Source organism: Cryptomeria japonica, chromosome 2 (genome assembly GCF_030272615.1).
Source record: "Cryptomeria japonica chromosome 2, Sugi_1.0, whole genome shotgun sequence".
NCBI classification, from domain to species: Eukaryota; Viridiplantae; Streptophyta; class Pinopsida; order Cupressales; family Cupressaceae; genus Cryptomeria; species Cryptomeria japonica.
In genome coordinates, this window is record NC_081406.1 from 213,733,980 (window position 1) to 213,878,158 (window position 144,179).

Genomic DNA, 144,179 nt, shown 5'->3' on the forward strand with positions numbered 1-144,179 from the left:
TCATCGCACTATCAGATATATGAAATTCGCTAATGATATCTCATACAATCAAGCTCATACTCATATATCCCTTCATAACTCATCACACATATTAAAAACATTATTAGATTGGCTAGAACCTTGGAAAAATTCCCTAGGTTCAATGTATCTAGACAATCTTACATTGCACGCCTTAGTTATGTCAGCCACCGACATAACAAATCCAATTTTGTCTCGTTTTATCGATCTAAGTGATTTTTATCACTACCGGTTAAATGGCAATAAGAATACCTGCTCTATTAATCAAATCTCGTTCATCCGATCAAATTTGCACATGCAATCACAAACATAACATCACCTACCATTCTTCATTGATGTTGTAAACCGCATCATCTCATTCCTCATAAATTATGTCAACTAAGTGTGCAACACAAAAATTGATTATATGACATGTACTCCCCCTTTGACAATAATGCCAAAATAAGAAATAAAATACATGAAAGATATATACATTTTACATCAAAATTTGCATCAGAGCATATATAGATATAAGAGTCATAAAGTCTTTACAAATCAATTTTACAAAAAGAGTGATTGAAATTAGACTTTAATTATTGTAAGTCATTATCCCATGTGTATACACCTAAAAATGGTCTGAAGATAATTAATTCAATAAGCAATTATTTAATTAATCTCCCCTCCCCAATTTAATTGAATTCACTAAGCAATTTGATTAAATTCCTCTTTCATCTACTTATTCATAAATCCAAGGATTTATTTAATAGGTTCATTTCACCCCTTTAATTAATTAATTCTCTCCATCAAAATCATTTCTTCAAATCTTAATTAATTAAAACAAATCAAATTCATGAGTTGTTGAGATTAATTATCCATTTCCATATTATTTGAATTTCTAAATTCAAATTCTCCTAACTTCTACCACTGTTAAACCTAACCATTCCTAAACCTAACCCATTCTACCTACCACCATGTCCCCTTTCATCCAACATCTTCTAGAACTTTGTGACACTTGTCACTAAGTGTTCCCTTTCATCCAACCTCTTCTAGAAGCCTCTTGACACTTGTCACCATAGAGATGACAGATGTTCCCTTTAATCCAACCCCCTTTGCCATCCTCCTCCAATTTAACCATTGATATCTTCAGATCAATCTTGACCGTTGATTCTTGCCACATCACCCTTAGCCTTGGAAAATCTTATAAATAGACCTCATTTTGAAGCAATATGGGTCACAATTCATATCATTTTGATTCATCATTTGCATTGTTACTATAAGCATCTAGCTTATAGCTTATCATCTTTAGCAATGTTATCATGCTCAATTTTAGCTTAATTAAATCTTAATTCTAGCTCATTTTTTAGATTCATATAGCTTAATCATGCTATTCTTGCTAGATCATGCATTTTCAGCATTCAACTCCTCCATCTAAGTGTAGTCAAGCCACTGGAAATTTGCATAATCAGATCTGAGAGCATTTTTCATACTCGCATTTACTAGGAGGCAATAAGTCGATTAACTATGGTTTTGTCTTTCATTGTTTCAATTTACTAACCATTGCTTGTAATGATTTATTCAGTGCATTGTGGTTGCAGGTACAGGTACACTTCACAGAGCATGACACCATGCCTCTAACAGTGTGTCGCTAATCTCAACATGTGTCTTGATCTGCCCTGCTAATTCCTCCATTGCATCAAGTGTGCTCATCTCAAGTGTAGCCAAAATAGCCTCTCACTCCTTGTATACTCACTGTAAAATTTCCACTTTAGGAATTAGTTGAGTCTGGAGCTCCTTCAATGACCTTATCTGTTTGACCTGCTCAGGTTCATACATCTCAAGTTTGTGGTGCAAGTCTACAACTGATCTACCAAAATGAATAGCTAAGTCATTCAGGGGTCTAAATGTTTCACTCAAGATTTCAAGTTCTTTCTCAACATCTTCCCTTTTCTCCTTCAAGTCAACACAAAACAGTGAAAACTTTGAAACAATAGCCAAAATCCTTCCTCTGGTTTCTAGTGCATTCTTCAACAACTCTTTATTAATCGTGATTGTTACCTTACCTTTATCTATCTTAGGCATCAAGTGTTTTGTCCTTTTCTTCTTCTAATCCCTTTAAACTCATATGTATGCTACATCTTCAAAAGTCTTGAGTTGATCTCCGGCATCGATAACCAACTGTCCAAGTTTGTCAATGGGAGTAACAAAACTTTTAGTATTAGTCTTCAGTAGGAGACTAGACAAAATATCAATTGTTGTCTTGATTGTCTCTACCTCTCTTTGTTGTTACTTCATTCTCTTCTTTTTAGCTCTAGATTGCATTGTTGTTGCAATCTCCATCAATTGAGAAGAACTCAAATTGTCCATATCAATAAGTCATTTAATGCTAACTGAGTCGTTGTCATCGTCATATTATTTTCTTCTCCTTTGTTTGCTTTTTCTCTACTTTTTATTTCTTTGTTTTCTCATTCTCGGTCTTATATTCTTCAGTCCTCTCTTCCTTAATGGTATTCTTTGATGAATAATGATGAACAAAAAATACCCTAATTGGTACTAAGAGGGGGGGGGAGGGGTGAATCAATACATACAAAAACTTCTTTGCAACCTATTAAGTTAAAATAATGCTAACCGGTTGTCTTCATTAGTGAACTTAACCATGGTAATACTGGTTAAACACAGTAAGACTTCAGACAACATAAATATGTAAAACTAAACACTTCAAATACATTCAATACTTGATAACTACTTCACCCTTAAACATATGCATGTGGTATATCAGCAATACCATAACCATTAGCTCAAAATGCATAATCACTCAAACAAAGAATACTTAATCATCACATGAAAAATGCACAACTCATGAAAAATGCTAGGAGATGTTATGTCTATGAGATGTTTGCGGCCTAACTCTTTTCTGCAGAACGCTTGTCAAAGATACACTTGTCAAAGACAAATTCAAAACACAATCATGACTACTAATGGATCTATTTTGCAGGTTGCCTAAGGATTCAGCCAAAAAAACTTTATGTATTCTTTAAGATTTTTAGGCACACTTCAATTTGGGCTTAAAGAAATGAACTATCATATCTTATGTGCCTGTGATGATACGCAAGTATGCTCTCACCTTTCTTAGGTGATCAGAAAGCTAGACTCATCTTTGTGCTTTCATTAGTGCATCTTTTTAGCAGGCCTGCCCTCCCGAGGAGTTATTAACTCTTAGCCCTTAAGGCCGGTGAGAGGAGAACAACCTAAGTGGGAATGGCTAACGCCAAGTAATCCAACCCACTATAAAATAAATGTGTTTTTGATGAAAAGCAAAGCAACGGCAGTGCTCGAGAATAGCTCTCCTTCGTACCTTCAGGTATATCAAACCTTGGTTTTCAAGGCTGGGAGACCTCTTAATTGAGTTTATACCCCGAAGCGCAGAACGAATCCCTTACTAGTGCCGGTTAAAATAGAAGCTACCCGATTCACCTCCGAAAGGGTGATAATCTTTGTGCAAGAGAGATAGTAACTCTCCCAAGACACTTGCCATATCGTGCCCCCATTAGCGTTTGGAGTCGGATAATACGGCGTTGAGAATCCATTGTGTGAGACTCAGCGGTCGTATTCTGATTAGCTATTGTGTGTGTACCTAAGTCAGCAAGCAAAGGTTTTCATTCTCAGCCAACTTCCTTAGGGTTTAGCTTGATTGGAGTCATTTATCACATCATGTGTTTGATGTGTATTCATCCCTAAATGAGTAAATCAGACACCTAAAAACTGGAAAACATCAGCAAAACATCATCAGAACTCAAAGATCAAAATCAGCAAAACAAACACTTTTTACCATTCTCTGCAACCTGTCATACGAGCTTTAATTCTCTGTAGCACAAGTCATAATCTTTGTCAAATGAGTTAACTTGCATAAAATCATTTCTCGTACTATCTGCTATCCTGTGACATACAAGTCATCTTTTTGTCGTATGGTCTATAATCCCAAGTCATACGAGTTGTCGTTGTTTATATGAAAAACTTTGCTCTGTCGTATGTCTCTCTATCTTGTGTCGTCCTAAACTGAATCTTATGTCGTATGAAACTCTACATCTTTCAATCCAAAGTTGTGTCCTGCATGCCTGTTTCAAATTTATCATTTCTGCTTGATCAATTTACAGTAAACATAAACACCTGTTATCTGTCAATCCGTGCTTAGATTGTTTGTTCTGTTTGCTTGGTCAAGTTATCATCCGTCAAAATCAGACTCTAGAAAATATACACCTCAAGATTTTCAAGTGCTCACCCCCAACAAGTTGAAGATCTAAACATCTCAAAGTGCACTATCACCCTCTTTGATAAACTGATCACTCAAACATAGTTTCTCATCAGGATCAATCATCCTTTATCACGAAACTGAAACATTTGGTCAGGATAACCTTGTCCCACATTGTAGGACAGATCGTTCCTACTAGACTTGGTTCTTATCAATCATCACCATTGCACTCTAAAACCGAAGATCGGAAAACTTGCAAACCTTTAAACACTTGAATTCTCTTTTAGTGTCATATCACTCCATTGCCTTAAAATTGACTATTGATCACTTACCCAAAACAATCTTTTGGACAATCAAATCCTAAGCAAAATAACACACGTGTATGCACGTTCTAACTAGAGCTTAGAGAAGAAGGATAGCAGAGACTGAAATAGAAACATTGAAATCATTCGAAGAGCATATAACCATGGAACATGAAGATGAAATACAAGTTGAAAGAGAAATAATAGAACAAAACATCAGAGACATCAAGAAAGATCCCCAATTCGACAAATTTATGCAGAGATTATTGGAGGAAGAAAAAGAAAAATACTTTCTAATGCTAGCCAAATCTGGTGCTACACTTCCCCAAGATTTTGATGTGAATAAATTGACACAAAAGAAAAGTGACCCTCCTCATAATAATGAACAATATGAGGACATCTTTGGTCTCTGCATGAATGACACATCAATTCCCAATACCACCAGGACCAATGAAGAAACCGACATCCCTAGAAGAGATGAAGTAGAAATCCTGAATAATATTCAATTCAATGAGGGTACAAGAAGAGCTAGAGATGAAACAAGAAGAGATCCCAATCCTCCTAGAATGCAAAATCATGGTCATGCAAGAACAAATCATGTTGATAATCCTATCATGACTCACACAAAAATTCCAAGCAATGCAAACACAAATCCAAGAGATGCAAAGAGGAAATGTTAGACGATACTCACTTCAAGAAATTTGTCCTTATCCTTTCGGCAGAAATATAAACATGATACCATTTCCTATAGGTTTTGAAACCCCGAGATACGAAAAATATGATGGAAGCACTGACCCTCAAGATCATATAAGAGAATTTTGTACAATGAGTATGGAGTTTGCACATGAGGATACCTACTTAATGAGACTATTTCCAAAAAGCTTAACTGGATTAGCTATGGAATGGTTCTCCAAACTTACACCTGGAATCAGATCATTTTCAGAGTTGGTGGATAAGTTTATTTCACAATACTCCTATAACATACAACATGAAGTAACCATGCTAGACCTATGTAACACTAAACAAAAGATGGGAGAACCCTTCATGACATTCTTACAACGATGGAGACACCTAGCATCGCAGTATCCTCGTACATTGCCAGAGTATGAAAAACTGGACATATTCATTGGCAACTTAAATGATCAAATGAGTTATTACTTAAAAATGCAAGAAAATCAAAACTTTGGAAAAATGGTTGATGATGGAATCAGAATGGAGGAAGCTATGATAAAGAAAGGTGAGTTGAAAATATACAAAGGAGGAGTCCATCCACCTAACAACAATAATAAAAACAATCACAATGATAAACCAAAGTTTTCGAATAGAAATCGAAATGTTGTCAACGATGGAATAGTAGATAACAACAATGTGAAACCAAAACAACCGATTTTCAATTTATCTACTCACTTAGCAACAGAACAACAAAACAACAATCAACAAAGACCAACTATCAAAACTTTCTTTCGAAGACAATTCACAAACCTCGGTGAACCCCTTGGATCAGCACTAAAGACACTTCTCGCAAACAAATTGATCACTTTACCAGAAGAAAGGAACTACGAACCTCAAATCAAACCACCTTGGTGGAACGATAATCAGTATTGCAATTCCATCGAAACAAAGAACATCTCACAGATAATTGTCAAAAGTTGAAACATGTCATACAAGACTTAATTGATAATGGTGTAATAACTGTGGATGGACATACAACAAAAGAATCTCATACCGCCTTTAAAACTCCGCTTCCAAACTATGAGAAAGGTGAGTCATCAACAACAAACAATGGTAAGGGTAAAGCAAAGGTAAACCATGCGCATACATATGACAATGTGGTGAATGTGATTGTAGTTAAAGAAAAACAAAATCAAGAACATGCTCAGGCTATCACAAGAAGCAAAGCCAAAGTTGTTTTGCTAGGTCCTACAACAAACACATCATCCACTACAACAAAACAATACAATCTAGTGGAACAATTGCAGAAAACACCTACCCAAATATCAATCTTCGAACTTTTAAAACTTTCACCTGCACACAAGGAGGCTCTTGAACGAGCATTAGTAGATACAACCGTATCCAAAGATCTTGATATTGATCAATTCCAAACCATGGTGGGACACCTCACAATCGCTCATTGCTTATCATTCACTGACGAAGACATGATGTCCTTACAACACCCTCACAATGCTCGCTTACATATTGAAGTCCTTATTCACAAAACGCGGGTCAAGCGTGTTCTAATAGATGGTGGAGCTAGCCTAAATATTTGCTCATTGAGTCTTGTTCGTGCCTTAGGATATTCAGAAGATGCAGTTGATGTCCAGAAAAGGATCACTATAAAAGCCTATGATGAAGAAGAACGTTCCTCCAAGGGAATTGTGATACTACCAATCAGAGTGGGACCTCTACAAAAAGACACAGCATCCCAAGTTCTAGACTTGGATCTATCATATAATATGTTCCTAGGGAGAGCATGGATACATGACTTGCAAGTTGTCCCATCAACCTATCATCAATGTGTAAAATTTCCCTACCAAGGACAAGAAATCACAATTTCTGCAGATGCAAATCCATTCCAATATTGTAGCAATCTAAAAATGGGTCAAGAAGTAATTGTTCCACATAACAGGGAGGTAACATCTTCGAGCACACAATCCAAGGAAAAGTCATTCGCCTCTATTCTATCTAGTATGGAAAAACAAATGCAGCTAAGAGATCGAGGGAATGGAGAATACTCAATATCACAATTACCACTTTCTCCTAAATCCTTGAGAAAACCATCAAGCTCTAAACAACAACCAATTGTGAAACATCTTCCGATATTTGATGGAGCATTTATTAGTGTTGGAACCTTATCAGAGGAGACAGAAGACAAAGATGTACTACAATGGCTATACAAAGATGAAGAAGTTCAACAAAAGGTCAACAATGTCAGAATTCCTACAGAAAAATATGGAAAAGGATTCAAGATTCTTTGAAAGATGGGACACACTGGAACAAGACCTATAGGAAAAAGAAAAGAAGGTATCTCAGAACATATTGAGCCTCATACTCAACAGAAAACTGACAAAATAGGATTAGGATATGGACAAGTCAATCTGCTAGAAAACACATCTTTTAGTCCACAACAAGAGGAATATAAAAACAGACAAGAACAACTTGCAATTGAAAAGGAAGAAAAATCGACTAAGTAGCAAGCACAAACAAACTTGAAATGGCAAAAGAAGCAAGCTTCAAATCAGTGAGAGAAACAAACTAAAAACATCTCTCAAACAACATTAAATCTCAATCAAAACAAGAAAGAAGCTAATATAAGTTCAGGAGAACTCATAGAAAAAGAGACAAAACTCAATCTCAGTCCTGAGGAGATTGAATATGAAAGAAGGAAAATTATAGCCAGAAAAGCGGAACAAATGCTATATGACCAAATCTGTAGACTACAAGCTACAAGTGATACAGATTCTAATGAATGTGAATGGGATTCCTATCAATCTGAAGAATCAACTAAAGAAAACTGCTTTGAAGGAGATATATAAGTCGATATAGTTCACACGTATGCAGGACAAACATCAGGAACAAGTTCACTTGAATTAGAATCACATTTGGCTAACTTGGACTTAACCGAGGAAAATCAGGAACTTCTTACGCAAGATCATTCTAACGAGAGTACCATTCTAGACATCAACACACATATTGAAAACTTTGATACCTCCATCATGACCCTTGAAACCCTTGAAACATACCAACCTGAAGATCCCTTACCTCTAATCCACCCCGAGCTTATTGATTGGGAAAATGAAGGACATACCGCCATCGATACCTTTCCAAACGATCATGCCATATCTGTATATCTTAACGCAATCGAACCCGTAACAACTCTCACCAGGAATTTCAGCAACGCATCTTCCAGTCCAATGGGTGCCAAATCTCCTAGTCGCAAAAGTGAAAATAAAAAAAACAATATCAGATCTAATGGTGAAAACCATTTATTGGCAACATTACACCAGGAAAAAGTAAAAACAAAGGACGCATTGAACGGTGAAAACCTCCTCGAGGCACCAGAAGATGGGAAATTTGACACTTTACCTGAGCACTATCAAGAAAGATCATCCATTTTGATCGAACCAACAGAGGCAATTAACATTGGCACAACAGAGCAACCGAAGATTCTTCATCCAGCAACATCTCTATCAGAGGTAGAAATGCAACAATATGTGGAATTCTTCAAACGACAACAAATCAATTTTGCCTGGTCATATGCAGACATGTCAGGGTTAGATCCAGAGCTTATTATGCATCAATTAAATGCTAATCCAAGAGATAAACCAGTCAAACAGAAATTAAGAAAAATGCATCCTCATATTGCTCTTCTAGTCAAAGTAGAACTAAAGAAATTACTAGATGTCAGATTCATCAAACCTGTAGCATATCCTCAATGGGTATCTAACATTGTTCTTGTTTCAAAACCAGATAAAAGCATCAGAATATGCACAAACTTCAAAGATCTTAATAAGGCATGTCCAAAGGATGACTTTCCTTTGCCTAACATCGACATCATTGTAGATTTAACTGTTGAACACTCCATGTTTTCTCTAATGGATGGTTTCTTTGGATACAATCAGATCAAAATAGCACACGAAGATCAAGAAAAGACAGTTTTTACATGCCCATGGGGTACTTTCTGATGGAACGTCATGCCTTTCGGATTAAAGAATGCAGGTGCTACATATCAAAGAGCTATGACAACTATATTTCATGACATGATGCATACATTCATGGAAGATTATGTGGATGACATATTAGCTAAATCATACAATAGAGAAGAACATATAGACATACTAGAAAAGATCTTTGACAGGTTAGAACAATACAAGCTAAGGTTAAATCCTAAGAAATGTGTCTTTGGTGTTACTTCAGGAAAGCTATTGGGATACATTGTTTCAACAAGAGGGATTGAAGTAGATCCAGCTAAGGTAAAAGTAATCATGAAAATGGCATCTCCCAAGAATATCAGTCAACTAAGATCACTACAAGGAAGACTCCAGTCAATCAGAAGATTTGTGGCTCAATTAATAGATAAATGTCAACCATTTACTCACCTATTGCACAAACATGTTAATTTCAAATGGGACCATCACTGTGAAGAAGCATTCAACAAGATCAAGGCATATCTCATGCAACCACCTGTTCTAATGTCATAAATTCCAGGAAAAACCATTATTACTCTATGTATCAACTACTTAAGCATCATTGGGAGTTTTGCTCGCACAAGAGGATAAGGAAGGAAGAGAACCAGCCATCTACTACATCAGCAGAACACTAGTGGGATATGAGGTTAACTATTCATCAACAGAAAAGGCATGCTTGGCAGTAGTTTTTGCTTCTCAAAAACTACAACACTATCTACTATCTCACTCCATCTAGTTGATAGCTAAAATCAATCCTCTGAAGTATTTGCTCAGCAAAGCCACATTGACAAGACGACTAGCAAAATGGATCATGATTCTAAGCGAGTTTGATATCAAATAAATTGACAAAAAATCTATCAAGGGACAAGTCATCGCAGATCAACTAGCAAAGACACCACTTCAAGATAATCATCCTCTACAGATTGAATTTCATGATGTCGATATCTTAACAGTTACAACAAAAGCATGGCAACTATACTTTGATGGTTCATATACACAACAAGGATCAGGAGCAGGAATTCTTTTCATCACACCACAAGAGCATACAATCCTGAAAGCATACAAATTAAGCTTTTCGTGCACAAACAATATAGCAGAGTATCAAGCATTGGTAACAGGTATCAAAATGGTTGTAGAATGGAATATTAAACAACTTCAAGTCTTTGGAGCCTCTCAGAGTGTCATTAATCAAATCAATGATGACTATCAAACAAAAGATGACAAACTCATGCCTTACAAAAAGATGGTGGATGATTTCAAGAAGTACTTTGTAGAAATAACTTTTGAACAGATTCCAAGAAATGATAATAAAGTAGCAGACGCCATGGCTACACTTGCTTCTCTATTGTAGACACAAGAAAATCAACAGTGTTATGAATGTTGGCATATGCACACTCCAATGAGACATTGTAGGTGATTGTAGGTTTTGTCATTGATGGCAACCTTACAATCCTATGGCACCGGCAAGGCATTACACCGATAAGATAGTTCACCAGCATCAACAAATCACACTCTACACTAGCACTCAGACCATCGGCACCACAGATAAAGGAAGCACACCAGCACAGAGGCCGACAGGATTTTTGATATATTATATTTTGTTTATTATTGTAAAAACTTTGTAAGCCAACTTGGCAAGTTGTAAAATGACTCTTATATATAAGAGAGATCATTGTAGACATTTTGTAGGAGAAAAAAAAAAAATATTAGGCAGACCTATTATGCGAAATATAGGTTAAAGGTTTTATGTAAAAAACAGAGCAAAAACTGGTACTGGATCTAGCATTATAGATGCTATTGTAAAGCAGTACAAGATATTGGATTTGTATAATCCACATTGTAAGTCAGTGAGACTTCCCATTGAGCAGTGAGCTCTAGGCAGTTGGCCTTCCTGCATGTGCAAGCCCCTCTTGTAAGTAATATTCTCTTATTGGCCAGTAAGTGAATATTGTGGGTCACAAATCCCACCGAAGTTTTTCCCACACCGGGTTTCCTCGTAAATCCTTGTGTCATGGTGTGCTTTTCATGTGGATACTTTTAATTCTGTTTATTGCATTATTTCTTACATACCGGTACACTGTTATAATATGTTCTACATGTTTTAAGTTAAGAAATTATATTCACTAGTTCGATACTGATTCACCCCCCCCTCCAGTATCTATGGGAATCCTAACCATGAATTCCTGGTTGAAGAGTTGTTTCATCTCGCCTATAATTGTTCTGATTCCCAAACCATCTGTCAACTTATTGGACACGATTCCTCCTGCTATAGCCAAACTTACACATACCTGAAATATAATATCTTACCTCCTGATTTATCAAAGAACCAAAAGAGAAACTTTATTCGCCAATCTTCCCATTATACTCTCGTCGCGAATACCCTGTATAAACGAGGTCTAGACGATACACTCTTAAGATGTCTTGAACAAGAAGAATCTGAGAAGGCTTTACATGAAGTCCATAACGGAATTTGTGGCACTCATTCAAGTGGTCTTACCCTTTCGAAAAAACTCATACGCTTGGGCTATTATTGGCCGACTATGGAACGAGATTCTTTTAAGATAGCAAGAACATGCAAACAATGTCAGATCCATGGGATTTTGATTCATGCACCAGCACAAGAACTACATGCTTTAGCAACATCTTGGCCTTTTTGTCAATAGGGTCTGGATCTGGTAGGAAAGATAAATCCTTCCTCATCTAATTGACACAAATTCATTTTGGTAGCTACTAAATATTTCACAAAATGGATTGAAGCGGTACCTCTCATCAATATCACAGGAAAAAAAATTGCTGCATTTATCTTGAACTATATCATCTGTCGCTATGGAATACCAATGACCATTATCATTGATAATGGGCGACCATTGAAGAATCAAGATGTAGAAGAGCTATGTGAGAATTTCAAAATCCAGCACAGATTCTCCACACCATATTATCCACAGGGAAATGGGCAGGCAGAAGCATCTAACAAAACTATCCTGAAAATTCTTAAAAAGGCAGTGAATGATGTCGGGAAAGATTGGCATATTCAACTAAACCATGCTCTATGGGCCTACCGCACAAGTATCCGCACACAGACAGGTGCCACACCTTTCTCTCTTGAATATGGATCAGAAGCCATATTGTCAATCGAAGTAGAGATACCCTCTCTACGTGTGTCACTCAAAGGACTCATCCTAGATGAAGAACAAAGAGTATCTAGACTGCAAGAGTTAGAACTAATCCATGAACGCAGACACAATGCCTTTGATCATCCAAAGGTATATCAGCAAAGAATGTGTTGGAGCTATAATCCTAAGGTTAAACCAAGAATCTTTCAAGTTGAAAAACTAGTGCTAAAGAAAATCCACGCAACCAGGCAAATCGAGAAAAGAAAAGAAAATTTGAACCAAACTGGTTAGGTCCGTTTGTGGTCACAGCAGTATTTGGGTCAGGAGCATATCAGTTATCAACAAAAGACGATGATCAACTTGAGGAACCTATCAATAGCATGCACTTGAAGAAGTTCTATGTCTGAAAAATCAGGAAAATCAATAACAGCAAAAAATCAGAAAAAATCAGAAACAGTGAAAAATCAGAAAAAAATAAAAAACAGAGAAAAATCAGAAAAATCCTAAAAAGTGAAAAAGCAGAAAAAATCCAAAAAAAATCAAATATCATAAAAAGTGCAATAAAAACAGATGGTGAAAACCTGGCAAATAGGCGCTATCTGTCGGCTAGCTCTTCCTTCTATTAGTTCATGCATTTTTCCGCTTGCATTCATTCTTCCATCAACACTGACCATCATAAAGCCTTTATACATACGCAGACATCCAAGGTGGCTTCTTACCATGGTTTGGATCATTGGATATATCATAACGAATTTGTTTCTAAGCTTGGGGCAAAATCTTACACCTAGCTGGGGGCAAAACTCTTGATCATTTTGAGCTTAATCAAACAGGTAGAACAACAGTTAAACAACTCTTATCAAGCGAAAACTGAGACAAATCCAACATTGAACACGAGATCAAACTATCAACTATCAACTATCAAGCTATCACAAAATCAATCTAAGCACATCACACACTTTTCAGTGGATAATATCTTTTGAATAATGATTGTAACATGATTGTTCAACTTTTCTATATTGATTTTCACTATCATGATTTCTAAGTGACTCCAGGATGTCATTGACTAGAGGAACAAAGAAGAAACATGATATTTTTCTTGTCTGTTGTCTAAAAATTAATCATTAATATGTGCAAATTTGTCTTGAGACATGATCATTGGAATATCACTGAAGACATTTCCGATTTGCGTATTGAAATGATTAATACTGTCTGTTTTACGCAAACAACACTCAAGTCATCGCAGTTCAATTATACCTCAATGCTTGTGTTAACTTGCTCTATCAAAATCCATGAAAGTAAAGCTCAGGTAATCATGGTTTAATTATACCATCGATGTTTGCACTCACTTCCCACATTTCAAAAGCTCAATGATGACAAAAACGCAAAATAATCCAGTGATTGGTCCAGTCATAGCTTTGCATTTCATTTGCATTCTAGCTTGCATTTCATTCTTGCATGGGATCCAACAAAGCTCCTTCTATCCAAGGTTAAATCTATCATAGGAATCATCAAAGTTTAGTCACATGTCTATACGCAAACAAAATAATGACTCATATTTCTCTCATGATATTATCGACCTAGCTCAAACCTTATGCTATATCTCTCAACAGAATCAACAATAAGCACATCCAAATATTTCCTGCAACTTGCTATCAACAAATTGTCAGTTCTTTATCTAATCAACCTTATCAAATCAAATCAATAAATCAAACCTAATCGATTCTATCACGTCTTATACAGGATGAATCCTTCCTGAAACCAAATGATCTGATTATGATTCATGTCTTATACAGGATGTATCCTTCCTAAAACCAGACGTTCTGATCATGTCTTATACATGATGAATCCTTCCTAAAACCAAACGCTTTGATCATTGTTGTCTTATACAAGATGAATCGTTCTTGAAACCAGACTGAATCTAATCAATCAATATTTTTCAATCTTACCAATCTAAGCAATCAAGTTAATCAAAGAACTAGCATTTTCATCAAATCACAGTTACAGAAATCAAATCAAATCTATCGAGATATCAATCTCGCAAAACTCCAAAGATCAATTATCTCAATTGATATCTCAAGGGGACATCATCATACCAGAATTTAGCAATCAAGAACTGAGGCATCTTATCAAATCAATATCATCATCAAAATGAGATTATTCTTTGAATCAACGCGACATCATACCTCGCTTGAAAGAGGGCCAAAATATATACACCTAAAAATGCTCTGAAGATAATTAATTAAATAAGCAATTATTTAATTAATCTCCCCTCCCCAATTTAATTGAATTCACTAAGCAATTTGATTAAATTCCTCTTTCATCTACTTATTAATAAATCTAAAGATTTATTTAATAGGTTCATTTCACCCCTTTAATTAATTAATTCAAATTAATTAATTCTCTCCATCAAAATCATTTCTTCTAATCTTAATTAATTAAAACAAATCAAATTCATGAGTTGTTGAGATTAATTATCCATTTCCATATTATTTGAATTTCTAAATTCAAATTATCCTAACTTCTACCACTCCTAAACCTAACCATTCCTAAACCTAAGCCATTCTACCTACCACCATGTCCCCTTTCATCAAACATCTTCTAGAACTTTGTTGCACTTGTCACTAAGTGTTCCCTTTCATCCAACCTCTTCTAGAAGCCTCTTGACACTTGTCACCATAGAGATGACAGATGTTCCCTTTAATCCAACCCCCTTTGCCATCCTCCTCCAATTTAACCATTGATATCTTTAGATCAATCTTGACCGTTGATTATTTCCACATCACCCTTAGCCTTGGAAAATCCTATAAATAGACCTCATTTTGGAGCAATATGGGTCCCAATTCATATCATTTTGATTCATCATTTGCATTGTTACTATAGGCATCTAGCTTATAGCTTATCATCTTTAGCAATGTTATCATGCTCAATTTTAGCTTAATTGCATCTTAATTCTAGCTCATTTTCTAGATTCATATAGCTTAATCATGCTATTCTTGCTAGATCATGCATTTTCAGCATTCAAATCCTCCATCTAAGTGTAGTCAAGTCACTGGAAATTTGCATAATCAGATCTGAGAGCATTTTTCATACTCGCATTTACTAGGAGGCAATAAGTCGATTAGCTATGGTTTTGTCTTTCATTGTTTCAATTTACGAACCATTGTTTGTAATGATCTATTCAGTGCATTGAGGTTACAGGTACAGGTACACTTCACAGAGCACGACACCATGTCTCTAACAGTGTGTCGCTAATCTCAACATGTGTCTTGATCTGCCCTGCTAATTCCTCCATTGCATCAAGTGTGCTCATCTCAAGTGTAGCCAAAATAGCCTCTGACTCCTTGTATGCTCGTTGTAAAATTTCCACTTTAGGAATTAGTTGAGTCTGGAGCTCCTTCAATGATCTTATCTGTTTGACCTGCTCATGTTCATACATCTCAAGTTTGTGGTGTAAGTCTACAACTGATCTACCAAAATGAATAGCTGAGTCATTCAAGGGTCTAAATGTTTCACTCAAGATTTCAAGTTCTTTCTCAACATCTTCCCTTTTCTCCTTCAAGTCAACACAAAACAGTGAAAACATTGAAGCAATAGCCAAAATCTTTCCTCTGGTTTCTAGTGCATTCTTCAACAACTCTTTATTAATCGTAGTGTTACCTTACCTTTATCTATCTTAGGCATCAAGTGTTTTGTCCTTTTCTTCTTGTAATCCTTTTAAACTCATATGTATGCTACATCTTCAAAAGTCTTGAGTTGATCTCCGGCATAGATAACCAACTGTTCAAGTTTGTCAATGGGAGTAACAAAACTTTTAGTATTAGTCTTCAATAGGAGACTAGACAAAATATCAAATGTTGTCTTGATTGTCTCTGCCTCTCTTTGTTGTTACTTCATTCTCTTCTTTTTAGCTCTAGATTGCATTGTTGTTGCAATCTCCATCAATTGAGAAAAACTCAAATTGTCGATATCAATAGGTCATTTAATGCTAACTGAGTCGTCGTCATCATCATATTATTTTCTTCTCCTTTGTTTGATTTTTCTCTGCTTTTTATTTCTTTGTTTTCTCATTCTCGGTCCTATATTCTTCAGTCTTCTCTTCCTCAATGTTATTCTTTGATGAATAATGATGAACAACAAATACCCTAACTGGTACTAAGAGGGGGGGGTGAATCAATACATACAAAAACTTCTTTGCAACCTATTAAGTTAAAATAATGCTAACCGGTTGTCTTCGTTACTGAACTTAACCATGGCAATACAGGTTAAACACAGGAAGACTTCAGACAACATAAATCTGTAAACCTGAACACTTCAAATACATTCAATACTAGATAACTACTTCACCCATAAACATATGCATGTGGTATATCAACAATACCATAACCATTAGCTCAAAATCCATAATCACTCAAACAAAGAATACTTAATCATCACATGAAAAATGCACAACTCATGACACAAATTTTTCACGTGGAAACCCAAATGAGAAAAACCATAGTGGGGATGAATACCCACAAGCTTGTTTTGAACTCTTTTGAAGCTCACTCTGCTAGGAGCCTAGTCTAGTTAAAGACTTTACAATAAGGTTTTGCTAGGAACCGATCCTATTAGAGATCACCGCGTTAAGGGATGGCTATATACCTTGTTAAAGGTTGAAACCCTGTTAAAGGTTACCTTTCTAGAGGATTTAAAGAACTCAATGAACTTGAGTCATTTGTTTAGAGGATTTACAGTAAGCCCGTTAAAGCTACTCGGCAAAGGGATTTTCCTTCTATTGTAATGGTTAGAAGACAACAGGTAAAACTCTGATCTGATAACAGCACTACATGCTAAGGAAGATCATTTTTAGTTCCTCTACTCTACAATCACACTCTGCAGTTTTCACTCACTAGTCTGGCAAGTATCTCATCACTTGGATACACACACAACATTTGCCAACAACTTACAATAACAAACATCATCGACCTTATAGACAAGAATTAGGTCGGTAACATAAACCCTAAAACCCTAAGCATATTAGGTTTACAATTACAAGCGGTCCAATCCTGACCGTCCAAACACATTACATAGAATGAAACAATCTCAAACAGATCACAAGTCATTCTGCATCGTCCATTCTTCACCGCACATAGAAATCAATAACCCATCACGATTTCTTTTCATACCGCTAAGAAGAATGTTCATTCCCAAGGTAGACATTTAATGCAGTCGATCTTCACATGCAAGATCCTCAAGGAAATCCTTCATGTGCACAAAAATGACGTGGCATATCGATCTCATCCTTATTTCTTAGCTAACTCATCACAGAATATCATCGGTTGCATTGCACAAGCTAGATTGCCAAACCGAAAACCCTAGAACTGAGACTACCAACCGGTAGTCACACTTAGTGAAACCCCGACACCAGTTCACTACATCTCTTCATACCGCTTTTCCAACTTGATCATCAATAACAAATTCTTGCAATCTTCATACCGATTGACCTGTACTTATTGACATCAATGACAACATATATTATTATCATATTATCATACCGGTTCATCATATGCCAACAATGTCTCATATCATCATATGCCAACAATCTCTCATATCGTCATATGCCAACATTCTTGACCAGTGGTGGTTGAGTTTCCACATTTTGTTCATTAACCGATACTTCCTCATCAATCTTTTCCTTTTGATTGTCATCAACATTTACACTTACCGATGGGGCTTGAGTATCATTAGATTGTGTGTTCACCGGTGGTTGATCAAAGCTCTTTTCTTCAATTTTCTTCTCCACTTATTCCTCTTGTTGCTCATGTTGTTCAAACATTTGAACATCAACATCAAATGCATCTATACTACCAATAGTATTTGTCGGCAATATGGAGGAATTGAATATGTGTTGCATTGATGTTTTGTCATTGATGTCAGCACTAGCTGTTATGGTTGGTTAACGACAGACAAGTTTTGGTTACCGGTAGAAGATCTTGTGTTACCGGTAAGGGTTTAAGGTTTTATCGGCAGAGCTTTTACTGAGAATCTTTGACAGGATGCACAAGTGGTGTTGGCACGGCTTCTAGATGGAATTCAGGATGCAGAAGGTGATCCTTCATCATGGCTCGATTGATTCGAGACATCGCTTTGGTGTGGTGGACCCAAATTAGGTCTGGTTAATGTTGTTTTGGTCTAAAGCTGACATGGCATATCATTTTAATATGGATGTATGTATTCATCTTATTGTAATATCTTTTAGGTGGCCAACCTAATTAGTTAAGGCCTTAGGGTTTGTATAAATTGATGTAAGATCCCATTGTAGATCGTGGTGCTAAAATATGTTTGTGGTCGTGGAATGAAATATCATATGCGAAGGAGATTTGGTCGATCATAGGTGATTGAATTGGGTTTAAGTGATAAGTCAAAGGCCTCCGGTATTGAGCTTAACCGGGACTATAATTAGGCATGGTAGATGTTATCTCTAGCAATTCATTCTTTTGGATTGTTGTCGAATTATATTGAGGTGGTTATAACCTCTCTGTAGTCAATGAGACTCCTTTGTAATGAACAGTACCCTCTAGGCAATGTGCATGTGCAAACCCCTTATTGTATCACATACTTTCTGCAGAAGTATCATCCGACTGTAGGTAGGCTTCCCAACGTGGTTTTTCCCTTTTCCGGGCTTTCCACGTACAAATCATGGTGTTATGTGGCATCGTTGCATTGTGTTAATTCTCTGTTTCATTATTAAGTTTTATTGTTTATCGGTATCTGTTTCTGATATTCCGGTATTCAATGTTTATGTGCTTCGTTTAAATGTTATAAAGTGGTTTGATTAATATAATATGTTGACAAATGATTCACCCGCCGCCCCCCCTCTCAGTTGTCTACCGGTTATCCTAACAATTCGTATCAGAGATTTGGTCCTCTTTTGCAGAAGCTTACCCGCTTGAGATAGATCCTATAGCAATTAATACTTCAAATCCACTGGCAACTATTTTTAGAAGAGAAATCCCTTATCTTGATGGAACAAATAATAGGATATGGAAAATCCGAATGGAGACTCATCTTAGATGTCTTGGCAAGGATTTTTGGGAGATCACTGAAAAAAGATATACACCTTATAATCCATCATCTAGCAATCCTGCTCCTACAGACTTGGACAAGAATATTTTCAGGATTGATCCACACTTAATCATGCATCACTTATCTATTGCTCCAGGAGCTAAGCCAGTCAAGCAAAAATTGAGAAAGATGAATCCGCATGTAGCACGAATGGTCAAAGTTGAACTAAAGAAACTATTAGACGTCGGATTTATTCGACCTATAGACTATGTTGAATGGATTTCAAACATTGTGTCAGTTTCAAAACCAGATGGTAGCATCAGGATATGCACAGATTTTAGGGATGTTAACAAAGTTTGTCCAAAGGATGACTTTCCTTTGCCCCAGCATCGACATAATTGTAAACCTCACAACAGGCCATGCAATGTTATCATTAATGGAGGGTATTTCTGGCTATAATCAAATCAAGATAGCTCCAGAGGATCAAGATAAAATAGCATTCACCTATCCTTCGAGAACGTATTGTTGGATTGTCATGCCATTTGGCTTATAGAATGCTAGCGCAACTTATCAAAGAGCAATGACGACAATATTTAATGATATGATGCATACCTTGATGGAGGACTATGTGGATGATTTTCTAGCTAATTCATTTACCCGAGCAGAACATTTGGGCATATTAGAGAAAATATTTGAAAGATTGGAGAAATTCCAAGTCAGGCTTAACCCTAAGAAGTGTGTCTTTAAGGTAACATCAGGTAAATTATTAGGCTACATCGTGTCAGCAAAAGGCATTGAAGTAGATCCAGCAAAGGTACAGGCCGTCATGGAGATGCCACCTCCCAAGAACATTAGCCAACTCTGATCTCTACAAGGACAGTTCCAGTCAATCAGGTGATTCATCGCCCATCTAGCAGATAAAAGTCTATCATTCAATCATTTGCTACATAACAATGTACCATTCAGATGGGAAGCCAAATGTGCAGAATCGTTCTATCAAATCAAGCAATATCTAATGAACCCACCAGTTTTGGTACCACCAATAGCAAGAAAGCCACTTATTCTCTACATATCAACAACGAACATATCATTGGGGGCACTATTAGCACAAGAAGACAAAGAAGGCAGGGAACGAACTATTTATTACATCAGTAGAACATTAAATGGCTATGAGCTCAATTACACAATCATTAAGAAGGCTTGTTTAGCGGTGGTATTCGCTTCTCAAAAGTTCTGACACTACATACTAGCTCACACAATCAAGCTAGTAGCAAAAATTGATACTCTCAATTATTTACTCAGCAAAGCAGCTCTCACAGACCGACTAGCTAAATGGGTCATGATTCTCAGCGATTTTGATATCCACTACACAAAGCGTCGAGCTATCAAAGGACAGGTAATTGCAAATCAATTAGTTGAAGCACCACTACCAGATAAGAAACATTGGAGGTCGAATTTCCAGATAGGGATGTCCTTACTGTTACCACCAAGCAATGCACCATGTACTTTGATGGTTCCTACACTCAACATGGCTCAAGTGTCGGCATCTTGTTCATCACTCCTAAAGAACACACCATACCAAGATCATATAGACACATGTTTCCATGCACAAATAATATTGTTGAGTATGAGGCACTGGTCACAGGAATCAAAATCGTCGTGGAATGGAGAATCACGGAACTGAAAGTCTATTGAGATTCCCAACTAGTCATAAATCAAATCAACAATGACTATCAGACAAAAGATGACAAGTTGCTACCATACAAACGAATGGTGGACGACTTCAAACAGTATTTTGTACACATCACCTTCGAGCAAACACCAAGGTTGGACAACAAAGCAGCCGATGCAATGGCTACTATAGCTTCACTACTACAAATTCCAGAGCAACAGAGTCGTTATGAGTTTCTGGTAGAGCAATTGTTTTCCCCAGCCTATGACAATTCTGCATCACATGTTATCTATGTTTTAACCAGTTCAAACTCTCCTTTATACGAAACAATATATGAGTATCTTAAAACCAATACCCTACCCATTGACCTGTCTCGAAACCAAAAACGCAACTTTATCCGACAAACCGCCAGTTATACCATAACTATTGATACTCTTTACCGTCACGATCTAGATGGTACTCTTCTTTGTTGCCTTGATCGTAATGAATCTGACTCCAATTTACACGAGCTTCACGAAGGTATCTGTGGCACACATTCAAGTGGTCCTACTCTTGCTAAAAAACTTCTGAGAATAGGATATTACTGGCCGGCGATGGAAAAAGACTCTTATCAATTTGCAAAGAAATGTCCTAAGAGCCAAATCCATGGCAATCTTATACATGCACCAGCACAGGAATTGCAGCCATTTACAACATCTTGGCCTTTCTATCAGTGGGGACTTGACTTAGTAGGCAAAATACACCCTTCATCTTCAAATAGACACAAGTTCATTATCACTGCAACAGAGTATTTTACAAAATGGATTGAAGCAGTCCCAATGACCACAGTAACTGGAAAACAAATTATCTCTTTTATTCTCAATTATTTGATATGCAGATACAACATTCCCATTTATATCATCACAGATAACAGACATCCCTTCAAAAACTAGGATGTGCGAGAACTATGTGAACGATTCAAAATCCAACATCATTTCTCTACACCTTACTACCCACAGCGGAATGGTCAAGCAGAGGCATCAAATAAAACAATATTGAAAATCCTAAAGAAAACAGTAAATGATGCAGGAAAGGATTGGCATGTGCAACTCAATCCGGCACTTTAGGCATACAGAACTAGCATCAGGACACCTACAGGAGGTATGTCATATTCATTGGTGTATGGATCAAAAGCAATTTTACCTCTTGAAGTAGAAATTCCATCACTCAGAGTATCTTTGAAAGTTCTCATTCCAAATGAGGAGTATTGAGTAAACAAATTGCAAGAACTAGAACTTCTAGATGAAAAACGACAACATGCCTATAATCACCTCAAAGCATACCAACAGCGCATGTGTAGAAGCTACAACCACAGAGTCATCCCTTGGAATTTTAAAGTCGGTGATCTCGTACTCAAAGAAAATCCCGGAAATCAACAGGATCAAGAAAAGAAGGGGAAGTTTGAACCTAACTGGTTGGGCCCCTATGTCATCATCTCAGCTTATGGATCAGGCGCCTATCAACAAACAACTTCATAAGGCGATGTGCTTGATGAACCAACCAACAGCATCCGTCTGAAGAAATACTATACTTGAGTGATCTAATGCATGAAAAAAGTGAATAATACAAAAAAATCAGAAAAATACAAAAAAATCGAAACAACAAAAAGGTGCAATAAAAATAAATGGTGAAAACCTAGCAACGGACGCTACTTGTGAGGGAACACCTACTCTATCTATCTTTGCTCATATCCTTTTATCCGAAGTCAAAAACCCCTGGCCATCACCCAACACTTTATCAAAATAGCATTATCCAGGACATACTTAGTGTAGTCATTGTCCTTGCTTATCTGAATATCATCATATCCCACCATGGCTTGGTAATCACTATACATATCCACATCAATCTGTATCTATAACTAGGGGTAGCATTCTTCTGACTTCAAGGAAATTTCGGCAAACAAGCAAACAAAAATTGCAGCATGCCAAGAAAATTTTGTCAAGAAAAACTCCACCAGCCAAGAAAACAAAACATTGATCCACTTAACAACTTCAAAAACACATGATGGACGATTTTCTGAAGTATAATTTGTTTACATCTTGCATGAAGTTTTGACTATTTTCGCACTTCAACTTTTTTTGGAACTATTGGATCCCCTAAATTTTCTCAACGATGCATCGAGTTAGAGAAAGTGATTGGAGACTCCAATATTTTTTTTAGTTTTATGTCTGTGAGGCGATCACTTGTCCTATGCAGAGACTTGTCTCAAGAAGTGATTCAAAACATATCACTGAAGACATTGTTCCACTTTGCGCATACAAATGGTTACATCTTGTCTATTTATACGCAAGCAAGACTCAGGACGTTTTGTTTCTCAGGTCATTATGGTTCAATTACACCATTATGCTTGTATAAATTTTCAACATATCAACCGCTCAATGATGATCAACCCAAAGAAAGCAAAAACGTGATTATTTAGGAATGACAAATGACAAAACGAGGATGATCAATTAGTTGCATATCATTTTACAAATTAGTTGCATATCATGTAAAATTTGCATTTAGTTACAGCATATCATTATCATACATCTCATTTTCAAAATACACCTCACAGCATCTCATTATCATACATCTCATTTTCAAGATGCATATCACAGCATATCATTATCATACATCTCATTTTCAAGATACATCTCAAAAATCACATCATTGCATCATGAATCATACAATCATATCAATCAATATCAAATCAAACGCATTTATCTAAGCATTGCATAATCATCATAGAACCATCACATCAATGCATAAATCATCATTCATAAAAACACATGACATGTGCATCGGAAAATCGGTGTCGTATATATATCTCAAAAGTGGTCAAATATACAAAAGATGTCATGTCTGTCAAAATACAACACAATGATCAAAATACAATGGAGACACATCTCTCAAGTATGACTATCTCCTGAGGCTGATAGTCTCGCAGCAGATGTCTCAGCACCTGGATCTTAGGGTTGATCATGTCAAGACGGCCCGGTCACAACTCTGCTCTCTGTCCTCGAATGAGTCTATATGGACCGATTGGATCTCACCGCAGCATAGCTAGGAGCTCTGTGATCTCTCGAAACCGCCTCATATAAATGCCTATAGTACTCAGCCTCCTTGGCTGCATACTGCATCTCTCTCAATGAGTCTTTCACAGAACCACCAGCCACCACTCTCTCCAAGCTATCTGATCGAGCCTCTGCTCGACCTAAGCGCTCTATCATTATATCCTGCTCTGCGATAATTTGTGTAATCTGTTGTTGTTGAGCCAGTACCTATGCCTGAGGTTGCTGCACTAACAATTGTAGGGATCTAATCTGTGCATCCTCTCGGTGGGTGGGTACCCGCATTTGAATAGGTGCCTGTGTCGCAATACCCCCTATCCATGTCCCTATCCTAGGCACCAGTGGAGGTAATACATCTGATCTCCTCCTCTGAGTCGACCGCCTAAACTCATCCATCCCACTCACAGCTGCTATAACCTCGCCCGAACGGCCAACTCCGATCACCAAATCTCCCCTCCCTCCCTCACCAACTGCTTGCCTGACTCCTCCAATCCTCCCTCCATCTCCACCTCCTCGTCTCCCTCTATCTCCTCATCTCCCTCTACCACCTCCCCTTCCATCTCCCCCGTCATCTCCTCCACCATCCACATATCCCTCCTCAAGCTCCTCTCCCTCATCTATGTCTCCCTAGCCTCTTTGGCTACTCATTCTCATCATCATCAAAAGCGGGAATCATCTCCGTTGGATCTAATATTTGTGCTACAGCATGGGCTATGAAGAGCGCTACAAACTCCTCTGTCATCCCCGCATCTACCACCCCGAACCCGTAGTCCCAAAAGGTGTTGGTGTCACTATGCCACCTCTCTGCCAATGTTGTCAGTAAACCCCAATTAATGATATACCGAGGCATGTCCAACAAAGAGGACAACCCACATCTCTCAATGATATCTCTATCCGCCTATGTCAATCGCTAAATCAGAGACCATGGTCTCGAAAATCGCTCTCGCGACTGAAGAACACCAAGTTGTCCCCGTAACCAGCAAAACATGTCCAAATATCAGTTTCCACATCTATACAATATATTCAATCACAATTCCATATCAACTTGAAACAAATCCATATCAAATCAAGTTTCATATCGAAAATCAAATCCATATCGCACTCAAAATTCCATATCAACTTGAAACAAATCCATATCAAATCAAATTTCATATCGAAAATCAAATCCATATCGCAGTCAAAATTCCATATCAACTTGAAACAAATCCATATCAAATCAAGTTTCATACCGAAAATCAAATCCATATCACAGTCAAAATTCCATATCAACTTGAAACAAATCCATATCAAATAAAGTTTCATATCGAAAATCAAATCCATATCGCAATCCAAATTCCATATCAACTTGAAACAAATCCATATCAAATCAAGTTTCATATCGAAAATCAAATCCATATCGCAGTCCAAATTCCATATCAACTTGAAACAAATCCTTATCCAATCAAGTTTCATATCGAAAATCAAATCCATATCGAAGTCAAAATTCCATATCAACAAGAAACAAATCCATATCAAATCAAGTTTCATATCGAAATCAAAATTCCATATCAAATCAAGTTTCATATCAAATCCATATCGAGAAATCAAATCAAATACATATCGAGAAATTACATCAAAGATCCATAACGCAAACAACTCAAAAATCCATATCGCCCAACTCATATCAGGAACCATATCAGAAATCATAGATCGGAGCTCATATCGGACATCACATTAACAACAGAAATCAAAGATCCAAATCAACGGACAATCAAGATCATCATTCAATCAATCAGCTTGGAACTTCAAACAGCAAAAGCGATTTCAAAAAGCTATCAAACAATCACACATCAACATAGCAGACACAAAATTGGCAACAACACCCATCTAGGAACACTAGGCAGACACCTCCCACCCCAACCCATCTTCCTTAATCTATTTTTCCCCCGCAACATCACCTTTCCTTTCTTTTCTAGCTACATTTCCAGGCCACGTGCTAAGCAATCTCCCTAATGCGCTAAGTTGTCACTTATGCGCTAGCTAAACTCAGCTACGTGCTAAAAACTTTACCCTATGCGCTAAGTTACCATATGCGTTACCCTATTCCCCGCATGTGCTACCCTATTAGCCCTATGCGCTAAGTTGCCCTATGTGCTACCCTGTTCCGTGCATGTGCTACCCTATTGGTCCTATGCGCTATCCTACCCTATATGCTACCCTACACCTGAGACGCGCTATCCAACAACACCTAGACGCTTCCCTAATTTATTAACCCTACGCGCTAATTGTTTTATCGTATGCGCTATGCAAATGACCCGATGCGCTAAACCGCGAGAATCCAACACAAAAAATCAAAAAAGTGATCAAAATCGACAAAATAAAAAAGCAAATGGGGCAAAATTTAGATGACTTACAGGTGGACCATACGTGGTGGGCCTCCGGTATCGATGAACGTGCTTGAATCGGTGCGAAGCATAGGGAACCGACATTTTGTCACTCTCCAAATGTCACTCTCACCAAAAGTCAAAAGGCACAAATGATACAAATGAAATTAATTTTCACCTTTTTATAGGGTAAAAGTAAATTAGGGTTCGTAGGTGGGGCATGTATTTTGCTCGTGCTCTCGCTTGTAACCCTAGCAAACATCTTTTTTCGGGAGATGAATCAATTGATGTGCATTAAACACAAAAGAAATTTCAAAATGCGATCAAATCTACAAACAATTATCAAATCAATCAAATTTTCATTTTTTGATTCATCTCCCAAAGGGGCATTATCAATACCATTTGTCAAATCTGGGGCACAAAATCGACATTTCAAAATACGACTTCACATCAATCAGATTTTGGAGACACAACAATTTTCTTTGAGTCAACATGTGCACACACGTCACTTCAAAGAGGGGCAAAATGTAGACGTATACAAATGACCACTTTCCTAAATAAATATTTTATGTTCATTTTATTCTCATTCCTCTATTTAATTAAATTTTGTTTAATTAAACTATTCACATTCATCTATTTGATTAAATAAGTTATTCAATTTATTTAATTAAATTCACCTAGGCCCTTCATATCATTTAATTGAATAAATCATTTTATTTAATTAAATCCCCCTTCTACTCTTTTTAATTAAATTTACATTTAATTAAATTGTTCACTTCAAATAAATAAATCTAATTTATTTAAATCTTCCACTTGTATCTATTTTGTTGAAATAAAGCAATTTATTTTAATTAAAATTACCCTCCATCCACTTGCATTCTCCTACATCTTCCACTTGCCTCTCTAATCCCTTCTAAATTAGCCTAACCCATCTACTAAATATTGTCACAATCCTAAGTAAAGGGAAGTCACTTCTCAAACCCTTAAAGTCTTCAATAACCATTAAAGGCTTTATGTCCTCAACAACTTAACCAAACAACTTAACCATTTAAGTATCTTATAGAACCATTAATGGCTAACTCAATCTTCTTACATGGTCGGAGACTTTTTGCCTAACTCAACCCTCATCTAACCCTAGGGTCTCATCAAGCATTCATTGTTTTGACCTTGGTTATTCCTTTAACCCTTACACGAGTTTATCCTTTGGGTAAAAGCTTTATCCAATGGGTTTTCTTAGTCTAACCTTAACCCTTACCTTCGAAGGTAACCATGAGGTCTTCTCAAGCATTTAATGCTTCTTACATCTCCTCTCAAGCAGTCTTATGTTGACAATTGTCACCATTTAATTGGTGAGAATTGTAAACATGGATTGATAACTTTCAATCCTGACCCTTGATAGGATCATCGAATCTTAACCCTTCATTGCCCTATTTTTCCTATAAATAGAGCTCTCTTTCCTCCATTTTATCATCTAAGTCTTTAGCATCAAACTTATAGACATTTTACTAAGCATCTAATCTAAATCATTTTAATCAAGCATTTAGCCTCTCTTTGATAATCTTCATAGCATCTTAAAAATAGGCATTTGTATTATCACATAATAATCATCTCAAACTAGTATAGCATGCTAGGATAGTTTTGTTACTAATCCTTTCATCTTGTCATCATAAGCGTGCTTGTTTAGTTCATCTTTTGTTAAAATCATGCACACTAGGATTGCATTCATGTTAGAATGATCAAAACATCCCTCATTTTCATGCACACAGTATGAAAATTTAATTGATAGGATTATAATAACAAGAATTAGGTAAAGGCTCCTTAGTGGGCTCTCTCGGGTGGATCCAAATGCTTTGCTAGGCAAAAGAGATATTAGGGCAGCTACCGTTAGGCAAAACCCAAAAATTGGTTGGATAAAAGTGAATTTCGATGGAGCATCAAAAGGTAATCTAAAGCCTTCAGGGGCAAGTTTTGTTTATCGGAACAGGAATGGAAACATTTTGGCTATCCGTGCTAAGAGAATGGTTGATGGGACGAACAATGAAAGCTAAAGTGTAGGTGGTGTTTTGGGCAGTGAGAATGGCACAACGTCCTTCAATTTTGTGTATGGATTTAAAAGGTGACTCTTGGATTGTGATGAATGCCCTTTTGAAATCTGAGGTGTCTACTTGGAAAATTTAAAAATTTATCCAATTAATTAGAAAGGAAATAGATTTTTTTGAATCCTTCAAAATATCCCCTATTTTGAGAGAGGGCAATGATGTGGCCAATGTACTTTCTAAACGGGTCACATCATTGCACAAAGTGGGCGAGGATGGAGTGTGGGAAGACCTTTGTGATGTCAAGTTGGCTTACGGGTGTTGAGTACGCCGCCAATTAGGCAAAATTCAATGTTTATTTAGGATGATTATGGCGAAGGGTGAGTCGGAGGTTTTTTAAATGCAAAGGTGGGGGCCTGTTTTTTGCACTCTCAAGGTATTGATGTGTTGAGGAAGTTGGTGAGATTGAGACAAGAGAGTGCCCGAGAGAAATACAGCTAAGGGAGATGGAAGCAAACTTTTTGCTCCATTCAATCAAACAGCAACTTGCCTTTTTCAACAAGATTTTGAATTAGCTCGAGGGGATTTTCAAATTCAAAGACCCCTCTTACTTGCATATAATTGTCATGTTTCTTAGTAAATAATATTTGCAATCCAAATTTCACTACAGGACAAATGTAGATATCATCTCCACAATGGTGGCTTGGGGACTGGATTTTAGGTTGAGAAAGGAGGTTGTTTGGGTTGCGAAGTGATGTAGGAGTATTCGGTGGTGTAAGGGCAAATCCAACATCACCCACATATATTTCCTTTTTAGTTAGTTTTATTTTAATGTTTTTGCATTTCTAGATACCGATTTGCAAGTTGTTCCAATTTCAGTTTCGCAAAAAAAATTCTTCCAAGTCAAATTTGAGACATTAAATGGTTCTGAACAGCCCCGAAAATAGAAGGAATCGGCAAAGCCAATTATAAGAGTATTACTCACTCAGAGAGCTTTCTGACGGTTCAAACAGTGTGTCAATCCGATTCCCTAATCAAAAGGTATAGCTGTTGAAAGTTGGACAATTTTTCAGAAAGTTTCCAGTTTTTTGAATCTGCCTAAATTTTCAATTTCCAATTTCATGTTTTGGCATTAGTTCGCCCAATGGTAATTTCTAAATTGTCATTTTGGCTTCAAACGAAAGATAAGTTATTTTTGACTCATTTAAGGAAACTTGTTTTACTTTGTGGAGAGTAAGTTACTAGGAGTTGAGTTTTGGAGTTGGATAATTTGCATTGTAAAGGGTTTCTAAAAAACTCTGTAAGTTGTGTGTTGCAGTCTATGAGAATTTATTCCTCTTAAATGTAATTGCATGTATTGCAAATAGTTTTCAGATAATAATAATATAGATCTTTTGTGTCTCTTTTGTTGTGTTTTTCAATGTCTTGGGTTTTGCCCTCATCAAGTGGTATGAGAGCGGGTTGTTCCTGAGCGTGTGGACAAATCGCCAAACGTGAGGCAGTTCGCACCAGGACTTGTGATTGTGGCTCGTGTTCAAGATGCCTCCAAGAGTCATGTGTGGTGGCAGAAATATCGGTGCCAAAAATGTTGGTGGTAGAAATGCTTTAGCAAACGAGGGTTTGAGAGCCCTCCATAGACAGATTGATGTGTTGCAAGAAGAGTTGAGAAGAGGGTTTAATCCAAGGAGAGGAGAAAGTGAAGACGAAGAAGAGGCGGAAGATACATCTGAAGAAGAAGTAGAAGAAGCAATAGATCAAGATCAAGCTCGATATTGAGGGTCATTCCCCAGATTGGGAGGAGACCCAAAATTGAAGTCTCTAATTTATCTGAAAAACTAAACCCAAAAGAGATGATTGACTAGATTAATGAGTTGGAGGAATATTATGAATATGAGAAAATAGAAGACGGAGGAATATATTGAATATGAGGAAATAGAAGACCCAAATCAACTCAAGTTTGCAAAAACGAAGCCGAAGGGTTCTACAAATATCGAGTGTAAAGAGGTCCAGCTAGATAGAAATAGGAGAGGGAAGCAAAAGAGCGGGTTATTTGAATGGGTTAAGATCGAGTATTCAAGAGGAGATGAGACTGGTCAGAATGACCAATATTGAAGAAGCATGTCGATTTGCTTTAAGGGCGGAGGAAAAGTTGAATAAGAGATTTGAAGGCAAACAAAATGCAAAAGCCCAAGGCGGAAGAAGCGGTGAAAGGTCCTTCGAGAGTCGTAATGAAGATTAGAGGATAAATGATGATGCGGGTACCAGCCGAAATCAAAAGGTTGATAATTTATATCGCCCCCATGATCAGAACAATGGTGAACAAAGAACAAGAGGAAGAGGAAGAACTAGACAAGGATCCGAGAGAGGTGGTTTCATAGGAACATGTTTCCAGTGTGGAGAAGAAGGGCATAGAGCCTATGAATGTCCACAACACCAAGGAAGAAAAGACAGAAGAAATGAAGGCCATGCACAAGTGACACATGCAGATGAAGAAACTCAGTCTAGACATTATGATGATGTTGAAACGGGAGAAGCCCTAGTGGCTAGGAGAACCCTCATAAATAAGAAGGAACCAAATCAAAAGAAGAGTTTGTTTCGTACCAAATGCAAATGTGAAGATAAGTGTTGTAATGTGATTATTGATAGCGGAAGAACTAATAATCTAGTGTCTAAAGAGATGGTCGGAAAGTTGAAATTGAAGAGGGAAAGACATCCTCATCCTTATCGAATAGCCTAGTTGCAAAATGACCACAAATTTTTGGTCAATGAGTAGTGCTTGGTAAAATTCAAGATTGGCAGTTACCATGACGAGCTACTCTATGATATCATGCCCATGGATGCATGTCACAAGTTGTTAGGGAGGCCATGGCAATTTGATAGGCGTGTTGTACATGATGGCCATGCTAATACTTACACCCTAATGAAGGATGGAGTTCGCCATAAGTTGAAGCCCCTGAAGGAGGTAGAAAAAAAGGTATGTAGTAGTGCTAAAATATGTTTTGTTAGTGGAAGAGAATTACTAGAAGGCCTGAAACATGAATGTATTTGTTATGCTTTAAGTCCTAGACTGCATAGAGGAGAGAGTAAAGAGGTGCATGTAGAAGTATCAGGGTCACTGAATGAGTTACAAGACATTGTGTCTAAAAATGTGCCTAAAAGTTTACCGAGTGGGGGGTCTAATAGAGTTGTAGGAGCCTTAAGTAGGAGGCAAATTTTGTTGAAAAAGATGCAATCTGAGGTGGTTAGGTTCAATGAACACAAGAAATTGTATTTTGAGGATCCCAATTTTGTAGAGGCTTGGAAAGCATGTAAGGAGCCTGTTACATTGGATAGGACAAGATGGTTGGATTTCATAATCTAGGATGGCATATTGTTTAAGGGAAGCCAGTTGTGTATTCCCAAGAGTTCCATGAGCGAGAACTTGATCAAGGAGAAGCATAGTGGAAGGATGGTAGAACATTTTGATTAAAAGAAGACCATTGCCATTGTCAGTGAGCATTACTATTGGCCTCAGCTATCACAGGATGTGAAGAAATTTGTGTAGCACTGTAGAGTATGTCAAATGGTTGAAGGAGTGAACCAAAATATAAGGCTATATCAGCCATTACATGTACCAAAGAGGCCATGGGAGGATAAAATAAATCTGCAGTATAAGGTGAAAGCAGATCAAAAAAGGAGGTATAAGGAGTTCCAGATTGGTGACGAGATGATGGTTCATTTGAAGATAGAAAGGTTTCCAATGGGGACATACAATAAGCTAGAGATGAAGAAGTTTGGTCCCTGCAAGATTTTGAAGAATCATGATTTTGGAAACGCATGAGGTAGAATTAACAGATGGGATTAATATGTCCCATGTGTTCAGCATTGCAGACTTAACATAATATCATGAAGGTGGCACAAAGGAGGAGCCAGCAATAAAAAATTCTTGCACCTACTTCAGACAAGGAGGAGATCGAAGCAATCCTGGGTAGTCGTGTGGGAAGAAGTACTAGAAACATGCATTGTGAGGATTATCTGGCAAAATGGACGGGAAGACCCATGGAAGATTTTTCATGGTTGTCCAAGGAAGAGGTTGACCATTTGGGTTTTTCTCAACTAGCTGAGACGTGACAGGGTCACTTCTCAATCTACCTTGGGTGTCTGATGCAGGAGCATCTGGTGGTGTATGGGCAATCTAGCATCACCCAAAAATATTTCCTTTTTAGTTAGTTTTCTTTTAATGTTTTTTGCATTTTTTGATACCCATTTGGACGAATAAGAGATTCCAACTTTCAGAATCAATCTACTTTTTCTAGCCAACTGCCAAAAATAGAGAGTTTTTATTTAAAGACGGTGTTGATGTGTTTTTTGTACACATGCGAACACAGAATAAAATACCTAAAGGTACATTATCCTCTCTTGAACAAAGTTCCTGACTGCTGAAGATCTCGCTGAAGGATCAATCGAGGCAACTCCAAGATTCTTGTATGTAGGTTCTCTACGTGTGGATAAGCTCTTTGCGGTACGATGTGATTTTGTTGGAATCACAAGGGGACTTACATTCGACAACCTGAACGTCTGATTTGCTTTGGATATTGTTGGAACGTGAGATTTTACTGGTCCTAGATTTTGAAAAAAGGAAAAAGGAGAAGGGTTGAAACGAGATCTATTTCTAATACTAAGAATGTAAGAGCAATGAATGACCTTTGATGAAATTCTAACTAAGTCTTGCTTTGACATCTCAGGACCATCTCCACAAGGTTAGTGTGATCTTCTGAGGAAACCTTTATGATGTTCAAATCACCGCTATAGGCATGGACACCATCGGGTTGATGCATATCAATGAAGAAGCGATAATTGAAGTTAACCTTAAGCTGAATGATTCTAGTTGACTACACAAGGCAAGTCTGCAATCAACAAATTGCTAGTAGTATGGATATACAAATTTCACCATCGATCATACACATTTCTTCCGCTCATCTAATAACATGAAATCAAATTTGAGAAGTATAGAGACCATGCAAATTGTTGAATCGACCCATAGAATTCACCATTTCTTCAATGACGTTTACAAGTCCTTTACAACAACATCTTGGCAACAATCTTTGCCTTCTCTTTCAATTCTACTCTAACTATTTCCTACTCTGACTATTCACTACTATCTATTCTCCATTAACCAACTATTAACTATTAGCTAGCTATTACCCTTTACAAATGAGGAGCCAAGGCTTTATATAGAGAGTCATTTACAAACAGACGGCTCTGATTGACTTAGAACCAATGGCTAGGATTACAAGATAGAAACCCTAATTAGGGTTTGTTACAACAAACTTCCTTAGCCAATGAGAAAATTACAATCCAAGGGTGAGGACCAATAAGAAACAGGGGTAGGTGCCTTGAAGTTTGTGCCACCTCCAGTAAATTAGGTACATTGAATCTGGTCATGCTGAGGTGGACCAATCCAATTGGAGGAGTGATGACTGGGATGCCACCTTGTCTAACACTTGTAACTTGATTGATGTTGAATTTGATGACGTTGAGAAGCTCACTTTGATTAACTCTTCTGAAACTATCTGCTTCTTCAACAGACCCTTGCTTTGACCTCCTTTGTCTTTGATGTGCTCGATGGATGGTGTACCTTTCTTTGAAATGCTGGCAACACCTTTCATTGTCATCTGGTTCCTTAGTGTGGTGAAGTGAAGGTTATGGAGGTAGTGGCAATTCCTTGAAAACCTTGAGTCTTCCCTTTTACCTGTGGAACGTCCTTGACGATGATGGACTGGACATGGTCGTCCTTGATGATGCTGGACTTGAAGTGGTCGTCCTTGCCCTCGCCTGGTTTTCTCCATCTGCCATATTTCAGGCTCAGATGGCACTGCATTGTCAGAAGCGAGGTCGCCATCTGCTTCAGGAGGTCGCCATTGATGATGAACTATTCCACGAGCATTCACAGTGTGTTGGTCCTGATTTGGAAGTTCTTCTTGAAACAAGCCCAGTGCCCCTTCGAATAGCTCAACATTCTTCACTTTCACTGAGATATCTTGCATAAACCAAGCATCTTCATGAAATTTTGTTAGCATATCTTCAAAAATGAGAGTCTCCTTGAGGGATTGATTTTCAAAGATCTCCTCTAGTTGATCAAATATAATTTCCGATGGCATTTCTTCAAGCATAGTCTCAGGAGGTCGGGGTTGATGATGGATCATATCACTCACAGTAAATTGCCTATCTTGAAAAAATTTGGGGAGTGATTCCACTTGTGTTTCCTCTAAAAGATCTTTCAACACCCCTTAAAATATCATGAGAGTGAGGACGTCCTTGAGCACCCCCTTAAATTGTTCTTCATATCTGAGCTCACTTAAGATAATTTGTAGCTCTTTGTTCAATGTGTCAACTTGATTGTCTTCTTTAAGAATGTCATTTGAGACCTCTTGCAATTCACTCTCAAGGATCTCCTTTTGTAGCATGAATAAGAATTCCTCAAGAAATGAGTCATCTTCTTCTTTGATTGCTTGTTCAACTCTTGGATCTTCCTTTATAACTACTTGAGTATTCTCAACTGCTTCTTCAACTTTTGTCTCATGGTATTCTTTTTCAGGTGCAAGGCATGGCGATCTATCCACTGTAATACATTGTTCATCAAGTGTATTTATATCGTCAACGTACAACTGATCCTTCTCACAATCAGATGTTGGAGCAATGTCTTGTTCATAGGTTCTCCTGAATTCAACTGCGAGATGTGCACCCCAAGATCTGTTCATAATACATTCTTCCTCAGTCAAAGTTGGCATTCCAAACTGGTTTCTGACTTGATTGATAGCCATTGCACATACCGAGCAAGTAAATTCAGAGTGAGGTGAGTTGTGAATTCTACACCACAATGGTAGTAATGTGTTCTCTAAACGCATTTCACCATTCAAAATGAGCTGACTCTCGATCATCCACAAGAAGCTTAGAAGAGGATCCTTGCTCTCTGGGACACTGAAGCTGCCTTCTTCTGTTTCTGGCCTGGGGACATCCCAAAAGAAGATTTTTCCTTGCGCTGTCGATTCCATTCTTGATATATATTTCAAGCAATGCATTTCATCATGTTCCTCTGTCTCATGGACTCGACACTGCCCTGGTCTTGCAAACTCAGACAATCTGCGTGGATAAAGTTGTGTATCTAATCTCCACCAAAGTTGAGGAAAATCAACTTGTTGCTCCTCGTGAAACTGTTGCCGCTCCATTGAGAATTTTTTTCTTTTTGATTTTTGGATTTTTTGGATTTTATAATTTTCACTTTTTTTTGGATTTTTTGGTTTTTTACCTTTTTTTTTTTTGGGGGGGGGGGATTTTCAGGAATAAGAGAGATCTTGAATATCTCAGATTCAACTTGAACATTCAACTGGTTCCAGCTTGCTTCCTTGTTTTCGCAAGTCCAACTGACGACCCAGCGATCACCTTCCTTCTCTGCATCACTTCCGTCGAGTGTTTAAGAAAAGGCTTTCCACTGATCTTCCTTGGATTCAAGAGTTTGCATTCACTCACCTTTCTTCTGCTTTAATTTTGTTGAGCGTGAAGAGGGTAAAAAGCTACGGATATCTTCTCTAAATATGACTTGATAAGTTCCACTAATCGCAGCTTGACAATGATCGGCCCTCCTTCTAGCACCAATTCTGTTGAGCGGGGGAGGGTGGTAAAAAGCCTTAAGATGATTTCTTCAAATGCGATGTGACTTGACAAGATCCGACATTCAAATGCTCAGCCCTCCTTCTAGCACCAATTTTGTTGATGTGTATTTTGTACACGACCAAACACAGAATAAAATACCCAAAGGTATCTTATCCTCTCTTGAGTAAAGTTTCTGAATGCTGAAGATATCGCAAAAAGGATCAATCGGAGAAACTTCAAGGTTCTGTTATGTAGGTTCTCTACTCGTGGATAAGCTCTTTGTGGTATGATGTGATTTGTTGGAATCACAAGGGGACTTTCACTCGATGACCTAAACGTCTGATTTGTTGGAATCAAAAGTCCTATTTACTAACTGGAAGATAAACAAATGGTAAAAGATGTAAGGTTCAAGAAGTCTACTCTACTACCTAGAATGCGAGAAGATGGATGAATGACTAGGTGGAGTCCTACTGGGTTGGGTCTCACCATCAGGCTTGAACAATCTGACACCAGTGCGATCTTCTAAGGGTTGCTTCCAATACATTCAAATCGTACGCCATCAGACATTGATCACCATTCAAGATAATACATGAACAATAGATGTGTAATGACTTAAGATTAAGCCCATTTTATGCCAATTGACCACGCAGGGCGCACTTACAATCAACAAGGAGCTAGTGGTATGGACTAGACGGATTCCACACAGGTGCATTCAACAACTTCTTTCATTCAATTTAATTATCTATCATCTAAAATGAAGATTCAACAAGAGACCATGCATATTGCAATGAAACAACACACTTCACCATAACTTCAATGAAAATGGAGTTTGTTTACAATCAAGGCAACAATTTCTTGCCTCATCTTCCTACTTTACTCTAATTTCTATTATATTCACTATCGATCATTAGCTATTCTAACCTCTATCAATTAACTATTTTCTTCTAGCTATTAGCTTGCTATTCTCTATTTACCTCTACAAAATGAAGAGCTTGAGCCTTTTATAATACTCTCAATACAATTCAATGGCTCAGATCAATTTGAGATCAATGGTCGACATTTTACAATGAAAGCCCTAATTAGGGTTTGTTACAACAAACTCAATTCTAGCCAATGAAATAATTGCATTATTTGGACACATGTCTTCTCTAGAATATTCGACCAATGAATAACCGGGATAGGTACATCGAAGTTTGTGTCATCTTTGATGAGTCAGGTACATTGAATCTGGACACGCTGAGTTGGACCAATCCGACTGGAGGAGTGATGACTGGGATGCCACCTTGTCTGACACTTGTAACTTGGTAGATGTTCAATTTGATGATGTTGAGAAGATAATTTTAATTAACTCTTCTGAAACTATCTGCTTCCTCAACAAACCCTTGCTTTAACCTCCTTTGTCTTTGATGTGAAGGATGGATGGTGTACCTTTCCTTGAAATGTTGGACTGGAAGAGGTCGTCCTTGCCCTGGCCTAGTCTTCTTTCATCTACAAAACAAACCAAAAGATGATTAAGGTCATATAACAAATTCATTTCAACATAGCATTTTCCACCTTAAATCATCAACAAGAAGATATAAAAATGAAGCTTGCTCAAGATTCTCCCCAAGGACAAACCCTATAAGAATTTCGCCCTGGACCCTTTGGAAGGGTCAGGAGCGAATTTTGCATTCCTGGCTCAAATTCTTCTCACTTTGTGACCATACTTGTTTAGATACATGCCCAAGGATGCCCTCATTCTCACCCAGCACCAAGCTTGATGTAAATTTGGGGCAAAAGAGAGGTTTTAAGAATTTCGCTTTGGACCCTTTGGAAGGGTCAGGAGCAAAATTTACATTTTAGGACAAAATCTATCATGCCTCTACTCCAAAATGCCTTACAAGGCAAGCATACACTAGTCTTTTCTTCATCAAGGTCTGGGAATCCATCTCTTGATCTTCATTATGAGCAATTTAGGTGAAATTGGGAATTTCGCTCTGGACCCTTTGGAAGGGTCAGGAGCGAAATTCAAGTTCTAGGTCCAATTCCTTTTCTCCTTCGCTTCAATTCATCTTGCACGGCAAAGTAACATCATTTCAACCTCAACCACGCCTTAGGACTCAAAGTCTTGACTTGACACAAGGAGGAAATAGGTAGATTGAAGAATTTTGCTATGGACCCTTTGGAAGGGTCAAGCGAAATTCTCTTTTTAGCTCAAAATTTGCATTTTTGGAGACAACAATCAATTCAAGGGCGATCTCAAGGGCATTTCTCACCTTGGTCTAGGCCTAGCTTGGCACGAAATTTGGAGGATAAGATGGTTTTTAGGATTTTCACTCTGGACCCTTTGGAAGGGTCAGGAGCAAAAATCTTGTTTTGAGCTCATTTCCTCATTCTTTCAACTCCAATCCACCTCCAAGACCAAGGACACCTCGCCTCACTCTTATCTAGGGCATAAAAAACCAAAAACCTAACTTGTCTTGCAAAGAAAATAGGTGATTCTAGAAATTTCGCTTTGGACCTTTTGGAAGGGTCAAGAACGAATTTCTCATTCTTGACTTGGTTCTTCATCCTTTCCATCTCATTCTTCATTACAAGACAAAAATTCATCGCCTTCACCCAAGGAACAAAGTCTAAAGCCTAAGCAAGGTCAAAAAAATAGGTTTGCAAGGAATTTCGCTATGTACCCTTTGGAAGGGTCAGGAGCGAAATTCACCCTCTTGGACAAAATCCTCTCTCTTCAACACTTCAAACATTCTCCAAGGCAAAAAACATGTCCAATCTTCCTTTCATCATGCCTTGGATGTCAAAATTTGGTCAAACAATGAAGGGAATGACGTCGAGGATTTTCGCTCTGGACCCTTTGGAAGGGTCAAGAGCGAAAATCATGATTTAGACTAGATTGTTCGTTTTTCAAACTTCAATCTTGCTTTGGAAGCAAACATAGATCATTTTCCACTTAAGGAACAAGGTTTTAAGCCCATTCAAGGTAGCAAATGAGGTTTATAGTGAATTTCGCTCTGGACCCTTTGGAAGGGTCAAGAGTGAAATTCATCTCTTAGGCAAAATCTTGATCATCCAAAGCATCCAACTCCCTCTCAAGGCAAGAACATACCAATTCATCCTCCATCATGTCAACACCTAGCCAAAACAAGGAAGAAAACAAGAGCTATAAGGATTTTCGCTCTGGACCCTTTGGAAGGTCAGGAGCAAAAATCATGTTTTTGACCTTTATTCTTGATTTTTCCAACTTTAATCTTCTTTGGAAGGCAAACATAGGTCGCTCTTCTTGAATCTCCATCTTGGTCCTCACTTTGGCAAAGGGGAAAAGGAGTGTTTTCAAGAATTTCGCTTTGGACCCTCTGGAAGGGTCAGGAACGAAATTCATCTTTTAGTCTAGAATCCTTCATCTCATCCACCTTTAGTTACTCCCTAAGACTAGAACATGTCAAAACGCTTCCATACATGCCTGAGGAACTATGAACTTGGCCTTGATAAGTGAGAAATTGGGGTTTAAGGGGATTTTCGCTCTGGACCCTTTGGAAGGGTCAGGAGCGAAATCCCTATCCTTGGCTAGTTCCTCACCTAGGTTCACTTCATTCTCCTCCAAACTTGGTCAATTCAACTTCCTTCCATTGCAATCCAAACAATCCACCACCCAACTGGCACTAGACGAGGTTAAACTAGGTTTTTAAGGCCAAAGGAAGGCAAAATGGAGGATTTCGCTCTGGACCCTTTGGAAGGGTCAGGAGCGAAATTCTCCTCCCAAGTTGATTTTCATCATCTTAAGGTCTAAAAACTCATCTTCAAGGCAAATATGTATCAAAACATACCAAGCCAGGCCTTAGAAGTTCCAAACCCGATCAACCTAAGGAGCAAAATAGAGGAAATATGAATTTCGCTCTGGACCCTTTGGAAGGGCCAGGAGCAAAATTCATATTTTGAGCACATTTCTCCATTCTTTCAATTCCAATCCACCTCAAAAGGCAAGGATACGTCACCCCACACCTACCTAGACCATAAAAATCAAGAATTCGACCATCCTCAAGGGAAAAAAAGTGTCCTTGAAGAATTTCGCTATGGACCCTTTGGAAGGGTCAGGAGCGAAATTCTCATTTTGAGCTAATCTTTCACTTGCTTCCTCCTTTTCACGCCTTGGACATACTTCGTTAAGCTTCCTTCCATCATGACCATGCAAATTTATCCTTTAGGTCAACATATAGCTCCAGTTTTTGTAGAAAATAGGGTTTTACATGAATTTCGCTCTGGACCCTTTGGAAGGGTCAGGAGCGAAATTCCTCCTTGAGCTCAAGTCCTGGCTTCATTTTCTCCTTTCTTCATTTACACAAGTATTTTTACCTTCATTCAATCCTAGGAAAAAGTTAGCTCAAAGCCTAGGTTAAGGTGGAGTGTCCTGTGGAGAAATTCGCTCTGGACCCTTTGGAAGGGTTAGGAGCGAAATTCCTCTTTGACGCCTAATTCACCTCCTTTTCCACTTGACTTTGCCCTAGGCTGGGTCCTTTATCCATTTCCTTCCATGTCCTAGCCAAATTTGCCCCACTCAAACCCTCAAAAGATAAAATTCCCTCATCAAGATTGAATGACCTCCAGACACCATAAGCAACAAGAGCAGAAATTAAGCTTAAGAGAGACTTTCAAAGAAACCCTAATTCTGGAGCATCGCGGACTCACCCTGACTTAAGCAAAGCCCGTTATCCAGTGATCCCCCTGACAACACTCATCATTCAAAGGCTAACAGACAAAACCCTAAAAGACCTAGAAAACAAACCCTAGAAAGCAAAAAGCAGGGGTCCCCATTGGCAATGGGGTGATGTGAGAATATGTCACAACAGACGGATGGAGCTCGAATTTTGCAATAAGCTTGGGAATGGAAAAATAAGCACTTTGGAAAAAGAATCAAGTTAAAATCATTAACAGTTTGAAAGTTATTCAAGTTTCCGTTTCTCGAAAAACCAAAAAAAATCTTCCAAGTCAAATTTGAGGCATTAAACGGCTCCAAACGGCCCCGAAAAGGGCAAGATAGCATATTCTTCACTCAAAGACCAAGATAATCTTTTAGAGAAAGGCCTCAATCCCCAAACTCTTCATCATTTTAGCTACCCTTTTCCCTATTATGAAACATGTCTCAAAATCAGATTAGGTTACTTTGGAAACAACATCCCAAAAATGGATAGATGCACTGTCCCACAAGGCCAATTAGGCCACTTTTCCAAAGCAACTACCCTCTAAACACTCTTCCAAACCAAAATTCTTCCTTCAATAGCCTAGGCAGGATTCAAATAGACAAATTCCACAATTTTTATCAATGGGAACCCTCACAAATTCACCCAACACACCAACCTCACTTTTAGGCCTTCTAGGTTTGCTTACAATGAGGGTTTATTGGAAGTCTTATCTCCAAATCTCAAACCACTTTGCCAATACCTCAAACATGTCAAAATATGTCTCATGCTTCACAAACTTTCACCCACTCAGTAACAATGTTCTTTCATCCAAACCCTACATGAAAGCATCAACTTTCACCAAAACAAGACATAGAATGCACCTAGAGCATCACCACGTTATTGGCAAATGGGCTCCCCTACTCCTGACAACCCCTCAAACACAAAGTTTACAATTGTGTGAGCCATTCCACTGAGTTACAGCATGGTACAATGGGTGGAAGGGCTTAAAAGTCCATGTTTCACTCTCAAACCCTTGAACCTAGGTTTACAAAGGCAGATTTCAGAAAAATTGCTATAACTTGCACTAAACCAAAATTCATGAGGAATAAACACTGCAAAGGGACTGTTAATGTAAAAATCTGGAAATTGCAGTCATTAAAATGATCATAACTACTTCAAATTTGAATGAATTTTAATGCCACAACAGCCAAAATGAAGGTAGTTCACTGCTCTAGCACATCCAATTGGTTTCAAATCAAAACATGATGAATTTCATACTAAAAAATGAAGAGAAACAGACTACTACACCCAAAAATGCATAAAAACTTCAACTTTCATTAGCAAAATTTCCAAAATTCCACCATCCAACCTTGGATGGCATGCCATTGGTTTATATATATACCTAACCAAGTGGGTTACATCCTCAAACTGCCATAACCTAACTTTCAACCACATTCCAAAAAGTTGCTTTCAAAAGTTGCAAAAATTGTCATAAAAACAATGACAACTTTTTGCAACTTTTACATTTTAAACCATATGGACCCCAAACTTTCCAAATTGGGTCTCAATACATCAAAATGGCCTCAAATGGCCTTATTTGCATAAAAGAACACAAAACAAACATAAAATTCAAATTTTGACCTTTTGGACCACAACTAGGTAACTAGGGTGCTCCTGCACCACGGTATGGGTGCTCTTCACAATAGAATAGAATCAGCCAAATTTCTATTATGTCACGAGTCATATGTTGTAGATCTTGACACATTGCATTACACCAGTCAGTTTTTATATTTTGGTACTTCCTAAAGACACTTACCTACTGGTAGATGCATTTGAATGCAAGGACTTGCTTTCATCTTCTACATTTGAGATGAACAACTTTTCTTCTTTTCTTTACGTTCCTTGATTTGTATGCAAAATCACGACCATAATTGCCATTTACACTTGAAATTCAGTTAGCACTGAATGCTAATTAAAGGAAAGTAACACATTATAGCTTACCTTTCTTATGTTTGTAAGGAGCTTCATATGTTGCTCGGGCATCACACATTTAACAGCCTCTAGACCATATTCTCGTACCAGCATTTCAAACAGCAACCTGATCTGTGATAAAATCAGCAAAAACAAAAAAATTTGCTGGCTATAAGATCCGATAACAGCAACAGATTAAACATAACATCAAAAACACAAGTTAATAAAGAAAACCTTTGCTTTGAATGGAATTTTTGAGTCATCTGACTTAAGCAATACACCCTCTACAATACATTTTAGAATTTATATGCTTTTCCAGCTCCACTCCAATAAGTGGCTATAACCACTTTCATTAGTCCCGAAGTTGCCTGAAAAGCATTTCCAAAATATCCATAAGAATGCTTAGAAATACATGTGCAGCAAATGGATGAATAGATGGCTGGCGTCTTAGACTTCATACCGTATGTGGGCTCAGACAAGTATAACTTACTTTGATAACTTCCATGTTATTACTTTGCAAAAGCATATGCACAGATAGAAGTAAGTTGGGCACTGTCAAGCAGAGATCAGATAACTCAGTAGATCAGCCATAATAGTCAAGTTACTGCTACACTCATCATATGTGGTGTCAGCGAGACACCCAAGAACCTGCAATATAAGATTTATTTTTTATTGTAACTTAAAGGCGTCTATCTAGTAAAGCGGGCTTAAAAGTAAGTGCTGTCACAGAAGGTACTCATATACAAACACCTCCATCTTTAATAAAACTTTCAATATACAGATTACCAAAATTGATTAGATTCATGTAAGGGCTGAATAGACATTCAAAACCAGCAACCAAATAATGCACATAAATGATTGCATCAGAAATCTCATGATAATGTTTAACGATGTTGATGCAATGAATAAGATAATTGAAAGCAAGCTCTTAGAAATCCTTAAATCAAAACAATCTTAGCATAAAGTTTCAATTAGCTCCAAACATTAAGTTTTCTGTTTTGTCCAATCCCAAACAACTTATAAACGAAAAAAGACCTGACATTAACAGTTATTAATCACAAGCATGCTACACAAGGATGGACCTTGGAGGCCATCAATTCTCTTTCAGACATCTGAAAAGTATGGCATCATCAGGGCAGAAGTAGAATCACATAAAAGATAAAATAATCCTTACAATAGGAAGAAATTTGCAAGTCCAATGATATACTTTCAAATATGTGACTAGAAATAAAGCAGAATTTATCTTCAAAAGTTTTTAAACAAGTCATTTGTCAAAAAAGGAAGGCACGAACCAAACAGAGATTCACAACACATAAAAGCCATTATATTCATTACCATGTTAAAAAACTGACGCAGCTTCTCCTTTGAACCTCCATTTTCTGAGTCCTCCAGACAGTGACCAATTTTGACAAGCAGCTCATAAGCACGAGTCCTTGTCTTTTTATTAGATTGGACAAATTATCATAACACAACATTAAATTATGGATATAAGTTCCATTAGTACACGCGCAAAAAAAAACGAATATAAATATAGAACCTAAAAAGGTAGGAAGACGTAATAAATTTTTGGGTTTCACTTAACAATTTACATACCCTTTTCACACTTTTTCCAGGTAAAATAAATGATAGCATTCAAAATAGGGAATGCAACAGTAATTTTCTCATTCATGCAATTTAAAACATAGTCATGGCACAGACTGGAACTTTACTAAACTTATCAACTTTACTTGCCTGTCAAGTAAACTCAGAACTGTAGGGGAAGCTAGAATACAGCGGGAAATTATTTGGGAGAATCACCAAATGTCATGAGAGTGGAGCTGTTTCCCAATTGAAGGTGGAGCTGTTTCCCTCATGAGAGTGGAGCTGTTTCCCAATTGAAGGTCCTGAGGTACAAATCAGGGCTCAGGAAATCCAACTCACAAAGACAAACAAATCAAATATTGACTGATAATGCTGTCTGCTCACAAATGATGAAAAAATTTGGGCACATTAATAGAAATCAGTTTGTCTAAGAAGAAAATAAGTAGAGTTACTTTTCAGGAAAATACCATCTCATTCAGCATGGGCACGTTGCAATTTTTTTAGAGAATTTTACTTTGATAATGCAAGCTAAACTTGAATAGTTATGGGAGGATGTGAATACTTGCTCACTGAAGCATAGGCCTTTGCGCTCTTTCTTGGCCTACATAATAAGAGATTTTAATTGTGATTCTAATGCTCAACTGACATAAATATTTGTACTCCTAGTAACATCTAATAATTAGTTGGGTGTGCGTGCACGCACTCCTTGGCCGGCATAAGAAGAGATTTTCCTTGGAATTCTTAAGCTCAGCTGACCTAAATCACTTGCTTATATATATAAGATTACTCTTTAGTTTGTTATACATTAAAGGTACTTGTATTTAGGTATGGTGTAGGCTACAATGCCTCAAATAGATTTTCTGATGACCAAATATTAACTCCTAATTTCACATTCTCTATACCTACGTTCCAAAAGCTGAATTGAACTTTCCAATGGCTATGGGCAACAGAGATTGTGTGTAGGTTTGGAACAGAATCAGCACCTAGATGCAGGACTGCATAAATGGAAGGCTAGGCCTTCTCATCAGTCAGTTCCTCAAACATGGCTTGTATATGAGATCTCCTAGCTAATTATTGGAATTGACATCATTTTGTTATGTATTCTTGTGACTGAAGATTAAAAAGTGTATCATGCTGAAAGATTTAGATGGGCATGGTTCTAGTACTTTGCATATGACCTTTGATGTTAAAAAAAGTCTAACTGACTTGGCACAGACTACTTTTCTAAATCCAACCCTTCGATTGAAAGTATTCAAGTCCTTGCAGAACAATATAGAATTTAAAAGACAGAGGATGTCACCAAAAAAAGGAAAAGTTGTACATTAATAAATGATAAATCATAGGTCATAGCCGCCACCAAATTTAAAATGAGGCACAATAGACTTTTCAGCTTCTCTCATTTTGACATTTCTAATAGTAAAGCAATGTCAAACATATGTTGAAATTAGCAATAAAAATAGAAAGTGTCATCAATAAATTTAACTAAAGAGAGACAAATATGGTAAGATATGAAAATAAATAAGACTAAACACTAAAATAGAGAAATCAATTTAGACTGACATCTATATTGGATTAAATGAAACTTTTCAATTTTTAAAATGCCTACCATGTTGGATGAAATAATCTAACCTATGTTTTATGATATAGTCCTATATCAAATGGATAAATAAGCAAATTCAGGACCCAAGAGGTTTAATGAGAAAAAATTTACATCTGAGCATAACACATGCCAACCCAATTTGACTTAAAGGCAGGTTACTTACCTCCTTCACTGCAAGAAGTATTTCAACAAGGAGATGCGCAACACCTTCATTTTTCTTCTCTTCATCAGTCTGTGCTCCAGGTCCCACACAATAAACATGGATAACGTAAGATCTATAGTGTTTGTTGTAAACAACATCATAAACCAGAACAGACGCTGACAAATTATGAATGCAAAAAAAATAACAAGCAAAGAACATAACCAATACAAGAAGGTTCAGCAACCACCAACCATTGAAATATGAATGATTTAGTAGTACAAACAATCAAACCGATGCCATCTGGCAGAAAAGTGGCAGGATGCCATTGTCGTGATCAAAAGATCAAATATCTCAACAAAGTTATTTGTAAGAAAATCCTTGTGTTCCTGCAGAATGTGTTTGCCATGGAGCACAGCCAACTATTTTAGGGGCAGCCTTAGAATTTTACCTAAACCCTCTTTGATGTTTCAAATTTTAATATTAAAATAAAATTAATCAAAGTAAATCTTGAAATGAAAACTTTTAATGCCCTGACCTTAAGCCCTAACTATAAATTTTCAGTCTACATGCCTTGTATTTGTTTGCCTCTTTTAAGTGTAAAAATTATACAACAAAAACAGTCTGGACAAAACAAAATTCAAAACCATTTTCAAAATCTTTGGTGCTTTGTATTCCCTCCCTTTAGCGTAAAAATAAGCCATGTTTTTAAAAATTCAAAACCACATTTTCAAAAACTCGGGGAAATAGCACCAAAAATGGGGTGTGTTGCATTAACTTGGGGTTAATCGCAAGATTTTTTATTTTAATGCTACCATGCAACAAGCATCAACTCCAAAATGAAACGAAAAAGATGTGCCCGTAGACAATAGCCATAGCTTTTCTCACAGCCACTACACACAATAAAGCGATTAAAATTGAAGGTCCCATTGAAAATGTGAAACACAATATTTATTGTTAATGCAATTAGTTTGTTCAATATGGCAATAAGCCCACTTCCTATTCAGACTAGTTCCTGAAATTGAGTTATTAGTCTCGTGAAACTACTAATTTTGTTGTTAGGAATTATTTTAGAGAGGTCTCATTGATGTGCTGTTATGAAGACCAATAATTATCCACTATTTCCAATGGTTTCCTGTAAGAAATTTTCTTAAGAAAAATCTCTTCAATATTAATAATTAAAGTCGTAATATAGTCTTTTATGCCTTAGTTAATTTACCCATACATAAAAGGGTATAAAGGACTGAAAGCAAAAGTAACTTTCAATTGTTTGTCCCTTATATAGAAGGCAAAAGAATTGAAAGGAAAAAATAACTTTTAATTGTTTGTCCCAATCTTTACATAATAGGAATTCATAGAAGTCAGTTGTCAACAGTATTTGCAGGACTGTAAAGACAAACCATTATTATAGCACTCTAAAGGATTGGGTTTGACCACAAATTTCTTTGCCCAGACCTATGGTATATGGCATGGTATCAACAATCAAGCACACTGGGGATCCAGAGAAAACCAGATTGTTTATTGAAATAGTGTAATGGACAAAAAAATGCCTGCCACTCTTTTAAATTTGACGATAAGGTGCTAAAGAGATGGCAGTTCAACTTTTCATGGTGTCAATCCAAACCCCTTGTGTACTTTGAAGACATTAGCCTCAAAGTTTGACCAATAGAGTATAATGCAGCAGCCAGTTTCTAACCTAAACATGCTTCTACAATTCAAACCCAATTGTTATGGAGCAAAGTAATTGACCTGAATCCTCAGAGTGGACCAGGAGTTATGAGAAGCTCTCATAAGCATTGGTGATGATGAAAGGTAAAAGGCATGGTTACTAACGTCCTTTGGGTTGCCATGCAGTATGATCCCTTTATAATCATTCACCTCCTTAATCCAAAGGGATGGTTGACATCTTTTTCGAGTCTCCTTGCTTTAGGGAAGTTCCTCAATCAAGGTTTTGGCATGATAACAATAACCTGCCAAATCATTCACACAAAGGGAGAGAGATGGTATCCTCATAAAACAAGTGCTGCAATGGAAATTATCTATGTTACCTTGAGTTTTCCGGGACAAGGACAGCAGGGGACGGGGAGCAGGTTTCTAGGACGGCAATTCTTTTTGCCAATTTTGGGGTTAGCTAGAGGATGGCAAAGGGGATGGCTTTATAGTTTATTAAATATAGGGAAAATTTTAAATGTTCATATGAAAACATGGATAAAGCATGCATATATACATTATATTCATTTGAAAACATGAATATAGAATGCATATAAAAACACTATAGAACCTTAAGTTTTAACATACAACATTTGTGTTCAAAATTCATTGTCAATATACATGTGATATTAAAAAAAAAATAACATACAAAATGCCCAAAGGCTACACTGCTGCCATATAGTTTCATTTTCAATTACGATACAAAAATACAAAAAACAAAGTACACTGCTGCCCCTAATCTGCATCTGCTAACACTGCAGCAAAATCAGAGTCCTCCTTTGTGTCTCTACCACAGTCATTGTCCATGTCCACTTCATCCAACGTTATCCCAACCAATCCCTTGGTGTCTCCTCCTCATCAACTTGGACCACGTCTTCAAGATCAACATCTGACGGCTGCTCCTCTTTCAATGGCTGCTTGCTTCAAACCATCTTGCTGCTCCACTTTTTTCCTCTCATACAAATGATCAAATGAGTCAAAATCTTTTGCCTAATGACTTTTAGGGCGACTTGAGAGGTAGGGGCCCACAAAACAATTAAAACATGTTTTCTTTGCAGCTTGAAAGTGTATGTTTTTAAGCCTCTCTGATGTCGGGGACATCTGGCTGTCCTCAAGATGGCTGGGGGACATCCCCGGCCGTCCTCGAGACGGCCAAGCGCCCCCGGCATCAATGGATGACATTTCCAAAAAAGGGGACGACATTTCCGATTTCAAGTAAAAGGGGGAGCATCAGAGGGCTGTCCCCACATCCCCGAAATGCCCCCAGTACGGGGATGGAGTTTTCAAGACCGGGGATGCACCCTTAGGTTTCATAAGAAATTATTAAAGGTGCTGCTCCAAGACTGCATACATGCCAAACCGATTTCATGGCAAGATAACAAACTTTCAAGTGGATTTATAGCATAAATTCCATGCTTGGTGGAGGCAGCACAAGAACCTGGAAGATATCTGCATTTCTACAATACATGTAATTCCCTACAATCGGCACTGGTCTTCCACAACATCCTTTGCATTTTGATGGTCCTAAGGTAAAGCTCTTTTGGCCCAATATTTTGGTATGTTTTTTTCATTTTTGCAAGTGTAGGAATAAGTTGTTCTAAAACTTAAAGGGGTCTTGCTTTGAACACTACATCGACATCCCCATGCACTAAAAATGGCCTTAACCAAAAACCGTGATGGAAACTAACGGGGCTGTTATGACTGTGAAATCTACCACTCTTGTCATTAATGTAATTGAAAATGGAGATAAAAGGCCCAAAAAATTAAGACAAAAACCCAAAAAGTCTTATTACAAAATATTGAAAAATTTAGATGGGAAAGCTAAAGGACCTAAAAGAGTTCATCCATCGGATGTACTCAAAGTGTAAGCTTACCCAAAACTTAAAGGATTTTGTTGGCTTCTAAGAGATTGAAGAAGGATTGCCACAGCTCTTCAGGTGCATTATGGATATCATGGAGCAAGTAGACGCAAAAAAGACCATTTCAACTTCTACAAGAATACCTAATAATCCACTAATGGGCCTGTTGAAAACTTATGAGAATCCTGGACAAGCAGAATGGGCATGTAATGTCCCCACTTAGGAAGATTCTTCCTTTTGCCCTTAAATCGTAAGTTTAAGGCAACCCGCTAGTAAAATTTATTGTCAACCTGCAATAGTGTTAGTCACCATAGGAAATGTAATTCATAAGACCAATTTATTCTACTAGGTATTGAGCGGTGTTTTGTGACCACACCAACACAGAATAAAGTTTTCCAACGGTCACTTTATCCTCTCTTGATCAAAGTCCAATGTATGCTAAGATAGCGACAAGTTCATACAATTGACTCCAAGGTTCCAATTATGCAATGGATGTGAACTCAGTTGGCTTGATGTGAAATGCTGGTAATCCAAGGGGACTTACACACACTTAAAGAAGATTTAGGCAAATTTGTAACTTAAAAGGATATTCCAAGAATGATTTGGCAATGAAATAACTCTATTTTGGGGACTTTTCAATTAGAAAATGCATAAAATAAAATGGGAAGGGTTTAGAAAGGCTATTCTAATCTAAGAACTCAATGGATAGCAATGCTTCGGATGAGATCAACCACACTTCACTTCGCCACTAGAAGACAACTACATGAAGCGGATGCAATCTTTAGAGGTTGTGTTTGAAAGATTTTAAACCATTGATGAACACCATCAAAGAACAATGTCCATCCCACAATTTAGGTTAAGCACACACATAAAATAGCTCAATCCAACCTTGCATTGTTGATAAAAATCATCTATCAACAAAAGGTATGAGCAAGCTATCTTCACCTTAAAACACTGCAATCAACCTTGTTCATCTAAATGCTTAAAATAAATCTAATTGAGGAAAGTGAAACCATGCAAGCTACAAAATAGAGAAGTGTATACCATCAGAGAACAATATATCATTGTTTATTACTTCAATAGCTTATCGCAACAATTTCATACAATCTCCCCCCTTACAAGTGAAGGGGTGACCCCCTTTTATAGGCCTCCAAGAGAAAAATGGACGGTCTAGATCACAAACCAATCAACGGCCAAGATTAAACATGCAAACCCTAATTAGGGTTTGACCAAAAGATTCAAAGTATGACACCGCATAGTGGGAATAAAAATTAATGATGCATCACGCCCAATATCAATTAATTACCCTTTGCTCAAAATGGCACCCAAAATACATTGATTACCCACTACATTCAAAAAGTCACCCATTATGTAATTAATACACCATCATCTCCAAAACCGGCCACTGTGCATTAAATGCACCACTTCATCCGAATTCGTCCAACCTACAATAAATGCTCCACCATCTCATTATGACGGCCACCATGCACTAAATTAACTGCCACTTGGTCAAAGATTCCCAGCAATGAATGCGTCGTCACTATGCCATCATGACGTTAAAAGATTCTCATCCAAAAATGGACAACCATCATCTCATTCATTAATGGCGAACGCAACGAATATAGTAATGACGGCTTCCAATTCTCCTACGGACACACTTGGCACGTTCTCCATTTTGAATTCCAACAAGGAAATATCCTCTTCACACTTGGAGATTTTCCTGCCTTGGAAGAATTTTAACAATTTTTTCCACTTCAAAAGGAATCCTGTACATCTAGAATTCTAGGAGAGAAAATCATTCTAGAGAGAATTTTGTCTTGAAGGAATTTTCTTGTGTTCTCGTGCATACCTTGTCCTGGAGAAAGATTTTCTGTCAATAGACCATTTTTTCCATGTTTGAAAAATTTTGTCTTGTCCGGAGTTCTGGAGAGAAAATCTTCATACTTCCAATTTTCTATTTTTTCAAAGAATTCTATCTTGAAGGAAGGAATTTCCAACACTTAGCCAATTTTTAATTGTTTCCAAGAATTCTGGAAATTTTTACACTTGGGTGCAATTCAACTATGGTGAAGGAATTTCGTCCTGGGAGGAAAATTCTCCTTGACTAGATTCTGGCGCTCTTCATCTTTCTTGAGCACATTTTTTATGAGGTGAAGGAATTTTATGAAAGCTGGAAATTCCTCCTTCATTAGATTATGGCGCTCTCCACCTATCCTAGAGCACATTTCTGGTGTAGTTGAGGAATTTCCTTCAAGAGGAAAATTCCTCCTCACAATGGTTTTGGCGCCCAACTCTGTCCTTGAGCACATATTGGGAGGAGTGGAGGAATTTTGGAAAATGTTAATTTTCCTCCTTAAATGCATTTTGGCACCCTCTTCTTTGGTTGGGCGGATTATGGCAAGGATGAAGGAAATTTGTGAATCCTCCTTGACTATGATTTGGCACCCATTCCTCATTTGAAGTGCATTTTGATTAGGGTGAAGGAATTTTGACAAGTTTAGAACTTTCTCCCTTTGCCTTGGATTTTAAGCTCATCACCTAGATTTGGACGTCATTTTTTAATTGAGATGGATTTCTCTTGCCTTAGAAGAAATTTTCATGTTTTTCCCACTTTAGGAAAGAATTCCAGACTTGCCACTTTTCTGATTATCTACTTGCTTTTTCAACTTTCCAGATTTGGACTTGGATTTTCAGGAATACTCTACCATCAGTTTCCTAACCACTACCTGAGATGGACCTGCCAAAAATAGACTTACTAAAAATAGTAAGTAGTTCCAAACATCAAATTAGGGCAAACCGGGACAAGGTAACACTAAAAATAGAATTACTAAAAATAGAAACTGCTAAAAATATAAGTTTTTTTAAATGCAAAATTAGGCCAATCCGAGACATAGCGAAACTTAGTAAAAATAGAAAATACTAAGAATAGTTTGTTTAGCCGCAAAATTAGGGCCAATCCGGGACACAATGAAACTTACTAAAAATAGAAACTACTAAAAATAGTGGGTGCTCAGAATTCACTCAAGTTTCACTGGTAGCTTCCTTGAAAGATCTTGACTTCATTGCTAAATTCAAATTTTCCAAAACCCTAAGAAAATGACCTCAAATTTAAGTTTGTAGGGAAAAAACCCTAAAATAGACACAAGTTCCAAACTTAGTCAAGTTTGCTCAAAACAGTTGCAAACTTGATCAAATTTCATCAAAACACTTGCAAACCAAGGAGACCGAAGGGATTGCTGCAAAAAGACCCAAAGGACCAAAACCAAAAGACCAAGAGGACCTGAAAAGTAGGGGATCCCCATTTGGAATGGGGTGATGTGAGATTAGGTCACAACACTAGGGTCAAGATTTAATAACAAATAATTATATCTATTAACAATTGCATCAATGATCATTAGTGACAACATTAAATTATATTGAACTTAATAAATAGACAACATACTTAAATATAGTAATCAACCATATTGAAGGGTGAATGAGAAAACAAGATGAAGTGCCCAAAACATCCCTCATTTTAGCCCAAGGGCGTGACTTTGCACCCCTTGGCCCCAAGTGGCAAGCACTTTGGGTATCCAACATGGGGTGGTCTACTTAGTGGGGAAGTGTTGGCATATGTGCAGAGTTTGATGACATGATGGGATTGTATGTTGTCATTGATGTCAATATGCTGAAGTATGAACTAGTATATTGAAGTAAGCAAACTGGCAAGTGAATCGGTATGATGGTATGAACTGGTATATGCAAAAAAGTGAACCGGTATGTTGGAGTGTGAACCGATATATGCAAAGTTTGTATCGGGGTTTCATTTGATATGACTACCAATTGGTAGTCTCAGCTTCTGTGTGATTCGACCAACGACATCCTGTGATGAGTTAGCATTGAAATGAAGATTAGATCGTGTTGCCACGTGTTGTGACGTATTCACACATCGCCCCATTGCAAATGGGGACCCCTACTTTTTGCTTTCTAGGGTTTGTTTTCTAGGTCTTTTAGGGTTTTGTCTGTTAGCCTTTGCAGGATGAGTGTTGTCGAAGGGATCGTTGGATTTCAGGCTTTGCTTGAGCCCGGGTGAGTCCACAGGGCCCCGGAATTAGGGTTTCTTTGAGAGTCTTCCTTAGGGCCTTGTTTTGCTCTCATTGCTAATTGTGTCTTGCTTTGTGAGTGGATATCATTCTTGAAGGTCCGAGCTAGATCGAGTTGGTGAGTGATGAAGTCTGAAATGTCATCCTGATCTTCAAATGCCCTGAAATTTGGCTAAGTCTGGAATGTCCTGATCCTGAAATTTGGCTGTCTGGAATATCCTGATCCTGAAATTTGACTGTCTAGAAAACTGAAGAATCCTCCAAAAACTAGATTTTGCAATATAACTCCTGGAGGTCCGAAACCACTCTCAAACATCCTGAAAGTATATATGGAATATAACTTAAAGTATAAGAAAGCTTCTTTCTTATACTTAAATGTTGTATTCCATAAAATGATCCTGACGGAGAGTCCAAAATGTCAAATTTCGCTCCTAACCCTTCCAAAGGGTCCAAAGCGAATTTCGCTCCTGACCCTTCCAAAGGGTCCAGAGCAAAATTCTCCATAAGACATTCTACTTTGACCAAAAGCTAGAACTAACGCATTCCCAGGCTTGAATGAAGGCAAAAGTACTTGTTTGAATGAAGAAATGCAAAAAAATGAAGTCAAGATCATGGCCTAAGGTGAATTTCGCTCCTCTCCCTTCCAAAGGGTCCAGAGCGAAATTCTTATTTCCTCTATTTTTTCTTCTTAGCTTGACCAAGTTTGTAGACTTTTGAGGCATAATTGAGAAGGTTTGATGCAACTTTGCCTTGGAGAGGAGATTTTAAACCTTGGGATGATGGATTCTAGCCTGGGAGAGGAATTTTGCTCCTGACCCTTCCAAAGGGTCCAGAGCGAAAATCCTTATAACTCTCATTTTCCTTCCTTGTTTTGGATGGGCGCTAGTTTATTAGGCTTTGTGTGTGAGTCTTGATGTGTTCTTGCCTTGAGAAGTGTTTTGAAAAGTGAGGATCTTGTCCAAAAATAGGAATTTCGCTCCTGACCCTTCCAAAGGGTCCAGAGCAAAACTCTTCATAAGCCTCATTTGCTCCCTTGTTTTGGATACCAACCTTGTTCTGTGGGCGAATTTGGGAAGGAAATAACATGTCTCTGCCGTTTGAGGTGATGGAACGTAGAAATGTGAAGGATTTTGGCCAAGATTAGGAATTTCGCTCCTGACCCTTCCAAAGGGTCCAGAGCGAAATTCACTATAATCCTCATTTGCTACCTTGAATGGGCTTAAAACCTAGTTCCTCAAGTGGAAAACAATCTATATTTGCCTCCAGGAGAAGATTGAAGTTTGAAAAATGAGCAATTAAAGCCTAAATCAAGATTTTCGCTCCTGACCCTTCCAAAGGGTCCAGAGCGAAAATCAACCTAAGACTCATTTCTGGCCTTATTTGACCAAATTTTGATTTGCAAGGCATTTTGAAGGGAAGAGTAGACATGTTTGGATGTTGGAAATGTTTGAAAGCTTTGAAAAATGAAGGATTCTAGCCAAGAAGGTGAATTTCCTCCTGACCCTTCCAAAGGGTCCAGAGCGAAATTCCTTGCAAGCCTATTCTTTTGACCTTGTTTTGGCTTAAGACCTTATCCCTTGGGTGAAGGATGATGTTTAGTTACCTCTTGAGGTGATTTTGAGTTGGAAAAAGGAAGAATCAAGCCCAAATCATGATTTTCGCTCCTGACCCTTCCAAAGGGTCCAGAGCGAAAATCCTCCTAGACCTCATTTCCTTCCCTATTTGACCAAATTGTGATGTCCAAAGCATGTTGAAAGGGGAAATGGACATGATCTTGCCTTTGAGAGTGTTTGGAAGTTGTGAAAATGAAGGATTTTAGCCAGGAAAGGAAATTTCGCTCCTGACCCTTCCAAAGGGTCCAGAGCGAAATTCCTTTATAAGCCTACTTTTTAACCTTTCTTGGACATGAAACCTTGTTCCTAGGGCAATGAAGGATGAGATTCTACCTTGCAAAGAAGTTTCAAGTTGAAAGAATGATGATTTTGGGTCAAGAATGAGATTTTCGCTCCTGACCCTTCCAAAGGGTCCAGAGCGAATTTTCTCAAAACCTCTCTTTGCTATCAATTTTTTGCTAGATCAAGTGTGGGCTAAGGTAAATTCAAGGAGAAGTTGCACCTGAGAGTGACTTTAAGTTGCTAGAAACCATGAAAGATGAAGGAATTGAGCCTAGAAGTGATTTTCGCTCCTGACCCTTCCAAAGGGTCCAGAGCAAAAATCCTTAAAACCATCTTTTTTCCAAAATTTGAGCAAAGCCAAGCTTGGACAAGGGTGTGAGAAGGCATTTGGATTGCCTTAGAGTGGATTTTGGTTGCCAAGAATGCAAATTTTGAAGCCTAATGAGAAATTCGCTCCTGACCCTTCCAAAGGGTCTAGAGCGAAATTTCTAAGATTCCCCTTTTTTCTTTGCAAATCAAGACAAGATTTTGGTTTTTATACCCTGGAGAGGAGTGAGACAAGATGTTCTATGCCTTGGAGGAGATTTGAAGTTGAAAGGATGGCAAAATAGCCCAAAAACAAGATTTTTGCTCCTGACCCTTCCAAAGGGTCCAGAGCGAAAATACTAGAATCTACTTATTCCTTTCAAATTTATGCTAAGCTATGCCTAGACCAAGGTAAAAGATGCCCTTGAGATTGCCTTTGAGTTGATGTTTGTCTCCAAAAGTGATGATTCTAGGCCAGAGGAGGAAAATCGCTCCTGACCCTTCCAAAGGGTCCAAGGCGAAAATCCTAAAAACTCCTATTTTGCTTTACAAAATCAAATCAAACTTGGATTGGGTGAAAGAAGAGAACTATTTCCTAGCCTTGTGAGGTGGATTGAAGTTGGAATGATGAAAAATGAGCTACAAACAAAGAAATTCGCTCCTGACCCTTCCAAAGGGTCCAGAGCGAAAAACACTAAAACCATCCTTTTCTCCAAATTTTGTGCTAAGTTAAGCCTGGACTAGGGTGAGAAAAGCTATTTGGAATGCCTTGGAAAGATGTTTGACCTTCAAAAATGTGAATTTTGAGCTAAAGTTGGAATTTTGCTCCTGACCCTTCCAAAGGGTCCAGGGCGAAATTCTTATAGGGTCTGTTCCTGGAGAAAATCTTGGGCAAGTTTCATGTTGATATCTTTTCATTGATGATGTAAGTTGAAAATGCTATTTTGAAATGAATATATCATGTGTCCTTAATCATCTTTTTGTTTGTCTTGCAGTTAAAAGGCGACCTTCTCCAATCCGACATCAACAAGGACGACCTTCTCCAGTCCAGCATCAACAAGGATGACCTTCTCCAGCCCAGCATCATCAAGGACGACCTTCTCCAGCCCAACATCATCAAGGACGGCCTCTCCCAGTCCAGCGTTTGAAGGAAAGGTACACCATCCATCCTGCACATCAAAGACAAACGAGGTTAAAGCAAGGGTCCGTTGAAGATGCCAATAGTTTCAAAAGAGTTAATTAAAGTTAGCTTCTAAACATCACCAAATTGAACATCAACCAAGTGTCGGACAAGGTGGCATCCCAATCATCACTCCTCCAGTCGGGTTGGTCCACCTCAGCATGTCCAGATTCAATGTACCTAACTCATGGGAGATGGCACAAACTTCGATGTACCTATCCCGATTCTCCATTGGTTGAATATTCCAGAGAAGACATGTGTCCAAATAATGCAATTATTTCATGGGCCAGAATTGAGTTTATTGTAACAAACCCTAATTAGGGTTTCATTGTAAAATCTTGGCCATTGATCTCAAATTGATCTAAGCTATTGAATTGTATTGTGGGCACTATATAAGCCCTGGCTCCTCATTTGTAAAGGCGGATAGTTAGTTAGGAGTTAGAAGGTGAATAGTTAGAAATAGTGAATAAGTCAGTTAATAGTATAGCAATTAGAGTAGAATAGAAAGAGAAGGCAAAGATTGTTGCCAAGATGTTGTTGTAAAAGGCTTGTAAAACTTCATTGAAGAAATGGTGAAATCTATGGGTCGATTCAACAATTTCCATGGTCTTTATACTTCTCAGTTTTGATTTCATGTCATTAGATGAGTGAAAGAAATGTGTTTGATTGATGGTGAAATTTGTATATCCATACTACTAGCAGTTTGTTGATTGCAGACTTGCCTTGTGTAGTCAACTGGAATCATTCAGCTTAAGCTTAACTTCAATTGTCGCTTCTTCATTGACATGCATCAGCCTGATGGTGTCTATGCCTGTAGTGATGATTTGAACATCATAAAGCTTTCCTCTGAAGATTGCACTAACCTTGTGGAGATGGTCCTGGGATGTCAACACAAGACTTAGTTAGAATTTCATCAAAGGTCATTCATTGCTCTTACATTCTTAGTGTCAGAATTAGATCCTTTCCTCGCCCTCATCCTTTTCCTTTTTTTTTCAAGATCTAAACTAGTGAAATCCTGTGTTCCAGCAATATTCAAAGCAAATCAGACGTTTAGTCATCAAGTGTAAGTCCCCTTGTGATTCCAGCAAAATCACATCATACCACAGAGCTTATCCACGAGTAAAGAACCTACATACAAGAACCTTGGAGTTGCTTCGACTGATCCTTCGGCGAGATCTTCAGCAGTCGGGAAACTTTATTCAAGAGAGGATAAGGTACCTTTAGGTATTTTATTCAGTGTTCGCATGTGCATGAAAAACACATCAACACCACGTCAGCCTTGTGCGCGTGAAGAATTTCCTTGAGGATCTTGCATGAAAAAGATTGATTCTATCTACCTCGGGAATGTGCAAAATCTTAGTAAACGGTGGAGGGTGTGTGATGGGTTATCAGCTTCCAGAAGCGGTGAAGAACGGACGATGGAGAACATCTTGAGATTTGTTCAAGATTGTTTTACCCTGTGTAATGTGTTTAAACGGCTAGGATTGGACCGACTGTATTGTTAACCTAGATGCTTAGGGTTTTAGGTTTTGACCACCGACCTAATTGTTGTCTATAAGGTCGATGATGATTTTCATTTGAAGTTGTTGGCAAATGAATGTATGTGAAGTGATTCTTGCCAAACCGGAGAAGTGAGTAGAGATCTGTAGAGTGTGATTGCAGATGTAAAGGAACTGAAGTGGATCTGCCTTGGCATTGAGTGTTGTTATCAGATCAGTGTATTACCTATTGACTTCTAACCATTTCGGCAATTGGAAAATCCCTTTACCAGGTAGCTTTAACAGGCTTTTTGTAAATCCTTTAACAGGGTGACTCAAAATCATTGAGTTCTTAAAATCCTCTTACAAGGTAACCTTTAACAGGGTTTTAACCTCTAACAAAGTATTTAGCCATCCCTTAACCGGGTGATCCCTAGCAGGATCGGTTCCTAGCAGAACCTAGTGTAAAGTCTTTAACCGGACTAGGCTCCTAACAGAGCGAACTTCAGAAGAGTTAAAGAACAACTTGTGGGTATTCATCCCCACCGTGGTTTTTCCCAATTGGGTTTCCACGTGAAAAATCAGTGTGTTGTGTGTGATGCTTTTTAATGTGATGTTTTAGTGTTTTCTGTTAAGAGGTAATGCAAGCTGATCCAATGGTCATTGTATTTCTGATGTATTACTTGCTTAAGCATATGGGTGAAGTTGAGATGAGATATTAGGTTTTGAGAAGATCTAGATGTTACCAGTTTATGTCTTTTACAGTCATACTGTGTTTTACCGGTAGTGCCTTGATTTAGATTGGTGATATTGTTTACCAGTTAGTGCAGTCTTTGCAGTTTAAGTTGTTGAAGAAGTTTTTGTCCATACTGATTCACCCCCCCCCCTCTCAGTATCTGTTGGGTATTTACTGTTCATCATTATTCAACGGGGAGTCCAAATCTGCCTTCCCTATTCATGCTACTTCATTAAGCCACATACTGTTATCGGGAAAAAGTGTATAGTTAGTAATGTTAATTATCAATAGTTAGTTAGCCGACGGGTAGGTAGTTGGAGTCGCGACGGTTGTGTCGCACCCCTTCGGCTGTCATATATTGTACCACCTCCGGGTGTTGGAGGACATGTAATATTGACGACAGATTATAATATGAACATCCCTTGACATTAATGGCAAGCTTATTCTGGTACTTCTTTTGTATTTGCATTGTGCATTACTGTTCGATTTTTGTATTCTTCCTGTTTACCTAGTGAGGTAAACATTTGGCGCCGTTGCCTAGACTAACTCGGGAACGGAAGACACGGATGGCGCACAGACCAAATGGGCCTACCCGTTGGTGAAATAAACCCAGAAGTGGACGATGCCCAAACAGAACTCTACGTAGGAGAAGACACGGCGACGAGAGAATTTTCAATTCTACTCCAAGTAGCCATTCAGACCTACGTGCGACGAGAGGCGGCGGAGGCGGAAGTCCCACCAAGTGCCGTGTGGACAGCGTTGGAAGTGAGTCCGGAGGTAAATCGGTTGATGAACCATCTCCCCCGACTGCTAGCACAAGCATTGTTGGCACAACAAGCTCGCTTGGAGGAGATTGCCCGGGAAGAGCGACGCCAACAAATTTTGCAGCAGTACGAGGAACGGGAAGCAGAACGAGATGGCGCCAGGGGCATGTGAACCGTGAGCCATACGGGGCGGAATAAAGAACACTTATTGTAATAATGATGTCATATTGTTGGCATAAACTTGTCTTCCACATTATGAATGAATAAAAGTGTTCTACTTTTTATGTCATTAAGTATATAGAAAGCGGTCTGGGAATTAATGCCCAATACACTGAATAAAGACAAAAATAAGCAACAATATATAGATGAATGTGCAGTAGCCCAACGTGCCTTGATCCTTGAACAGCAAGCGGAAAGGCGACAGAGGTATAAGCGAAGAGAGGAGGAACGCTTCGAAGGGGACGGTGAGGCCAGCGGCCACCCACGGAGTCGGGAGGAGTTACTTGCGGAAACCCGCCGTAGGATAGAGTGTACCAAAACTCAGTTGAAGGATTTGAGGGACTTGCCACACACACCAGAGGCTAGGAAAACTCCAAGGAGTGGGGAGGAGGCAGAAGAGGGAGAAGACACCGGGGCTGCCAGGAGTGTTGGAGGGACACTGGGGCACGGCGGTCAAGCACCCCTTATAGGATCTGACCCATCTGGAGTAGGACAACAGCCACCAGTAGTAAAAAGGCAAGGTATGGCACAAAAACAAAAACTTCCAAAGTTCCATGGGGATGGGAAAGAAGACCCTGTCCGCCACTGTCGCACTTGTGAAACAATTTGGGGAGCGAATGGTGTTACCGATGAGGACGAGTGGGTAACACAGTTTCCCGCAACCCTGAGTGGCGTAGCCATCGACTGGTTTTCGGATACGGATAAGGCTAAAATTGGCACATGGGCAGACTTGAAGAAGGAATTTCAAGCAGAGTTTCGTCTCCTAAGAGACGATAATGAGATCGTAGCCGAAATCTACGGCACGAAACAGAGAAAGGACGAGACTGTTCGAACCTACAATCGGCGGCTCAAAGAGCTGCTAGGAAAGATGGAGAACCAGCCGGCAGACGGACTGAAAAAACGGTGGTTCGTGGAAGGTCTCAAGAAATCCCTTAGACGAAAAATGAAGATAGTACCTCCCTCTTCATATTCCGACGCCTATAACAGGGCAATGGATTTAGAAAGTGAACAGAAGACGTCCAAGAAGAAGAAAAATAAATCCTCATCGGAGGATGATTCCTCTTCTGACAAAAGTGATAGCAGTGATGACGACTCTAATCGGAAGGTACGGGCTCTCCAGAAAGATATGGAGCGAATGATGAGAGAGATAAAGGCAACCAAAGGAAGCACAAGCAAGGGCGACGAAGGGGAGTTATGGTGCACGGACTGCCGTACCGACGGACACACCAAGGGGTCTTGTCCGAAAAAAGCATTTTGCGATATTTGCCAGATTGCCGGGCACCTTACCAAGGAGTGTCCGTACAATATGAGGACACGTAACCAACAGGTTCTCTTTATAGAACCATCTGCGTCAGCCGGCACGTCCCAGCCTACGAGCAACAACGCCTCATCTGGCGGCTATCGAAACAACAAGCGAGGAAGAGGTAATAATAACAATACGAATAATAGAAGCCGAATCCAATACGACGCTAAAGGGCGGCCGATGATACAATGCCGAGCTTGTAATCACTGGGGGCATTTCGCCAGAGACTGTACAGTGGAGGAAGCACCACAAAAACTTTGCAAGTGGTGCGGTCTGGGGGACCATGATGATGGCAATTGTCCCAAATCTGGCGTGAACCTGTTGAATGTGGAAACGGAAGATGCACTCGCCATAACAAGGTCCAAGACGAAAGCAGCCACTTATCCAGATCCCCGCACGGAAAAACGAAAGGCACTGGAGGCACGAGCGGAATTGGAGAAGGAGATGTCAATGAGCAAGGATGCACAGGGGCTTGCGGGTACTTCTCGCTCTAAAGGAGAAACAAACATTATAAACCAACTGTTACAGGTCGAAATACCCGTCAAAATGAAGGACCTCCTGGAAAGTATGCCGCACTTGCGAGCGACATTGTTGCAATCCGCAATAATAACCCCAATAGGCCAACCAATACATGGCAAGGACAACCTTGGCGAGACAGCGGCAGACCCATTAACCCTGACGATCAATAATGGTAGACACCCAGCAGTGGTGGAAATGGGTATATTGGGCACCGTCCTGACCGACACAATTGTCGACGGCGGGTCGGGAGTAAATGTCTTGCCAGAGGAAACATGGAAAAAATTGGGTAAACCTACTCTCTGGCCATCCACCTTTAATTTATTGGGAGCAGACCAACACGGCATCAAGCCGCTTGGCACACTCATGGCGCAACCAGTGACGATCGGAACACAGCCGTTCGTCTTGAATTTTGTGGTCATCCCATTGAAGAAGAAGGGGTATGATGCCATCCTCGGCAGAGGCTGGTTGGTGGCGACCAAAGCAAACCACAATTGGAAGAAGAACACCTTGTCCATGGAAAAGGCTGGCCGAAGGTATACCATTGACCTCAAAACTCAACTGGTCAGTGAAGAGTTGGCGTCAGAGTCAGAATCCGACGGAGACGATACCGACGAAGGAAAAGAGGGCAGGGAACCAGATGACGAAGGCATCTTAGGAATTCAAGCCTGTTCTGAGGATGAGACGGATTCTTTGAGAGGGCTCTTCCATTGGCAAATGGAAGACTATGAATTATTGTACGGGTGCAATATGTTGGGGATTGAAGGACCTGACATGAACGAGTTTCCGCTAGAGTACGGACAATACAAGGAAGGGGATGTCCCTGTGGATGACGCACCAGCGCACCAGTTTGACAAAAGTAAGCCCATAAGGTACGAAGAATCCGCACTTCAAGTTACAAACCTTGGAGAAACTTCAGAACAGAAAAATATTCTGGTAGGCGACGACTGGAATCCGGTCTTAAAGACGGCGGCGTTCAAAATCTTCACAGAATACAAAGATGTGTTCGCTTGGACGTATAAGGACCTCAAGGGGGTACCGCAAGAACTTTGTGTACATCGGATCCCTCTGGTTCCCGGAGCCATGCCCGTATGGAAGAGGCCATACAGGATGAACAAAAATTATGCAGCCAGGGTAAATAACGAAATTGACCGCATGCTTGAAGCAGGGATTATCTTCAAGGTCCAGACGAGTGAATGGGTATCACCCATTGTGATATCCTTGAAAAAGGAGGCCGATCAGATAAGAATCTGTGTAGACTTCAGGTGTTTGAATGCTATCACAATTAAAGATCCATTTCCCATACCACTCACAGACACCATCCTCGAGGAAGTCGCGGGTCACGAAATTTATTCATTTATGGATGGATTCTCCGGATATAATCAAATTTCCATTGCAGAGGAGGGCAAATTGAAGACCACCTTTATCGTAGAAGATGGCGTCTATGCATACAACCTGATGCCATTCGGGTTGTGCAACGCGCCAGCTACCTTTCAACGGATAATCCTCCATATCTTCGATAAAATGTCCGTGGGAAACTTCAAAGCATTCTTGGATGATTGGTCCATTTACAGCACGGAGGAGGCACATCTGGCCGCACTTGGCGAATGCATGGAGAGATGCCGACGAGCCCGCCTCGCCCTAAATCCCAAGAAATGCAGATTCATGGTGCCTCAGGGCAAGTTACTAGGGCACATCGTCTGCAAGGCTAGACTGAAGACGGACCCTGACAAAATACGGGTCATTGTGGAGATGGAGGCGCCCGACGATGTCACTGGCGTCAAGTCATTTCTTGGACACATCGGGTATTATAGGCGGTTTATTAAGAACTTTGCCCAAGTATCATACCCACTTGATAGGCTGACACGAAGGGGGGAGCCGTACGTCTGGGGGATGGCCCAAGAAGAGGCTTTTCAAGAGTTAAAGTCACGGTTGGTGGGTGCGCCAATCTTGACATACCCGGACTGGGACAAGGAGTTCCATCTACATGTCGACGCATCCAACTTCGCCATAGGGGCCACCCTGGCACAGGTTGGCAGCCACGGGCTGGACCACCCAGTGTATTTTGCAAGTCGACTCTTGTCAAACGCAGAAAGGAACTACAGCACGACGGAGAGAGAAGCCCTCGGCATGGTATACTCCGTCCAAAAATTCCGACATTACCTATTGGCGACACCATTCACATTTTATGTGGATCACCAGGCGTTGATGTATTTGGTGAACAAGCCAATCATCCAGGGGCGAATTAGTCGATGGCTGTTGCTGTTACAAGAATTTACGTTCAACATCATTGTCAGACCTGGCAGGAGCCATGTCATAGCCGACCAGCTATCACGGATCAAGTCGGGAGAGCCGGCCGAAGGCGTTAGCGAGGATTTTCCGGACGCCCATCTTTTCCGCATTGCCATCCTTCCTCATTGGTATACGAGTGTGGGTGAATACCTGTCAACGTCAAAATTTCCTAAGGAAATGTCAGCAGGCGAAAGACGGAAACTTGTATTAAGAAGCCGAACATTCCAACTTATAAATGGCCTTCTCTACAAAATGGGACCTGACCAGATCCTACGACGATGCGTCTTGGAAGAGGAAATCCCAGGAGTATTGAGAGAAGCCCATGAAGGGGCCGCTGGAGGACACATGGGACCGGATACGACAGCAAGGAAGGTCCTACTAGCTGGCTTATGGTGGCCGACACTGCATAATGACGCCAGAGAATGGGTGACAAGTTGTGATACATGTCAGCGTGCTGGGCGACCGTTAAAGAGAGATTTCATGCCACTTAACCCATCGCATGCTCAAGAGTTGTTCGAAAGATGGGGGTTAGACTTCGTTGGTCCATTGAAACCGAGTCGCGCCCGACGATGTAGATACATTGTCGTGGCGACAGAATATTTGACCAAATGGGTCGAAGCGAGGGCTTTGGCAGACAATTCCGCCGTCAGTACGGCGAAATTCATTTATGAACAGATTATCACCCGGTACGAAATACCTATTCAACTGACAAGTGATAGAGGGGGGCACTTTGTAAATCATATTATTCGACTACTGACAACCGAGTTCAAAATTTTTCATTCCCTATCAAGTCCGTACTATCCCAGGGCAAACGGTCAGGCTGAGGCGACCAACAAAATCATGGTGTCAGTAATTTATAAGTCCTGTGGGGTTGAAAAAGAAGACTGGGAGGAGCGTCTGCCGTCGGTACTTTGGGCGTACCGAACAACTTACAAAGTAACCACCGGGCAGACACCTTTCCAATTGATGTACGGCCAGGAGGCTGTGGTACCAGTGGAATTCATGGTGCCAAGTCTCAGAATCGCTATTGACAACAGGTTAGGCAACATGGAAAGCCTTTGAGAGAGACTATACGCCCTAAATAAGTTGGATGAAAGACGGACGATGGCACAATGGGTGACAGACGTGGCCCAGCAACGCAGGAAATATTGGCATGACCAACACATTCGGCGGGCGAGGTTCACGCCGGGCCAATTAGTCCTAAAGTATAACGGACGGAACGAGATTAAGCCCGGCAAGTTCAGAGTGAAGTGGCTAAGTCCTTACAGGATTCGAGAGGTCGCAGCGAATGGATCGGTCAAGCTCTCGACCCTTGACGGACAGGAAATTCCAGAGGGCGTCAACGGGTCAAAACTGAAAGTGTATCACCAGAGGCTGGAGGCGCACAGGAGCAGCCCGACAGGAGGCGCGCAGTGGCAGTCAGATAGTGAAAGAAAATGAAAAAAAAATTTAGAAAATTTGAAAAAATATATATATATACGGAAATTTGAAAAAAATTGAAAAAAAATTGAAAAAAAAAGAAAAAAAAAAAAAAAAAGAAAAACGAAAAAAAAGAGACCACCGTACGGTGGACACGTGGTGGCACCACCGACGGTGGAAGCCACCGTGCGGTGGAACCCCCGGCGATGGCACCACCGACGGTGGAAGCCACCGTGCGGTCGAACCACCGACGGTGGAAGCCACCGTGCGGTGGAACCACCGACGGTGGAAGCCATCGTGCGGTGGAACCACCAACGGTGGAGCCACCGTGCGATGGAACCCACCGAAGGCCATGGGAGATAAAGGCTGCCAAACGAAAGGATTTTCTTAACACCGCACGCTAAGGAACGCCGCCGAAGGGAAACGCCGCAAGGAAGAGGCACTGCCGAAGAAAGAAAAGCAGCCGCCGAACCCTGCACCAACCAAACACCGCACAACAAGCAAACACCGCACGCGGAGGAAGCAACCACCGCACTGCACACGTTAAAGGAAAAACATCGCACGTAACGCAGCGAAGGAAAGTGTGCGGGAGAAGTTGGAGTTGGATGCCAGAGTCGCGTAGTGGAGTTCGCCAACTTCGACTGAAATCGAAACAGGAAGAGGAAGGGGTTCGAATGTGTCACAGTCCCCTGCAACCCCGCATTCTGATGTTGGCTTTATCAAACCTTTCCAGTCCATGGACTCATCAACCACTTTCACAGGTATAATGCTGGGTTGGTCATCAGACAGATTAGTATTAATTGATGACCTGCTTGTATTGATAGAACACGAATGAGTAAGTCGAGTGCCCTTTTTTTGGCAAGGCTCGGTTCTCTTATCCTTTTCTTCAGTCTGACAAGGAATAGGAAGGTCTTCATCTTTTTGTTTTGGAGAGCCTGAATCAATATTTACAGGGACTTTAAGCTCAGCTGACGGAGAACGGGTGGTCACTTCATGGCCATGCAGTGGTCCAGTTGATGCATCCAAACCCAGTTCTGATTCTTTGGAAATGTGCCCGTCCGTTACTTTAGAAATATGACCAATACTCATCCACTCGCAACCATGTGCATCTGAATTCCCCCTTGTAATGGCACCAGCACACTCCATGTATTCTGCAGATTCACTCACTCCTGCTTTTGTATCCAGTTGAAGTTTTACCTCTGACTGTACACAGAAGATAGAGCAAGAAGCTACCGTGCAGTGTTCACAAAAATAGGCGGACAAGAAGCTACCGTGCGGTATTCACAAACATAGGCGGAGATATATAGTGCGGGAGGTGGACAAGAGGACTTTTTTTTGAGCTTTTTACTAGCGGGAGGTAGTTGGGGATTACCGCCGTACAGCCTACCTGCCAGGAGGTAGTTAGGTGTCTTCCGTCCGACAAGGGAAAATCAAGAAGTGGTTACCAAGTCAATGGAGTCTGCGGGAAAAAGAAATTGGAAAAAACAGTTGCAGGATAGCAGCCATAGGAAGCCGGATGCACGTATTCTTCCTTCAGGTGTTCGAATAGCAGGTGGCACAATGGAAGCCAGGCAGAAGAAAAAGACACCACAGCAGCCTACCGCACGAGGGAAGAACACCTTCACTTCACAGAATATCACCTTTGAGGGATTGAATGGGGTGGAATGTCGGAAATGGTGGCAAGAAACGCCGGATGATAATTTGGTGAAGACAAGTCTTCGCAAAGCAGGGATGGGCTATTCGGATGCCTGTGTTCGCCATTCGCGAGTACGTGGGAGCATTGCGATATATGGTTGATACCTTTGATAGCCATTCACGGACGAGCACATTTGAGTACCTTGGGAAGGATATCACCATATCCTCCAAACCTGCAGATTTCACGAGAGTATTTGGCATCCCAGGCATACATGGCAAGAAAGTGGACTTGAAGGCCAAGAAGATGACACGGGAGGAAAAGGAACATTGGATTACGCGAGTGTCCCAAGACTTGACCCCAGCAGAGTTGGCGAGCATCGTAGACGCCACGAAGGGTCGTGGGATGCGTAGGTCCTTTGTCGCAGAGGGTCATTGGCGGTGCATAATGGACGTCATCAAAAGCAGGTTGACAGGGTCGGGTAGGGCATCCGACATCGCTCTGCCACAGATCGTATTGATGAACGGGTTACTGAACGGTGTCGTGTATGATTGGGCTACCTTGTTATCAGAGCGGATGTGCGCATTCTTGATGATGGAGCAGCGCACCTTTTACATGCCCCACTATGCCATTGGACTGTTTTTAGAGGCCACGCGGGAAGCAGTGCCAGAGGCTGAGTTGGAGGTACGGCCACAGGGACCTTTGGCGGAGGGTGAGCCTCCTATCATGCATTGGCGACACCTAGATATTGGACACTCTTCCGCGAAGCGGAAACGGATATTAGAGACCACCGCAGCAGAACCGGATAGTGGGCGAGAAACTTCTAGCAATGCAGAGGATTCCGAGTATTCGGAGGATGAGGATGACAGCAGCAGTCGGGCCAAAGACGAGGGGAGGATGGAGCCCGCCGGAGAGCGAGTGTTGTTTGCACCACCCACACTCCCACTTGGCACACTTGTGGGGTCGTCGGCGGGCAGTACTTCGATTCCGGCATTTGGGCAGAGCCGCACGCTCGTTACACTCGGGCCCATGCAGCCGGCCGCATCACCTTCCGCCATACCACCGCAGCAGGCTTGTGCACCAGCCGCAGGACCGACTCCCGCAGAGGCATGTACTGACAGCAGGGCGGAGTTGTGTGGTCCACCGCAGGGAGGCGTGGCAGAGGAGATGGTTGAGACGGAGCCTCAGGTGCGACTGGACGTTGTGGGATCCGATGCAGTGGTGACGGTTGCTGCCTCCTTGTTAGAGGAGCCCATCGCAGGACATGTTTCCGAGGGGGAGAGAGGGTCGGAGGTGTTGAGTGCAGCTCCATCGGTGGCGGCTATGGGGAGTTGGCTGACCCGGGGATTCCAGATGACAGTGATGCCACCCGTAGGAGCAGCTGTATTCTCACCTCGGCGAGAGCCTCCCACTGAGGTGGTGGATCTGGAGGATTCCTCGGCGGAGACGCAGGCACCAGCAGAGGGACAGGTGACTAGAGAGGGTGTTCCTACCGGCCCAGAGCAGGCGACTGCTACACTTGAGGGGGCGGGGGAGACACCATTGTGCCAGCAGGATGCAGCAGGTGTGGTTGAGGAGACTTTTGAGTTACCACGTGGGCTTCCTGTACCTACATCGAGGCTGGATGGGGAGGATATTGAGGTTTACTTGGCAGATATGGTGACAAGGGGTCGGCAAGTGGTGGCCGCGGCTCAGACACGAGCTCTGCAGCAGGTTGTGGAGGAATTAGAGCAGGTCCTCCAGTTTATGCGAGACGGCTGTCCCGCAGCTTTCACTTCATGTTTTGAGGCACGAGGGTGGCCAGTTATCTAGACGGATGCGATGTTGGAGGCTTGGAGTGTGCCTCAGCCCGTCGTGGAGAGTAGGGTGACGACTCTCGTCCGGGAGATTGAGCAGGTTTACAGGGAGGCCTACTATGCCTTACGCGAGACACAGCATGAGTCTGCGGTTCGCGAGGCTGCTCGAGTTGAGTTAGAGCAGGACATGGCCAGACAACAAGCCTCGTGGGCAGCCGAGAGATCAGAGTTGGTAGCACAGCTTGAGACAGCCCGCACAGAGAAGGTTGCGGTGGACACCCGTCTTTCGGAGGAGCAGAGTGTGCGGAGTCTCGTCCAGCAGGAGTTAGATGTTGTTCAGGCTCAGTTGGTTCGCATGACAGAGTCCGCCGATACCAAGGAGAAGGAGCTACTGGAGGCTGCGCTTATGGTGAAGACGGCCTTAGAGAAGGTGTTGGTGGCAGAGCGGGATGTGGCAGCACGCACCCAGCAGGTCTATGAGCTCCACGCCCGCCTGGCGGCCCAGACACCCGCATCTCACCCTTCGACTTCAGGGACGCTTCCTCAGCCCCCTCCTTGACTTTATCTTGGTTGTATATCTATATTACATTGTCTCCATTTTGTTGTTAGTCGTCGGAGACGACTTCTTTTTTGGGGGGGATGATGTTATCGGGAAAAAGTGTATAGTTAGTAATGTTAATTATCAATAGTTAGTTAGCCGACAGGTAGGTAGTTGGAGTCGCGACGGTTGTGTCGCACCCCTTCGGCTGTCATATATTGTACCACCTCCGGGTGTTGGAGGACATGTAATATTGACGACAGATTATAATATGAACATCCCTTGACATTAATGGCAAGCTTATTCTGGTACTTCTTTTGTATTTGCATTGTGCATTACTGTTCGATTTTTGTATTCTTCCTGTTTACCCAGTGAGGTAAACACATACAAGCATGTCCATAATCAATCAACGCATAGGTTGGAGAGGAAGTCACAATTGGCCACCCAAAACATCTCATCTATGCCCAAGAGTGTGACTTTGCACCCCTTGGCCCCAAGTTGCAGGTATGTTGGATATCCAGCATGGGGTGGTCTTCTTAGAAAGAGGTTACATCTATGCTCTCCCTTCTTGGGCTCCCTTACTAACCTTGTTATGATTAACTATAGCAATAGAATAGATATTACATATTATTGCTTATATCTAATTGATGCAGGAGCATCCCTGGTTCATAGCAATCTTGCATCAACCAAAACTATTTTCCTTTCTATTTTTGCTTTATGTTTGAAGTTTCAACATTTCTTTCTATGTGTCCCAGATTTGGCTCACTGGATCCTGTGGAGTTGGATTCTACTTGAAGACTTGATCATCTTCCTTATTCCCAAACTACAAAGCATTTGATTCATTTTCCTGCAAGTTATCGCTATCGGTTTCCATGACAGTTTCCTGATACCGGTTGACAATTTCTTGTTACCAGTTGCTTGGACCTATTTGCATTGGTGATCTACCGGAACCCCTTTCGTAGCTTGCGGAGCCCTGAGCGTTGATTCTAATGTTTCTTGGCGTGTGGACGACCTTTTCCCAAGATCTACACTTCATCCCAAAATTTTAAAACTCGGACTCGCCATGGACTCGACAAACCAAAAATTTGGACTCGGACTCGAACTCGCGAAAGACTCGGCAAAAAAAAAACCATAGTTTTACAAAAAAAACATAAAGAAATTAATGCATTTAGAGAGCATAAGAGCCATAATTGAAACATTACACATGTCATATGATCTACAAACACAATATTTGAAATTTCATCAATCATACTCATAGTTTCAACTCTAAAATGTATAATAGCAGCATAAGTTTATAAATGTTCACAAAATTACATATAATGATATGTCCAACTCCAAATGTGAAAAACAACAATGAACAAACCAAAGAGAAGACTACGTCTTCCTCTTTGTATTTCTCCTAATATAGCTCAATTTTTCAGGCCTTGAGCTAGAACTAGTAGTAGTGGGTGTTGTGGTATCTAAATGGTGAGATGATTCTTCTTCAAAGTCAAAGTCCTCATCCTCGTCCTCATCTTCATCCTCCATTTCATCCAATCTTGCTCCTTTTGCATCTTGTGCTGCTCCTCTCTCTATTTCTGCAATTTCTTCTTCGGTAAGGAGGACATCGTCGCCATCATTTTGTTCATTCACAGTCCAATCACCATATGGATCAATTTCATCCAAGTCAATGGCCTCATGTGAAACACCCTCCACCTGTCTAACTCGAAGGCGAAGGTTGTACCGAACGAATACTAGATCATTGAGCCGTTTTTGTGTCAATCTATTTCTCTTCTTTGTGTGAATGCTCTCAAATACACTCCAATTTCATTCACACCTAGAAGCACTGCATGGCTGAGACAAAACACAGACGGCTATCTTTTGAAGATTACGCGTGCCAGCACCATAATTCTCCCACCATAAATCTACAAAAAACATTTAGAAATATTAGAATTGAGAAAAAAATGTAACAATCAAGTTTGTAGTTGTTTTCTTGCAGTATTGAACTAAGTTACTAAATTTTTTACCTAGTTGTTGTTTTCCTCTCCTATCAATCGCTAGTTGTGATGAGAAGAGTCTCCCCTTTGCACTCTTGTAGATCTTGAACAATGAACATTTCCAAATTCATAAATAGATAGTCAAAGTGTCAAACTCAAATTCAATAATGAACATTTCCGAATTCATAAATAAAGATAGAGCAATTGCAAATGTCAAATCTCACCTCCAACTCATCAAGAACCTTGTCTCTCAACTCAAGATCAGGTGCCATGTTATCAATGCATGTAATAACACCTGCCATGAACTCCTCGTCAGCCCTAAATGAATCAGAGAAGTAGAATTTCGGGGTCAAAAAGTAGGCGAAGGCATGTATTGGTTGGTGGAGTTGGTTTGTCCACCTACGATCAATGATGTACCAAAGGATTTCACATTTTCTTGTATTTCCACGATAGTAATGTGAAATGGCCTCTTTGGCCCTATCCATGGCCTCATAAATGAAACCCATTGGCATGCCCTCTCCATCCACCATACGAAGAACCCTTACCAAAGGTTTTGTCACCTAAAAAAATGAAAACAAATTTTAAATTAGTACAAAATTAACGCCTAAAAAATAAAATCAGCAAATAGACAAGATTGTATAAAGTTTACTTTTGTGTTTGTCACTTACCGCAGTCAACTCCTCTCCACTTTTGGTGAACCCTTCATCAAAAACAATGCTCACAATCTTCTCTGCTTCAGGTCTTTTGGAGTAAAAAGATCCCAACCAAGCATCAGACAAAAACATCTGCTTAAGATGAGGAATGGCACTAAGAATGCTCTGCAAAGTGATGAAGTGGCTAGCAAATCGTGTCACTCCAGGTCGCACAAGGTCCTTGCCATTTGTGTGTTTTCTCATCAAAGCAAGCACCCAAGTATGGTTGTAGATGAATTTGGTGACACTTCTTGCATCTTCAACCACCTTTTTCACCCATCCAATCTTCCCAATGTCCTCTAGCATCAAGTCCAAGCAATGTGCAGCACAAGGACTCCATGTAATCCTAGGATGCTGTCATGTCCCCTTCTAGATCGTTATACATATACGAAGAGAAAGAGAGAGAGGCCCTAAAAGAAGAAATTATATAATAATTACCAACAAAGGAATATTTGAAATTTATTTATTAAATATTATTATTTAATTGACACTTATTAATAGTTATAACTAATAATATTCCTTAAACGAAAAAGATGTGTGAAAAGAATACATACTTAAGGATGGGTGAAAAGAATACATACAAAGTAATCACATGCTTTTTCTCCAACAAACAAGAATAGTATTTAGACTAATTGACATTAACATGTATTCGGACATTACATCGCTAGTAGTCCTCAATTTTGTGGAGTCTCTAAAAGAGACAAAATTGCGAATGTAATCAGAAGACCATTATTATAGATAGGTTCAAGGATTGTGCTTAGCAAGAACCACCATTTAAGAAACTAATCGTATAGTCAACGATCATGATTGAGGACATATAGGGCATGTAAAGTTATTTCAATTTCAATTAAAGAACAAGTTATGAACTGTGTATGCTATATATGGATATGAGGAATTATGCCAATGTCTAATAATTCTGATTTTTATCTGCAGGTCTGAAGGAGAGAGATCATTTAATATTTTCTATGTCTTCTCCAAATGAATTCAATTGGCATATATATCATTTAGGCAACCGGTCAATTGGTGTATTGATCGGTGCCTTTACATTTATACCATTAACACAATGCTGATCATCGGTTCAAAAACCCCCGATAGCATATTGTAATATCAAAATATAATGACTGATCTATTTAATGAATCGGTTCAGATAAACATCGATGATTCAAAGTGCACGATGAATATAATCCAACCGGTGCATTTGTTAACCAATGTTTAATGCCAAATGAAGCGGTGTATTCATTAAACCCGATAACAAATATGCTCGATATAATTAAGCCCGATAACAGATGTGAATCGGTGCCAATGTTTATGCATCCGATAGCAAGTATGTATCGGCTAATTTAACCCGATAACTTAAAGATAAGCAATGTTAGTACAATCCGATAATCATATGTAATATAAATCAGACATGAAGCATGTAGATGAATAACAGAACAGGAAGGTTAGGAAGATCTTATCTTGCATAAGCTACCATGCATTAACAAGGCACTCTAAGAGAATTTACACCGGATGTAAAATACTTAATAATGTTAATATATGGATTAATTGAATTAGGCTAGTGTAAATAAATGGTTAAAATTAAGTAATCTATAAAAAAAATAAGGAAATATATTTAATTAATATATTTAAATGAAATGTTATTTAATATTTAAATATATTTAAAATGAAATTAAAGGTAATATTTAAATAAGGAAATATATTTAATTCATTTTAATAAAGGAAATGTTATTTAGTAATTAATATATTTAAATGAAATGATTCTTTAACATTTAATATATTTAAAAAAAAGAAGTGATATTTAATAAATTAATATATTTAAATGAAATGTTATTTAATATTTAAATATATTTAATTAAAGGTAATATTTAATATATTTAAACATATACAAACTATGCATGACTTACCGCTGACTCCTAAATAGACTGGTTACTCCCGCACGAAGTGGTGCGTGGGTAACCGTAGCCTAAGCTGCGATTACCCCCGCACCCCTTCATGCGGAAGGGGGCCGTGGGGGGACACAACCCCTCACGGGATACATAAGGAGCAGCGGCAAGAGGGAGGAAGGGGAGGAGGCAGCAGACTACGGGCGAAAAAGGGCAGGGTGCGGACTGCAGGGTAAAGGAAGGAGGACATTGGACTGCAAAGTAAGAATCCCCACCTATATTAAATAAAAGGTATAGTATATGAAAGATTTTTATTATTATTAATATTAATAGTTAGGATTAAGGGTAAAGGTCCATTAATCTTAATTAGTATTAATTAATAAACAAGGGGTAATGGGTAAGACCATTAATAGGTCATGTTCATAATTGTTTAGTGGGAACTTATACACATTGTAAGGTATAACATTCACTAGTTATAACATAGGGAAAAGTAATCTTGTGAATGTCATATACATAAGTTGCAGATCAAAAGGGATTTAGGAATACAAGGTATTTAAGAAACATATTGCAAATGTGAAGGATGAAAATGTCATGTTGATATACATATATAAGTTAATTAAATAATGCATTAGGAGTTCATGTTAACATAAAGGAATATTTATGAACTAAAAATGTTATGCAAATACAAGGCTTGGTTGATTCAAACCCAACCAAGAAGGGAAGGATCGAGTCAATCCCCTTTGAGGACTTGGATGATGAAGGCATTATCCAGGACAAGGAAAGGCAAGGGTCTTCCTTGGCTGGCTTGGGTATAAGAGGTTATACTCAAGACAGGACTCAAAGGTCAAGTCGATCCCTCTTAAGGACTTGGATGATGAAGGCATCATCCAAGACAAGAAAAGGCAAGGGTCTTCCTTGGAGGGCTTGGGTGTAACAAGATAGGATTCGAATTCATCTTCGATTTCCTGGAGGGCTTGGGTGTAACAAGACAGGATTCGAATTCATCTTCGATTTCCTGGAGGGCTTGGGTGTAACAAGACAAGATTCGAATTCATCTTCGATTTCCTGGAGGGCTTGGAACCAAGGGGTTCCAAGAAGGCGAGCCTCATAGCCGCCTAAGGACATACATTCGTATGGCATTCATATCCTTTTAATTAGATTAAAATTATGATTATGTTAATTGAGCATTGAAGTTAGGTTGTAAATTTCGATTACTTACATATGTATATATGTTTGTGGTGTTCTAACCATCTGTTTTGCAGGTTAATGATCTCTAAATAGTAGGGACATTACAGATGCCTCTCCATAAGCATTCTACCTGCAGATACATATGCAGTTGCGTTGTCCGTGATAATTTGGACAACATTCTCAACTCCAACTTCCTAAACCACCCCATCCAACAAATTACACAAAGTCTTTGCATTTTTTATTTCATTAGAGGCATCAATAGACTTTAGGAATACCATTGCACAATTTGAAGCCACCAAGAAGTTGAGAAGAGTCCTATTTCGTCCATCTGTCCATCCATCAGATAAAATGCTACATCCTTTTCTCTTCCAATACCTTTTCTGATCATCAACCACAACTTGTGTATTTTTTACAGCTTTCTCTAGCAATGGCCCACTGAAGTCATGGCCTGTTGGGGCCTTAAACCCCTAACCCGCAACTGTTAATACATTAACCAAACCTTCCCAATACACATTGTTTGCTGCATTGAAAGAAAGATTATTGTAAAACCAAAAGTTTGAAGTTGCTATCTTTGCTTGATCATGCTTCTCTCTATTCCATCCTGTACCTTCAAGTGAAGGTTGTGCACCTGGAACATTGCGTGGTACAAAAAATTTAGGGTCTGATCTAACAGGAGTGCCACTAGCCTCACCCTCATTGTCACCAAAAGATGAAAGTTATTGACGACCACGAGTGTGACCAATGGGACACGAAGTGGACAATGTGGGATTCATTGCAGCTGCCATGGCTTCTTTTGTTTTTTGCATTTTTCCTTTTGCATATCATTCTCAGCAAGAATGGCCTTCATCTCTCTAATAATCTCAGGAGTTTATTTGGGGCATGCCTCCACACCATATCCAGGCATTTGTGCAAGGTGGTATTTTAATCTATTGATTCCACCCGTCATCCATTTTGTACATTCGGTGCAAGTGACCTCCCCCTTTTTGCTTCCAGGAATCCCATATTTCCATGCTTTATCTCTTTGTCTTCCTGACCTTGGGGTTGCCCTTGGAGTTGAACTTGTCATTGCTGATTTAACATGAAAAAATAAAAAAATCAGCAGGGTTTTATGGAAAATCAACGAAAAAAATGACAATGAATCATTTGGGAAAAATAACAAGAAAAAACAAGAAAAAAATATGAGGAAATAACTTAGGAAAGGAAATAGAAAAAAATTTGGCAACATATCCCCTTTTTTTTCGAGATTTTTTGGATTTTCAAAACATGGAAATGATTCAAATGAAAAAAAAAAGAGGAAAAATCCTTACCTAGATCTCTTTTGCTGATTTTATCTTCTTCCCTCTCCTCCTTCAAACCCTACAAACCTGTTATAACCAAGCAAAAATGCCAAATGAGGTGAAAAAATAAAATAAAACTGAGTTTTATTGGTTAAACGGCGTGTTTTCTGGGCTACGCGAGTCCATATGAAAGACTCGCAAGTCCTTGCAAAAGACTCACGTGAGTCCTTCATATGGACTCGCCTCGCAAGTCCTTGGCGAGTCGAATCGTGGCTCCCATGGACTCGCGAATCCGTGGCGAGTCCACGAGTCTTAAAACACTGCAATTCATCCTTTGGATTTTCAGGAGAAATCTCTTGGCGGAGGCCGACCTTGTTGGTTTTGCAAGTTAGGTCTTGTTCTTCGGGTTTTGATCCCTTTTTGGGCCCCGACCAGACCCCCTTGGATTGTATAAATCATTGTAATTGAGCATTAGAATGTAATGAGGTAGTTAGACTGAGCATAGAAGATAGATCTTAAGATTGAAGGTCCCGGTTGTGACCTATTTTGTACTTTGAGCATGTTTTAGCAAGCCTGTGAGCCGGTTTCTGTAACCTGGTTGTTACTGGTTGGTTGTAATCAGTTTTCATGAAATAAAACAATCTGTTATGCATTGCCTCCATCATGTCCTTGTGTTTCCGTTGTGTTTACTCTTGCTAACCGGTCCAGATTGATCTCTTTGAGGTCTCTCCTAACCAGTGACTGTTTCACTAATATATGTGAGATTATGTAACAAATACATTAATATGCTGCATACATATAATTGCATATATTGATATGTGATAATTATGTGTAAGAACGTCATGTTGCATACCACAAAGTGGATTAGGATACCCAATTGTCATATGGGATTGATGCATTTATCTAACTTGTGCATTTATCTAACTTGTTTCTTTGCAAACGAGTACAGATCACAAATAAGGTTGTTCTTATTTGATTGCTTTACTTGTTCTCCTTTGATGCCTTTAATGCCAACATTGACTTGCCTTATATTAACAGTGTTCCAAGAGGACGCGTCCCCCTTTAAAATGCAGGCATTTCCAAGACAAGGACGTCCTCGAGACGTGAGGACGTCTAGGGAATGTCGCTTTGATGTCTAGGGAATGTCCCTCCACCACCACAACATTTCCTCTGCCATCTCTGGGATGTTTCCTCACTAGGGGGGACGTTTCTCAAAAGAATGTGTTAGAAACGCCAAAGAGGACGTTGTGACGTCATGGAGACTCCCAACCAGAGTTCCGTGACTCGCGGCGAGTCACGCGAGTCAGCGGGCCAAGTGACCCCTGCCGGGTCACGGTGACCCTGACCCGGGCTCGGACAGGTCAGAGGGCCTGACTCGCCGAGTCCGAGGGTCGTGACCCGACTAGAGTCACTTAATAAAGTGCAGTTAAAAAAAAAAAAAAAACATAACATTTTTTAATGACTTTTTTCGCCATTTCCCTTTCTTATAACACTCGACGCCTTTAGAAAATAATAAAAGTATTTTTGGCCTCACGGGGCACTGCCCCTCGACCCCGCCCTGTATCGCGACAGGGAACGCGCAAGGGGCGCTGCCCCTTGACCCCAAGTTGGGGGCGTTGCCCCCAAACCCCCGTTGAAAAATATAGGGGGAAACCGCGCCGATAAAAGTAGGGAAAATCTAGCCTCTAACTCTAATTAGGCTCCATATAACAACACAACTTAGAAATCTTGGTAATTGGTATTTAGATTTAGTATTTCAAATTTCCTATAGTCTCATTTGAAAATGTAATTCTTATACTGTAATACTGTCATACATCTTTTCAAAACTAGTTTTTCAAGTACTATATGTATATGTATAACTATATCAGCACCACCACCCCGCCACCCCCCCGTCGCCGTCCCCCTGCCGTCCCCAAACTTAAGCCCTTGGTCCCCCCGTCCCGGAAACACGTCCCCTCGTCCCCAACACCTATGGCTACTCAGACTGGCACATCACAGGCAGAGACTATGGCTACTCAATCATCCAGGACCTACCTTAGATGCCTTTCTAGGAGGCAAATAGACGAGGCTGAGCCAGAGCCTGAGCCATAGACTTGTTTTTGTTTACACTTTACAGTTACATATATGTTTGGGAACATTTGAAGTCATGGATTTTATATACATTGGACAACATTTATAACTCTATATATCTATGTTTTCTAATTCCTTCAGCTACAATTTACATTTCTACCCATGTGATGGATGTATGTTTATGTATGTGATCAAATTAGCTTCTATTTGATGATGTTATAGTGTCTTTAAGCTTAATTCAATAATGGGTGTATGAAACAAGTTTTAAATCATTAAAAATCTCTAAATTTCAAGGGTTTTCTTATTTTGCCGAGTCATTGCCGAGTCCGAGCCGAGTCACGAGTCGAGTCAGCCTTGCCGAGTCAGAGCCGAGTCCGAGTCTGGGAACTTTGCTCCCAACCATCCCTCAACCTTTTAGGTGACTTGCAAACTGACTTGCAAAGTTTTAAGATTGATTGGTATCGTTGAGTCTATCTCAAGTTGTTTGGCATTGTTTGGGGGGCGAACATGGTTGCAGAGTGAGTTTTAGGAAGCTTTAGGGGGTAGTTTGGACCTACAATGGTGATGTTTCAAACCGACAACATATTTCTAGTTGTATTAGACCTACATCGTCGTATACAATAATCTAAATCAAATTGTGTGTTCCCTACCTATAGTAATCATTTCAGCTATCTTTTCAAGGTATTTTCCTTTATTGTTTTCTATTGGGTGCTAGTTTCATACAATTTGGGCAATCTAGACATTGTCTTTTCAATGTGCTACCCTATACCAACATTTGTATCAACTTGCAATCCTTATCAGTACTTAATAGCAGAGATAGCATTGTGTTCAGTTTGCATGGTTCTTATGCCTGTTAAAAAATAAAAGATCATCTAGAGTGGTCATTACACATAAAGATGTATTTCATGACAACAAAATTAAAATAGATTTATGCTATTATTTCTATACCTTGAGCTGAAATGATAGGGGTAATTAAAGCTTTTACTGTCTTTAGGGTTAGATCCTTTTAAGATACTCCAACACAATTTTTCTACTTATAACTTAATGTTCAAAGTTCAATGCAACCAATGCAATGTGTTTACTTATTCCTTATACAGTTATACATATTTTTATAACTAATTTTTCAAGCACTATATGTATTATGTCAACACCGCTCCCCTGCCGCCCCCCATCACCGTTCCCAAACTTAGGCCCAAAGTACCCCGTCCTCGACACGCACCCCCCCCCCAATCTCCACATCCTCAAACTTGGTGGTACATTGCTTATATACCTCTTAAATTGCAATGAAGAGTCATGTCCTCTTCCATATACACAACCGTCCCCAAGGTTGTGTCCTTTCATAACTGTTATGTGCCTCTTCCAAGAATCATTGTTTAGACCCTTGTTATGCTACCCCTGTTTCTCTTGATTAGGGCAGCCCTGCAGCCAACCCAATAACACCTGCTGGCAATCCTACTGTAGATAATGGTGAACTACAAGGTGAAAGTGCTAGAGCCACAAATAGTTGAATTTGTTGTTGTTGTTTGTGCTGTCTTTGCTACTTTGGCTTTGAACTTGCTGATGAGTGTTAAGGAAATTTCATTGATATGATTCAACAGCAGGAATCATATCAATGATATTTCATTAACACTCATTGGCAAGTTCAAAGCAATCAAGATCAATCAAGCTAAGAAGTATGAGGCCTTTATCAAGCACACTATCATTTGCAATCAAGTAATTTTGTTTCTTATTTATTGTTATTATTATGTTGTGTAATAACACTTGCAAGGCTTCTTCAACACCTAGTGTGGAATTCAAGCTAGGGTTTCACATCTAAGGTAACACTATCATTTTCAGCACTCATGCTATTTACTTTGCCTCTGCTCTCCTAAGGGCATGCAATTGTTATCATCATCATCGTTGTTGTTGTGGAGGTGGGAACACCAACACCAGATTTGACGATGGCAAGCCACTTGACAACACAACCATTTTCCCCTCTTTCGTATGTGCAAGTACAGATCCAAAGGATTCAAAGCCAAAGCAAAGTATGACAAAAAGTTCCAGATTTTTAACAGCCCAAAACCCTAGGACTGTAGCACCCCACATTAGTGTTCTCTTGTTTTGGCTTTAGATTTTGAGGACAGCTGCCCAGATTCCTGCTCAGGCAATCCTTTGACATCAACTCCCATCTACATAGTGCTTTTGCGCTAGAGCTCAAAGTTGGAGTCCTGCCCAATCAGCCTTTGCTTTCAATCCTAGGTTCCTCTCTGGACCTCATTTCTAGATATCTACTTTCCTCTTCTGTATTTTTCTTCTATATTTTTTGCACTAAGTTAAACTTGTTCAATTTAGCCTTCTTTAGCCTAGTTATTGTATAAATTCAACCAAAACTAACATAACAAAAAATGTGTGGATCCAAGACAACTTAGCTCTACATTGAGGACTATAGTCGAGCGGCTGAACCCATTCACACCTCTTCTAATGATGTTTTATGTGAAAAAGGATTGATTCTAGGTTAATGCACATGTTAGTCTAAAATCACTTTTCACACCCATCAATTATAAGTAACAATTTATGCATCCTTTTACTCTTTATTCATTCTTTCAACTGCCAATTGTTGAGAGATTTTTAAGGAGTTATGTGCAACTGAGTGTGTGCATAGCAGCAAGGCATAGAGCTCTTCCAAGTGTAGGATACTATATAAGTGTTGAAAATGTCTTGCAAGGCCCTGTGAAGGCAATGAGATTGTAAGATTAAAAAGATAGATTGGCTAGAGAAGAAAAACTGCTTTATTCTCTAGAGTTTCCTCCCAAATTGGAATGGAGATAATACCCTCTTGTGTTATGCAATATGTAAGGTCCCCATCCTAGTCAGGGACATTGGTTTGAGAAGTTAGCCTATTTTTGGACCCTTGTAGGCTAACAGGGTATGGATAAGGGGGTCAGTAATGCAGTATCTTGAGGAGTGGTCTACCTATTTGTTCTAGTTCAGTGTTGAGTTCAGTTTTGGTCTTTGTTTCATCAGTTTCTGACATTATATGAGGATTTTCTAATTTTTAGGGAAAAACTACTAAAAATAGACATGGTCCTATTTTCATTGGTGTGGCGAACTGTGGCCCCAGCTTCTGACAGATCCAGTTTCCGAGCAATAATGAGGGAGATATGAATTTTTAAGTGGTTCCCACAGGCAATTAATATTTTAATGAAATATTAATATAAAACCACAAAGTGCATCGCTTAAATTTATTTAAGTGAAAAATTAATATCTCCTAAGTTAGGCATTGCTTTTAGGGTTAAGTTGGGAACCCTAAAAGCAAGTTATGATTTTTAAAACCCTAATTGCCAAAAATCGTACTTTTTGGGTATTTAGGCAACCAAGATGGAAATTAAACATCATTCATCAATATTGAGCATTTGACATTTCTTCTGAGCACTTGGCTATGGCAGCTAGGGTTTGGACCTGTTTTGGAGAGCGTGCATTCTTCAGAATTTAGTAGCTTTGAGATTGTGAAAGATCAATCGAATTGTTGCAGCTTGGTTGGCTTCATTCAAAAGTCAAATTGAATTAAATTGGGCCAGATTTGGCTTCTTACAAGGCAGATTTGTTGTAGGTTTCATTTTTACTGTTTTGTTGTTAATTCTTCTATGGTTTGGAGGCTTCTTTTCCCAAACATACAGCTTGCTCATTTATTGGCGCCACGCCATCTTCCACTGTTTGGGTGTTCATAGTATTAAATAAGAGCAGATCTGAATTGTTTCAGAATAAAAATCAGAACTTTGTAAGTTGCTGATTGAATTCTTTTAATTCAATAAATTGGCTAAGGACCTATGGGTATGCTTCTAAATTCTCCAGTTTATTGTTTCAATTGATTAATTTCATGTATTATTTCAATATGTGTTGCAAATTAAAGAAACCCCCTACTGCAATTTTTGTCTATTTCTGAAAGACCATCTTAATAATCAAAATTACAAAGAAGATTTACAAATTACAGCAGGTTGAAGAGTTGAACCAACAAGGGTTCATCACAATGGTATCAGAGCTTTGATCCTACCTTCCTGAAGGGTTGGAATTTTTTATGCATCAACAACAGACTAGGCCTCACAGGTATTACACATGTAGGAGACCTGGTTTACAGGGTGACCATGATCAAACTGAAGAAATACCCGTGGAAATTATGGGGGACAGGAATGATGGTGAGCCACACAGAAAGGTTGTTAATAATAAGGACCAAGATGTCAGAGTTATTATGAGGAGTTTGATAACAGGGCAGCGACAAGTGGCAAATGTGTTGTAGCAAGTGACTACAACCATACAACAGATCATTGTACCAAGGGGGCATAATCAGAACTAGGAGGAAAATGGTAGTGTTATTGGTCACCCAAGGGCAAGAGTGACTCCCACACACACCTATGATAGGCCTACACGCCCAACCTTTGTTAGAAATGAACTTGAAGAAGAGGACGTGGCTGAGGAGGAAGATGAGGTGGCCTTTATGGTTAACATGACCACACTTCATGATGAATGGGATGCATTACCACCAAGAGTTAAGGCACATCTTAACTTTGACAGGTTTATGAGTCAAAAGAGGGAACACAGTAAGAAGTGGAATTGGAATGACAGGAAACCTTGGAACAAAACTAATGATCTCAAATATGCAATCAACAAGCTCATACTTTCTACTTTTGATGGCAGCGGTAGAGTTACAGCCAGAGCTTGGATTAGCAAGTTGGATACCTTCTTGAACCTACGTACTATGTCAAAAGAAGATGCTATTAAGTTTGTAGCTTTGCATTTGGACGAGGTAGCCCATGATTGGTGGCACCATGGGATGGTGACTTTGCATCATGACCTTATTACTGCATACCAAGAATTCACTAACAGATTGGTTGAACGTTTTGATAAAAAAGATCCAGAGTTTTATTTCAAGGATTTAGCTCAGCTGAAGCTTGAAACAAATGGGCAGTTTGGAATCTTATATTAGTGAATTTCAAAAGCTTTCAGTTATGGTAACTAACATCTCAAAGAGAAGGTTGGTCATTCTTTTTGTTGAAGGTCTTTATGAGCCTAAGAAAGGTTGAATTAAGGCTTTTGATCCCTCTACCTTGCAAGAAGCCATGAGGAAGGCACGTAGCATGGAACTTACCGCTCCTCGTAGTAAGTTCACTCCAAACAACTCAAAACCGTCCTCATCATTTAATGACAGCAAGTCTGATCAAAGGAAAAAGAAAATGTGGACCAAGGGAAGAAGTTTACAGCGCCTTTGGATAGAGAAACACTTAATGATTTGCGTAGAAGAAAGTTGTCTTTTCATTGTAAGGGCCCTTATGATCAAAACCATGATTGTCCCCTCAAGCCTAAGGGTCAAAATAGGAATATGGAGTGGTTTTATGAGGGAGAAAACATGACTGATAACACACACCAGCAAGCTGATCAAAATGATTCCGAGACTGAAAATTCAAAAAAGGAAGTTGAAAATGAAGGAGAATTCGATCTACGGGAAGCTCATATGTCTAGCATGCAAGGAGAAGGCTCTTTTAGGTTGTGTGGACTCTTGGCTGGTCAAAGAGTCATTTCTCTACTTGATATAGGTGCAACTCATAATTTCATAGATGCACGGTTGGTGGAGAAGCATGGGATTCAAACTCGAGTTTGAAGGCATAAGGGTGAAAGTTGCTGATGGTAATGTGCTGACTTGTGATAGAATGATTTCAGACTTACCCATGAAACTCAATAATTAGGAATTCAAAGCTGATTTTTATGTGGTTAACATGGGAAACATGGACGTGGTCCTTGGCATGACATGGCTTCATGCCATAGGTGAATTTACTCTCAACCTCAGAGATATGGAGATGAAATTCAAGGTTGATGGGACTAATCATGTTCTTAAAGCTATCAAGGCCAAAAACTTGAAATTAATCACTCTTAAAAGATTGGAGAGACTTATTAGGCATGACATGGTGGATTGGACAGCAGAGTGTAAACTAATGCCTACTTATGAGGAGCAGCATAAAACACCTTACCATTCAGATATTCAAGAGCTTAGAGTTAAGCATACAAAGGTGTTTAGTGACATACCTCCTAGTAGGCCTCCTGGTAGAGGCATAGAGCACATTATTGAGCTTGAAAAGGGCACCAAGCCCATTATGATTACACCTTACCATCACCCCAAGTGGTGTTTAGTGACATACCTCCTAGTGGGCCTCCTGATAGAGGCATAGAGCACATTATTGAGCTTGAAAAGGGCACCAAGCCCATTATGATTACACCTTACCATCACCCCAAGTGGTTGAAAGATGAAATTGAATAAAACCATCAAAGAACTTCTAGCAATGGGACACATAAGGCCGAGTAAATCTCCTTTCGCTTCGTCAATTGTTTTGGTGAAGAAGAAAGATGGTACAGTCAGAATGTGCATTGATTACCGTATGCTGAATAGAAGGACTATAAAGAACGGGTATCCCATTCCTCGCATCAATGAGTTGTTAGATGAGCTTCACGGAGCTTGTTATTTCTCCAAGATTGACTTGAGAACAGGCTATCATCAAATCAGTGTCGGGGAGCAGGATATTGAGAAGACTGCATTTAGATGTCATTGTGGACACTATGAGTTTTTGGTTATGCCTTTTGGGTTGACCAACGCACCAGCCACCTTTCAACCCACTATAAACAGGGTCTTCCAGTCTCAGTTGAGGAGATTTGTTCTGGTTTTCTTTGATGACATTTTGGTTTACAGTAGAACTTGGGAGGAGCACCTGGTTCACTTGGATACTGTCTTACGCATACTTGATAGGGAGTCCTTTTACGCCAAAGAGTCCAAGTGTGCATTGGGAATGGCAGAACTTTTGTATTTGGGTCACATAATCAGCAAAGAGGGAGTTTGCATGGATTATGATAAGGTTCACGCCATTGTTGATTGGCCTACGCCTGAGACCCTGACTCAACTCAGGGGATTTGTTGGTTTATGTGACCTCCTCCCGTCGGTTTGTTAGTGGTTTTTCACGGCATGCCCCACCACTCACTGATTTGACCAAGAAGGGTGCATTTGTTTGGACACCTCTCGCACGGGAGTGTTTCAAGAAGTTCAAGCAATTGATGACTACATGTCAAGTTCTTGCTTTATCCGATTTCACCAAACCTTTTGAGCTTCATTGTGACGCATGTGGAGAGGGTATTGGTGCAGTAATTATGCAGGATCGTCATCCTATAGCTTATGAGAGAAGGAAGCTTCGGGGTCCGGAGAGGAGCTTTAGTATTTATGATAAGGAAATGTTGGCCATCATGCATGCAATGGCCAAGTTCAGGCAATTTTTAGTTGGCAGCAAGTTTTGTGCCAAAACTGATCATAATAGTTTGAAGCATATCCTTGGACAACAGGATCTAAATGAGCGTCAACAAAAGTGAGTCAGCAAGTCACAGTCTTATGATTTTGACATCTCCTATGTCAAAGGGACTCAGAACATTGTTGTTGATGCTTTATCTCGCTGCCTCCATTTGAGCTCCATGGTAGATGTTTCCGAAGATTGGAAACACTTGATTATAGCAACGTATGTCAAGAATTTATGGGCCTCTAGTATTATTGATGGGACAGTACAAGACAACAGGTACTCTCTTGTGAATGACCTCATCATTTACAAAGAGAGGATTTTTTAGTCCCAGTGTCTGAGGTGAAGTGCATAGTATTGAGGACTTTCCATGATTCACTTATGGCTGGACATCCCGGTTACTTTAAGACCTATAGGCAGGTACGGGAGAGATTCTCTTGGAAGGGTCTCATGTCTGATGTTCTTCAGTACGTCAGCGAGTGTTTAGTTTGCCAACAGAACAAGCAGGAGCACAGCTTTCCTGCAGGGTTACTTCAGCCACTTCCTATTCCTGACAGGAAGTGGGAATGCGTGTCTATGGACTTTATTACGGGCTTGCCAAAAGCCCAAGGGAGAGACAACATTTATGTGGTGGTTGATCGGTTGACTAAGTATGCACATTTTTTCCTAATCACGACTACTTATTTTGCTGGTCAAGTGGCTGAACTTTTCTTTCGTGAGGTCTTTAGATTGCATGGTTTACCTCAAAGTATTGTCAGTGATAGGGACAGCAGGTTCATGGGTCACTTCTGGCAAGAGTTATTCAGACTTTGCAGGACAGAGCTCACTCCGAGTACCAGTTACCACCCCCAAACTGATGGACAGACAGAGATTGTCAACAAATGGGCGGAGGGATACCTGCGAAACTACATCTCAGGGCAGCAGAAGGCTTGGTTGAAGTGGTTACATTTGTGCGAGTATTGTTATAATTCCACTCACCACATGACTATTCAGATGACACCTTTCAGAGCTTTGTATGGATATGATGCCCCTAGTTTTTTGGATTTATTGATGAGCGATTGCAAAGTACCGAGTACCGAGTGTTGGGAATCTGTTACAGGAGAACCAGGATATTATGAGAGCACTTTGTGATAATATTCAGAAGGCTCAGAATCAGCAAAAGCAATATGCTAATCAAAGGAGGGTTGAGCGATCTTTTGAGATTGGGGATATGGTGTATTTGATGCTACAACCCTATAGACAGTCCTCTCTTAGGAAGAAGGGCTCAGAGAAACTCAAGCCACGTTACTATGCTCCTTTCAGGATTTCCAAGCGAGTTGGCCAGGTGGCTTATGAGTTAGATTTACTGGCTAATAGTAAAGTTCATAATGTGTTCCATGTGTCACGCCTTAAGCAAGCATTGGGACAACAGATAGTTCCTTCTGCAGTTTTACCACCCCTAGATGATGAGGGGAAGTTAGTGCTAGTACCTGAGGCCATTCTGGAGTTCAGAGAGCGTCATTTGGGAAGAAGTGTCATTAGGGAATTTTTTATTAAATGGAAGGATCTGTCGATAGAGGATGCTACTTGGGAGTGTGATAGCATTTTACAGCATCCAACATTGAGTTTGCTTGAGGACAAGCAAAGTTTGGGAGGGCGGACTGTAATGTCCCCATCCTAGTCAGGGACATTGGTTTGAGGAGTTAGCCTATTTTTGGACCCTTGTAGGCTAACAGGGTATGGATAACGTGGTCAGTAATGCAATATCTTGAGGAGTGATCTGCCTATTTGTTCTAGTTCAGTGTTGAGTTCAAATCTGGTCTTCGTTTCATCAGTTTCTGACATTATATGAGGATTTCCTAATTTTTAGGGAAAAACTACTAAAAATAGACATGGTCCTATTTTGGCATGGCGAAGTGTGGCCCCAACTTCTGACAAATCCAATTTCCGAGCAATAATGAGAGAGATATGAATTTTTAAGTGGTTCCCACAAGCAATTAATATTTTAATGAAATATTAATATAAAAACACAAAGTGCATCACTTAAATTTATTTAAGTGAAAAATTAATATCTCCTAAGTTAGGCATTGCTTTTAGGGTTAAGTTGGGAACCCTAAAAGCAAGTTGTGATTTTTAAAACCCTAATTGCCAAAAATCGTACTTTTTGGGTATTTAGGCAGCCAAGATGGAAATTAAACCTCATTCATTGATATTGAGCGTTTGACATTTCTTCTGAGCACTTGGCTATGGCGGCTAGGTTTTGGACTTGTTTTGGAGAGCGTGCATTCTTCAGAATTCAATAGCTTTGAGATTGTGAAAGATCAATCGAATTGTTGTAGCTTGGTTGGCTTCATTCAAAAGTCAAATTGAATTAAATTGGGGCAGATTTGGCTTCTTACAAGGCAGATTTGTTGTAGGTTTCATATTTACTGTTTTGTTGTTAATTCTTCTATGGTTTGTAGGCTTCTTTTCCCAAACACACAGCTTGCTCATTTATTGGCGCCATGCCATCTTCCACTGTTCGGGTGTCTTAGTATTAAATAAGAGCAGATCTGAATTGTTTCAGAATAAAAATCAGAACTTTGTAAGTTGCTGATTGAATTCTTTTAATTCAATAAATCGGCTAAGGACCTACGGGTATGCTTCTAAATTCTCCAGTTTATTGTTTCAGTTGATTAATTTCATGTATTATTTCAATATGTGTTGCAAATTAAAGAAACCCCCTTCTACAACTTCTGTCTATTTCTGAAAGACCATCTTAATAATCAAAATTACAAAAAGAAGATCTACAAATTACAGCAGGTTGAAGAGTTGAACCAGCAAGGGTTCATCACACAATATTTGTGATGTTTTCACTTACTGTTTTTGTTGTAATTCATGCATAGTGTAACCTCTTGCATTTAAAGCACTTAAAGAACTCATCAGGTTTGGACAAATTTTTATTAAACAAATTCATAAAGGGATGATCATATACTTAGTTAACTTTTCACAAGAAATTGGTAATATATGTGTTTATGAATTACTTATGGAGTATCTATTACTGATTACCGATCAGTATGGCTTCACTCTTATCGCCTAGTTACACCAGCTGAAGATTCATTGCATTTACAAAGGGGTAATACAAAATCAATCCCCTGGGCTTTCAACAGTTGGAAAATTTCAACAAGTGTGAAATCACCACTACTCCACATCTACACCAAAAATGCCATGGTCATTTTATGTTCATAATTCACACAATGTTCATTAATAAACACAACAAAGAGATAAGTTGAACCAGTTATAAAAATCAGTGGCGACTGCCTTTCAGACTTGCCATCCATCCTTAAAATTATATTTATTTATATTCTTCCCCTCTCAAGTTGGTTTTCAACCATTGTTTATTCAACCATCATGTATGCTATATTTACTCATATCCTTGCCCTCAAAAATTGGTTTTTAACAATTGCTTATTCAACCATCATGTATTCTATAGGAAAGCAAAAGCAGAGAAGAATTAGATTTCAAATATAAGGGCACGGATATGATGTCCCCTATGGGATCTTCCCTCAAATTATCCTAATTTGCCCTAGGTAAGGTTTGGAATAATGCTTTTTGGTCTGAGATTGTTGTATTAGTTCTTAATCTGGAACCTGCAATAAGATTACCACACCAATAAACATATCATTCAACAATGTACACAGCTAAATTCCTTATCTAACCTGAGATCATTTATTTTGAGACATGCCTCTTGATAAGAAGCTCAACAAATTCATATTATAATATGTGCCACTGAATGGCCAGAGTGTGCCATTTCTATATTGTACACCTCAAACCACAGAAAACTTTCTCATAATATGAATGTTGAGTAGCACATGACAAGTTCTTTTTCTCTATGAGATCTTTCTCTTTCCTTAAAAATTTGGAAGACTTTCCTAAAATACATTTAAGTAATTATATATCATAGTTGGTATACTTGCTAAGAACTTGTAGACTCAGCAAGTACTCACAAGTGAAATCAGGAAATGAGTTACTCAAGTTGTAACTCACCACTTGTGTGTCTAGGCATTAGCCATATAATCATGCAATTTGAACAGCTAAGCATTGTCAAAGCATTTATTTTCATGCAACAGGCAGATTTCATGATGGCTAGGGCATCAAAGTCTTGTGATCGAGCACTTCAACAGAAGCAGAAACATAAAGTCATGTGGGCTGGGTCTAAAGGCTTCTCAAACATGAAGAAATCTTGAAACCATGTGGCAAACGTCAGCCAATAACAGCATTCAGATAACCTGAGATAAGTTAAATCACACAAATAACAGTTTTCAAGAATAGTTTCGGTTGCCTAGGGGTTTCACATCTGGAGCAAGATTTTTGGGTGACCATTTTTTAGTATTTTTACTATTTTGTTAAATTGTCAAGTATTGCCAAGTTGAATATTTGGTGTCTGCTGTACAACTTGAGTCCAAGTATGCAAACTATGCCATATATAGCTCCTTATCTAACAAACCAGCCCAAAAATAGACTCTGGGAAAAGGGAGACTAATTTAGTGTATTAGAGAATTATTAAATACTAAATAACTTAAAATGATCTGCTAACAAAAGGAATACGATAAACATCTCTGCACATAAGCAAGAATGCTTAACTGGTGTACAGAAACAATAAACATTCACTGTAATATATTCAGCAGAGAGTGTCTATAAATTTATAATTAATTTCAGTAAAAAGACACTAAGTACATAAAATGGAAGTAAACCATTCATCTATAACTAATTACATTCTAAGTATAGTACCATGGCAAGCCTCTATATCCAGTGAAAATGTACCTAGTTTGTCAAAGAGTACAGAAACCACTTGCAAAGCCAAATCCCAAAATGTGCTGAATTGAAAGCCAAGCAAACTCTCTGCAGTTGTGCATATCCTCTCAATTGGAGTTGGTCCTGACTTGCGCACGATAGTCTGAACCTGGATTTCACTTACCCCCTGATTGATCATATTATCATCTATACAGTTCTGAGTAAGAGATCGCAAAGCCTCTGAAGCAACAAATATTGCTTCTTCATGTTGAAATGCCAGTACCTGCCAAAAAAGTGATAGATTGAGAGACTTATCCGTGGTCACAAAAATATGTTCGAAAAAACACAACAAACCATCATTTTCTACCATTATCAGCAAGAAAGAAACAGATGTCCTAAGTTTTTTGTTATGCTCAATTTGAACAACTTTTTGGGTTCTGTAAAAACTGAAAAATCACAATTGGTGCTGTATATATTCGGGAACAACCACATGGCTCCACCTATGGCATGTGTGTTCACAAGATTGAACATGCATGCTCTATGCATATTAAAAAAAACCTGGTGGGACTATCAAAATTATAAAGGGGAATAAACTTAGCAAAAACATAATTTATGCCACCAAGTCAACTTCTTGGTAAAAACAACTTGAGACAAGATTTTTTGTTTTTATTTGAGTAAAAATTCAGAATTAAGAATAACAAACCACAAGAATGCTGCGTAAAATATGATACATTACAGTGCAGACTTTAACTAGCAGTGTAGCTTTCATTCAGCCTAGACATCTATTGTTATAACTTAATCATATTCACCTTCATATATCCTTTCATGAGAATCACTAGGCATATGATTTTAACTCGTTAAAGTAGTTTAAACAACAACAACAATTGTACTTTAAAAGATATGAGCATGTTCTGCACTAGATTAATTAGAAAAACTGACCTGCAAGCGAATGGAAGACATAAGGAAGTTTAACTGTGCATAAGGTTCTTATCAAGATTATAGATATTTTTCATGCCATGGTCCGGTAAACGTACTACAAACATTATTTCATCGGCTGATTTCTCATCAGAAAAAAAAAGATGAAGCAAGACAACCCAATAAATCTGTGAGTCCCGTAGCAGAAACATCAGCACTTGGATGGATACACGGGGCATACAATATGTTCATGGCATGCCTTGTAAGAGATTGTTGATGCAATTGCATCAGCAATTTGAGATGTGCCAAAAAATTTGAAATAACTTTTCCTGACATTAATGGCAAAATAATCTTAAGGGCATTAAGGATGTGTAGAACTTCCATGGCACCATTAGCACCATTTGAATCTGCTTAAATTTTTTCTATAGTCATAACGAACACTAGCCTTATTTATAAAACTCAACCCATGGCATACCTCAAAAATGCCATGAATACACCTATAAGAACAGTTGTACAGAAACAGAGGCGAATCGAGCCTTATAGCTTTAACTCTTTCAAGATATTCCTTTGGCAAAGCTACACCACCACATAATAACACAAATTTTAGCTACAATTATCAAGAAACAAGAAAAACCGTAAATGAGAAGCAGCAATTGAGGAAAGAGAATGGACCAAAAAGGTTGCGCTTCAATCATTCAGACATCTTCTCTTCATTGCAATTGAATATGAAACCTCTGAGGCTTGAGGAGACCTCTGATTGATTTTTGTTTGTCTATGTCATTTTCTTCCTAAAGCATTCAAACCAGAGGCCTGCTCCTCTTTCCTCAATTTTTGATCTTTTGGTTTAGTTGTGGGTTTGTGCTGTAAGTTTCAAGTTATTTGAATTTGAATTTTGCTTCCCACATCAATTTTTGCTTGATAGTTATATGGAAGCAGTTTGGTGGCATGCAAGCCCACATGAATCTCCAAGTGAACGTTGGCAACTTTTTCTCTGGCAAGCTACCAGTAAACCCCTCTCCACTCCAGTGAATCTCCAACTGAACATTGTCGGTATTGTTGGTATGTAATGAACTTTAATATGAACTCACGTCAACAAAACAGAAATCATTTTGTATTAGTGGCAGGTATTATTTTATGGTTGCCGGTAAACCCCTCTGTAGTGAACATTGTTGGTAATTATTTGAATCGATCTTATTTCCCTTAGGGACATGCAATCTCCTCCAAGACAAGTTTAAGAGTTAATTAGCATAAATTATAATATTCTGAAGAGGCAGTTTAGTTATCCATCAGTGACTTCACCTACAATTTTAAATTTGAATAATGACTCTGGTGCTAATTCAAAATATAGTACATGAATGGTGTCAAATGTGGGTGCTAATGATTGACAATTTTCTCTAGACCAAACAGCAACATAAAACTAAACTAAACAACTCTAGCCTTATGTATAAAACTCAACCCATGACACACCTCAAAAATGCCATGAACACAGCAAAACATTTAATGGCATTTTTGAGGTATGTCATGGGTTGAGTTTTATAATTATACATAAGGCTAGAGTTGTTTAGTTTAGTTTTATGTTGTTGTTTGGTCTAGAGAAAATTGTCAATCATTAAGCATCCACATTTAGCACCATTCATGTACTATAATAATTAGCACTAGAGTCATAATTCAATTTCAAAATTGTAGGCAATATGTAATGGATAACTAAACCGCCTCTTTAGAATATTATAATTTATAATTTATGCTAACTAACTCTTAAACTTGTCTTGGGAGAGATCGCATGTCCATAAAGGAAATAGGATCAATTCAAATAATTGACAACAATGTTCACCACAGAGGTGTTTACCAGTAGCCATTAAATAATACTTGTCATTAATACAAAATGATTTATGTTTTGCTGACATGGGTTCATATTAAAATTCATTACATACCAACAATACCGACAATGTTCACTTGGAGATTCACCGAAACGAAGAGAGGTCTACCAACAACCTGCCAGAAAAAAATCATGCTGGACTAGGTAGCTGAAAAAGCATTGTGGATTGTGCAATAATTGGAAGATTCGTTAGGGTTCGTCTATCAAGAAAAAGCATACTGGATTAGGTAGCTGAAAACTGGAGCCCAATGTCATATTTAACAGTTTCTCCCAAAGGCTTCTTCAATTATGTGATTTTACAATTTTATGACAACACATATTTAGCTACAATTATCAAGAAACAAGAAAAACTGTAAACGAGAAGCAGCAATTGAGGAAAGAGAATGTTTGTTATGGACCAAAAAGGTGGCGCTGGAGCTGTTCAGACATGTTGTCTTCATTGCAGACAAAAATGAATAATGTCCATAAATTTCTAAAAGTCTACACTCTGGATGGTGGAGATGGCACACTTAAATGATGACCAATGATTTAAGGAAACAGTGAACAAACTAATTCAACTTGAGCTCCAATTATTAGCAAAGGTGGTGCCAAGTAGCAGAGCACTCCAAGCAAAAGAAAGGAAATAATTGACACATTAAGCATAAGTTGTTGAACATGGGTGATTTGGTCTTGTATGACTAGGTGCTCTATGTACCCTGCTAAACTACATGTCAACTAGATGGGGTCATACAAAGTTGTTAAAAATTTTCCCATAGGAGCATGAAATTTAAAAACTTAGGATAGGACCCACTCTAAAGGTGTTTCAATGGGAGTAGACTCTTGTTCTATGAGTGTTTGCTAGTTGACCTCCTGTAAACTTACTTTAGGTAAAGACATGGATAGTTACAGAGTCTATGTACCATCACTATGAAGCCTGACTAGTAAATTGAAATCAATACAGACCACCATTGACATAATGGAGATATGATGTTTCTTTTATGCCATGGATTTCATTACTGATGGTATCCATAATCTATATGCATGCAATCACAGTTGGTTAATAAAACCCTTAAGCTAGCTAAATTACTGACTTAGCTATCTGTGCATTTCAGGAAAGCATCCTGCAAAGGAGGAGACGTCAATGAAACAAAGTAACCATAATCAATTTCTAACAGTTTGTCTGAAATAGGGCATAGGCCACAAAAATTAAAGCTGCCTTAACCGTCAAAAGCAAAAGAAGCCATCTAACAAAAGGAGCTGAACCTAAAACAATTAAACCCTAAACAACTAAGCATGTGACACTAGGACCATGTTGACGATCTTAAGGTTTTGCCTTTTCCACTTGCGATATCTGCATCTAAAATTTGGAAAAGCCCAGCTAAGGAAATTGTTAATCTGAAAGGCAGTTGAAAGGCAACTCAAAGTGGATTGAAAACTTGAAAGAAACGCAGAAGCACGGTACTTCCTAACTCTATCCCAGTTAAAGTGTAGAATGAATTATGACAAATCTACCCAACTTTGTCACACAAAACAAGAAATTGACAAATAAAATTTCATTAAAGAAAGGGAATACATCAGTTACATGACCTGATTAGTATCATTAAAAAGATAGCACCTGAGACATAATTTATGAGGCATATCAAGGGAATGAATGGAGCGCCTGTGTAGCTGCCTGTTGTTGAATATTCAATCGTAGAATGAGAGAGTTCAAATTAGTTAGACAGTTATAAAACTGCGCCAGATCTAATTTAATAAGGAGTTCCACATATTTTTGAAATCTTCACGTCGTTCAAAAACAATAAACAAGAAAAACCTAAACGAGAACAGCAATTGAGGAAAGAGAATGTTGGAGAACACCGTTGGAATGGAGCGTGAATTGAGGCCGCTGTTATGGTGAATTATGTGCATTGAATAGCGTGAAACAAAAGACTAATTTAATTTACTTATAATGGTAATTTGTGCAAATTTCAAAAAAAGGGAAACTACTTGAAATACACTCAAAGCAAATAAAATTTTTGGAATCATCTCAAGTAGTTTCCTTTTTTTATTTGTTTTTTTTATGATTCCAATCAACTCGTCACCCTCTTTCTCTTGCTCATTTCTCTAATTTATTTGCTTTCTCTTGTGCTCTTTGGTACTCTCAAGATCAAACATAACTATCTCAAGATCTATAGCTCTTTACAACACCCTTCCAACATTCTTCTCCAATCTCTTTATATTCTTAGCTTCCTTGAGCCTTTCTAGGTGACATTTTTAATATAGTTGAAAAAACAAGTTATATTTTAGCATTCTTTTGAGATGACAAGAGAAGTCTAAGTTTTACTTTAGTACTGTATCAAACTTTGAGATGTTGATGCAAAATTTTAAAATCATTTCACAAAATGTGAATTCTCTTATCACAAGTAAAAACATTAACTTGTAAATAATCATTAATAAAGCAATCTTTTGATGTTGTGTCTCTAGTTGATGACTTTTAACAACTAAGGGTATCTAGGTATTTATACATTTAGTCATTCAACTCAAAAAAATTAAAAGAAGAAACAATTTCTAGTTCTTTGAAAGGTTGTCTCACAAATGAAAGTTTCAAAATTTCAATGATATAAACTACATTAAACTATACAATCTAATTCATAATTTGAATCATAATATACAACTTAAATTTAAGAGCAGAGAGGAGAAAACCTTCGGCCTTGCCCATGACATTAAGTCCAAATACAAAAAGACCAGTTATGATTACAACATTTTGAAATTATAGCGTAATTAATACAATCTGTCATCCTGAACTGAACCTTCGCCTACAAGCCTAGAAGATTTGTTATCTCTTCTCTCAAATTGTAGCCAAGGTCTACCTATGGGGGACCCCTTCTTATAAACATACTGTAAATGACTTTCCACTGCTAACAGGACACTCGAACTAAATGAAATCTCAAATACCTGCAAAAAACCTTCAAACCTGCCCTATAGCATACCACTTCATGAATTGTTAGCCAATATATAATCCCATATCCAGGTTACCAAGCCTATTCCCCAGCTGCTACTACAACCATAGAACTTTAGTATTGAAAAGGCACAGAAATATTGAGAAAACCCAAATCCTTAACACAACCTATAGGTTTCAGGTCTTCATCTTGATCATAATTAAGTCAGACAGAGAAATAACATAGCATGGATCTGGGAGATAGGGAATCTGTCATCCAAAAAGATCTTAAAGTCACATCACTCCTATCAGAAAGCCTTAATCATATTTGATATTCAGAACCCTACTCCTTTCAGAAAGTCTTAATCATATTTGATTTTCAGAAACCTATTCCTTTCATAAAGTCAACTTATTTGAGTCACCAAAGAGAAATTTTTTTAAAATAGTTATCCGCCTTTATACCAGAACCAAGCATAATCGAAAGCAGGAAAGAAAAGTATGAGGGGAGATATCCAAAATTAACTAGACTTTCCATATCCTTTCCATGCTTCTGAGTACACTTTCAAAAAATACAAAATAGAAGCGGTCAACCTCCACACCTCTACCAAAACATAAAGCTACATATGAATATATCATCTATGCCTTTGAATATATATGTCTATCTATATATAAATATACGCATATATGTGTGTGTGTGTGTGTGTGTGTACACATACACATATACGTATATGTATATACGTATACGTATACGTATACGTATACGTATACGTATAGTATACGTATACGTATATGTATATGTATATGTATGTGTATCTGCAAAAAGGGATGTTGGGATATTGTCAAGACAAACACAAAACAAACAAACAAGAAACCAATTGTTAGTGTTAGAAAATCAGAGATCAAACACTATCCTAAGCAAGCATATCAAGAGAGACACTAAAAGAAAAATAGAACATTTAACAAAATAAATAAATGTAACAAGACATCTCCAAATGCCTTCCACCATGCTTGTAGCTTCTCCTCCCTTGTTCCTCTCCTCTCCAAGTTCCCAAATGAGTGTAGCTCTTAATAGCTTTTTGCACTATTTTGGATGTCTTATGGAGGTTCAAGATTATAAAATAAAAGCTCATGAAAATGCAAACATGAACAAGCTAAAAATGAGATATTATTTAATCTAGTGTTGATTTTAGTCCAAAAGAGTATTTGTAAATGATTATGCTAAATGCTCTCTAAAATTCACTATAAGTTAGATGCATACAAGTTTTTCAGGATTTGGATTATGAAGAAATGAGCTCTATTTATTGGTAAAATCGAGCATTGGAGGGTTGAGATTGAGCAATCTCAACAAGGGTCGAGATTGAAGGGCTTAAGATCCATGTGAGGGCTTTCAACTCAATCTCAGGATGACAAATGTCAACAAGAGATGGGTTGAGAGGAGAGGGAATAAACATTAAATGTTTGACATGACTTGAGGGTTAACTTGGGAGGTAAGGTTAATATTGAGTTGAAAGAATAAAACCATTATCCAATAAATAATGTCTTTATCCAATGGATAAACTCTTATGCAAGAGTTAGTGAGAATAACCATGGTCAAAGCAATAAATGCTTGAAGAGACCCATGGGTTAAATGAGGGTTGAGTTAGAGGTAAAGTCTCTAACCATGGGAGCAAGTGGATTTAACCATAAATGGTTATGTAAGAGCCATTAATGGTTATGTAAGAGTCATTAGTGGTTTGGAAGACTTTAGGGGTTAGCTTGTTGAACACATAAAGCATTAAATGTTTTTCAAAGACTTTGGAGGCTTTGAGAAGTGACTTCAAGTTGCTTAGGAATGTGAAAATATTTAGGAAATGGATTAGGCTAATTAGGAATGATTAGAAAGTGGTTAGAAGGGTCTAGAAGGGGATTTAGCATTTCAAGTGGATTTGGTGGGTGAGGGAAAATAGGATTTAAATTAAAATAAAATTAATTTATTTCAACTTGTGGTTGCAACTTGCATTTGTAGGAGAATGCAAGTGGGGGGATTTAATGATTTAAATAAATGTTTTATTTATCTATTTAAAAAAGGAAAGGGGATTAAATTAAATAAATAAGATTTATTCATTTAATTGATTTGTGAATTTGGTTTAATGAATTAATTGAAATAAATTGAATAATTTATTTAATTAATAAAAGAATGATTGAAGATGAATTAATTAAATATTAATTTAATTAATTGATTATTGAAGGTTTATTAATCAAATAAATAGTAAATATTCATTTAATTAAAATGGACAGATTTATGTGACTACATTTGCCCCTCTTTGAGACAGTGCGGTTTATTGCGTCATTTCAAAGAAAGAAAAATAGGTGTAAAGAAATATGCCCCATAAATTTTAATTTAATAGGTGGTATGCCCCCTCGAGAGATGGGCCGAAAAATTTCGAAAAATCGAGCGATCTCTCGAAAAAGAACGAGAATTGGCGGGGAGGTAGAAGAGAGGAATTTAGCAATAACAGTGAAAGAATAGAAGAAATCAGAGATAACACAGAGAAATGGGAGGTGCTGGAAATTCACAGGGACCACCGTGGTGAGTGGGGAAAAATTAGGTTTGAGGGCGAAGGGTATATATGGGGGTGAAGGGTTAAAAACAGGGTCATTTGCATCCATCTCCATAGTGATTTAGAGCTCTGATAGGGACTTTGTTGAAAGAGTGAGCATCAATCAGGATGCTAGTACCGATAGCAGATCATCGACTAGAGCGGGTCCGTCGATTCCAGCGGTCAGATGACTATAGACCAGTGGTACGCCAATTTGAATTTTTGTTTTTTATGCATTTTTAATGTCCTTTTTTCACATGTCCAAGTTGAGTCAAGACAATAGTGCTAAAACTATGATTTAGCGTTGTTGTCACCTAAACTAGCGCTTTTGTGTCATAGTGCTATTGCATAGTGGTTTTAGCACTATTGTAAGGTTTAGCGCATCCGTGCAGTTGTTTTAGCGTGATTGTAGTTTTAGAGCGATCAAGTCAATCTTGTAGCGCGATTGTCCTGGAATGGCGTTATTGTGCAGTGGTTTTAGCGTTATTGGTTTTTTAGTGCTAGTGTGTAGTTGTTTTAGCGCGATTGTTAGCAGAATAGCGCTATTGTCTGAAAAATAGATGTCCCAATGTTAGAAAAATAATCTCCTGATGCCAATGGTGGATGGATGGATAAGTTAATTGTTTTGAACCATAGCAGCCCCATTGAGACTAGGTCATTATGATAAATGTCTGTTGTAGTCTAGGTTTGCCATGATTGCTTACCTGTTGAGACCCGAAGATACTTGATCAGAGTATCTGTTGATAGTCTAGGTTTAAACTTAAGAAAGTTTGAAACAAAACAATTGATGATGATGTGGCTATGTGTGATGTGTAGGAGGATCTTCCCGTCTTGCAGATGTGGGAGAGGCATCCAGCTATGCAGCAGTTGAGAGATCGGTTGATGGAGGCCGAGATTGATTGTATTGCAGCGGCATGCCTTTATGATGTGATGTACATGCTCGTGATTCAGACGAATCGCGACCTGATGATGGCATTAGTGGAGTGGTGGCACAACGAGACTTGCACATTCTATCTAGCTATGGGTGAGATGACCGTGACACTGGAGGATGTGCAGCGGATCTTGCACATCCCTATCCGAGGGGATTTGGTAACATATGATCGAGCATGGGGGATAGCAGTTGTGCAACGGATATTTGATGAGGATGTTATTATTCACGATGGCTCGATAGCGTGGGAGGAGATAGCTATGTTATATGAGCCACTACCAGCTATGTTATCAGGGATTATTGGGGGCCTTCTATGCCCTGATCGACAATCACATGGACTGGCCATGGGTTGGGGCTAGGTTATAGAGCAGATGGTGATTGAAGGGACCCTCTTTGCATGGGGACCGTGTGTTCTGGCACATTTATATCAGGATCTACATGAGGTAGTGTACCGAGAGATGAGTTCTCTAGGAGTTGGGATCACTCTGCTACATATCTAAGCATGGGAGCACCTACTTGTGACACGACCTGTTAGTCTGAGATTTAGGGCAGTAGATCAGCCCTATGTGTATATGTACAGAGGTATGATGAGTTAGCTCCACCAGGGGAAGTTAGAGTGGTGGCGACGGGCATTAGATGATTTAGATATAGTGATATGGAGGCCCTATATTGAGTGTGAGCCCTGGGATGATGATGCAGAGGCCTTGCCTTATGTATTTATGACACGGTACTTGATTGGTAGGACATCCTACAATGTGGAGAGACTCCAGTGGGGCCAGTGTTACCGTATGATCAAGCCTTAGTGGAGTTTCAGATTTTACAGGCGAGACCATGGCATATGAGCCCGGGGTTGTAGATGCAGGGGTTATAGATGAGTACACACAGTATATTACTACACATCCTATTCCATGTATATCAGATCCGACAGAGATGATTATAGCTTTTGAGGATGATAGGAGACAGAGACAGAGGAGGAGAGGAGGTCAAGGACTTGTAGTAGATGGACGAGGTAGAGGTGACGGAGGGGGAGGAGGAGGTGGTGAGGGAGGTGGTGGAGGTGGAGGGGGTGGTGGGGGGCAGTTGGAGGTGGCGGTGGTGGAGGAGGATGGTTATAGCGGAGAGGGAGAGGCGGGCAGCCATTGTGATTGTCATAGGGTCCTTTGATGCAGGGAGGAGTCAGATTAGGTGGCAGGGATATGGGGGAGGGAGAGGCACCTATGGATACGGGAGAGGGAGCTACTAGTGGAGGAGAAGGAGCTACAGGTGGAGGAGAGTATCCGATGGGGATGGAAGATGCAAGAGAGCATATACTAGTATCTATGCAGACTCAACTTACAGCAGTCGAGGCACGGGTGGAGGAGATGGAGGCAGAGGTTATAGCTAGAGATGTTCAGTTGTTTGCATGAGAGTCAGAGTTGATTGTAGTATTGCAAGAGAGAGATGATGCGGTGGAGAGATTGATGGAGTTGTAGGAGAGAGTACAAGTTGGGGCAGGAGCACAGGGTCCTACTGGGGAGGTGATGAGGGAGATACGACGAGCTTAGGTGGAGATAGAGTATTTGCGAGGTTTATATGAGCAGGCGGTGCCATCCAGTCATCTTTTTTAATTAATAAAATTTCTCTGGCTTCGACCTTTTACCAATAAAAAATAAATAAATAGAATTTATTCATTTAATTGATTTGTGAGTTTGGTTTAATGAATTAATTGAAATAAATTGAATAATTTATTTAATTAATAGGAGAATGATTGAAGATGAATTAATTAAATGTTAATTTAATTAATTGATTATTGAAGGTTTATTAATCAACTAAATAGTAAATATTCATTTAATTAAAATGGATAGATTTATGTGACTATATATATATACACACACACACACATGTATATATGTGTGTATATATATACACATGCGTGTGTGTGTGTATATATATATATATATATATATATATATATATATATATATATATATATACACATGCGTGTGTGTGTGTATATATATATATATATATATATGCATGTATTTATATATATAAAAAGATGAGAGCACTAGTTCACCACACAGAGCCAAATATTGAAAAATACTATAGGAAGCTTAGTTTTCAGACATAATCTGCTTAACCACAAGAAAGACCCATAAAATCACACAAAAATTTAGAAGATTCATTTTAGGGTAGATTGTGAAAGGAAGCCATCGAACTAAAGATAGAAAAAAACATATCTAAAGCTAGAGCAAATATTAACCTTAACATCCATAAGTCTTTGAAAGTTAAGTCTAAAATAAAGTAAACGTATTACGGTAAACCCTTAAGAATAAAAAAGTAACGATAAGATAAACCCAGGACAACAGACTGACTATCCTGCCCGACACCTTCTCGCTCGCACCTCTGTTTCCTCCTTCCCCGAGTTAGCCGAAGAATTATCTGGGCTGGTGCCAAAGATGGAAGGGATGTCCATGTCATCTGTGACAACTTCAATGTTTTTAGCTTCAAGATAGTTGGCCAGCCACATGTTACATGATAGTTTTCTAACATGCAAAAGCCACATAAGAAAAAAAATTCCTTTGCCTAGTTGGATTATAGGCCGCAAAGGCAACCATATCTTCAATTTCCAGGATTAGAAATCTAGGCATCGAGTTATTCATCTGTATGATTATATCATAATTGCGAGGCTTTGGTGCAGTTAACTCCTCGTCAATATTGACAACCACCCTCTCAAGTTCACCCAACAAGTCTTTTTTGAAGACACTTCTGCAAAATTTTATCACTACATCCCTATCCTTCTCAGAATGCATAGCCACCGCTAAGAACATAGCAGTAATATCACAATTAGCCCTAGTGTGGTCTTCATTCTTGATATATTCCTCCCCAAGAATTTTCATGACTGCCCTGATAACCAGGACATTTGGTAAGACCAGAATGCCTTTCAGTCTTTCTTCCTTAATTTCCACTGTAAAATTCATTTGATGCTTGAGCCCTATAAGCCTTAGCGGAGTATCCATAATGAGCTTCGAGTTTCTCAGATAACCATCTGCTCAAAACAAAGCCTTTACTTATATTAATTGGGTTTTAACAGGTGCCAAAAAATACAACTCATCTATCTCGGTAAAGGACCAATTTGATCGCTAAAGAGTGTCAGAGGAGCAAGGATGAAGGGTCACGATGCAGGTTAGACAATCTCCAAGATCAAGGTAATAAATATTGTCATTGTTAGTTGAGAGAGCTCCTTAGTATCAGCTAGCTCATACGGCAAGGGAAGTCACCTCATCAATTCTAAGTATGCCGCCAAAGAAGGCAATACTCGAGATAACGTGCTGACAAAATGATGACATAATAATATGTCTAAAGGCATTTAACTGCCCCTTTAAACTTGTTAATATGTCTATAGATGAGCGATACCATATGTATAACCCTATTTATGAAATTATATATCAATACATCCATATATTTACATATACACCTATTAATATATATATATATATATATATATATATATGGATCTAACAACAACAATATCATTTATGCATATATGTATATAATATTTATATATGTGTGTATTAATACACACACACACACACACACACACACACACACACACACATATATATATAACCCTATTTATGAAATTCTATATAAATACATCCATATATTTACATATACACCTATTAATATATATATGGATCTAACATCAACAATATCATTTATGCATATATGTATATAATATTTATATATGTGTATTAATATATATACATCCATACATATATATATTTATATATATGTATGTCCATATATATATGCATATCCATATATACATATATGTACCTATATACATAAATTCTTGCAATAGATGGCTCCGAGTATATTAAAAATTGAATATGTAAATATATGTGTGTGTGTGTATATATATATGAATGTATACATGTATATAAATGTATATAAGCACATGTACAAATGTTTCACTGAGTGTTTATCCCGAATACCTCTGATATTCATAATCAGAGAGATAAAGAAGAGGATCGTGCTCTGATATCCAACATGTCTTGGTATATTTAGGATTTAAGAAATGCAAGATAAAATTACTCTACATCCTTCGACCTAGCCTTAACCATCTGTCACTGACGAATCCTTCTCCCACTTAAAGGGGAGGTTGGGTCAAGGGACGAATCCCCGAGGGGATACCATAACCTAACTTATAGAGAACAAAAGCCTAAGAGTCTAAACCTTGCAACATATTCTTAGGACAAGAGGAAGGGCTCTATCTTAACTTATGAATCGTTCATCGGCCCATGCATTGGCTAATTCATCCACCCTGGAGTTACCTTCTCTATAAATATGATTGAAGGTTATTTTCTTGAAATCCTTGAGGAGGCTTAGAGCTCTTAACAGGATCACTTTAAGCTTCCAATTAGGAATAAAACCTTTTCTAATGTCATTGATAATAATAGACGAATCTCCTAGAATGTCGAGCTTACTAATGCCCCTATTTTGACATAAGAGGAGGCCTTCGACTAAGGCTAAAATCTCTTCTTTATTATTGGATTCAATCCCTATAGGTTTGGCCATTTTAGCTAATTCCCTTCCAACAGCATCATGCAGACAACATCTAATCCCTGCAGGACCTAGATTCCCACGAGAAGCACCATCGAAGTTAAGCTTAGCCCACCCTTTTTTTGGGACCTTCCATTTGCAGGCTTCTCTTAACTCCTTTTTATTAGAATTTTTTACTCCTACAAAGGGGGGGATATTCAAACCTAACCATCTACTAGGAAATTTAGAAGTCATGCTATTAAGGGTTTCTACTACTGAGGCTTCAATTTTATTCACAAGTTGGAGCCAATCCATTTTATTATCCTTAAAGAGTCTTCTATTGTGTTCCTTCCAAAGTTCCCAAATAACCAAAGATGGGGCCAATTTCCATAGTCCTCCAAAGAGGGAGCGTTGATGAAGAATGGGTCATGTCTGAAACATTCCAAGAATGGAGTTAGGGAGAGTTGAGCTCCATCCTAATTTGTTACATAACCAGAGCCAACAATTGGAGGCATAATTGCAAATGAGAAGGATATGATGCTTATCCTCTTCTGCCTTTTCACATAAAGGGCATATACTAGATCCCTCAAAGCCCTTTTCCTAAATAAGTCTATCGTTAGAATCTTATTTTGGAGAGTAAACCATGAAAACAGTCATGCCTTTGGCAAACACATCTTATCCCAAAACAGGACTGAGGGGAAAGAAGTGCTTGAGGAAAGTTGTTGACTAAGGAGAAGATTATAACCATCTTTTGAGGTGTACTCTCCCGATTTCGATCCATCCCAGACAAGAGTATCTGACCCCATGTTGAAAGTGACCATTCTCTTTTTAAGGATGTCTTGGAGTATCTATTTTTTCATTACTGGGATATCCACATGATCTAGAGATTTCCATTTCCAACCCTTAACTAGGTCCTTGTCAAAATTTGATTAATAATTTTAAAATATATATTTTTATAAACAAAATATATTGGACATTGAAATAAAAATATATTCATACTCAAATTTTGTATTAAGTTTGAAAATTAAAATTACTTTGGAAGAGAGTGAAATACACCACCATGGACAAGCACCCCAACATTGTTAAGGACAAATCTCATCAATTAAGTAAATTTTGCATCTTAAAACATAGATGAAACCTCCTAAAACATTCATATTGTTGTGTTTTCCTTTCTTGGAGATAAGTCTCCTGGTCTGGATGGATTCCCTATGTTCTTCTTCCAAAACTTTTGGCATATTGTGGAGATTGATATTTGTAATGGAGTTGAAGAATTCTTTGGTTCAAGGGGGCTTCTAAAAGAACTCAATGCTACCTTTATCGTTCTTAATCCTAAGATCTCTGGAGCTGACTCTCTCAATAAGTTCAGACCTATCAGTCTTTGTAATTCTGTTTACAAGATTATATATAAGGTTCTTACTTCTAGAATGTTGGATATTCTCCCCCACATTATTTCGGCTCAACAGAACGGTTTTGTCTCTGGTAGACAGATTTTGGATTCTATCATTTCTGTTCATGAGAATATTCATTCTTTAACAGCTGCTAAAAAATAGGGCTTTTTTCTTAAGTTGGACATGTCTAAGGCCTATGACAGAGTGAATTGGCAATTCCTTTTCAGAATTATAAAAGCTTTTGGGTTTGGGGAAAAGATGATTCAGCTTTGTTCTCAGTTGACTAGAACTTCTACCTCTGTTGTTATTATTAATGGATCCCCTTCCAGTTTCTTCAAAAGTTCTAGAGGCCTAAGACAGGGGGATCTCATCTCTCATATCTTGTTTACTATTCTAGTTGAAAGTTTGGGTAGATTTATTATGAGAAATGTGGAAGAAGGGAAACTCAAAGGCCTTAAACCTTCATCTTCCAACATAACTTGTACTCATGAACAATTTTTTGATGATTCGGTCACTATGGGAGAAGCTATCATAAGGGAAGCGAGAAACATGAAGAGTGTTATGGATTCCTATGAAGCTACTTCTGGTCAAAAAATAAATTGGGATAAGAGTTCTTTGTTCTTCATCAATACCCCAGTGGATAGACAAAGAAGGATCGAAAGAATCCTTGGATGCAAAATTATTGAGTTTCCTTCAACCTATCTGGGTCTCCCTCTACGCTTAAAGCCTTCAAAGAATTTATGGATGAAGCTGGTTGATAGATTCAATTCCAAACTGGCCGGATGAAAAGGAGCCCTCCTTAGCCAAGCGGGTAAGGTGGCGTTGCTTAAAGCTACCCTTCGAAATTTGCCTATCTATGCCCTTAGTCTGTTCAAAATCCCCAAAAAGTTTGCGGAGGCAATTGAAAGAATTCAAAAAAATTTCTTATTGTCGGGAGTGGAGGATAAAAATAAAACCCCCCTTATTGCATGGAATAATATTTGTACTCCTAAGGCTTTTGGGGGTTTGAGGTTAAGGAACATTATAACTATGAATAATGCCTTGTTAGTTAAATAAATTTGGAGAATGAAAGGGGAGGAAAGGGAATGAAATTTAATTTGGAAAAAGAAATACCTTTACATGCAACCATCTGAGGAAGAATTTATGGAAAATTCATTTTTTGTGGAAGGCTTTGCAATTTGTAATGCAGTTCAAACGGCTAAAGCCTAGGTTGCAGCTAGAAAAAAGTGGAAATTGGGGAATGGGAGAATTATTAGATTCTGGGAGGACAGATGGCTTATGGATAAACCACTGGAGGAAATCCCCATCCTTAAGGAATGGAAAGGCTGGTTCAAAAGTAGGTATGGAGTCTTTGTTAGAGACTACTAGAGAAATGGAAAGTGGATTGAGTTCAGCCAGCTTTGTCCAAGATTAAAATTTTAAGAGATCTTGCTTTCTTCTAAAAATTTTATGGACAATTCTGAGGATTGTTTGATTTGGAGGGAAACTTCTGATGGGAAATATTCTATGTCTTCAGTGGTGTCTATCCACAACAAAGTTCTGGAAGAGATCCCTTTGTGGGCTAAAGTGTGGATAAAGAAGTTGACATCCAAAATTAATATCTTCTTTTAGATTTTTATCCAAAATAAGGTGCTAACTCTTGATAATCTCCATAAGCGTGGATTTGTTTTTCCTAACAGGTGTTCTCTTTGTTGCAAGGAGGAGTCTACTTGTCATATCCTCTACTAGTGTATTTTCAGTCAGGAAATTTGGAATATTATTTTTAGTAGGTGGAAGTTGAGTTGGGTTTTCCCGAACTTTCTGGAAGAGTTTTGGCAGCAATGGTATTACCTTAGTTCTGATTCTAAGAATGTTGAGCTTTGGAAACTTACTCTCCCTAATGTCATATGGAACATCTGGAAGGAGTGCAACAACAAGATTTTTAGGGATAAAAGTACGAACCCTGAAGTGGTGGTGGATAAAATCTATAGAGGGATCTTTAAATGTTTAAATGGAATTGATAATGGTTTAGCTACTAAAGAAGACTTTAATGAAAGATAGAACCTCTCCAATAACAAAATCAGTAAGGATAAGGGTAGGGATGGTCTTTTCTGGTGCTTTCCTTCTCAGGGATGGATTAAGGCCAACTTTGATGGGGCTTCTAAGGGGAACCTAGGGAAAGTTGTTTATGGGGGCATTGTCAGGAATTTTGCTAGAAGTTGCCTTGTGGCTGTTGCTGGCCCTTTGGGTAACCAAACTAGTCATTATGTTGAAGCCTCGGTGACTTTGAATACTTTGATTATAGCAAAAAATTTCAATCATGATAATCTATGGTTGGAGGGAGACTCACTTAACATTATTAAATGCCTTAAGGGAGAAATTGAGCCTTCGTGGACTATAGAAAATATTATTTTTAAAGCTAGAGAAATTATTTCTCTCTTTAAATCTATTATCATTGAACATGCCTTCAAAGAAAAAAATGTTGTAGCGGATGCTCTAGCGAACCATGGCGTAATTTCTGAATCTTAAAGTATATGGAATGGGGAAGTTAATATTGATTTAATATTTAAGAACTCGTCAGAAAGGACAGATTTATGGGGAAAGATGGATCACACGTTAATCATGAAAGTATTAATGAGTAATCTTCAAATTTTTAGAAAGGTGGTGATGACACGTTAGAAGGGCAGAGTCCTAATCAAGAATATTAATTTTCCGCACACTTTCTGGGTATGCATTTCAAAAAGTCGAGTGTCATTTGGAAGAAAGCTCTGAAGTTGCAAAAGAAGAAAAATTGTAAAACAAAATCTAAAATGAGGGAGGGGATCTAAGAAGAGAGGAACCTGATAATATTTCCAGATGGCGGGAGATTCCTAAGGTTTGGGCAAAGCTGGAGAAAGGATTCATGATGAATTTCATGGAAAAGTTGGTCAACTATGATAAAGACAGAGTTAACCTAGCGGTCACCAAAGTTACTGAAAACTGGATAAATGGCTCCTTCAAAATTCATGGTGTTAGGTTTAAGCTGGATGCAGACCTCATTGCAACGGTCATAGGTATGCCCCATTCTAGTCTTAACTTCTTTAGAGACCTGAAAGTGTCTAATAATGTAGTTAAGCTTTTTCCGCGTAAAGAGAAGGAGAGAGCGAAACTAGGAAAAGCCCAGGGGGGGGTATTATGATGCCTTCAATATCAAGAAAATTTGGGGTTGTGTGCTTAATGCAATTATGGAATATAATACTATGGATGATTGTTTTACCAGGGTCCACACATACCATTTTGTGCTTTTAAATCATTTTAGACATGAGAAGAGGATTTCTCTGCCCTATTACCTCTTTAGGTCTTTGTCGCGGTCTCTGAATAAGCATAGCAAGAACCCTTCTTCACCTGTGCTTCATTACAGTCTTATTTTGCTCATTTCTGAGCATTGCAAGATTCTGGCTATCCAGGAAAACAAGAGATTCTCGATGTTGCCGGGGAAAGGAGAGAGGAAGATGGAGGAAGGTGGGCCTAGCAAGGATGAGTTGACATAGAGCAAAAAGGGTAAAAAAACCACTATGGAGAAAATTCAAGAGGACATGGGTAATCAAAAGGATATAGAGGTTGATTCAGAGGACATGGGAAAAGATGGAAGCGAGATGGAGACTGATGAGTTTGACAGAGAGGAGAGCTGGAAAGAAGAGGAAGTGGGGGAAGAGGAAGGAGGAGCTGAGGATGTTTTTGATCAGAATAGCCCTACCCACAATGTGGGTATAGGTAATATTAACAACCAGCCAATGGAGGAGAAGGACAATTAGATTAGTGAGGAAAGGGAAATGGAAACTGAGCAGGAGAAGGACAAGGAGAAATTGAGCAGGGATCAGGATAAAGTTGAAGATGGGATTATTCTGGATAAACTCAAAAACCAGTCCGAGGCTCGAATGGGTTTTTGACAGGTGGGTTTATGAAGGAATCAAGAATCTGGAAAAAATTGATAAGAAACAGGAAGAGAAGGGAAAGAAAGCTGAAAGTAACTAGGAGCAGTGAAAAAAGGGTATGGAAGAAAAAGTGGAGAAGATGGAAGCTCATATTAGTAAACAGGAGGAAGGAAAAATAGCCATGAAAAACTTTTTGGTAATGATTCTGAATATCCTTACCTCTGTGACTAAGAATTTAGAGGAAATTACCAAGTTCCTTGATGGCTCCAGCACTTCCAAACCTGTTGTGGACCTACATATTGATGCGGACGCTATTGAGGCAAGGACAGTGGAAAGTGCTCCTGGTGGTGCGGCAAAAAGAACAAGGGCAAGTATGAAAAAAACTGCTTTGGCCTCTTCCAAGGATATCCCTATGCTCAGGGATAATATTGAAGATTTGCAAGGGATTAGCGAAAATTTGGCTAATGCCCTTAAAAACATTAAGTAATTTGTCTTTTGTCTTTTTTATGTTTTGGTTGGATGTTGCTGGTTTTGTTGGGCTTTTATGTTGATTTTTGCCCAGAACTGTGTTGGTTTTTGGGCAGAATGTCTTTTCTTATTTCTTAATGATGAATCAATGATGAACAGTTAGTACCAAACCGGTACTGAGAGGGGGGGGGGGGGGGGTGAATCAGTACTGACAAAAACACCTTTCCTTGAACCAGTTTGACTGAAAACACTACACTTGACTGGCAAGCAATAACATCGGTCTAAATCAAATTATTACCAGTTAAACACAATGAAAGACATAAACTAGTAACTCAGCTTTCCACACAATCTAACATCTTATTTCCACTTCACCCATAAGCATACACTAGTAATACTTCAACATAAATGTAAAGACTTACTGGTTCAACATGCTTTACCACTTGATAAAGAATACTAAAGCATCACACATAACACACATATTTTTCACATGGAAACCCAATTGGGAAAAACCACGGTGGGGATGAATACCCACAAGTTGTTCTTTGAACTCTTTTGAAGTCCGCTCTATTAGGAGCCTAGTCCAGTTAAAGACTTTACAATAGGTTCTATTAGGAACCAATCCTGTTAGGGATCACCTGGTTAAGGGATGGCTAAAATACCTAGTTAAGGGTTAAACCCTATTAAAGGTTACCTTGTTAGAGGATTTTAAGAACTCAATGATTTTGAGTCACCCTGTTAAAGGATTTACAGCAAGCCGGTTAAAGCTACCCTGTTAAGGGATTTTCCAACTGTTGAAGTGGTTATAGGTCAACAGGTATTACAATGATTTTGTAACAGCACTTCAATGCCAATGCAAATCCATTTTAGTTCCTTCCTTCTGCAATCACACTCTGTAGGTATCTATTCTTATATCTGGTCTGGCAAGAATCACATATCTTTGCACTTAGATACACACACAACATTTGCCAACAACCTCAACATGAAAATCAACATCGACCTTATAGGAAACAGATAGGTTGGTGACATAAACCCTAAACCCTAAACATTTAGGTTAAGCAATTCAGTCGGTTCAATCCTAACCGTTGAACATATTGCATTGATTACAACAATATTGAACAGATCTCAAGATGTTCTTCACCGCTTCTTGGAGGCTGATAACCCATCACGCGTTCTCCACCGTTTACAGAGACTTCGCACATTCCTGAGGTAGATAGGATCAATCTCCTTCATGAAAGATCCTTCACGCGCACAAGGTTGATGTGGCAACATAATCTGTTCTTCATTACAATGCTAACTCATCACACAATGTCATCGGTTGAATCCCACAAGCTTGGAATACTTCAACCGGAAACCCTGAAGTTGACTACCAACCGGTAGTCATACCATATACCATATACTGGTTCACATTCCAACATACCGGTTCACTTGGACAAACATACCGCTTCACTTTTTCACATATATCGATTCACATTCCAACATACCGATTCACTTGGACAAACATACCACTTCACTTTTTCACATATACCGGTTCACAACATCATACCGATTCTCTTGCAAGTGCTTACTTCAATATACCGGTTCACTCTTCAGCATATTAACATCAATGACAATATACAATATCATCATGTCATCATACTCTGCACATATGCTAACAATCTCCCCCTTTGGCATTGATGGCAATATACAAAGATATCTCTCCGCTTCACATCTTCTCCCCCAATACTGTAGATATCTTCTCCGCTTCACAACTTCTCCCCCTTTGACAACAATGCCAAAGTGAAGGCATACACATCTATGTTCTACTATGATGCTCCCCCTAAGGAGTAGCATCCTTCAACACACCAATCCTGAAAAAAAATATCAATGTAAGTCCTGACTGATGTGGAGCACACACCTTTAGTTCACCTCTTGAAGGGGAAACACCCCTAATTCACCTCTCAAATAGGTAAAGGTAGCCTTCGGTAGAGGCTTGGTGAATATGTCTGCTAACTGCTCCTTACTGGAAACATGTTCCAGTACAACTTCTTTGTTATGAACCTTTTTCCTTAAGAAATGATACTTAAGCTCAAAGTGCTTGGTTTTAGAATGTAAAACCGAATTCTTGGAGATGTTAATTGCACTTGTGTTGTCACAAAATATACTTACCCATTCAGATACAGGAACTTTGAAGCCATTTAATAAATGCTTCATCCAAATTGTCTGGGTGCAGTTCATAAATGCTACAACATACTCCTACTTCTGCTGTAGACTAAGAGATACAGCTCTGCTTCTTACTCATCCATGAGACCAGTCTACCACCAAGAAAGAATGCACTGCCGATTGTGCTTTTCCGATCGTCCACATTACCAGCCCAATCAACATCTCTAAACACTTTCAGGTTGAAATCATTACTGTATGGATACCATAATCCATAGTCAATAGTTCCCTTCAAATATCTAAGAATCCGCTTGACTACTACCAAGTGGGATTCTCTTGGACTTTTTTGGAACCATGCAGTAATGCCTACTACATGTGTAATGTCCGGTTTGTTGTGTACTACATAATGCAACTTACCAATCATTGATCGGTATTCCTTCTCATTCACCAACGCTGAGTTATCCTCTTTTGATAATTTACAACCGGTCACCATCGGTGTACCAATTGGTTTGTTGTCTTCCATGCCAAAGGTCTTCAACACCTCTTTGACATACTTGGATTGAGTGATAAAGATACCATCTTTCATTTGTTGAATCTATAGTCCAATGAAGAACTTAATCTCCCCTATAAGTGACATCTCAAATTCCTTCTTCATCTCATTTGCAAAATCATGACTCATCTTGTCATCTCCACCAAAAATTATGTCATCAAAAAATACCTCACAGATCAGAATCTGATCTCCTTCTGACTTTAGATAGATATTGCTATCTTCACTTGTTCTTTCAAATCCAATCTTCATAAGATGGGAGTGTAAGCGTTCATACCATGCTCTAGGTGCCTGCTTCAATCCATATAGGGCTTTATGTAGCCTATACACCATGTCACTGTCTTCTGATAGGGCAAACCCATCTGGTTGCTCTATATACACCTCCTCTTCAAGTATTCCATTTAGAAATGCAGACTTTACATCCATTTGATATACTTTGAATCCCTTGAAGGCTGTATAAGCAAGAAGCATACAAACTCCTTCCAATCTAGCTACTAGAGCAAAGGTTTCTCCATAGTCTTCTCCTTCTTCTTGAGCATATCCCTTACACACCAGTCTGGCCTTGTTTCTTACCACTGTGCCATCTTCATTCAACTTATTTCTGAAAACCCATTTGGTGCCGATGACATTTTTATGCTCAAGTCTGGGTACCAAAGACCATGTACCATTCTTTTCTATCTAGTCAAGTTCCTCTTCCATTGCCTTGATCCAGTCTTCATCGTTATGTGCTTCTTTCAATGTTTTAGGCTCAAATTTAGAGATCATGCAAGAATTTTCTCTGACCTTTCTTCTTGTAAGAATTCATGCATCCTTGTCTCCTATGATCTACTTTGGATCATGATTCAACTTTACATACCTAGGAATGATCTTAGCTGTTTCTTCTTGCTTTTCTTCTTCATCAACATCAACATCCACTGGTGTAGGAGCACTATTACTGGTACTAGGTTGTTTTGCAACTAGTTCCCAGAAGGTTACAATGGGTTCATCTACCACTCGCTCACTGTCAGTTTCCTCAGGTTTCTCAGAGGTTTCATCAACTCTGACATTAATACTTTCAACAATTCTCTGAGTCCTATTATTGAAACACTTGAGAGTTTTACTCTTGGTGGAATATCCTAGGAATATTCCTTCATCACATTTTGTATCAAACTTGCTTTGATGTTCACTCCTCTTGATATAACATTTTATACCAAACACTCTAAAGTAGCTTACTACAAGAGTCTTTCCAGTCCAATACTCATAAGGTGTTTTATCCTTACCTTTCTTGATGAGTATCTGGTTCATAGTGTAGACTGCAGTGCTCACCGCTTCTCTCCAGAAGGTGTGAGCAACCTTCCCTTGAATCAACATCATTCTGACTGCTTCAACTACAGTCCGGTTGTTCCTCTCGGCTAGGCCATTCTACTGTGGAGTCTGGGGGCAGACAGTTGCCTCTTGATGTTGTTCTCTTCACAGTACTTGTTGAATTCACTGGAAGAGAATTCTCCTCCTTGATCAGTTCTTAGGCACTTAATCCTCTTACCACTTTCCTTTTTGACTAGTGCTCTGAAAGCTTTGAAATTTCCAAAAGCTTCAGACTTATCTTTCAAGAATGTGACCCACATCATTCTTGAGCAGTCATCAGTGAGAATCATAAAGTACCTATCTCCCTGCACACTCCTAGTTTTCACAGGACTACACAAATCAGTATGCACAAGATCAAGTAAATTGTCTGCAGTGAAAGGTTTACCTTTGAAGGTTGAGGAAGACATTTTCCCCAGTTGACACTCTCTGCACAAAGGATTCTCCAGTTTGCTCAACACAAGCAATCATTTGACTGCCTTGATCTTATTGGCCTTCACAATATTATCAAAGTTTACATGGCAGATTCTCCTATGCCATATCCAACTATCATCAAACTTAGCCATTAGACATGTACTGATATTTGCATTTAGCTGAAATAAGTTACCTTTGGTCTACATCCCGGTGGGCATTAGGTCACCACTCTTTCCTTTTATTTTGCACACTCCATCTTTGAATTCCATAGTGAGTCCATTATCATTCAACTGGGCAACACTCAAAAGGTTGTGCTTGAGACCTTCTACCCAATACACATTATCAGCACTGCTTTTTCCATTTAGAGAGATGGACCCTTTGCCTTTTACCATAAATGGTGCATCATTACCAAATCGGACCACGCCACCATCATACTCTTCCAGAGATAGAAACTTACTCTGGTCACCAGTCATGTGGTGAGAACAACCGTTGTCAATAATCCACTCATTAGAATTATCAAAGCGGGAGACAAGAGCCTTCTTGTCTGACACATCCTCCTTAACTGCTACAAACACAATGTCTTCACTTTCTTCATCTTCTGATTCCTCATCAGTGACACCTTCATCAACTGCTACAAAATAGTTTCTCCTGTTTCCTCCTTTGAACTTCTTGAATTTCTCTAGTTTGTCCTTATTATCACCATTAGGACAATTTACAACAATGTGTCCTATCCTATTGCAAGAAAAGCATTTCAAAGGGAGATTACCTCTGTATTTACCAGTTCCCTTAGGAAGTCTCTTGGCAAGAAGAGCTTCAAATTCCATCAGGATCTCCTCATCATCCATTTCTCTGCTTTGTCTTGTTCACAACTGGTACTAACTTCTTTTCCCTTTCTAGATGGTGCAGCAGATGCTCTAAAGGTTGATCCAGTCTTCTGAATACTGCCATCATAATTATTTAGCTCATATGCGGTCAACTTAGCAATGATGGAGTCTAGGGATACCTTTGTCTTGTCTATAGACCTCAACTCCTGAATAGCAGCAACCCTTATTGCATAGACCGGTAAAAAGGATCTCAATACTTTTCTAACAACAGTGGAATCATCTATTTTACCTCCTGCACTCTTGATATCTCCAACAACAGTTTTGATTCTTATTCCATATTGTTGAATGGTCTCTCCTTCAACCATATACATGTCTTCAAACTTTTCCCTAAGGCTCTCTTCCTTAGCTTGTTTCACATTCTCATCACCACCATAGATATTCTCTAGAGCATCCCATACTTCTTTGGGATTATCTTTATCCTGAACATCAATAAACTCAATGTCAGATAGACTGCTGATTAGGGCTTCCATGACTTGTCCATTCTCTTGAATCTCTCTTTTTTGATCATCAGTGAGAGTACTGGTAGTAATAACATAAGCATTCTCAACATAGCTCCAGTGTTGAGCACCCATGCTTCTGATGTAGATCTTCATTCTGTCCTTCCACATCTTAAAGTTATCTCTGTTGAACTTTGGACCTTCCCTCTTCATCATTAGAGTAGGATCTTTTCCTCAAGCGGTTAAGTGTACAACACAAAGGACCTGGAAGATGCTCTAATACCAATTGATGAATAATGATAATCAGGTAGTACCAAACCAGTACTAAGAGGGGGGGGTGTGTGTGAATCAATACAGACAAAAACTTTCCCTGAACCAGTTTGACTGCAAAGACTACACTTAACTGGTAAACAATAACATCAGTCTAAATCAGGGCACTACCGATTACACACAATGAGAGTATGAAAGACATAAACCGGTAAACACTTAGATCTCTACACAATCTAATATCTCATTTCCACTTCACCTGTATGCATAAACAAGTAATGTATCATCAGAAATATAATGACTGTCGGTTCAACCTGCTTTACCACTTGATAGAAAATATTAAAGCATCACATGAAAAGCATCACACATGACACACTGATTTTTCACGTGGAAACCCAACTGGGAAAAATCACGGTGGGGATGGATACCCACAAGCTGTTCTTTGAACTCTTTTGAAGTCCGCTATGTTAGGAGCCTAGTCTAGTTAAAGACTTTTACAATAGGTTATGCTAAGAACCGATCCTTCTAGGGATCACTTGGTTAAGGGATGGCTAAATACCTGGTTAAAGGTTACCTCGTAAGAGGATTTGAAGAACTCATTGAATTGAGTCACCCTGTTAAAGGATTAACACAAAATCTTGTTAAAGCTACCCAGTTAAGGGATTTTCCAACTGCTGAAATGGTTAGAAGTCAACAGGTAATACACTGATCTGATAACAATACTCAATGCTAGGGCAGATCAACTTTAGCTCCTTTGCTTCTGCAATCACACTCTGTAGGTATCAATACACTTCTTCAATCTGGCAAGAATCAAGTATCTCTTCACTTGGATACACACATAACATTTACCAACACCCTCAAAATGAAAAACATCATCGACCTTATAGGAAACAGATAGGTTGGTAGTTTAAACCCTATACCCTAAACATTTAGGTTTAACAATTCAATCGGTTCAATCTTGACCGTTAATCATACTGCATTGAATACAACAGTCTTGAACATATCTCAAGACGTTCTCCAATGTTCATTCTTTGCCACTTTAGGAAGTTGATAACCCATCATGCACTCTCCACCATTTACAGAGACTTCGCACATTCTCAAGGTAGATAGGGTCAATCTCCATGCAAGATCCTCAAGGAAATCCTTCACACACACAAGGCTGACGTGGCAAGACTATCTGGTCTTCATTACAATGCTAACTCATCACAAGATGTCATCGGTTGAATCACACAGGCTTGGAATGCATCAACCAAAAACGCTGAAGTTGAGACTACCAACCGGTAGTCATGCCAAATGAAACCCCAATACAAAACTTCCAATATACCAGTTCTCATTCCAACATACTGCTTCACTTTTTCACATATACCGGTTCACATTATCATACCGGTTCTCACATATATCGGTTCACAATATCATACCGGTTCTCTTGCCAGTTTGCTTACACAATATCATACCGGTTCATACTTCAGCATATTGACATCAATGACAACATACAATATCATCATGTCATCAAGTTCTACACATATGCCAACACACTTAAACCTACTCAATTTCCAACTCAACCTGTTCCTAATCCAAACAATAAACCACAACAACTTGTTTATTCTGTTGATCCAAATCGATATCCTGCATATGTTGTAAACATAAGTGATATACATCTCCGATTAGGGACAACTTTGCCAACACCTTCTTTCCTAGTGATAACCGAGTTACCTACAAAAGAAGTTTACCAGAATAATTTGCCTAGTCCTCCTGTACCACCTAGTCAACCACAAAAATCTGATGTAACACCTCCATTTCCCTAAAGGCTAGAGATGGAAGTAACAACATAAAATGAGGAACCAATATTTGATCTCATAGATCAGCTGAAACATGTTTGTGTAAAAAATCCTTTATTCCAAGCCATTAAAGATGTCCTAATCTACAACAAAGCAATCAAAGAAGCTTGTTTAAAGAAATCAGGAAGAAATAAAAAAGATCCAGAAACTGTGCATGTAGTAGGTCAACTATCTGATATCATTCTTGGGAAGGTGACTGTTCCTATGTATTCTGACCCTGGTAGCCTTGTAGTTGGAATTTTTATCAATGAAATCCACGTTCAAAATGCCCTAATTAATTTAGGTGCAGGTATCCATGTGATGACAAAAGATGTCATGCAACATTTAAACATCACTACTTTAAGGCCTACCCCTACTATCCTGCAACTAGTAGATAGTTCTACTGTTAGACCTGATGGTATGGTGGAATACCTTGTAATCACCCTATATTCTTAGGAATACCCAGTTGATTTTATGATTCTATCTCTGAAGGAAACCCTGGGAGGATATCCCATTATTCTGGGCAGACTTTGGTTAGCTACAACAGATACTTTAATAGGATGCAGGTCGGGAGATATGATAATTTTAGATGACATGACTACTAAGAAGCTTGCAATTTATCCCCTAGCAAAACCTCAACTTGACTTGACACAACTAGTGTGGACCAACATAAGGGAAGAAACAAATCAAGACAATTCAGTTGCACAACTTATGGTGATATATAAGGATCCCTTCTTACAGCTTTAAGAGGAAGATGAAATACTCTCTAACATCCTTCATAATCATTATGGAGCAGTTGAGAAACCAGATGAATGTCTATCAAGTTTTGCATGTCCATTGCAGAAAATTCTTCCCGATTCAGACAACTTTCCTGCAACCAAAGATCTATTTCACACATTTATGTCACATGAGGTACAAATGCCATATCTTACTAAAGCATCTATGATTGAATTGACTAAGAAAATAGAAGTATCATTAGGAAAGTGTTTGAATACTAATAACCAGCTCAGTCAACATCAAAATGCGTCTTTGATATAATTGCTTAAATATGACAAGCAAGCATTTACATGGGATTTCCATGGCATGAAGGGTTTGGATCCTAAATTGTGCATACAAGATTTAGATTAGAGAAGATTGTAGATCAGTAAGACAACCACAAAGGAGAATCAATCTTGCATTAAGAGAAATAGTTAAAGGAGAACTTCAAAAGTTACTAGATGTAGGATTTATATACCCAATTTCTAAATGGGTATCCCCTTTAGTTATAGTACCTAAAAAGAATGGAAAATGGAGGGTCTATGTAGATTATAGAGAACTTAATGATGCAACCAAAAAGGATCATTTTCCACTTCCTTTTATTGACCAAGTGTTGGATTCTTTAGTAGGTAAGTAATACTTCTCATTCTTAGATGGTTTTAGTGGATATAACCAAATAAAAATTGCACTTGAAGACTAAGAAAAAAAAACCTTTACTTGTCCATGGGGAGCCTATGCCTACTTTGTACTCCCATTTGGATTATGTAATGCTCCAACTACTTTTCAGAGAGCAGTTATAAGTATATTCTCAGATATCTCACATGATTGCATAGAGATATACATGGATGACTTTACTGCTTATGGAGGCACATATGAGGAAGCATTAAGCCACTTGGAAAAAAATTGCAGTGATGTGAGGATTGCAATATGTCCTTGAATAGTGAAAAGAGTTTTATGATGATGCAGGAGGGAGTTGTGCTTAGCCAAATCATTTCACAAGCTAGTATCTAGGTTGACCCAGCTAAAATAGAGGAAATTATCAATCTCTCTACTCTTGGTAAACAAAAAGATGTCAGAATTTTTTTAGGACATGCAGGATATTACATGAGGTTTATAAAAGATTTCAGTACAATGGCAGGACCATTGTATAATTTATTGACAAAAGATGTTGAATTCTAATGGACACCACAATGTGAGAAAGCCTTTTCTGACTTAAAAAAAATACTAACCCAAGCACCTATTCTTAAAGGATCCAATTGGGAACTCCCCTTTCATATCCATACGGATGCATCAGATTATACTCTAAGTGTTGTTTTGGGGCAAAAAGAAGCCAGTGTAGAAATTGCTATTTACTTTATTAGTAAAAATTTGTAAGGACTTGAATTTAACTACATTGTCACAGAAAAAGAGATGTTAACAATCATACATGCACTTATTAAATTTAGACACTTCATCACTGACTACCAAATCTTTTTTCATACAAATCATGCAACCATTAAATATCTCATGAATAAATCCTCCATTTCAGGGAGATTAGCAAGATGGATATTATTGATGCAAGAATTTGATATCACCATTGTTGACAAACTAGGGAAAGCCAATGTGGTAGCAGATTTTCTATCAATATTGACAATAAATAAAGATCCACAAGTTATTGATGACTAATTTCCAGATGAACATTTGTTCTCTATTGCTGTCTTTACACCTTGGTATGCTGACATAGCTAACTACCTAGTTGCTCACATTTTTCCTCCTTTTTTCTCACCAAAAGAAAAGAGATTGCTTGTAGAAAAGAGCTTTAATTTCTCCTGGGTAGTAGGGTGCCTATTCTATATTGGACCAAACCAAGTCATGAGACGATGTATCAGGGAAGATGAAATGACATCCTGGATGCATGCCATGATGATCCATGTGGAGGATATTTTGTAGCCAAGAGGAAAACCATTAAAATAATCAATACAAAATAATATTGGCCTACCCTACACAAGGATGCAACCAAATACACAAAAATGTGATAGATGCCAAAGAATGGGCAGACCAACAAGATCAAATGAAATGCCATTATATCCACAGGTGGTGGTGACACCCTTTGACAAATGGGGACTTGACTTTGTAGGGCCTATTGACCCTCCATCTAATGGAAAGTCTTACATCTTAGTCTATACTGACTATGTGACAAAGTGGGTTGAAGTTAAGGAACATGTAAGGGACAAAAAGGTAGAAATTTTTTTTTATGAAGAAATCTTCACCCATTATGGAGTTCCCAGAGAAATAGTAACAGATCAAGGGGCTTAATTTACCTCCACTCTTGCCTTAACATTAGTGAATTGTAGCGTCGTAAATTGTACGCACTTGCTAGGGTGGTACAATTTCACACCTAGTTTAGCACCCGCCTTGGTGCATTTTACATTTTGCATTGCATTTCTCCTTTGGCACTTAATTAATCAAATTAATTAGGTCTAAGGTCCTATTTCATCATCCTTCATATCATAAAGTCGGGCCCTTTCATTAAAGCGTGCCCCTTTTCATTTTATTCCTCCAATACATCATCTAATCAAAAACACTAATTAGGCCTTCTTTTGAACTTGGGGGCTTGATTTCAGGGGTCAAAACATCTCGAAATCACCTGTAACTTCGGGATTCTCTCTAAAATCATCATATCTGATGGCCCTGAAAATTTGGTGAAAAGTTGCCGGGACCATGGCGCCCGGAGTGCACACGGTCCTGGACATTTTTCTCAAAATTTTAGGAGCACGATCCAATCATAAAATAAAGCTTAACCCCAAGAAATTGGAGGGATATTCAATCTCTAGGTCAGCCAAAAGTCAAAATTACGACCTAAGGTTTCATACATAAGAGCTCTCTTTCTTCATTTGAAAGGATCCGATTTTTGTTTTCAGGAACCTCATATGCAGCGAAAGAGCAGATCTTTGAAGACTTCAACAACATTCAACATCCCTCTATCAAGCATTTATCAATTCCATTCATCTATTTAGGGCTTGGAAGACATTGAAGAACAATAGGAGATTACCGATTGAAGATTGGCTTGTACCTCTCCCTTGGGGGTTGGGTATGATTTCATGTTGTTTTCATGTCTTTGCATAAGCTTCAATATATCATTTATTCATGCTTTAGATCACTTTTCATCTTGATTTAGAGCATTTACATTATCATTTACAAGCAATTAGGGTTTACTTTCTAGGTTGCTCTAGTTTGCTTACTTGCATTTTAGATCTTGCACACACACAAGGTCTGCACACACATTACTTTTACAATACAACTTGGCTATTCGTGGAGGTGGAAATCACCGAAGTGGGGGTTTGACTAAGGAAAAACCCTATATAGCCGCCCACCATACCCTTTTCAGATACAAGTACAGGTTTCGGGACTCGGACGACGCCGCAGGTTGCAGATCCGGGAAAAGCAGGTCGAGACAACACTCCACACCAAATTGCAGAGCAAAAGACTAGGACAGGGGCGTGGGGCACCCTGGTCCTGCCAGGACAGGGGCGCTGGGCACCCTGGTCCCTAGGACAGAGGCGCTGGGCGCCCTGGTCCTCCTGACAGACAACATTTCCGACAGTTTTCCAGAGTGCAAAACAGCAGTTTCAGGTGCAGTTTCCGGGACAGAATCAGGACAGTGGCGCCTGCGCCCTCGTCCCGAACATTTTCACTCAGATTTTGACTCTGGGTACGCATCTGCATTCTTGTCTTGTCCTTATGTTTGCAGCTTTCCATTGTTTAAGTTCAATTCTGCAATCTTGTTATTAGTTCATACATACATTTTGGGATTAGGACTTGAACTCGCATCATTTTATCTTTCAATTTCAACAAAGGAATAGAAATCCTAATAGGTAGCCCGTGGCTCTCTCTTTCACAAAAAGAAGTAGCCAATTGTGTGATACCTCTAGGCTCTTTCGTATTCCGTAATGTGTGTCAAAAGGTAGGATTAGGGCATGTTAACCTAGTCTCGCTTTTTCCCCTACACATGAATGAATACAATATCATGCATAGAAAATGTACACCTTACCATCTACAAGCTAATGAACATGTGAAAAATCACAAATAGGGAAATTAAAACTATTCTCACTAAAATAGTGGCTTTGCATAAAAAAGATTGGGCAACTAGACTACCTAAAGAAATATGGGCATTTAGAACATCCTAGAAAACAACAAGATTTACTCCATTTCAGATGTTATATGGAAAAACAACAATGATGCCCATTGAATTTGCATATAAAAATTGAGGACAACACTTGAACTTGGGATGGACATATCTGCAACACAAAAAGAAAGAGTTTTGTAGTTAAATGTTTTGGATGAAATCAGAAAATCAGCTTTTTATCAAACAAAAATGCTCCAAAATCAAAGGATCAAATGGCATGATAAATATATCAAAGGAAAATAGTTCCAAATAGGAGATTGGGCACTCCTCTATGATTCCATATATAAGGATAACATGGAAAAATTACTGGCAAGATGGTTAGGCCCATAAGAAATTGCAGAAGCTTTTCCTAATGGAGCTATGCAACTCATAACTATTGACCCTTTGAAATTCAAGTTGTTAGTCAATGGTCATTGCCTGAAGCTTTATCATAAACCATATTCCAAACAAGAGTTCCTACAACAATTCACTATACCTTCACATTTCAAAACTCTTGCAGCCAAAGAAGGTGGACTTGATGTCCCACCTCCCCTTAGTCATGTCATCAAATTCATAATAAACACTTCCACTTTTAGTGGAAGTACATTATCTATCAATAAATACATCATCATTCCATCTCATGTTCTTCTCTTCCATATTCACTTCACTTCCTTCCATTTTGCCTTTTCAACCAGTTAATTAATTCGGTCTTGTACTTACTTCCAACATGACTGGATCTTATGCATTCTACACGCTCTAGGTATGTGCCTAACAACTAGTGTATATTATTTATTTCAGATGCATTTATTTTACTACAATTTAATTAATATGAATACTTCACATAGCGCATTCTGATGTAGAGCCCTCCTTATTACTTGTCAAACACCTCCAAATGTATGACACTGACCCCTTAACACATAGATGGGATCATATCAATGCAAGGCTCTACAACTTTAGTAAAATCTTCTCAACATCTCCAAGACCCTCTCTTACTCAATTAGGGGTATCTTGCTACAACACACTCCATGGTACCTCCAAGGGTTACAAATCAGCCAAGTTCAAACAAAGCACCAGTAACAAGAGTTCATACCCATTCCTTAAGAAACTTCCTCAATTAGGCCTAGTTGCTTGTAGCCCTATTTAGCGGGTAAAGGGACCTTAAGTTCATATTTTCCCAAACACCTTGGTAAAAAAAAAATGGATTCATACACCCTTTTTGAAGTTATACAAGTCCCCAAAAGAAAGGGTCAAGGTCTAGAAAATAAAGGTCTTTGCCGATAGGAATTTGACTGTCCTAGAAGGGCTAATTAGGTCTCTTTTATGAAGAAACTATGCTTAGATGAATGAACCGGTGGATTAAAATTCCATGGGAATGTTGGGAAACATAAATCAAAAGGTATTCCAGGGTTACACTCCTAGAAGCATCGCCATTTGCACACAAGGTGATTTTGTTTGTTCAAGGTCTAGGTAGCCACATAGAGATGTCTACCTAGGGTCGCTTAAAACACTTCTCTCCCTTGCTCCTCCTGCAAAAAAATATTGGAACTATAAAATACATCGACCATAATTTCCTTTCACCAAATACCATGAGCCTCAGATTGGTAAAGTGCAAGATATGGCCATGAATGAGGAAAAACCCAAGGTAAACCTTGGTTTTCCAGGTACCTACAACAAAACTTAAATATCAGAAGAAACACACAAAATCAAGTCTCCAAATAAAAATAAAAATAGAGTCAAATCTCCTCTCAAATAAATTCACATCATTGGGAATGGATCCCAATTCGTACAGAACCATACCATGGACCAAAACCCCAGAATTACAGGAAAACTCATAATTCTATTGGTTTGTTTGCATCGATACTCTTCTCTGTACAATCACACACCTTGGAAATTGGATCCTTGAGGTGTATAAACCATTCCTCAACCGCTCTCAACCAAAAATCAAGAGGTTAGAGCCGTTAGAGAAGTTTCAAATTACAAAATGCAAAAAGTGCATAAAAGTTGCTCATGACAACTTTTGCAAAAGTTGTCAAAATGTAATCTTTCACTTCCTAATGCCTTGGGTCAAGTTCAACCCCTCCTAAAACACTCAAAACCAACACATTGGATCCCTATTGTCCAAAATTCCTAATTAGCTCATAGAAATGCCAAAATAGGAGTTTAGCTCACAAGATGAGATTCATTATTACAAACATATAATGCATGATTAAAAACCTATATAAAACATCCCAAAGAAATTGTTAATGCCTTATCCTCCCTTATCAGAGTCTGTCATGGCATCTTGAAGGGTTTGATGAGGTGCTTCTGCACCATACTCCCTGGAAGAAGAAATCTCAAGTCCACTTGAGATGAGAGTTTGCAGGTCTGCACCATGATCTTTGATCTGTTGCTCTGTCATCCAGACTGCTTCAGAATCAAGTTGTCCTTTCCAAGCCACTAAATACTCCATGTAAAATTTATTCCTACTTTGCTTGGCAATCTTAGTATCTAGAACCTTATGCAACTTTGGTGGTTCATGTTCAGGAATGTCATCATCAGCAATATCCTGCATCGTGTCTTCACTTGCATCAACACTATACTTATAAAGAGTTAAGTCATAAACATTAAAAATAGGTGACAAACCAAGATCAGATGGCAGTTGAAGTTCATAGGCATTTGAACCACATTTCTTCAAGATTTGGCAGGGGCCAATCTTTCTTTGCATCAGCTTTGTGTATCTTCCTTTTGGAAGTCTTTCCTTCTTCAAGTGAACCCACACCAAGTCTCCTACATCAAACTGAACATCCCTCTTCATTTTGTCAGCATGGGCTTTATATCTTTCTGTAGATTGGTGAAGATGAGTCTTCACTTGGTCATGGATCTCTTGTATAGCAGTAGCAATGGTTTCTCCATCTACACTAATGGATTCTCCTTGAGGTATCTCTCTCAACTTCAGCACACCCCTTGGGTGGATGCCATAGACAATCTGAAAAAGGTGACTTACCGGTACTCCTATTCACTATGTCATTATAAGAAAATTCTGCCTGAGATAATATACTATCTCACATTTATCCATGTTGTCTAGTCAAACACCTTAAGAGATTCCCTAGTGATCTGTTTACAACTTCAATTTGACCATCTATTTGGGGATGGTAGGCTGAGGAGAAGGATAAATTTGTACCAATTTTCTTCCAAAGGGTCCTCCAAAAGTGACCAACAAATTTTACATCCCTATCAGAGACTATGGTCAAAGGTAAGCCATGTATTCGAACAATCTCCTTAAAGAATAAATTTTCTACCTAAGAAGCATCACAAGTTGTTTTGCATGGCAAGAAATGTGCCATCTTACTGAACCTATCCACCACTATAAAAACACTATCATATCCTTTCTTTGTCCTAGGCAATCCTAAAACAAAATCCATACTTATGCTTTCCCATGGTCTTGAAGGTATGGGTAAAGGCTAGTATAAACCTGCATTGGTGGACTTTCCTTTTGCCTTTTGGCAGATCACAAATGTCTCCACAAATCTCCTAACATCTGTCTATAGTTTGGGCCAAAAATAGTGTCTTTTTACCAAATCTAAAGTCTTGTCAAGACCAAAATGTCCTGCCATTGCTCTATTAGGAATTTCTCAACTTAAAACATGCAGAACATATTATAATAGTGTACTGGTATGCAAGAAATAATGTAATAAACAGAATTAAAAACATCCAAATGAAAAGCACACCATGACACAAGGATTTAACGAGGAAACCCGGTGTGGGAAAAACCTCGGTGGGATTTGTGAGCCACAATATCCACTTATTGGCCAATAAGAGAATATTACTTACAAAAGGGGGCCTGCACATGTAGGAAGGCCAATTGCCTAGAGCTCACTGCTCAATGGGAAGTCTCACTGACTTACAATGTGGATTATACAAATCCAATGTCTTGTACTGCTTTACAATAGCATCTATAATGCCTGATCCAGTATCGGTTTCTGCTATGTTCTTTACATAAAACCTTTAACCTATATTTTGCATAATAGGTCTGCCTAATATCTTCTTTTTCTTTGCTTCCATCACTTACAAAATATCTACAATGATCTCTCTTATATATAAGAGTCATCTTACAACTTTCCAAGTCGGCTTACAAAGTTTTTACAATAATAAACAAAATATAATATAACAAAAATCCTGTCGGCCTCTGTGCTGGTATGCTTCTTTTCTCTGTGCCGGTGCCAATGGTCTAAGTGTCGGTGTAGAGTGTGATTTGTTGATGCCGGTGAACTATCTTGTTGGTGTAATGCCTTGCTGGTGTAATAGGATTGTAAGGTTACCATCAATGACCAAACCTTCAATCACATACAATGTCTCATTGGAGTGTGCATATGCCAACAATCTCCCCCTTTGGTATTGATGGCAACACTCATGAGAAATTTCAAAAGTGTATCCAAAAATGTGAAGTCAAAAATGTTACTAAAAATGTGTGCTCCCCCTAAGCATATGATTCTTGTGATATTGAATTTTCTCATACCACTACTCCCCCTTTGGCATCAATGACAAAGGTTGTCAACATGTCAGTAGAGTTTGTAGTTTCAACATTGTAATTGAGTAGTTACAATTTGAAATAGATCTACCAAAATCAAGTTTATACTCTCCATTAAATTTTTACCATCTCTTATTGTTGTCTCTGTTCTTTTAATTGTACCGGTGAGGTGCTGCATATGCTCTACCGGTGTTTTTTGTCCCTGTATCAGTGCGTCAGATATTTCCTTCCGCAATGATGCTAGATAGTCCAATCTTGGACTTAGTTTTAATCTCAAATGCTTTGACTCATTCACTATTCTCTCCTTTTCTCTTTCTAATTTAAGTAACTCTTCCTCAAAATTTGTTATCCTTTGCTCAAAAACTGATAATGTATCAGGTGAGTTAACAAAATTATCAGCAAGTTTATTGATTTCATCCTGTATCTTGCTCATTTTCTTATCTATGTCTATTGTCAAAAAGTTTGTCTTCTAGGTGTCTTTGTACAGAGTTTTGTATTCCTTTAATAAGTTGCACAGTTCCGGTAGAAGTGTGTCAAATTCCCTAGTACACTTCTTTATTTGATCTTCAAAGAATTTTTGCTTTTCAATTTTTACCTTGTCCTTCAATGTCTCTTCCTTTATTTTCTCAATATTCTCAGGGATGTATTTACACAAGGTATCAAGTTATCTTAAAGAATCTTTATTGTCTATATTACAGTTAGGAGCAATTACCTTCAAAATTGGGATTGTGTCATCTATAGCTTTATAAGCCTGTGAACTACAATCTGTTATCCTTTTGATTGAATCCAAAAGTACTTCAGTTACATTTGTTGATTTGTGGCCTGCTGAGGAGGAACCAACATTCTGAATTCCACTGGTGGAGGAAGTAACCAAGCTTGTTGTGACCTCTGGTAGGTCTGTTTGTGTTTGCATTTCTTTAAGCAATGGTTTGTGTACTTCTCCAGTTGTCGGTTGCATTGTTTCCTCATGAACTTGTTCATGTTTCTGTTCTGGAGCCTATTCCTGTTGTTGTTACTCTTCTTGTTGCACTGTCTCAGTCTATTGTTCTTTGTCATCTGCCAATTTCTCTTGTGTTTTATCAGTTTGCTCAACTACCGGTGGCTCACTAGCCATTTCAGTCTTACCAGTTGTATCTTTGTCTACCACAATGTTGATCTTTTGTGTATCAACATCTACTATGTATAATACTTCAGGATTAGGATTGACATCCTCTACATCCATACTTTCAACTACCGGTTGATCTTCTGTAGTTGTTGTTACCGGTGATGTAAAAGGAGGTGGGGGTAAGTTGTCTTTTACTTTGATACTCAAAGGTCCACCAACCTTTCCTTTTCCTTTGTCACTTTCTTTCTGATATACCTTTATTGGTTTGGGGTTCCTGTATTCTTCCTGTTTTTCTTTTTCAACTAGGAATATATCCCATCCATTTTTTGTTTCTTTAGTCACCTCATTGACTCTTCCAACCATTAACGTAATGTGCCGGTGTGCAGTAGAGAATACTGACCGGTTGGCTTCAACAATTAAATCATGAATTTCTTTAGGTGAGTTCACTGGGTACACAACAAGTAGCTTTTCTATCTTGATTTTCTTGTCAAGTTCTATTACTGCTTGTCTCCTTGCTTCCAGTCTTTTGAACAATTCATCTGGTACTTCATCTACAACTTCCATCAAAAATTTCTTATACATGTCCATATGCAATATAACACTATTTTCTACTTGTTCTTTTTCATCTGCAGTCAGAGTGTCATACAATTTCTCTATATTCTTCAGTTTCCCTTCCTCTATAATTTCATTCAATAGTATGTCAAGAGGAGCTAGGTTTTGTTTTGTTCTCTTCTTCTTCTTGGGTGTTAGTTTCTTCTTTGGTGTAGTCTTCTTAACCAGAGATCTCACTGCTTGTTGTTTTTGTCTTGTCCTCCTAGGTGAGGGTGTGGTTGCCGGTGAGGGATCTCTTTTCCTTACAACTCTTTTGAAAGCTGTAGGCATGTCACTCTCCGAAGAAGTGCCTACCGGTGATAGATGAGTCTCAGGCTGTAGAGTTACTAGCTCATCCGCAGTGATACCGATTTGCTTTAACACATCTTCTTTAATAGCCTTTGCCTATCTAGAGCCTCTTCTCACAACTTCCTCAACCTTTTTCACTCTCTTCTTAGATTGTATTTGTTTTTCTATAGTCTCAGCACTACCAAATACTTCTTCCTTTGGTTTGTTTGGTGCTTCCAAAAGTGCTTTAGCATAAGTCTCAATTATATGATCATATGTCTCATAGCCCGTCTCTATTACCCAAATTCTTCTTGGGATGATTGCTTCCATCCAGATTTCATCCTTTTTTATTACAAAACATATTTCATCCTTGTACTTGTCAACAATCTTTTGTGATAATTTGATTCTCTTCTTCATTTTGGTCTTAAGTGCTTGAAAGTAATCATGGATATTGTTTTCCTTATCTTCTCCCATATTGTTGAATAGTTCTGTTAGCTGTTTTCCTACCGGTGTATCAAATCCAAGTTCTTTGTAGCCTATATCGGGAACTTGTTTGGTTATATGTAGCATCAAACATACTAGCAGATTTCCAAACCTAAAAGTTCCTTTCTTATCCTTCTTAATCTTGCCTAGGTTGTCAATTAACTCATCCTTCAACCACTCACATATATCAATCTTTACATTATTTGTGATCATGTCATAAGCACTCTTAATGCATAAACTTGAAACTAAATTGAGTCTATTTGCATGAGTTGCCTTATACCCTAATATCATGCTGATAAACCTTACATTGGTGTCGGTTACATCATTGACTCTTAAGGACCTTTTATCAGATGTAGCACCAGTTAGCTTAGTAACTAGGTCATTTGAGACCTTCTTGGGTTTATCTGGCCTTTTACCGATGGTCGGTAACCCTGTGACAACTTTCACAGCTTCCTTGGTGATTTTGTGAATTACGTCTAACCAAAAAATTCACCATGTACCCTGCTTAAGACTATCCTAATCACATCCTTGGGAAATTCAGGAATGCAGAGGATTTTAGTAAATCCTATGGTTTCAATGATTTTATGTTTTGGTTTCATATTTCCGGAATTATCACATATGACAGTTTTATACATAGTTTTGATCTCCTCATCTCCCAATTCCTCTATGTTGTAGTGAATGTAAATTCTAGGGTCTTCAGCATAAACAACTCCTTTTGGTATTTGTGAGAAAGCACCTATATTGTCATCTTTCTTTGCTACTTTGGGAACTAGTTGAAATACGGGCCTAGGGCATTTTATGACCTCGACTACAATAGGGTATGCTATATATTCAAGTGCAGAGGTGGATGCCATGATGATAAATACCTTTTTCTGTCTTGGATGGATTGATTGCTTGAAGTGCTTCGCCTCTTTGCTTGAAATTCCTTAGCTCTGCAAATTTCGTGCTCTACGAATATTTGAAATCACGGTGAAATGAAATGGAGCCAAAACCACAAATTTATAGTGTTTATTTGCCATCTACCACATTTAATGCATGTCGGTTAAGTATTCACTTAACATTGTCTGTTGGTAATGAAGTAATTTCCAACTTCTCATCTCTAACCGAGGGAATAATAGCACATGTGTCATTAGATTGTCAAACCCTCAAGGAAACTTTCCTAAATTTGATGAAGAACTTCCTGCTAGTGGAGCATCACTTTGTCATACCAGTGAAGCATCACATTGTCCTGTCGGTGAAGCATTGATTGGTTCTACCGGTGGAGGAGTATTCCCAACATTTAGATCAGTTTTTCTAATCCATTGTTTTGAGAATTCTTGCTTAACCTCTTCAACTTTTTCTTTACCTTTCAAGCTAGAACTTTTGTTGTCTGCCGGTGATCCTTTACTTCTACAAAATTTTGCAATATGCCCAATCTTGTTACATGCATAATAAGTCACATTATTCTTCTAAATAGATTTCCCATAACCTATTCTGGTTTGTGTTCTGCATTGATTAGATAAATGTCCAAATCTTCCACAAACATAACATCTCACATTCATTCTGCAATTTTCAGAGTTGTGACCAACTTTGTTGCATTTTGAACATTGATCGGTGGGTGTGTTGATATTCTGATAATTTCTAGATCTACATTCATTTGCTCTATGACCATACTTATTACAGTTAAAGCATTTTCCATTGAATTTATAAGCATTAGGTTGCCTTACCGATTTGCTGTGATCCTGTGTGTTTGTAGTACCAGAGCTTTCACCAACTTCAAAGCCAATTCCAGAAGTGTCACCTTTAGGTTTTTGATTCTTCAGCAAGTTACCAAGTTCCTCTGAGATTTTCTTGAATTTTTCTTAATGTTGATTTGCAGTTTCTAGTTCTCTTTCTAAGACTTCTTTCTGTCTCATCAGTTCATTGGAGTCATTCTGAGTGTGCATCAGATCTGTCTTTAATAAATCATTTTCATAGCTAAGTCTTGTTTTCTCATTTGCTGCATCACTTAGTCTTCTGGTCAATTCTTCTTCATTCTTCTTCCTATCTTCAATCTCTTTAAAAAATCTCATAGTCATATCCTGCATCTCATTCTTTGTAGTTATGTTCTCCAGTTTCAGCTTACTTAACATATCACTAAGTGATTCCTTTTCATCATTCTCATTTTGCATTTTTTCACAAAGTTCTCTTCTCTTATTTCTTGCAATAGTAAGATTCTCTTGAAGTGCCTGAATGATATCCTGAGCTACCTTTAGATCATCTTCTAGTTTGATATTTTTCAATTTTTTTGTATCATAGTCTGAGAGAGCTGCTTCAAGTTGCTTCATCAGATTTTTCATCTTTACCGGTGTCAAGATCTTCCTCAAGCTATTAGGCTTTTGAAAATAGAGGACCAGGCTCTGATACCAATTGTTAGGAATCCCACAGATACTGAGAGGGAGGGGTGAATCATTATCTAACCGGTAATTAGAATTTCTCAACTTAAAACATGCAGAACATATTATAACAGTTATCGGTATGCAAGAAATAATGTAATAAATAGAATTAAAAACATCCACATGAAAAGCACACCATGACACAAGAATTTAACGAGGAAACCTAGTGTGGGAAAAACCTCGGTGGGATTTGTGACCCACAATATCCACTTACTGGCCAATAAGAGAATATTACTTACAAAAGGGGGCCTGCACATGCGGGAAGGCCAATTGCCTAGAGCTCACTGCTCAATGGGAAGTCTCACTGACTTACAATATGGATTATACAAATCCAATGTCTTGTACTACTTTACAATAGCATCTATAATGCCTGATCCAGTACCAGTTTCTGCTCTGTTCTTTACATAAATCCTTTAACCTATATTTCGCATAATAGGTTTGCCTAATATCTTCTTTTTCTTCACTTCCATCACTTACAAAATGTCTATAATGATCTCTCTTATATATAAGAGTCATCTTACAACTTTCCAAGTCGGCTTACAAAGTTTTTACAATAATAAACAAAATATAATATAACAAAAATCCTATCGGCCTCTGTGTCGGTGGTCTTAGTGTCGGTGTAGAGTGTGATCTATTGATGCTGGTGAACTATCTTGTCGGTATAATGCCTTGCCAGTGTAATAGGATTGTAAGGTTGCCATCAATGACAAAACCTTCAATTACATACAATGTCTCATTGGAGTGTGCATATGCCAACATGCTCTATAATGTTTTTCCTTAATGATATTCAATCTCATAGAGCATTTGGGTATGCATAGTTGTGCAACCTTAAACATCAATCCATTTTGAATCAAAAATTTAGAATACTCAACATGAAACTGTTCATCAAATGAACTACATACCTTGTAGGCCTCTCCAAAATCTTCATCATCTTCATATATGGTTTTCAAAGAGTTTATTCCAAAACTCTCCAACTGAATTTGATTTGCAGTTAGGACTCTTCTGCTCAAAGCATCTGCCACCTTATTCTTAACTCCTTTCTTATGCTTAAGAATGAAAGTGAAAGCTTGTAGGGTCTCTACCCATTTCATGTGTTGGTGATTCAACTTTTCTTGACTGTTTATGAAGCTAAGGGCCTGATTGTCTGTGAAAACTATGAATTCTTTTGGTAACAAGTTTTGTCTCCATTTTTTCAAGGATTGGACTAGAGCATACATCTCTAGGTCATAAGATGAATATCTTCTCTTTGCCTCATTCAACTTCTCATTGAAGAAAGCAATTGGTCTTCCTTCTTGACTGAGTACTGCTCCAATGGCCATGTGACTAGTAGCACACTCTACTTTACAGATCTATTTGAAATCGGGTAGGGCAAGGACTAGCTGCTCTGCAGCTTTTCTCTTCAGTGTTTTAAAAGAGTTATCTGCCTCTTCTGTCTAACTAAACCTGCACTTTTGTCCTCCCTTTATTGTATCAAGCATAGGGGCACATATATGACTAAAGCCTCTTGTAAACTTCCTATAGAAGGTAGCTAAGCCATGGAAACTCCTAACATCATTCATTGTCCTAGGTGTAGGCCAAGACAATATGACACTCACCTTTTCTTAATCCATTTTCAATTCACCATGTGAGATTACAAATCCCAAGTAAATGATCTCTTCCTGCATAAAGAAACACTTTTCCAAGTTGATCATTAATTGTTCTTCATACAATCTCCTTAGGAGTAGGTCTACATGCTTTAGATGTTCTCCTTTGGTTTGACTGAAAACTAGAATGTCATCTAGGTAGACTATAACAAATTTCCCTATGAAATCCCTCAAGACTTCATTCATTAACCTCATAAAGGTACTAGGTGCATTGGATAAGCAAAAGGGCATGACTTTCCACTCATATAACCCCTCATTTGTTTTAAAGGCAGTTTTCCATTCATCTCCTGGCCTAATCCTAATTTGATGATAGCCACTTTTTAAATCAATTTTTGTAAAATATCTAGCACCCCCCAAACAATCTAACAAATCCTCAATCCTAGGCATGGAAAACCTATACTTGATATTAATCTTATTGATAGCTCTTGAATTGGTGCAAAGCCTCCAAGTGCCTTCCTTTTTGGGTGCCAAGACTATAGGGACTACCCATGGGCTCAAAATTTTTCCAATCAATCCGGATTCCAACAATTTTTCAACCTTTTTTGTCATCTCAACATTCTGATCTAGTGTGAGCTTGTATACTACCTTATTAGGCAATGTGGATCCAGGTATAAGGTCTATAAAATGGTTTATGTCCCTCATGGGAGGTAGTGTCCTTGGCATGCCATCAGAGATGACACCCTTGTATTTATCTAGTAGTTGTTGCACTATGGGGTCAATCAACCTCAATCTCTCTTCTTTCTTATCCTCAGACCTCTCCACCTTTGTTACTGTTGGAATAGGGATAAGGGCATAATAGACCATGCCTTCATTTGCCACATTCTTCATGAACTACTTCCCTCCTAATATCAACACCTTGGCTTCCTTTTGTTTGGTTTCATCCTCACTCTCCATTAAAGGTAGCAACTCAATGACCTTACCATCCTTGGTAATGCAATATGTATTTCTAGCACCATCATGTTGTGCCTTCAAATCAAACTGCCATGGTCTCCCAAATAGGAGATGGCAAGCATCCATCTTTGCAATGTCAAACATCAACTTATCTCTATAGGTTCCAATCTGGAATTCTACCCAGGCCTACTCTTCCACAACGACTTGTTGTCCTTGTGTGAGCCATGAGACCTTGTAGGGGTAAGGGTGAGGTAGTCTCCTTAATTTTATTTTCTCCACCATCTCTAGAGACACAAAGTTCTCAGTTGAACTAGAATCTATTAGGACCTTGTAGACTTTTCCACCTATTTGCAAGTGGTCTTGAATAGAGATTTCCTCTATGGGGGTTATCTATCAAACATCTTCATAGTGGTTACTGCTCTTCTGATCATCAAGGCTTCACCTCTTTCAGGGTATTCATAACTGTCAGTGGTATTGATACTTTGGTATGTGTTGGCACTTGTCACACTTTTGCAGTCAGCCTCTAAAATCAAGTTACTTCTTCTTTCTCCAATGAAACTAGTAGGCTTCTCCGGGCATATATTAGCCATGTGTCCTTCTTGATTGTAGTTATAACATCTAATTGGACCTCTACCTTGAGATCTCCCTCTAAATGGTGGTCTTCTTCCTCTAAAATTACCTCTCTGATTGTATCCTCCATTGTTATTGGAACTGCTCTCTCCTTTATTGCCTTCTTGACTGATTTCACTTCGATTTCCAAAGCCATTTCCTTTGCTTCTGAAAAAAATTCTTCCACCCCTTTATTGTCTTCCTCTTCCTTTATTATTTTGTTCTTGTCTCCTTTTGATCTTCTCTTCGACCTTGATAGCAAGTTGATGGCATCTACCAATGGTATCTGGGCTAAGAAGGTTCAATTCTTCTTGAATGTTGTACCTTAATCTATTCAGGTACCAGGCAACTTTCTCACTCTCTTCCTCTTTTGTTTTAGACTTCATGCATAGCCTTTGGAACTCCTCTGTATATGAGTTCATACATATCTCTCTCTCTTGAGATTTTGTCTCCTCTTATGGAGTTGTATTTCATAGTCTTTGGGTACATAGGCCTCTTTGATCAAGGCAACCATCCTCTTCCGAGAAACAATATTGGGCTTATTGTCCTTTTCTCTTTCCTCTTGGACAAAGTTCCACCAAGTTAGGGCTGCTCCCTTCAACTTGGACTTAGCAATCTTCACCTTCTGGTGTCCTGGAATGTCTTCACACTCAAAGAAACTAGACAGGGAGTCTATCCAATCCATCACAACATCTGGTTCCATCTTCCCAGTGAAAGTTGGAAAATCAATCTTCTGCTCCATGGTTCTCCTCTCCATGGATATGAGGGTATTAAGGAAGTGCCTCTGGTAAGGAGGAATCACCTCTTCCTCCAGCATAGGAATCTCATCCTCATCCCATTCATCACAACTACTAGTGCCTCCATCTTCCTTTCCATCTACTCCGCCTCTCAACCTCTCTAGCTCCCTCTACATTGCGTTGCAAGCAATAGCCTAATCTCTTACAATCTTTGCCAATTCCATGTTGGTGATTGGTCCTCTAGGGACTTCTTCTTCTTGTCCCTCTGACATCTCTCAATCCTCTATCTCCTTACCAAAGCCGTCACTAGCTCTGATACCACTTGATGTAGAGCCTTCCTTGTTACCTACCAAACACCTCCAAATGTATGACATTGACCCCTTAACACATGGATGGGATCCTATCAAGGCAAGGCTCTACAACTTTAGTACAATATTCTCAACATCTTCAAGACCCTCTCTTACTCAATTAGGGGTATCTTGCTACAACACACTCCATGGTACCTCCAAGGGTTACAAATCAGTTTCACACCAGTTTTGGGTCATACAAAACCCCCCAAGTTCAAACAAAGCACCAGTAGCAAGAGTTCATACCCATTCCTTAAGAAACTTTCTCAATTAGGCCTAGTCACTTGTAGCCCTATTTAGCAAGTAAAGGGACCTTATGTTCAGATTTTACCAAACACCTTGGTAAAAAAATTATGGATTCAAACACCCTTTTGGAAGTTATACAAGGCCCCAAAAGAAAGGGTCAAGGTCTGGAAAATAAAGGTCTTTGCCGGTAGGAATTTGATTGTCCTAGAAGGGCTAATAAGGTCTCTTTTATGAAGCAACTATGTTCAGATGAATGAACCGGTGGATTAAAATTCCATGGTCATGTTGGGAAACATAAATCAATAGGGATTCTAGGGTTACATGCTTGGAAGCATCGCCATTTGCACACAAGGTGATTTTGTTTATTCAAGGTCTAGGTAGCCACATAGAGATGTCTACCTAGGGTCACTTCAAACACTTCTCTCCCTTGCTCCTCATGAAAAACACTCTTGGAAATATAAAATACATCGACCATATTTTCCCTTCACCAATCCCATGAGCCTCAAATTGGTAAAGTGCAAGATATGGCCATGAATGAGGAAAAACCCAAGGTAAACCCTGGTTTTCTGGGTACCTACAACAAAACTTAAATATCAGGAGCAAAACATACACAATAAAGTCTCCAAATCAAAAAAAAATCAGAGTCAAACCTCCTCTCAAATAAATTCACATCATTGGGAATGGATCCCAATTTGTACATAACCGTACCACAGACCAATACCCCAAAATTGCAGGAAAACTCAAAATTCTATTAGTTTGTTTGCATCAATACTCTTCTCCGTACAATCACACACCTTGTAAATTGGATCCTTGAGGTGTATAAACCATTCCTCAACTACTCTCAACCGAAAATCCAGAGGTTATAGCCATTGGAGAAGTTTCAAATTACAAAATGCAAAAAGTGCATAAAAGTTGCTCATGACAACTTTTGACAACTTTTGCAAAAGTTGTCAAAATGTCATCTTTCGCCTCCTAATGCCTTGGGTCAAGTTCAACCCCCCCTAAAACATCTTAAAACACTCAAAACCAACACATTGGATCCCTATTGTCTAAAAGTCCTAATTGGCTCATAGAAATGCCAAAATAGGAGTTCAGCTCACAAGATGGGATTCATTATTACAAACATATAATGCATGATTAAAAACCTATATAAAACATCCTAAAGACATTGTTAATGCCTTATCCTCCCTTATCAGAGTCTATCATGTCATCTTGAAGGGTTTGATGAGATGCTCCTGCACCACATTCTTTCTTGCTTTCATGCATGACATATGTGGACACCTATAAAAAATTTAGGTTGGGAGGGAAAAAGGTACGTTGTGTCATAATGTGTGTGTTATCTACATAAAAACAAACTTTCATCATACAAATTTTTTGAAATATACCATTATGTCATTTATATAGTCTGAATTAAGTGACATGACCTCTCTTTAAAGTTGCATGCTCAAGCCTAGTTGTATTGATGCGACCAACATTCTGTCATAATAGCCTTCTATAATTAATTTTATTGTCATTATTAAGTGATAAGCCGAGAAATATGAGTTAGAAGGGTTTTTATCTTGGCGGAAGGTCAAAAGTTGTAGGAAACATTTGAATTATCAGAAATCATAGTATTTTTAAGAAGTCAATAGGATATAGCTAAAGGTCAACAATGGGAGGGTCTCTCATCAAGAATGAGCCTACAACTCCTACTATACTTCTGTAGATTTAAAGTTGTGAGCTGGAATTCAGAAAATGTGGTTGGATGGATTATTTCCTAAAGCTTAACAGATTTGACAATGAAATTACTTTAGAGTTTGCTTAAACCTTCTCCAATGGTGAAGCAATGGTGAAAGGATTGAAAGTAAATGCTATAGAAGAATGTATAATAAAGGTCTCAAGGCTGCCTATGGAAGGAGAAAAATATCCCGAGTCTAAAGATGCTAGGTCTACTAGGGCGGAAGTCTCTAGACCTTGTGACCCTCCTCTTAATGTGGACAAACAAAGGACTAGGAGACTTTATTTGCCAGAAAAATGGAAACAAGTAGTAGTGTATGTGATCAAATATCTTACATGTGAGGGTAGACAATCCTGCCTTCATTCTCTTCATTAAATTGCTAAGCCATATGAGACATGGTCGAAGGATGAATGTGCCAATTGTCTTGTACAACTTTCTCTCAACACATATAGGTAGGCCAAACTCTGTCTCTCATCATTATTTGACTAAATTTCTTGTAGAAAGGTCTTTACAAGATGTCTCCTAGATGACTTGGGATGAATTTGTGGCAATCAAGAAATTTAAAGTAACTAATGCTAGAAGTAGGGGTTAATCAAGGGATAGGGTAACTGAGGAAAATGTTAAATAAACCCTAGGAGCTTCATCATCTAGGGTTGTCTTTGCTACAAACTCTACTGTAGAAGAACCTTCATCTAGTGATACAAGTAAATCCTTAGTAAACTCTAATGTCAATATTCAAACTAAAACTCCAAAAAGGACTAGGGCTATTGTCCAAAAGGAGAAAGGTAAGGCAAAGAAAAATGAAGTAACAAGGGAAGGGACACAAAAACAAAAAATTGGAAAGGAAACCCTGAGCCATAGAAAAAGGAAAAATGAAGAGGGATAGTTGCTTGCTACCATTACTCAGGTTGGCACATTTGTTAAAAAACCTAAACATGCCAAAACCTCCAAAACAGTTGAGAAGACACTGTGAAGAATAAGTCATAGGCTTTGAGGAAAACCTAGGAAAATTAGACATGGTGAGCCTGGGATAAGAATTGAAATTAATTCTTTAGGGTATGAGCATTCTACTTCTAGTTGAAAAGCAAAGGAAGAAGAGGTGGCACAAGATGAGGAAATGAGAGATTTCTCTCTTGAACAACATGGCCCAATAATGGAGGAAGAACAAATTCAAGAGGATATAGGTTTGAGTGGCCTTGTTGGATTAGTTGCTGCAGTAGAACAAATGACCAAGCAAGAACCAAAAAAGTAAAAAGAAGAATTAGTTCAGAAAAGGCCCCCTGTTGAAAGACATAGACCCACTTATTTCTCATGGATGTCTATAGATTTGGTCTTATATAAGGATATGTTGGATAAAGAAGGAGAATGGAATAAAGAAAAACTTAAGTTGCAGGAAATGATTAGTCATAAAGATGAAGAGATTGAGATGAAAAACAAAGAAATTGTTGCATTACAGAATAAGGTGGATGTTGGCATTATACACTTAGACGAGAATGGTTGTTGTCATTTATGGCAACCAACTGGTAACAAGGTTCAAAGGTTATATCAGCATCAGACTTCACCTACCCACACTGATAGTCACTACAAGGTTTATTCACACCAGCATCTAGTTACACCTGCATCAGATTATATCGACAGCCGAAGCCAACTTGGAAATAATATTGTTTATAAGAAATGTATTGTAATGTAATATTATATTTGTATAGCTGACATGATGTATTGTAAAGACTCATATATGTATGAGATCTTGTAGGTCATTTGTAGTATATGGAAGTATATGATAGGTAATATAAGGAAGTGGTAATATGTGATAGGTTATGATAGCGAATAATTGTTCATGCACTTTGTGATGTATTTATCTTCAGAGTGAATAAGAGCAGAGCAGAGCGAAGCAAGGTTTTGGCAGAGGTATCAGATAGAGCTTAAACTAGTACTGAATCCAGCATTGCAGATGCTATTTTGAGCAGTACATTGTTATTGGATTTAACCATCCAATTGTGTAGTCAGTGAGACTCCATTTTTGTATTGAGCAGTGAGCTCTAGGCAGTTGGCCTTCCTGCATGTGCAGGCCCCTATTTTACTAAGTATTATTTATTCATATATATTGTGGGTCACAAATCCCACTGAGGTTTTTCCCTTACCGGGTTTCCTCGCCAAAAATATATGTGTTATGGTGTGCATTGATGCTTATTCTTTTGTTTCTCTTTACTGCATTATTATTTTCTTATCGATATATTAGTTTGAGTTGTAAAGTTGCAAATAAGTTTAAATCTTTCATCTACCGGTTAGATACTGATTCAACCCCCCTCTCAGTGTCTTTGGGGCTAACCAAATATCTAACAATTGGTATCAGAGCCTAGTCCTCTATTTTTCAGAAGCCTAACAGCTTGAGGAAGATTTTGAAATTGATACCGATGGAAAGTTTGAGACAACAGTTGGAAGGAGCTCTTGAAGATTTTGATGTAGAAAAATTGAAGAATATCAAACTAGAAGATGAACTCAGAACTGCTCGGGAATTCATCAAAGCACTTCAAGATAACTTGGTCATAGAAAAGAATAAGAGAAAGGAATTACATGTGCACCTGCAAAACCAAGATGATGAAGAAAAGGAAACTATCAGAGATATTGCAGAGAAACTGAGACAAGAGAATAGTAACATGAGGAATGAGATGGAAGATTTAACCATGAGAATATGTAAGGATATTGAAGATAGAAAGAGGAATGAAGAAGATCTTGCTAGAAGACTTAATGAAAGATCAAATGAATCTCTAAGGCTTAGTTATGAAAATGATATGCTTAAAATAAATTTGATTCACATGCAACATGAAAAAGAGGAACTTATGAGACAAGTTAGTACTTTGGAAAGTGAGTTGGTCACTGCAAATGAATACAAAGACAAATTCAAGAATAGTTTAGATAAGCTTGATGATATGCTGAAAAGTCAAAAACCTGATGGAGTAACAGTTGGACTTGGATTTGAACATGGAGAAAGTTCTTGAACTGCAAACAATCATGATCACAACAAACCAGTAAGGCAACCTAATGCTTATAAATTCAATGGCAAATGTTTTAATTGTAACAAATTTGGTCATAGAGAAAATTAGTGCAAATTTAGGAATAATCAGAGTACAAACTCACCCATCAGTCAATGTTCCAAATGCAATAAAATTGGTTATAACTCAGACAATTGTAGAATGAATTTAAAATTCTATGTTTGTGGTAGATTTGGACATCTATCTAATCAATGCAGAACTCAAATCAATTAAGGTTATGGAAAAGATATACAAAGAAAAAATGTAACCTATCATGCATGTAACAAGATTGAGCATATAGCAAGATTTTGTAGAAGCAAGAATGTACCGAAAAACAACAAAGGATCTAATGACAAAGGCAAAGAAAAGGTGAATGAAATCAAGCAAGAATTCACTAAACAATGGATCAGGAAGAGAGATCAAAGGAATGATGAATCTGTCTCTGCACCGACAGAACAAAGCAATCTTGCACCGACAGGAGATTATTCATCTAACTAAGGAATAATCCTTATGGGTAAGACAAGTAATTGAAGATCATGCATTTACCCTCAGTTGGTGGTAAGAAGTCACATTTCTTCTTTACCAGTACATATGTTGAGTATTCACTTCACTGACGAAGCATTTATTGCAGTTGTAAGTTAGACTTTTTGGTTATAAAGCACTTGATTTTATCATTTCTACTTACCAAAGCATTCAAGCATTCGAAGAGCGCAAAGTTAAGCACCAACATTCAAGAAGCAAAGCAACAAGATTCTCAGGGCATCTAAGGTTTTCAGTTAAAAGGTATTTATCTTACGACATGGCTTCTTCATCTTCCATTCCCGAATTCATTGCAAACCCTACTATTGTGGAAAATGTCAAGCGTCTTAGACCAGTCTTCAAAATCATCCCTAAGATAGCTCAGTTAGATGACTCCATTGGTGCATTTTCAAAAATCCCGAAAGTAGTTACATTTGTCGAAGACCCTAGGGCATACATTCATTGTAACATAAAAAATTTAGGGTCCGAGGATTTAAGGAACATGTTCATGAATGTTATTACTGACAACCAAGGTATAGTCAAACTGGAACACAAGATTGTTGAAGATTTAGGATTCACTAACATCCTTCATATGCCTGAATTATCAGATGAGATTGTCCATTTTGTTCTTAGCAGAGTTCACGGTGAATTTTTGTGGTTAGATTCAATTTTCAAGATCACTAAGGAAACAATTAAGGCTGTTACTGGTTTACCTTCTACCAGCACTAGGCCCGATAAGAAAAAGAAAATTCTAAACAAAGAGGTTATGAACTTAATCGACGCTACATTTGACAATAGATCACTTAGGGTTAGTGATATAACTGACAATAATGTCAAATATGCTAGTATGGTTATTGGATACAAAGTTGCTCATACTAATAGGTTGAATTCTGTTTCAAGTTTGTGCATTCATAGTGCCTATGAGATGATTATGAATAATGCTAAAATCGACACCTGTGAATGGTTGAAAGATGAATTGTTAGAAAATTTGAGCAAGATCAAAGGTGACAAGAAGGGAACTTTCAAGTTTGGGAATTTGATTGTGTGCTTAATGCTATATTTCTCAAAGGAGATTCTCAGTATTGGACACAAGGACTTTGCCTATGATATTTCTGTTGGAAAACAGATAAAGGAGACAATTAGCGACATAGGCTCAGATGGTGACAAACTGGTAAAAGAGTATTTCAAGAACTTTTAAGCAAAAATGAGGCAAAGGGAAAGGATTCCCAAAAGCATTGTAGACAAATATGACAAACAGATATGCTTTGTTGTGAAAAGAGCTGAAGTATGGATGGAGGCAATTAGACCTAGATCTATCTGGATAACCAAGATGGGTTATGAAGTGGACACACATCTTGGAATCTTATGCCAAGATACTCCTAGATGCTCCACCAGAACCCACTAAAAATATATTTGGTAATGCTGAAACTATAGAAAGTGATGTTACTATGTTGAAGCAGAGGAAGAAAAGAGAAAAATAATTAAAATATGCTTCTAAGTTTGTTGAAATTGTTAAGAAGGGATTACTGAAACTAGATCCGATGAAAGGTGTTGTTGAATAAGAAAGAAAATCATAACAACAACCGGTAGCACATATTTCTCTTGTGGGTACCTGATATGATTCTGACAATGATAAGGTTGCTGAATTCAAAAGGGTGGACAGAAAGAAAAAAAAAACCCTCATCGACACCTGCTCCATCACCAAAGAAATATAGAACACTTAGGAAGAAACAATAGGTTGTGAGAGAGCCCAGTGGTCAGAAGAAGAAAGTCACACCAAAGAAGCAACCAGAACAAAAGGAACCAAACACTCTTTTACCAACAGAGCTAATAAATGAAAA

The 144,179-nt window shown here is 38.6% G+C and overlaps 1 long non-coding RNA gene and 1 pseudogene across 1 annotated transcript; both read right to left on the reverse strand.

The window, feature by feature from the left end:
* Positions 1–42,548: 42,548 nt before the first annotated feature.
* On the reverse strand, positions 42,549–46,151 carry LOC131074950 (uncharacterized). The gene is made up of 4 exons (XR_009113147.1): positions 44,150–46,151; positions 43,305–43,462; positions 43,049–43,182; positions 42,549–42,946 (listed from the first exon to the last, which is right to left on the reverse strand). It is a non-coding gene; the product is annotated as an uncharacterized LOC131074950 (long non-coding RNA).
* A 24,996-nt stretch (positions 46,152–71,147) lies between these two features.
* Positions 71,148–93,414, reverse strand: LOC131074949 (uncharacterized; annotated as a pseudogene).
* Positions 93,415–144,179: the final 50,765 nt, after the last annotated feature.